Here is a 125,029-nt window from a genome sequence, read left to right as displayed (position 1 = left end):
CAGCTAGGATCATTGAGCACTGTAAAGAGAAATGGCTGCGTAGTTGGACTGTTTAATTCCTGGATTTTCTCTTGTTATGGAATTTTATGTGATTTTGGACGTGTAAAGTTGTGAATATAGGATGCAGTGAAGGGGTGCAAGAACAGCTAGGATTATTGAGCACTGTAAAGAGAAATGGCTGCGTAGTTGGACAGTTTAATTCCTGGATTTTCTCTTTCTTGTTACGAAACTTAACATGATCGTGGACGTGTGAAATTGTCAATATAGGATGCAGTGAAGAGGTGCAGGGACAGCTAGGATTATTGAGCACTGTAAAGAGAAATGGCTGCGTAGTTGGACTGTTTAATTCCTGGATTTTCTCTTTCTTGTTACGGAACTTTACGTGATTGGGAATTTGAGAGTTTACGAGGATACGACGCAGTCACGGCAAAGATGTACACAGTGAAGGGAACAGCTAGAATTATTGAGTACCATAAAAAAAGGTTGTGTAGGTGTCGTTTTCTCATTCTTATAACTGAACTTTACATGATTGGGAATTTGAGAGTTTACGAGGATACGACACAGTTACGGCAAAGATGTACACAGTGAAGGGGTCCAATTAAGAACAGCTAGAATTATTGAGTACCGTAAAGAAAGGTTGTGTTGGTATCGTTTTCTCATTCTTATAACTGAACTATGGGTTGGGAATTTGAGAGTTTACGAGGATACGACGCAGTTACGGCAAAGATGTACACAGTGAAGGGAACAGCTAGAATTATTGAGTACCATAAAAAAAGGTTGTGTTGGTATTGTTTTCTCATTCTTATCACTGAACTTTACACGGTTGGTGATGTGAGAGGTTACGAAGATACGATGAAGTCACGGCAAAATGCATACACGGAAGATAGATAGATAGACAGAGAGACGGTTGATAGGAATGAAGAAGAGTTGATGATACATTGAAGGGGTGCAAGGAAAGCTAGAATTATTGAGTGCCATAAAAAAATAGATAATGTAGTTCAAGGTGTTTTTTTATTTTTTTTTATTTTACAACAAAGGAGACAGCTCAAGGGCACAAAAAAAGCCCGCTACTCGCTGTTCCTAAAAAGAATCCAAAAAGGTGGCCGAAAGAGAGGTCAGTTTCGGGAGGAGAGAGAGAGTTGCGGCGACAGCATACGAGAAATGGCTGTATTAGAAAGTTGTTTGGAAAGTTTCAGTGAAGGAATGCAGAAAACCTAAAATTATTCGCTTAACGTAAAATCGAAAAGGCGATTTGGTGAGTTGGAATTACTGAGTACCATAAAAGATAGGTAATGTAGTGAAAGTGTGCAAGAAATAGCTGTATAAGAAAGTTTGGACAGTTTCAGTGAAGGAATGCAGAAAACCTAAAATTATTTGTTTAACGTAAAATCGAAAAAGTGATTTGGTGAGTTGGAATTATTAAGTACCGTAAAAGATAGGTAATGTAGTGAAAGTGTGCAAGAAATGGCTGAATAAGGAAGTTGTTTGAACAGTTGCAGTGAAGGAATGCAGAAAACCTAAAATTATTCGTTTAACGTAAAATCGGAAAAGTGATTTGGTGAGTTGGAATTATTGAGTGCCATAAAAGATAGGTAATGTAGTGAAAGTGTGCAAGAAATGGCTATATAAGAAAGTTGTTTGAACAGTTTCAGTGAAGGAATGCAGAAAACCTAAAATTATTTCTTTAACGTAAAATCGAGTTGGAATTGCTGAATACCATAAAAGATAGGTAATGTAGTGAAAGTGTGCAAGAAATGGCTGAATAACTTACCTGTAATAAAAAAAGGGTTATAACTCGACAGCTTTATACTGAGGACAGGCAAGACACAGCTAAAATAACTTATCGGACATCATAAGAAGGTAGTGGACACATCCTCAGATATAGTCAAAACATCTCTCGTAAGCAAAGAAATACTGATACTTAAGTTTAATCATCTTATGACCGGACTATCAATTACCGTAGAGAGCTATCAGACATTTATACATCATTGGAAACATCAGACATTTATACATCATTGGAAACATCAGACATTTATACATCATTGGAAACATCAGACATTTATACATCATTGGAAACATCAGACATTTATACATCATTGGAAACATCAGACATTTATACATCATTGGAAACATCAGACATTTATGCATCATTGGAAACATCAGGCATTTATACATCATTGGAAACATCAGACATTTATGCGTCATTGGAAACATCAGACATTTATATATCATTGGAAACATCAGACATTTATACATCATTGGAAACATCAGACATTTATACATCATTGGAAACATCAGACATTTATACATCATTGGAAACATCAGACATTTATACATCATTGGAAACATCAGACATTTATACATCATTGGAAACATCAGACATTTATACATCATTGGAAACATCAGACATTTATACATCATTGGAAACATCAGACATTTATACATCATTGGAAACATCAGACATTTATACATCATTGGAAACATCAGACATTTATACATCATTGGAAACATCAGACATTTATACATCATTGGAAACATCAAACAGCTATACTTCATTGGAAACATCAGACATTTATGCATCATTGGAAACATCAGACATTTATACATCATTGGAAACATCAGACATTTATGCATCATTGGAAACATCAGACATTTATACATCATTGGAAACATCAGACATTTATACATCATTGGAAACAGCTAAAACATTTATACATCATTGGAAACATCAGACATTTATACATCATTGGAAACAGCTAAAACATTTATACATCATTGGAAACACCAAACATTTATACATCATTGGAAACATCAGACATTTATGCATCATTGGAAACATCAGACATTTATACATCATTGGAAACAGCTAAAACATTTCACATTAACAAACTGATACTCTTGCTTAAGTATGTTTTATACATCGTCGGAAATGGCTAAAACATTTCACATTAACAAACTGATATTGATGCTCTCGGTTAATTATCTTATGACAGGACTATCAACCACCAGAGAAAGCCATCGGACATTCATACATCTTAAGAAACTCCGCCAAGACACTTCACACAATCCGAGAAATACTGACACTCTCGGTTAACTCTTTCACGACCGGACTAAAAAGTTACATGTTCAGAAGGGTGTACATCAGCCAACAGCGAGACAAAACATTCCACACCAGCCAGGAGACACTGACGGCTCTGAGGCCATTATAGTCATCGTTTTGCACTGTTTGTATTCTCTCTGTTCGTCGAAGGGGCGTTCCTAGAGGGTAGTTTTAGGCTGAAGCAAATACTCAATGCAACCCATAAAAGACAGGAAACAATAAGTATACAGAGAAAGCATTTAGCACACAGTAATCTAGTTCTCCGTGCAGGGATCGCTGGGCCGGACAAACTACTAGACCATAGACACGTATGTAACCCTCGCAGTACTTGGGGAAGCTAACAACTCGACACAGCCAATCTTGCATTTTTTTAATATTTTTTTATTTATTTTTCTTACGTCTACGCCTATAGCGCCGGTAGGCTTGCTTGAGGGGCCTGGATGGTGTTTGGCCCCAGCCCGTCATGGTGCAGGCAAGTGTTTACAGTGACGCCATCTTCTCTTTAGGAGGCCAAGGAAGCACATAGTAATATATCCTCTATGCAGGGATTGCTGGGGCTGACAAACTACTAGACCATAGGCGTGTATACTTATAACCCGCTTGGTACTTGGGGAGACTAACAACTCAACACAGCCAATCTTGCATTTAGGTGGCCAAGGAAGCAATTAGCACACACTGTAATATGTCCTCCATACAGGGATTGCTGGGCCTGACAAACTACTAGACCATAGCTGCGTATGTAACCCTATCAGTACTCGGGGAAGCTAACAACTCAACACAGCCAGTCTTGCATTTAGGTGGCCAAGGAAGCAATTAGCACACACAGTAATATGTCCTCCATACTGGGATACTGGGATTGCTGGGCTGACAAACTACTAGACTATAGGCGCGTATGTCACCCTCGCGGTACTTGGGGAGACTAACAACTCAACACAGCCAATCTTGCATTTAGGTGGCCAAGGAAGCAATTAGCACACACTGTAATATGTCCATCATACTGGGATTGCTGGGCTGACAAACTACTAGACCATAGCTGCGTATGTAACCCTATCAGTACTCGGGGAAGCTAACAACTCAACACAGTCAATCTTGCATTTAGGTGGCCAAGGAAGCATTTAGCACACACAGTAAAGGGATTGCTGGGCCTGACAAACCACTAGACCATAGGCGCGTTCATAACCCCCTCGGTACTTGGGGAAAACTAGCAATTAAAAGCAAAGCCAATCTTGCATCTATGCGGCCAAGGCAGCTGGCAAACACAATAGAAATCTTAGGCGAGTCTGCTTATTAACGTCACATGTACTTGGGGAAACTATCACTAAAAGCAGAGCTAATTTTGCATCCAGGTGACAGGCATCGTGTTGCATCTACGTGGAGGCAGCATGGCAAAGAAATAGAGACCTTAGGCAAGTGTGCTTAACCTCATGTACTCGGGGAACTAGCAACAGATATCAGAGCCAATTTTGCATTCAGGCAACAGAGGGCATCTTGTAGTTCTCCCATAGAAGCGACGGGCAAGGCTTCCACACCACGCACCAGCAATAGAGAGAGACAGCCAGGCAGCCGGAGACATGAAATCATAGGAGTAGAATTAAACTTATATCTAGACTTATGCAGACGAAAAGACATTGTATAGTGTAGGTGTAGTTCGTCGCAAGGCGGGTAAGTAAGTGCGTAGCGTGCGTAGCAAATACTGGCTCAAGCACTGCATCTGTAGCGTCCGCGGCAACGCTGAACACCGCCGCGCAGACATGGCGTAGCAAGCACACACCGGCGCCCGTAGTGGTGTAGGTCACTCGTAGAGAAAAGCCTGTAAAGAGTGGGTGTAGGGCATTTAAATCACTTGTTAAAGGGACTGGGTAGGACATTTTGTTTGGTCACTAATAGAGGAATTTGCCTAAAGGGAGTGGGTAGGACATTTTGTTTGGTCACTAATAGAGGAATTTGCCTAAAGGGACTGGGTAGGACATTTTGTTTGGTCACTAGTAGAGGAATTTGCCTAAAGGGAGTGGGTAGGACATTTTGTTTGGTCACTAATAGAGGAATTTGCCTAAAGGGAGTGGGTAGGACACCTCGTTAGCATCTGCCTAAACACGAGGTGGGTAGGACATTCTTAGTCACTAGTAGAGAAATTTGCCTAAGAAACAGTAGGGCACTTGCCTCAACACTCATAGAGAACTTTGCCTAACAAGGAGTGGGTAGTGCATTCGTTAAACTTCTGCCTAACATGGAATGGGGAGGGAACTTGCCTGAACACTCGTAGAGAAATTTGCCTAAGGAGTGAGAAGGGCGTTATCTTAAGCCCCGTTCACACAGTGCCGACTCTGGGCCACGGCAACCCAGCGACTCGAGATATACGAGGTCTTGGGTGTGAAATATTGGTGTGAAAGGGTCGCACATGGTTGGAAAATATGTCAATTAACGATCGCCTGATGCTGATTTGGTACAGTGTGAAGGGGGCTTAAAAGTCGCTGTGTTGTCGTGGCCCAGAGTCAGCACAGTGTGAACAGGGCTTTAGACTTCAGCCTAACTAGGAATGGGTATATATAGGGCATTCAACCACTGCCTAACATGGATTGGGTAGGGCGTTTTGTTAGGGCAAGAGAAATTTATATATAGGGCATTAAAACTCTGCCTAACATGGATTGGGTAGGGTGTTTTGTTAGGGCAAGAGACTTATATATAGGGCATTAAAACTCTGCCTAACAGGGATTGGGTAGGGCGTTTTGTTAGGGCAAGAGACTTATATATAGGGCATTAAAACTCTGCCTAACAGGGATTGGGTAGGGCGTTTTGTTAGGGCAAGAGGAATTTATATATAGGGCATTAAAACTCTGCCTAACATGGATTGGGTAGGGCGTTTTGTTAGGGCAAGAGAAATTTATATATAGGGCATTAAAACTCTGCCTAACATGGATTGGGTAGGGCGTTTTGTTAGGGCAAGAGGAATTTATATATAGGGCATTAAAACTCTGCCTAATATGGATTGGGTAGGGCATTTTGTTAGGGGAAGAGAAACTTATATATAGGGCGTTAAAACTCTGCCTAACATGGATTGGGTAGGGCGTTTTGTTAGGGCAAGAGAAATTTATATATAGGGCATTAAAACTCTGCCTAACATGGATTGGGTAGGGCGTTTTGTTAGGGCAAGAGAAATTTATATATAGGGCGTTAAAACTCTGCCTAACATGGATTGGGTAGGGCGTTTTGTTAGGGCAAGAGACTTATATATAGGGCGTTAAAACTCTGCCTAACATGGATTGGGTAGGGCGTTTTGTTAGGGCAAGAGAAATTTATCCCAACAGGAGAGGGCACGGCGTTTTAGGCAAGGACCAGAAGTAACACTAAAGTTTTCTGTCTGCTCATATCATCCTGCAAGTCTTCGCGCACACTCGGACGCCTCCAGAGACGAGACAACAATAGAAAAATCACTCATGTTTCCATACTTGTTATCTAGGTGGTTAGGAGATGAGAATAACTATATATATAAATAGATATTATATAAATACGTATAGAGATATATATATATATAGCGTGTAAACCTCTGCGATATTTTGGGTTACTACTGCAATGGTATGTACTCTCGTTTCATGTTCATGCTGAGAAGGCTGCCCCTGTTTACCTAAGTGTTTGTTTGTTGGTTTGTTGGTTTGTGGACGGTCTTGGTGGAGGGGTGAGTGGACTTGACAATGATTTAGAAGCCACATCACATGACATCACACTTGGTTACTCCATTTCTCCACCATAACACACTTTTAATACACGATACACATCATTCCACCACGTTACGGCTGGTATTACGAGACTGTCGCTTCTCACATCAGCTATTTCTAAAGGTCAAATAGTGGGTCAGTCGGGTTCTAATGAGTGTTTTTTTAGGTTTGTGGTACAGAGGAAGGCTCAAACTACCACCAGGGTCATAAGACTACTACTGGAAATGCCCACAACTCCTACAAAAGCCTTGTCAAATATGTGTTCTTGGGCGGCGAAATGTCTTATGATACGAACCTATGACACTACGCCACATGACATCACACTTAGTTGCTCTGTTTCTACACCATATCTCACACTTTTACTACAGGATATATGATTCCAGCACATTATGACACCACAGTACATCATATCACACCACAGAACACCTCAGCATTCTTCTATTCCTCTACCACATCAAACGACATCACACTTTTAATACATACTGCTACGCCACATGACATCACAGTTACTCCGTTTCCACACCATATCTCACACTTTTACTACAGGATATATGATTCCAGCACATTATGACACCACAGTACATCATATCACACCACAGAACACCTCACCATTCTTCTATTCCTGTACCACATCAAACGACATCACACTTTTAATACATACTGCTACGCCACATGACATCACACCACATACTTTCTATTTCACCACCACATGACAACCACATAACCCACATACTCACCCCATCCCTTTCCAGCTTACACGAACACCGAAACACACACACACACACACACACACACACACAAAGTTGGTAATAGGGAGCGGATATCCATATAACCTGTAAGATCGGACATTTCACCCCTCCACCATCTCCCCCATTCACCCCTCCCCCCCCCCCAATCACCACCCAATCCCTTCCCAATCCCCTGTGAGTGTTCCATCATAGCCAGACTTTCCGTCGTAGCTAGAGCATTGAGGTTCTCGTATCCTGCGTTTCCGGACTCCGCGCGACCCTCAATATTGTTTTTTCCTCCTTAGGTGTGCTAGTGTCCAGTGCATCAGCGGCAAGGCGAGGTTATCGGTGTTCCATAATATTACGGTATTTTAGTGGTGTCGTTTAGTCGCTCGAATCGCGTAATAAATAAGAAAACTAATCACGCTTTGCAGTTCTCGGAGGTGGGATTTTATGCGCCTCCTCTCTCTCACACACACATCTGCCCCTCTCATACGCACCTACACCTCCCACACATGCACACAACAGCTCCCCTTCTAATCACAGCTCGCCCTCCACACACCTTCCCTCTCACACACACACCTGCCCCTCCCACCACACAACAGCTCCCCTTCTAATCACAGCTCGCCCTCCACACACCTTCTCCTTCCCTCTCACACAGACACACCCCTGCGCCTATCACCCCCCCGACACATATATAGCTGCCCTTCCTAACACACCGCTCTTTCCCAAACACACACACATCTCTTTCCTTTTCCCCCCCTCACACACACACACACACACATATACCCCTCCATCTCTCCTCATCTCCTACCTTTTGCCTACTTATTTTCACATCAATCCACAGTTTTTTTTATTCCTATTCTTCCTGTGTTGTGATTTTGGATATGTGGAAGATGCAGTTTTTCTTTTCTTTTTTTTCTCTCCTTCTCTTGTCTCTCTCTCTCCTATCTTGTCATTTTTTTCTTCCCTATCTTTTCCTTCTTTTTTGTGTGTGTTATTTCATCTTTTTTTTGTTAGTTACGGCGCCAAGATGCAATTTTTTTCCCTCCAATCCCTCCTCCCTCTCTCCTGTCCTGCCTGTGTTGTATATTAAGTTAAGTTCCTCATCTTCCCTTCCTTCCTCCCTCTTCCGCCCTTCCTGCTCCTCACCCTGCCTGCCGTGTGTTTTAAATCCACCTTTTTATATATCCAGTTTTGTTTTTGGTATTTGGGAATGTGTTGATGTGTTCTCCGATGTTTGTGATAATCTTGGGTGTTGATTCTGTTTCTTCCTCCTCCTCCTCCTCCTCCTCCTATTTCTCCTTTCTTTTATTAGCTGTCCATAAATTCATTGACATCTTCGCTATTTCCATCACTGCTAACACATGCCATTGTCACACTCATTGCTCATTTGTAAGCACACTCTCTCTCTCTCTCTCTCTCTCTCTCGCTCTCGCTCTCGCTCTCTCCCTCCGTCATTTTAAAGTGTACATCATAGGATTATTTCGTCCTCATCTTTCTTTTTGTAACTGTTCGGCTGTCTCGTCCATCGTCCATTTGTCTGATGAATCTGTACAGCATACGTATATATATATTTTCTCTCGCTAGGCTTGGGTGCCATATTCCTGTCAACATTCCAGACTTTTTCAATTACGTAGACTTTCAGGATTATTTTTATCTCTGCTTCTATCTGTGTTCTCCGTCTTTCTTGTTTCTTGAATCTGTCCAGCACACGTATTTATATATTTTCTCTTGATAGGCTAAGGTACCATATTCCTGTCAACATAACATCACTTTTCAAGTATACGTACATCTTGAGGATTATTTTCATCTCTGCTTCTATCTGTATTGTCCTCCTCTCTCATTTCAATAATCTGTACAGCATTCATGTATATATTTTCTCTCGCTATGCTGGGGTACCATATTCCTGTCAACATCCCATTATTTTTCAAGTACGTACATCTTAAGGATTATTTTCATCTCTCTGCTTCTATCTGTGTTCTCCGTCCTTCTCATTTCTTGAATCTGTACAGCAGACGTGTATATATATTTTCTCTCGCTATGCTGGGGTACCATATTCCTGTCAACATCCCATTATTTTTCAAGTACGTACATCTTAAGGATTATTTTCATCTCTCTGCTTCTATCTGTGTTGTCCGTCTGTCTCATTTCATGGCCCTGTACAGCATACGTACATATATATTTTCTCTCGCTGGGCTTAGGCACTGTATTCCTGTCAACATCCCATTATTTTTCAAGTATGTACACCTTCAGGATTATTTTTATCTCTCTGCTTCTATCTGTGTTGTCCGTCTGTCTGGTTTCATGGCCCTGTACAGCATACGTATATATATATTTTCTCTCTGTACTTTCCTGTACTCCTGCTTACACCCCGTCATTTCTCAAGCACACATTTCAAACATTATTTCACCTTTGTCTTTAATTCTTGTGTCCGTATTTGGATGTCTCGTCCGTCTCCGTCTGTCTTGTTTAATGGATCTGTACAGCATACGTATATATATATTTTCTCTCGCTATGCTTGGGTACTGTACTCCTGTGTGTTTTGGCTCGGTCGGGCTCCTCGAAGCATACTCCGTTCCGTCGTGAAGTTTCCGTTTCCATGTTCAACGTAAGCGTATAATCTCGATACAGACTGTGTGCTTTTTCAAGACTGTAAATAATATCTAAGAACACGACCCGCTCTTCCCTGAACACGATAATTGTTTGTTTGTATGTTGAATTTGATATTACGTACATTCCTTTATCATTACTTATCATTGTTATTATCGTTACTATTATTTCATACGTAGATCGATATTTACTTTTGCGCGTTTCACCACCGACAATGATTCTCCAGATGTGACCAGCATGTCCTCAATATACCATAGGAAGGGACATTCAGCGACGCAGGTTTTAACGTAGATACAGCGGACAACGAGTGATGCAGTGTACAAGAGCAGCCTTAGGGTCAAACTCGAGACACACCGCTTCCCTTCACATCCGAGCGTGAGTTTAAAACATCTCACATCGTAGGCCAAGCGTTACCTTTTGTCTCAGGAACTTATTATTATTATTATTTTTTTTTTACAACAAAGGAGACAGCTCAAGGGCACAAAAAAGGAAACAATAATAAAAAAAGCCCGCTACTCGCTGCTCCTAAAAAAAATCCAAAGAGGTGGCCGAAAGAGGGGTCAATAGATGTTACTTGGCATATGGCAGCTAGATATTTACTAAGAAGGGATGTTGTGGAAATTAAAGGAATGAGATGGATGTTATAGAAAATGGGGAAAAGGAAAAATGGAAGATGGATGTTACTGTGGCATACGGCAGCCAAATATTTACTCGGAATTGATGTTGTGGGAAAGGATAGAATGAGATATAAGTCTTTGTGATATTTAAAGTTCTTGTTCCTCAGCTTGTTAATGGGTGTTACTGTGGCATATGGCAGCGAAATATTTACTCAGAATTGATGATGGAAAAGAAAGAATGAGATGTAACAAGTTGTAGTAATATTTCAGAGATCTCATTCAATCCTCAGCTTGTTAATGGTTACTGTGGCATAAAACAGTGAAATATTTACTCAGAATTGATGATGGAAAAGAGAGAATGAGATGTAACAAGTTGTAGTAATATTTCAGAGATCTCATTCAATCCTCAGCTTGTTAATGGATGTTACTGTGGCATATGGCAGCGAAATACTTACTCGGAATTGATGATGGAAAAGAAAGAATGAGATGTAACAAGTTGTAGTAATATTTCAGAGATCTCATTCAATCCTCAGCTTGTTAATGGTTACTGTGGATATCTTATACAACAGCGAAATATTTACTCGGAACTGATGTCATTGGAATAGAAAGGAGATGTAACAAGTTGTAATATTTTAAAGAGACGTCATTGCTTACTGTGGGAACTTATAGAACATACGGCAGGCAAATGTTTACATGGAATGGATGTTTCGGGAATAGAGAGAATGTGATGAGTGTTATAGAAAATGGAGAAATGTAAAATGTATAAAATAGATTGCAGTAATATTTCATCATTCCTCAGTGTGGGAACTTATAGAACATACGGCAGCTAGTTGTTTAAATAGAATGGACTTTTTTTTCTTTACAACAAAGGAGACAGCTCAATGGCAGAAAAAAAAGGAAACAATAATGAAAAAAAAGCCCGCTACTCGCTGCTCCTAAAAAGAATCCGAAGAGGTGGTCGAAAGAGAGGTCAATTTCGGGAGGAGAGGTGAGGAGAATGAGTGCTATAGAGAACGGAGAAACGGAAAATGAAAAAAATAGATGTTACTCTGGGATACATCAGCAAAATATTGACGTGGAATGGATGGCGTGGGAACAGAAAGAATGAGGCGAATGTTACGGAAAATGAGAAATGGATGTTACTATACTCCCGGCAGCTAAACAGTTACGACTTTTACGTATTTCATTTTTTTTCTTTCTTTTTTTTTTACAGTGAAGGTATCATAAAAACTGCTCCCACAAAACTTAATATAAGCTTAACATCGCATCCCACATAAGCTTACTAAGTTAGGGGTTCGGTTCGCTCAGAAATAAGCAAACCTGTGAAGTAAGAAATGTGTTGGATCGCTTACAACATCACGTATGTTCTCCGCTTAACGCATAATATAAACTTGGTTCAAAGGAAAAGTAACGTCTATAGTTTATTCTTGCATGGAACATAAGGGAAATGAGATCAAACTATAGTATACCATTGAGATGTTCAGAAAGTTCACTAAAATGAGTCGTAAGAAAATATGCAAAATCGTCACCTTCGTAAATAAACCACCTAAGTCACTATTTTCTACTTTACAGGAAATCAGAAAAGAACTGTCATTATCTCATTTGGCTTAAGATTTAGATAGCAATGAAAAGGCCAATTCTAAAACACTCAAACTCTCAATGACGAAGGCAACTTTACAGAAACAGGCATCACATGTTGAAAAATTGATGTAGACAAAAACAACCTAACCTAACCTAACCTAACCCTGAATGACGAAGACAACTATACTAATATGGGCGTCATGTTGAAAAATTGATGTAGACAAAAACAACCTAACCTAACCTAACCTAACCCTGAACGACAAAGACAACTATACTAATATGGGCGTCATGTTGAAAAATTGATGTAGACAAAAACAACCAAACCTAACCTAACCCTGAATGACGAAAGGAACTATACTAATATGGGCGTCATGTTGAAAAATTGATGTAGACAAAAACAACCTAACCTAACCTAACCCTGAATGACAAAGGGAACTACACAAAAATGGGCATCACATGTTGAAAAATTGATGTAGACAAAAACAACCTAACCTAACCTAACCCAACCCTCAATGACGAAGGGAACTATACAGAAACGGGCGTCACATGTTGAAAAATTGATGTAGACAAAAACAACCTAACCTAACCTAACCTAACCCTGAATGACGAAGACAACTATACTAATATGGGCGTCATGTTGAAAAATTGATGTAGACAAAAACCTGGAAATCGCTGAAAATTGACTAAGGTGATTATTCTATGAGGGTGACGAAATACATATATGATGCGAAGAAAATGTGCATAATAATAAGGTGCAATGTTGTAAGCATAATATAAAGAGTCATACATAATCAACTGCTATAGTGTGTGAAGGGAGGTGAAGGTCCGAGGTGAAGGTCCATAGAACTGTATTTTGTAGTGCAGAAGTTTATGATCTTTTGTAGGACATCTATGTAGAAAGGTTGTGAGCTAATATGATCTTTTGTAGGACATCTATGTAGAAAGGTTGTGAGCTAATGTCTGCAAAATCTGCCGTCATAATAACTGTATTTTGTAGTGCAGAAGTTTATGATCTTTTGTAGGACATCTATGTAGAAAGGTTGTGAGCTAATGTTTGCAAAATCTGCCGTCATAATAACTGTATTTTGTAGTGCAGAAGTTTATGATCTTTTGTAGGACATCTATGTAGAAAGGTTGTGAGCTAATGTCTGCAAAATCTGCCGTCATAATAACTGTATTTTGTAGTGCAGAAGTTTATGATCTTTTGTAGGACATCTATGTAGAAAGGTTGTGAGCTAATGTCTGCAAAATCTGCCGTCATAATAACTGTATTTTGTAGTGCAGAAGTTTATGATCTTTTGTAGGACATCTATGAAGAAAGGTTGTGAGCTAATGTCTGCAAAATCTGCCGTCATAATATCCATGTAAGTTAAGCAGAGAGAGAGAGAGAGAGAGAGAGAGATGAAGGCAAGAATATGAACCATCTAATGCATAATAAAGTACTGTATGTGTATTGAGCCCAAGGAGGTTGTAAACAGTATTATGGCTGTGATAGATTATGAAACGGTGAGCTGCTACAGAAAATGGATGTTTAAGAATAGCCTATTATTTACAGGAAGTTTTGAGTATATTCAGTAGGTTGTGTTGTCAGTAAGAGAAGGTTCTACTGAAATGGTGAAAACAATGAATTTTCTTGTCTCAAGTTATTTAATTGCACAATGGAAGTGTGGTTTGATTTTATGTGTTGTAACGAGACTTGTAAATATGCAAAGTAGCTACCGTACACTTGAAATGTGAAGTTTATATACAGGGAAATCATGCACAATAGCAACTGAGGAAAAAAATGAATAGGCTCAAAGTTAAGGAAATGTATAAGAGGGAATGTGCAGTGAAGAAAAAGGAAAAGGCAAAATGGATTAAGGAAATACACCTAACAGTTTGGATGAAGCTAGAAGCATATACTTAGTTCATTCTTGTATTGCAATCAGTAAGAAATAATACAAGATACAGCTGAATCATGTAATGTAGTGAGAGGGAAGCGTAGAAGAGAACTGATGGTAATTAAATAGGATATAAAACAATAATTTGGGTGAATCAGAAGGATTTATTTTCATCCAGCAATGGCCATAAGTAGTAGCCGACTCCTGCTTTGATTTATTTTTGATAATTGATTTGTTTCTTTTTGTGTGCACCACATCTTGTGACATGAAACTATTCTTTAAATACATCTTGCACAAAGAGATGGTGTTTGATTCACCCGATGCATGCAGAGAGAGAGAGAGAGAGAGAGAGAGAGAGACTAAACAGTGCCTCTGGTAATACACAGAATCATGGGATATCGCTGTGATGACTGTATCAAGTCAATGGTTACACTATGAGACTGCATCAAAGTCTATTATGTGCATAGTCCGTAAATGCCAACCCCGGCTAATGAAAATGTGGCAAACTACCCAGAGTGGAGGATGCATGGGGCACCCACGAAGCTCATGACGAGGGATCGCGTTGCTGGATCCCGCCATAAGGTCCTTAGGATGGGAAGGGGGCCTGCACGGAGAACAAGAAGTCTAGAGGGTTACTCTGTAGTAGGATCCCGAAGCATTTGACAAGGCTTTTCGTGTGAGTGTTGGGCATATCCAGGGGCATGCACGCAGTTTCATGACCCTGGTGGTAGTTTGACCTTCTGTACCATGAACCTAAAAATGAAACCCTTAGAAATCGATTAACCCCCTTTTTTGTCCTTTGGAAATAGTTGGCGTGAGTGCATGGTGGAAGCAATTGATGGAGGTCTGCTGGAAGGGGCCACTGCATGGTTTGACGTCGTAGGAATTGGGTAACGCCATTTATGACATTCATGATAGAGAAGCCAATAGAGGGTGTGAGGAAGTTATGGTAAAGGTAAAGTTTGGGGCATATGCTATAGCTGCGGTTAGCCTCATATGTTCACCTCCGTTACACTCATCACCCAATTTGAGCCTGTGGAGGAAATTTGGACTCATCACCCAGGACCAGTGTGTCATCGGATTACCACATTTTACTCTCCCCAGGTACCCATTTATCGACCATGCAGTTCGAAAGGAAAAATGAACCCCTGGATGGACAGTGTGCCGACTCCCCGGGGCAAGGATTCGAACCAGGCCCGTGGATTCGTAGGTGGGCTTGCTGACAACTTCACCACAGAGGCATATGAGGATTGGTGATAAGGGTGTGAGGGTAAGTAAGACAGCATATATGTTGTGGTAGAGGTTTGTATGAGTCAATTTAACCATTCGATTTCTCTTCCCTGTCCTTGTTCAGCGTGACGTCAGTGATGATGTATGAGGATAAAGGAAAGGAACATTAACAGCATTGGAAAGGAAACAAAGACATGGTCGAATAAACAAACAACAGGCTTAGAAATTACTACACAGAAATGAAGGATGTAAAGAGGAAAATATATTGTATAGGCAAGGCGACTGTTCTCCAGAGTTTATCTATTATTTATATCTATTTACTTACTGATTGAGGTTTAGATGAGTCCACCCTTCAATTTCTCTTCATTGTTCATTTATCGTGACGTCAATAATGATGAGGATGAAGGAAAGGAACATTAGCAGCATAGGAAAGGAAACAAAGACATGGTCGAATAAACAAACTATAGGCTTAGACATTACTACACAGAAATGAAGGATGTAAAGAGGAAAATATATTGTATAGGCAAGGTGACATGTTCTCCAGAGTTTATCTATTATTTATATCTATTTGCTTAATGATTGAGGTTTAGATGAGTCCACCCTTCAATTTCTCGTCCTTGTTCATTTATCGTGACGTCAGTGATGATGAAGGAAAGGAACATTAGCAGCATAAGAAAGGAAACAAAGACATGGTTGAATAAACAAACAACAGGCTTAGAAATTACTACACAGAAAGGAAGGATGTAAAGAGGAAAACATGTACATAGGTGGCAAATGCACATCTCATGCATATACATTTTTAAGGCAAGGCGACATGTTCTCCAGTGTTTATCCATTATTTATTATTTATTTGCGATTGAGGTGTGATGAAAGACATTGTGATAGAGGTTTAGATGAGTCCACCCTTCAATTTCTCTTCCTTGTTCATTTATCGTGACGTCAGTAATGATGATGATGAAGGTAAAGAACATTAGCAGCATAAGAAAAGAAACAAAGGCAAGAGTAAGAAGTCAAAAGGCTTAGAAAAGAGGAAAATAGTGTCGGTGGAATCAATCAATCAAATACGCTTCGATTTATATACATTTTTAGGGCAAGGCGACATGTTCTCCAGTGTTTATCTATTATTTATTATTTATTTTCTTATTGACTGACTGATTAATGTAGGTCAGACCGAAAATCAAAACAACTGGAACCGAGTGAAAGTAAAGTGAAATCCTGTTGTTATTGTTGTTGTATAATGACGAAAGCCAAACACAACCTACTCCCCTTCCACTATAGGGTGAATATACGGACCCTTAGATAATGTTTACGTAGCCTAGATGGTTAAGCAAGACATGGGGAGATAAATATAGCGGTGACCGTGGAGTGCGTGACCGTCCCGCGCGTGAGACTGTCCCGGCAGAGGCACAAGATGGCAATGGGCGGGTGGGGCGTGTCGCTGAGGGCAGGTAATATTCACACTGTAACTCTGTATTTACGCATCTCATGATAATTTCTATACTGTTAATTAACTTATGAAGCATTGGTCTTTGGCTGAGTGTTAAATGTTCGGCGTGGAGTGTCGTGAGAAGCTGGGAATAGTAACATTGCTTGCACCGTGTCAGAATCGGGGTTATGAAACGATGGAGAGATGAATTTTAATCCTACATTGATCAGTCAGTAAGCAAATGAATAATAGAGAAACACTGGAAAACATGTCGCCTTGCCTTAAAAATGCATATATATGCATGAGAAGTGTTTGCCACCTACATTATTTTCCTCATTTGTGTAGTAATTTCTAAGCCTATTATTTACCTATTATGACCTGTTATTTACGCACCTTATAATAATTTATATATTATTAATTAACTTATGAAGCATTGGTCTTTGGCTGAGTGTTAAATGTTCGGCGTGGAGTGGCGTGAGAAGCTGGGAATAGTAACATTGCTTGCACCGTGTCTAAAAGTAGGTTATGAAACTTGATGGAAAGATGAATTTTAATCCGAGTCTCCGCGCCGGGTGTACGTGCGGCCCGGCGTGTGCGGGGCCATGGCCATCCACCACATGACTAGGCCTGGAGGGGAGGGCATGGTGGTAGGCGGCCGACGTTATGTACATCTTAAAACTTACACGTACACCGATGACTGCCTGGGTCGTCATCGGCTTCTGAGGCTCGGACGTATTGATGTATTTAGTCATGGGGATATATATTTCAAGGTAAAGATTATGTAGGCTTCCAAGGGCCGTCATGAGTTGGGTGACAAGGTGACGCTGGCCGGTGGTGGGCCGTAGATTAGGCCTATCACTGCATACCTGTTAATCATCATTTTCTGCTGTATTATTGGTGTAAATACAATACATTCTACATCACTGGAAAGCTACATTATGAAGTCAGGAAATTTACTCTAGCTTGAGCAGTTTTTTTATAGATTTTTTTAAGGTGAACTACAGTTTTTGCACTCCACTCATATCTTTGTATACTATTTTCCATATATTGTGTTTTACAAAGTATGATGAAATACAATTACTAAGGCTCACAATGACATCACCTCTTTAGAATGGTTAATAACCACCGGTACAAAAAGTGACAGAACTAAAGCATCTCTATGTGATTGGTCGCACACATCCCCAGTTGAAGGCACGCGCAGCTCCTGTCTTTTTTAAACACCTCAGACATGAAAGGGTTGAATGGTCACACATTTATGTAGTGAGTGAGTGTTGTGTTGATGCGGTCAGCTGTGTGGTTATTATGGTATGGTGTAGAGGCTGAGACTTATCAGAGGAATCAGTCTTAAACGTTTTCATCTAAACAATCATGTTCATATTTTCCAACTCTCCCATTTTGCATGTCATGTGTTTTTTGCTCTAGTCAGTCTAGTGTATGCAAACTGTCATATTACCCCAATGAGCAAGAGAAGTCTTTTTACCCAAATAAACATAAAACACCTAATGATCCCTGATTGCAAACTCTCCCCATTGTTCATTGGCCATAAAGAGATTTCTTGTTACATCAATGATACCTCAGCGTATACCAATATAAACATCTTTTAACCCTTATGAGACCCCACTGTACTTGTTATATTAATAAGACCCCACTGTACCCCAATTTAAAAGTCTTTTTACCCCATTTGTAGACACCTTTTACCCCAATGAATATTTGAGTTCAGTTTGCAATTAGGGATCATTGGGGTGCAAATGATATGTCTTGTTCTATGGGGTAGCATTGGTTTAAAAAAAAAAAAAAAAAAAAAACTAATTGGGGTAAAAAGACATTGGAGTACATTTGAAGTGAAAAGATGTGCCTCCAAGTGAGTGTTGTGTTGACATGGTGACCACACAGCTGTTTAGTTATGGTGGCTTAGTGCAGAGTAAAAATTACCTCAAGAATCAGTTTTGAGTGTATTCCTCTAAACATTCATGTCCATATTTTCCTAGATCTACCATACTGCATGAGACTTGGATCATACTGAAGTTTTTTTGTATTGGTATGATTGGTATTTCCTTTACTGGAGTGCCAAAGAGAACCCTATGATGTAGGGCCTCTTGAAGTCAGTATCCACATCTCCGGACCATTAATTACATAAAAGCATTTATTTTAGGGGAAGTTTTGTTAAGGATAATTTGACTGACCCGAGTAGTCTTTCTGGGACACTGACTATTAATTTATTTTTATAGTATACTTTCCCACATTGATGTATTGCAGTGAGTGACCCCTCAGTCAACAAAAATAGGTATGACCTTCACACACAACAGATAAGAATGGAGGTAGGCAATAGAATCAGGTTTTATCTGGTTATATGTGGGAGTCTTTAATTGGAAAACTGCCACCAATACTCTAGATCAAATTTATCACATAATCCTTTTCATTGTATTGTATTCCCTACAAAGTTTACTAATTTATCACATAATCCTTTTCATTGTATTGTATTCCCTACAAAGTTTACTACCTAAAACAGCAATACCCTTCAAATCTATTTACTTCTTCAACATAGATTATGCAGAGTCAAAGATTAAAGCTATCCAGGAAAAGTGTGGAGGCAGGAAATGAATCATGCTGTGGACTTTTGTGTTACTTGGTTGAATGCACGTAAGCCAAGTGGGAGGCGTGTGTTGGGGGGACTAGTCGTGGGGGAGACAGGTGTGGCCAGCCAAGTACTGAGTGTGCAGTGCTGGGTCCAGGGGTCCAGGGGGAGAGATTAGAGTGTGTAAAGAAGAGATAAGAAAGTGTTTGTATCAATGAATCATGATAACAATGTTTGACAACTGATAAACTATAGCTTATTGTCAAGAGGCAGACACATTATATACTCAGATAAGTGTTACTGATTGATCCCCAGCATGGTGCATTATCTCATTTCCTGTGTATCCCAACTTGGTAAAACACACACACACACACACACACAGTACACACACACACACACACACACACAGTACCCATAAATTGACGATAAAAAGCACTTGCTCATGTCGGGAGGGTACCTGCTGGCAATTACTAGTCCAACACATGATCATTCCATGGTGAATTACACACACTGAGGAAGGGAAGATGCTTGAGAGACATAAAGAAATATAGAGGTTTGGAACAGACTAAGTGAAGATGTAGTATCGGCGAGGAGTGTGCAAAGCTTTAAGGAAAAGTTGGATAAATGTAGATATGGAGACGAGACCACACGAGTGTAAAGCCCAGGCCCTGTAAAACTACAACTAGGTAAATACACACACACACACACACACACACACACACACACAGACTAAACCGAAAGAAACAATAGAAAGACTGAGAGACGGGAATGTGGAAGTCAATGACCCTAAAGGTATGGCAGAGTTATTAAATAGAAAATTCCAGCAAGTCTTTACCAAAGAAACAATCTTTATTGCGCCACAAGAGAATAAAATAGAAGTTCATATGGAAGAGATTATGGTAAACAAAGAAGAGATCCATAAATTACTGGGAGAACTAGAAGAGGGAAAAGCAGTAGGACCGGATGGAGTTTCTGGGTATATTTTAAAAAAATGTAGAGATGAATTAATTGTTCCAATATACGACATCATTAGATGTTCAGTAGCAACAGGTACGGTGCCCAATGAGTGGAGAAGGGCTGAAGTGGTCCCCATATATAAAAGTGGAAGGAAAGATGAACCTTCAAACTACAGACCCATATCCCTGACAAGTGTTTTGTGCAAAATATGTGAGAAAATAATAAAGAAGCAGTGGACTAAATTTCTAGAAGAGCATAAGTTAATTACCAGCAAACAATATGGATTTCAAAATGGCCGATCATGTGTTACAAACTTACTCAGTTTTACTCAAGAGTGACAGACAGAACTCAGGAAAGGGATGGATGGGTTGATTGTATTTATCTAGATTTGAAAAAGGCCTTTGACAAAGTTCCACATACAAGACTATTATGGAAACTGGAAAATAAAGGAGGATTGAAAGGAAATATGAAAAAATGGATGGCAAGCTACCTAATGGGAAGGGAGATGAGAACTGTGGTCAAGGACATAAAATCAGAATGGAGAAATGGAGAAAGCGGAGTACCACAGGGTTCAGTATTAGCACCGATAATCTTCCTGGTATATGTAAATGACATGGCTGAAGGAGTTAATAGCTACATAAACCTGTTTGCTGATGACGCTAAATTACAAAAACATATAAGAAACAAAGAAGATTGTGAAATATTGCAAGAAGACCTATACAAAATTTGGAAATGGAGTATGGATTGGGAGATGGAATTTAATGTGAAAAAATGTCATGTTATGGAAATGGGTAAAAGTGAAACAAGACCAATCTGGATATACAAAATGGGAAATGGTGAAACATTAAAAAAAGTGCATGAAGAGAGAGACCTGGGAGTAGTGATGAGGGATGATAATCAACCAGAGAGTCATATAAATCGGATCTTTAGAGACACATATAACTTGGTGAGAAATATTGGAGTAGCATTTAGCTACATGGACAAGGACATGATGAGAAGGCTAATCACTACCATGATTAGACCAAAATTAGAATATGCAGAGGTAGTGTGGTCCCCATAAGAAGAAGCATATAAAGAAACTAGAAAGAATACAGAGGATGGCATCAAAATGGTCCCAGAGTTGGAGGATTAATATACGAGGAAAGATTAAAGGAAATGAACTTAACAACACTGGAACAAAGAAGAAAGGGAGAAATAATCCAAATTTATAAATTATTAAACAAAATAGATGAAGTAGATAATGAAGAACTGCTACTAACAGAAGGAAACATAAGCAGAAATACAAGAGGACACAGTAAAAAATTGAGAAAGGGGAGATGCTTGAGAGACACTAAGAAGTATAGCTTCCCGCAAAGAAATGTAGAGGTTTGGAACAGTCTGAGCGAGGATACAGTATCAGCGAGGAGTGTGCAAAGCTTTAAAGATAAGTTGGATAAATGCAGACACGGAGACGGGACCACACGAGCATAATGCCCAGGCCCTGTAAAACTACAACTAGGTAAAACTAGGTAAATACACACACACACAGATGTAATTAAGTTTAGGTTCCCCAATGTAAACATCATCAGCTGGAATAATTGGGAGGAAGAAAGAGCAAGAGTGAAGAAAGCAATGTTAGATAGAAACAGATATGGGGATAGGATAGTGAGGCTTATCTCAAATCCTGTATTATTCATCTAGATAACCGTAGCTCTATAAACACACACATACATAAACAAACAGATAGGCAGACAAAGTGTTTTCCAGAGGTGGGATTGTGCCTGTCACTGGATCAACACAACTCCGGGCCAGTCATTGTTTACTCTCTCAAGCCGAACAAGGCTGAGTCTTTTTCTTTTCATTTAATCTCCATATTTTCCCTTATGCAGTTTGACAGAAGGCTGAGAGTGTGGCTCATACTTGCTCAGGTGTATGAGAACATGAAAAAAATGCAATGTCATGAAAATATATGAATGGTGAATAATGCCAGCCAAGAGAAGGTTCACCAAACAGTTGACTTTGTGTACTCTCAACTTAGCACACTAGTAAGGGGAGGACCAGTCTATTACCCATTGAGTCTGGCCTTTTTTCAAACTATCCATTTCTATGTCTTTCCTGTCTTCAAACTATCCATTTCTATGTGTCTTTCCTGTCAAAACTCAACTTTCCATCCTCCATTGTGACAACTGGGTGACTGACTCAGGAGATTGTAAGAAGATTGTGAGAAGGAGTTGAGAGGTGATGGCCTGAGCTACAACCTGACACTGTAGGAAGTAGGTTTGGACTGTGTTAGGAAGGGGACAGTAGGGGGTGTCTCAGCTTGTGGGTTAATGCTGTATGTCTAAAAGGTACCCAAGTAGTCTTTAGGGCAAGAATGACTCATCACTCTCTTATTAACTTTTACTGTTAGCACTCATGACCAGAGATGTGCTGGCAGTAGGGTAATACCTTTCTTTTAAGCTTGAGGGATTACCTACAAAGTCATCTGCACTAGGATTCTTTTACCAATATTTTTTTATAAAAGTATCCAATGGTAAAAAATAAAATATACAAATAGGTTAATAAGTAAATAAATAAAAGCTCATCTAAGTACTGCTCCATAAAGACAAACAGTTCAATGTTTCTTTACTCAAGTCTCGCTGCTTGCAATTGGATTTTGTCTCTTGGTTCTGATGTCCATTAATGCCGAGTCCTTCCTACAACTTGAACTCTTTCTGGGAGGGAGTATCAAGGCACCTCTCCATCCAAAGCTTACCTCTCTCTTGGCCACTTGGTTAGCACACTCAGCTCACAACCGAGAGAGCTCGGGTTCGATTCCCTTGCGGAGTGGAAAAATTTGGACGGCTTTTCCGATACCCTACGCCCCTGTCCACCCAACAGTGAATGGGTACCAGGTATTAATCGGGGGTTGTGTCCCATCTCCTGGGTTCTGTTCCCTTCTTCTATAATTCCTTCCCCTTCTGTCTCTCTCCAGCATATGACCACAGATGTTGTGCCCACTAAACCAAACTTTCCAACTTCCTGGCCACTCCTTCTGTTTGTTTGTGTAGGAACAGCGATTAGCAGGCTTTTAATTTTTTCTGTGCTTATAGTCTTTGAGCTGTTTCTTTTACTATGAAAAATTAAGTCATTAGTAAACTGTAGTGATAAATTATTCAGCAGTGTATGCCAGTAACTTTCCATTAATCTTGAGGCATTACCTGTAAGATATCCTGTGTTCTGGCGTGTTTCTTTAGCCCAATCCCAGTGCTTGTGAGTTTGTCTGTTGGTTTTGAGATATTTGTTGATACTGAATCCACTAATCAAGCAATCAGTAGCAAATGATTGTGATAAATTCATGAAAATACCTTGGTTCCTGAGCTTGGGACGTCGAGATTATTTTATTTATTATTATTTTAGGTGCTGCCTATAGCGCTGGTAGGTTCTCTTGAGGGGCCGCTCGGATGACCCCAGTCCGTTAGTGGCGCAGGCGAATTTTATTTATAGTTGCTGCTGTGATGTATGACTTGCACCAGACACCTTAGAAAAATAGACATCAAGACAAGTAGAACAGATCAAAGAAGCTTATTTCAACACACACCTGACCTCCTTAGAAAAATAGACATCAAGGGAAGTAGAGTGTATCAGAGAAGCTTATTCCAACACACACCTGACCTCTTCCTCCTCTTCCTTTCCAGCACGACGGGTGTGTGGCGCCGGGCGGGTGTGGCGGGGATGTGGGGGCAGCGTGGTGATGCGGAGGTGGTGCTCCTCAGCCACACCGCGCATCACCACACACTACTCGGTGGTGCCCAGGGAGACCGACCCTCGCTGGGCTGGTGAGTGTGTCTGTGTGAGGGTATGTGGGGCTGTGACTGTGTGCTGAAAATGGTGGAGGATTTAAAGGAAAGAAAAGCAATAGGACCAAATGGAGTATCAGGAGGTACTGTAAAGGAATGTAGGCAAACACTGATCAAAGCAATGTACGATTTATTTGAGTGTTCACTAATAAAAGCAGGAGAGAATAATAGAAGCAGTTTTTACTGAGGTGTCTCTTATTGCATGAAAACACCCACTAACACCCACACTCACACACAGTAAGAGGACACAGCATGAAGTTGATGAAAGGAAGGTGCTTAAATAATGTCAAATAATTAAGTTTTCCGTACAGAGCGGTGGATGCCTGGAATATATTAAGGGAAGATGTTGTGACGGTAAAGTGTCAAAAAGCTAAAGGAAAGACTGGACAATTATAGATATGGGGACAGAACCACACAAGTCTAGCTCAGGGCCATTATACTACAACTAGGTAAATACACACACACACATATTCACTAACATACTCACATCCGCACGCACACAGAGGTGGATATGGAGAGGTATGCGGATGAGGCTGATGTGGTGGTGGTGGGCGGTGGACCGGCGGGTCTGAGCGCATCCATCCGCCTCATGCAGCTGGCCAGGGACGCCGGCAAGGAGTTGAGGGTCATGTTGGTCGAGAAGTCAGCTGATATAGGTGAGTGGGCCCAGTGTGTTGCTGTTTATATCTTGTTGTTTTCTTCTATTTCTTCTTCTTCCTCTTCTTGTTCTTATGCCTCTTGCTCTATTCTTGTTCTTTTTCTTCCTCTTCTTTGTCGCGTCCTCAACCTCCTGTAGTTTTCATTGGCTTTTTATAGTTGTATTTTATCATAGTTTATCATAGTTTTATTAGTGTTGGTTTTATCACACTTAATTTTAAGCTCATATCGTTTTATAAGATAATTAATTTGTATTAAATTCAGCGCCAAATGACCCTGAAGTTGTGGCACCAAGACAGACCGCCCTAATAATCCTCCTCCTCTTCTTTGTCTTCTTATTATTATTTCCTTCTTCTGGTTCTTGTTCTTCCCCATTTTGTTGTTTTTCTGCTTCTTGTTTTTTCTTCTGCTTTCTTCTTCTTCTTTGTCATCTTACTCTTTATGTTCACGTTTTTGTTTTTCTGTTTGTCCTTGTTCTTCTTCTTCATTTTCTTCATTTCCTTTTTTATTGTGCACCTTTGAGCTTCCTTCTTTCCTGTAAAAAATAAAAAAATAAATCCATTCTTCCCTTTTCATGTATCACCCTATCCCTTACACACTCCCACAACACCTTTCCTCTTAACACATCCCTACCTCATCTCCTGCAGGCGGGCACATCCTCTCCGGGGCATGTCTGGAGCCGCGTGCCCTCGAGGAGCTGTTCCCGGACTGGCAGGAACGCGGGGCGCCCCTCCAAACCCCTGTCAAGAAGGATGTGTTCAGCTACCTCACGGAGAAGGGCCGCATCAACATACCCATCCTGCCTGGTGAGTGTGTGGAGGAGGAGGAGGAGGAGGTGATGGTGAAGTAGGAAGTGAAGAAGGAAGAGTAGAAGTTTAAGAAGAAGGAGGAGGAATAGGAGTAAGAACTGAAGAAAGAGGAAGAGAAGAAATAGAAGAGGAAGGAGGAAGACGAGAAAGAGAGGAAAAGAGTAGGATTTTAGGGAGGAGGAGGAGGAGCAGGAGTAAGAAGTGAAGGACTAGAAAGAGAAGTAGGAAGGAAAAATGGAAGAGGAGGAGAAAGAGAGAGGAAGAGGAAGACTTTAAGGAGGAGGAGGAAGATCAGAAGAAGCGAAGGACTAGAAAGAAAAGAAGTAGGAAGCAAAGAAGGCAGAGGAGGAGAAAGAGAGAGGAAGAGGAAGACTTTAAGGAGGAGGAGGAAGATCAGAAGAAGCGAAGGACTAGAAAGAAAAGAAGTAGGAAGCAAAGAAGGAAGAGAGAGGAAGAGGAGGAGGAGGAGGAGGAGGTGAAGATGAAAAATGAAACTCACCCCACACCCTTCACCCCAATCTCCTCTCCCCTTACCCCTCACCCCTACCCCCTTTACTCCTCACCATCATCCTTTACCCTTCACCCCACACCCTTCATCCCTACTCCACCTTTACTCTTTCCCTGCTGGCCTTTCCCCTTTCCCCCTCACTCTTCACCTCTTAACCTCACCTCTCATCCATACTCCCTAACCCTTCACTCCTATCTCCTTATCCATCACCCTTCACTCTCTAACCTTTCACCCCTATCCCTACACCCCTTACCCCTCACCCTCACCCCATAGGTATGCCAATGCACAACCACGGTAACTACATCGTACGCATGGGCCATGTGGTGCGGTGGCTGGGGGAGCAGGCGGAGGAGCTGGGCGTGGAGGTGTACCCCGGGACGCCCGCCGCGGAGGTGCTCTACCGGGAGGACGGCTCAGTGGCGGGTGTGGCTACGGGTGACGTGGGTGTGGCCAAGGATGGCTCCCCGAAGGTATGTGTGAGGGGGAGGAGGAGGGAGTGGATGTGAGTGGATGAGTGCTCTGGCTAAGGTTTATTTTTATTTATTTTTATTTTTATGCTTTCTTCATTTTTTTTCTTGGTTTTGTTCTTCCTCTTGTTCTTGTTTTTGTTCTTGTTTTTGTTCATGTTCTTCTTTCCTTTCCTTCTCTTCCCTTTGTTTTCCTTTCCATTCCCTGTTATTCCAAGGGGCTTCGTGGTGCAGTGGTTAGCACACTCGACTCATAACCGAGAGAGCCTGGGTTCGATTCCCGGGCGGAGTGGAAAAATTTGGGCAGCTTTTCCGATACCCTACGCCCCTGTCCACCCAGCAGTGAATGGGTACCAGGTATTAATCGGGGGTTGTGTCCCGTCTCCTGGGGTCTGTTCCCTTCTCCTATAATTCCTTCCCCTCCTGTCTCTCTCCAGCATATAACCACAGATGTTGCGCCGACTAAACCAAACTTCTGCTTGTTTTACTTGTCCTTGTTCTTATTTTTTATTCTTCTTGTTCGTCATCTTCATTACTTTCTATAGTGTGTGCCTTTGAGATTCTTCCTTTCCTGTAAAAAAAGTCCATTCTTACTTTGCTTTTCATGTATCACCCTATCCATGGTCTGTCTTCCTCAGCATTGAAAACAACCATACCCTTATCACCCCCTTATTTGTAGGGGTTAGGGGACACAGACCCTTGTGAATAGAGAATTTCTGAGAATGTTCGGGGTGTCCTGCCAAAACAAACTTCTGGACCTGCAAAAGAAACAGCAATTTTACATATAAACTGTACCTGATAAAGCATTTGTGTTACCTGAAAGCAGTCTGAAATATCTTAAATAGCATCATTCATCAGCTATAGTACTTAATATTAACTGTAGTGCTGTAAGTTACATAAACTCCTTAACCCGGTAGCAGCGACGGGCCAAATTTGTGGTTTTACCGTGTAGCAGCGACGGGCCAAATTTGTGCCATGATATAACCCCCCAAAAATGATACATAATCTGATGACAAATGTTTTGATATATATTATGAAATGGTTTGTGTGAGGGGTGATTTTTGCACGGGGCACAGAGCTGCGGGCCAAGTGTACCATCTTTGATTATGAACCCCTCCCCAGCTACCCTAACCTTCCCTAACTCCCCCTCTCTCCCCCCACAGGATGCCTTTGCACGGGGCATGGAGCTGCGGGCCAAGTGTACCATCTTCGCCGAGGGATGTCACGGCCACCTCGCCAAGCAGCTGTACACCAAGTTCAACCTCCGCCAGAACTGTGAACCCCAGACCTACGGGATTGGCCTCAAGGAGCTGTGGGAGGTGCTGCCGGAGAACCACAAGCCAGGGACCATTGAGCACACCGTCGGCTGGCCGCTGGACAAGTATGGACGTGTTACGCTTTGTTTACTCTTTCTTTACTGGCTGTCTCTTCTTCAGTCATCTTCCTTTTTTTTTGCTTTTATTTAATGTTTCATCTTGTTTTCCTCCTTCCTTTCTTCCTCCTTTCTTCTGTCCTGTGTTTGCTCTTATTTACTCTTCCTTTATCCTCTGTTCCTCTTCCTCCTTTCTTCCTTTTATCTTCATTTTCTTTGACTTTATTTTATGTTTTGTCTTGTTTTCCTCCTTCCTTTCTTCCTCCTTTCTTCTATCCTGTGTTTTCTTTCCTCTTATTTACTTTTTCTTTGTCCTCTGTTCCTCTTCCTCCTTTCTTCTATTCTTTATTTCCTTTTCTCTTTTATATTCTTCCTTTATCCTCTGTTTCCTTTTCTTTCTTCCTTTCTTTCTTCTATTCTTTATTTTCTTTGCTCTTTTATATTCTTCCTTTATCCTCTGTTTCCTTTTCTTTCTTCCTTTCTTCCTCCTTTCTTTCTTCTATTCTTTATTTTCTTTGCCCTTTTATATTCTTCCTTTATCCTCTGTTTCCTTTTCTTTCTTCCTTTCTTCCTCCTTTCTTCTATTCTTTATTTTCTTTGCCCTTTTATATTCTTCCTTTATCATCTTGTTTCCTTTTCTTTCTCCCTTTCTTTCTTCTATTCTTTATTTTCTTTGCCCTTTTATATTCTTCCTTTATCATCTTGTTTCCTTTTCTTTCTTCCTTTCTTTCTTCTATTCTTTATTTTCTTTGCCCTTTTATATTCTTCCTTTATCATCTGTTTCATCTTCTTTTTTCCATTCTTCCTTTTATCCTCCATTTTCTTTGCCTCGATTCCTTTATTCCTTCTATCTTGTTTCCTCGTACATTATTCCCCTTCTTCTTTGCCTTTATTTACTCTCCCTTTATCATCTATTTCCTCTACCTCCTTCCTTCCTTTTTTTCCTTCCTTTTATCCTCCGTTTTATAACACAGACTCTCTTTACTCTTTCCTCCATTCTACTCTATTCTTTACTCTCGTCGCTTTCACCGTCATTTTCTCTTTCTTTGCATCTCAGGTGTTTGGGGACTGCTGAACAGGTGGCTTATTGGTCTGCATTCATCCCTTTCTACCTGCTTCATCTCATATACTACTACTACTACTACTACTTATACCCCATCCCTTTCCCTCCCACAGAAACACATACGGGGGCTCCTTCCTCTACCACCTGGATTCGGATGGGCAGCCAATGGTGTCACTGGGTTTCGTCATAGGGCTGGACTACACCAACCCCTACCTCAGCCCCTTCCAGGAGTTCCAGCGCTTCAAACTCCACCCCTCCGTTGCTTCCACACTGCGCGGGGGAACAAGGTGGGTGGAACAGGGCTTAGGAGAGGTGGGTGAGGGGATGGAGTAGTGGCTAGCTCATCCCTATACTGTCCAAGTCCCTTCTGCAAGAGTCAACCAGCATCTTCATTCTTTCATCCCTTTTGCTGGTAAACTTTGGAACTGTCTTTTTTCATCTGTATTTCCTCCTGCCTTTGAGGGGATGGAGTGGTGGCTAGCTCATCCCTATACTGTCCAAGTCCCTTTTGCAAGACTCGACCAGCATCTTCATTCTTTCATCCCTTTTGCTGGTAAATTTTGGAATAGCTTTCTTTCATCTGTATTTCCTCCTGCCTATGACTTGTACTCTTTCTGAAGGGGAGTATCAAGACACCTGAAATTGATCTTCTCTCCTGGCCACTTGTTTTGTTGTGGTTTTGCTGAATCAGTGCTCAATGGGCTTTTGTTTTCCTATTTGTTATGCCCTCGAGCTGCTTCCATTGCTGTAAAAAAACTCAATTATTAGTTTTCATTTGTTCAGCATCATATGACCGACCACAGGTATTGCTACACTGCCATGTCTACACTTAATCAACTGACAATTATTAGTTTTCATTTGTTCAGCGTCATATGACCGACCACAGGTATTGCTACACTGCCATGTCTACACTTAATCAACTGACCCCCAGGATTTCATACGGAGCTCGGGCCTTGAACGAGGGAGGGCTCCAGTGCATCCCCAAGCTCACCTTCCCCGGGGGCTGCCTGGTGGGGTGCTCGCCGGGCTTCATGAACGTCCCCAAGATCAAGGGCACTCACAACGCCATGAAGAGTGCCATGTTAGCCGCCGAGAGCATATTTGAGGCACTGGCTGACGAGAAGAATGAGGAGGCAGAGTGTGAGTAAATAAAGGGAAAAAAGAATGGGCAAAAGAAATTAAAAGAGAGTATGGACACAATATAAACTTGCTCAACACCAGTCTCCTCCTCCTCCTCTCCTTTGGTTGCATTTCATATTCAGTTTGGTCAAGGTCACACAAGGACACACAGCAGGAATGACCCTTAACCCGGCAGCAGCGACGGACCAAATTTGTGGCTTTACGTGTAGCAGCGATGGGCCAGATTTGTGCCATGATATAAACCCCCCAAAATAGATGATGCATAAACTGATCACTAATGCTTTGATATATATTAAGAAATGGTTTGTGTGAGTGATGATTTTTTCTCATTTTTCTCGCTTAGAGGGACCATTAAGAAACATGATCCCCGCTGCTACTGGGTTAACATACCATCCTCCTCTTCCTCTACTCCTGTACAATTATGCTTAGGTCTCACAAGGATACACAGCAGGAATAACCCTTAACACACCATCCTCCTCTTCCTCTATTCCTGTACAATTATGCTAAGGTCACACAAGGATACACAGCACAAATGACCCCAAGCACTCATATGTCCAACCCCACAAGGGAAAAGAAGGACATTAACCCCTCCACTACAATTGGCACAGATTTCGCCTTCACTGGGAGCCTGGTAACATATACTCCCAGGTCTTTCTCTGCCTCTGTGATGGATAGTGGAGTGTTTCCCATGTGGTATTGGTGTGCTGGATATCCCTTCACTGGTAGCCTGGTAACATACACTCCCAGGTCTTTCTCTGTCTCTGTGGTGGATAGTGGAGTGTTTCCCATGTGGTATTGGTGTGCTGGATATCCCCTCCCAAGGTGCATCACTACATATATCTTCATTGAATTGTAGCAGCCACTTTTTGTTCCTCTCCTGTAGCTTGGTGATGTCTTCTTGTAGGAAATCTGCATCCAAGGGGTTTAATGAGAAGGAAAAGATAGGATAAGAATGACCCTAAATACACTGCCTTCTCTCATTAGGGGTGGTCAGCTTGGTGATGTCTTCTTGTAGGAAATCTGCATCCAAGGGGTTTAATGAGAAGGAAAAGATAGGATAAGAATGACCCTAAACACACTGCCTCCTCCTCTCATCAGGGGTGGATCCGGTGAGCTACGAGAACACGCTGCGGGAGTCCTGGGTCTGGAAGGAGCTACACGCTGTCCGCAACGTCCGCCCTTCCTTCCACAACCCTCTCGGCCTGTATGGTGGACTCATGTATACTGGACTCTTCTATGTCATCGGCCGCGGCAAAGAACCTTGGACTCTGAAACATGGAGGTGAGTGGCAGAGAGGAGGTGCAGAACATGCTGTCTCTGTCCCTCTAGATGTTGATAGAGTATTAGTTGTTTGTTCCTGTCATAGAGATTAAAAACAGAAGTCATGTCTTTATAGGAAATGGATGAGGAAAGGAGGTAAAGATGAGGAGGAGGAGGAGAGAAATGAGGAAGAGGTGAAAAGGGAGAGGAGGAGGAAGAGGAAAGGAGAGAGAGGAAGAGGGAAGGAAAGTGGAATGGAGGAGGAGGAAAGAGGAAGAGGAAGAAGTGAAGAGAGAAGAGGAAGATGAAAGGAGAGAGAGGTGTGAAGGAGGAAGAAAGAGAGGAAGAGGAAGAGGTAAAGAGAGAGAGGAGGAAGAGGAAAGGAGAGAGAGGAATAGAGAAGGAGGAAAGAGAGGAAGAGGAAGAGGTGAAGAGAGAGAGGAGGAAGATGAAAGGAGAGAGAGAAGAGAAAAGGGAGAGGAAGAGGAGGAGGAGGAGGGAAAGAGGGAGAAAGGAAAGGTTGGATTATTTATTTTATTTTATTTATTTATTTTTTGTCATTGAACCCACACAAAGGAAAGGTTGGCCTATTTATTTTATTTTATTTATATATTTATTTATTATTATTATATTTATTTATTTTATTTATTTATTTATTTTTTATTTTATTTATTTATTTATTTATTTTATTTATTTTATTTATTTATTTATTTATTTATTTATTTTTTTTTTATTATTATTTTTTTTTTTTGAACCCACACTCTCCTCACCCCACAGTCAAGGACGCAGAAAGGCTCCAACCAGCGAAAGAGGCCAAGCCAATCTCATACCCTAGACCAGACGGCGAGATTAGCTTTGACCTCCTCAGCTCGGTGGCTTTAACCGGGACCAACCACGACCACGATCAGCCTGCACACCTCACCCTGAAGAACGACGCAGTGCCGGTGGAGCGTAACTATGGGGTGTACGACGGCCCCGAGGGAAGGTTCTGCCCTGCCGGTGAGTATTAGGGCGGTGGTGGTGGTGGTGAAAAGGGGTGGTTAGGAAAGATGGTGGTGGTGATGGTGTTTGAAAGAGGTTGTGTATGGAGGTGATAGTGGTGATGGTAATAAAAAGGAGTGGTGTTGGTGGTGATGATGTATGAAAGGTGGAGATGGTGTGAAGGGGGATTTATGGAGGTGGTGTTGGTGGTACAGGTAACTCTTGATTTACGTGAGTATTGTGTCCTTGAAGAGGTCGCATAAATCAAAAACAATGTAAATCAAACAAGAGGTAGGTTTGTACCTTTATTGCCTACTGTATCACTCTGACTCCCCTCCCTCTCGTGGTTCCTCCTCTGGTTGCCCTTCCCCTCGTGGTAGCACAGCAGCGAGGGTGTTGTTGTTGTTGAGTAGCGTGGCAGCGTGGGTACTGTATTGTTGTTCAAGTGGCACGCGGGAAGAACTGAGCTCAGCTGTGTGGCCGCGGCGCCGTGTGAGTCCAGTTGTATGAGACATCTGGTGGCCACTCCATAAAATATCACGTATAAGTGAAAAAACGTGTAAATTAAACATTTATTTGGATTTTGGACCCTGCATTATTTAAAAAACACGTAAACCAAACTCGCGTAAATCAAGTTACCTGTACCTGATGATGATGATGTTCCTCGTCTCCGCCACAGGTGTGTATGAGTACGTGCCACTGGAGACCGGTGATGGCGTGCGGCTGCAAATCAACGCACAGAACTGTATCCATTGTAAGACCTGCGACATCAAGTGCCCATCGCAGAACATCAACTGGGTGGTGCCTGAAGCCGGGGGGGGACCTGCGTACGACGGCATGTGAGCTGTGGTTTGCTGGGGTGTCCTGGCTGCCTGGTGCTGCTGGTAGGTGGGTAGCCGTGTTCACTGTGTTGTAGTGTACTGGGTCTGTCATCCTCATAGCGTCCTGTCTGTTTCTATATTTGTCCATCCTTCCTTTTAATTTGTCTACATTCCTCCTTGAATCGCATCTTCCTTTAGTCCATTCCAAGTGCGTGTGGATCTGAGCAGAGCGTTGTATGTCTTCTTGTTTTTCTTCTTTCCGTCTAAGAGCATGTTAAGCACATCTAAGAGATTAACTAAAACAAGTCATTTGAAGACTTGCATTATGTATCAGCAGCGATCACAAAGTGTTCACTATTTCCATGTCAACTTCAGGTGCATAAGCATGTCACATACTGTGAATTATTTACAAATGAATGCTTCTTTCTACAAAAATCAGATAATAAAAATATGAAATAGGTAATAAAAGCTGGATCATACAGCTGCTCAGCTGATGCTCATAAATGAAGACACTATGCCAACTGCATCAAGGCAGTGTTTGCTGTTTTCTTCTTCAGCTCTAAAGTTGGCGAAAAAGATTATACTACTGTGAATTATTTATGTATTTGAACCCATTACATACTGTATTTACATGCAAATGTAAGGCCACAGTGTGGCTGCTTAACAGCATGAGGCAAGAAACAAATATGTCCAGCACACGTGCGGCCACCCAGCGGGTGTTGCAGACATTGGCTGTGGGACGGAAACTATTCTATTTTAGTTCCCGGATTTGAGCAGGCATGTCTAACAATTGCTGGACCTTGAATTTTGTCCAGGAAATCCAGTATCATGGAAATTGAGGGTGGAGTGTATACATTTTTAACCATGATGTTGTTATGGTTGAGAATGATTGAAGACTGCAGCATGTGCCCACCTCATCCTGTCTAAAGAAAGAGTTTAAAGGTAATGGAACAAGATGAGTATAGCTTTTGGAAGGCTTGCTAGGATGGATGATAGTATGAATGCTTCCTACTCTTTCTGGTATGACCCATTAAGCTCCTAGTGTAAGGGACAGAGGTCATTTTCACCACCCACCTTAACTAAAGTCTAAAGATAATGGGTAAGCATATTGATGATGGTGTATAGCTGATGATAATGGTGGTGGTGGTGGTGGTATCAGTGATGATGATGATGGTGCTGACAGCAGTATCTAATTCTGTCCTCCTTCACCCTATCCATTCACAGAGTCTACCAGCGAAGGTTTGCAAGGGCGCAGGGAGCAGTCTCTTGTGTGTCGTTGTCTCATAAGTTACTGCAATCCACCCCCTTCACTTCTCAGCCCCACAGTCTGCCACAGCGTGTACATAGTATAATTTATGAAAGTGTATATTTATATTTTATATGAAGAGATTGTACAGCAGTGTCATGTTTGATGCAGTATTCGTCGAGTATGTGTACCCTAAAGAAGATAGTTTTATATGCAGTACCCCTCACCTGCTTGCTTCAGATTTAAACTGTTGGCAATGATTTTGTTCTTTTATTGATGCCCTGCAGTGGTGGTTACAAAAAGTTTGGGGGGGACAATGGGGTGGGTGGCGAGCAAAGCGAGCCTGTTCAGCTGGGAGGTCTGGGGTGAACCCCCCCAGAAAATTTTGAAATTTGAGCTTTTTTTAGGAGCACTGTGATGCCTAATATGGGCAGTAAACTAAATAATATGGGTGGTTTAACATTAAGCATCTGTATATATCATATATATATATATATATATATATATATATATATATATATATATATATATATATATATATATATATATATATATATATATATATATATATATATATATATATATATATATATATATATATATATATATATATATATATATATATATATATATATATATATATATATATATATATATATATATATATATATATATATATATATATATATATATATATATATATATATATATATATATATATATATATATATATATATATATATATATATATATATATATATATATATATATATATATATATATATATATATATATATATATATATATATATATATATATATATATATATATATATATATATATATATATATATATATATATAATTAAATCCCTTGCCCTTCCCAGATATACGGTAATAATAATAATAATAATAATAATAATAATAATAATAATAATAATAATAATAATAAGTAATAATTTTTCATTGTTAAAATAGAGTAAATATATATGCTACAGGATATATAAAGGTGCTATGTATGTTTACCTTATATTGAGATGCATAGCTTCTGCATACATAGTTTGGTGATTACTCATCAGAGCACTAGACATTCATAGAAATTAAAAGTATGAAACTGTGGGGCTCCCCATGGTCCCCTGGTAGAGTCTGCGCCTTGCTCTCCGTCGGGGTGCTAGAGCGTATAGGTTCAAGACCTGCCCGGTGCCATGGGAGTGGAGAGGTGGGCTCTTTCCGACACCCTCAGCCCCGTTGTTGGGCCTCCTCCTTGAAAGAATTGGGCATCTCTCTACCAGCCGTCTGGGGGGTTGCGCGGCATGCACCGCCTTCGGATCCTCCCTTGGGCCGGGTATATCCCCAACGAAATACCCCCCCCCCAAAAAAAAAAAAAATGTATGACACCGTTCAGCAAAGGGAGGCAATAGCTATCTATATTCAGGCAGGCAATCCTTTTGTCTCCCTTTTTAACAAAAAAAAAGACCAAAATATTTATTATTTTTAGGGGGGCAGATCGAGTATAGGGGAGAGCGGTGATGATTCCGCCACTTTTTAGAAAAATATTTTTAGAAAAAAAAGTTCAAGAAGTAGCGTAATTTTGTTGACCTCAAAATGTTCCGCCATCATTTGGCTCTTTAAGCTGCTAATATGACACTCGTAGCTATTTCCAGTTTTCAGATGTAGGTGATGAAAGACAAACTTCTAAATCGTCCGTACCATCCCCACCCGTGGTGATGGTTCGGCCAGGGAGGTGTACGGTACGGACACTCGTACGTAATACTCGCCATAATATTAATATAACTTAAGTTTGGTTGGCTAATAAACAAGATTATATCTACTACAAAACATTTGTATAAGGACAAAAGTATCCTCTCAATATTTATAAGGGAAAAAAATAAAAGGAGAACTACAAGAAATATCTCAAAAATTTTGGTATTATGGCTTCCTTCTCTTCTCACAAGCATATAATACCTGAATATAAATCAACCAAATTAACCTTTTTATAACCGTTGCAACACCTATAATGTTTATTTTGATATAAATTTAATAATAATCTTGAAAAAATCAACCGTCCGAATCATCACGACTCTATGAAAAGCAAATGTGTGGTCACACTCCTTTTCCGTCACCGAAATAATTTACATCTCGCTAATTGGCACGTTTTTGAAGCGAGAGCTTACGATACACCTGCATGAAAATATTACATACGAGATGCAAAAAAACATAAAATCGGACTTGCATCGAAAAGAACAGCTCTGAGGGCGTGGTTGTCCCCTTGTGGGCCAAGGCAACAAAGTTTTGCATATTCACACAAAATCTCGAGGCACTCGCATATGCCACTCAGTCCCATACACTTTACAATAAGTGCTATGGCCGGACCATCCCACTGTCCGAATCATCACCGCTCTCCCCTACTGTGTCCCCCCCCCCCCCCCCCCGTGAGTTACGTACGCCCCTGACCAAACGCATGTATATTCATTATTAACGATTGGTTATAATTAAAAGAATTAATAATGGTAATATTACAACCATGGCCACCAATAAACTTTAAAAAATCCGATCTAGCATATACAGAGTACAATGGGAGTACATTCTTGTGCACATATACTTATTTCTTCCACATACTTCCGATAAACCAATAAATGGCTACAACAAAATATTAAATTTTAACGCCACTCTGCCGGCAACACTCGAGTGCAATGTTGCCCGCCATGCAGTTGTCAAGTATATGTTTACGTTTTCTTTTCACAAATAACGCCATCAGTGTCAGATTCAGGACATTCATAAGGGCTCATGTACTAGAAAATGCCAAACCTGAGTGTGGAAAACGCGTAGCAAGAGGAAATAAACGGGGTAGTAAAGTCGTGGTGGGTACCTGCTGTAACATCCTCTTCCCCCCTCCACCCACACACACACACAAACGTTTCTCGTATCTCAGTCAGTTCTCATCTTCCTGTTCATCGTCCCTACTAGCTGCACAACGCTCTAAGTAAGAAATATATTATAAAGACATCAGATATTTCCTGGGTATATACATATGCTAACTCTCCACGCAGGATGATTGCTATCATAGTCAGTTAGCTTACATTTCGTCATTTATATTTTTACATTTTCTTTTCACATTCAAGACCGTCACCATGCATTGCTATCAGCCTGCGGTAAGCATGTATTGATCGATCTGCTGGCTTCCACACGTAGTACAGTTGACTATGCCCATATATATCCATCGTAAATCACATATATCTATATATAGTGATTTACTAAGCTTATTTATTAGGTACTATACTTGTGTGTACGTGTACGTGTGTGTGTGTGTGTGTGTGTGTGTGTGTAAAATGTAAATCGAGTCATGAACATATATAAACGCATATATAATATGACATGTTTGGTGATTCGTATAACAATAAAAAAATTATCATAACTCCAACATTTTACTCATTGGAATTAGTTTATTGAGAGAGAGAGAGAGAGAGAGAGAGAGAGAGAGAGAGAGAGAGAGAGAGAGAGAGAGAGAGAGAGAGAGACACAGACACAAAAAAACACACACACACACACACACACACACACACACACACACACACACATTACACCAATATGATTTTATTTATTGAAAAAAAATATAGTCTCTAAAAAATATACATACTATATATATATATATATATATATATATATATATATATATATATATATATATATATATATATATATATATATATATATATATATATATATATATATATATATATATATATATATATATATATATATATATATATATATATATATATATATATATATATATATATATATATATATATATATATATATATATATATATATATATATATATATATATATATATATATATATATATATATATATATATATATATATATATATATATATATCTATATATATATATATATATATATATATATATATGCCGGACGTATTACTTGGGTTCCGTGTCGCCGTCACAAGACTCCGTGGGAGGGAAATATGTAAACACTTTGCACAACTTCTGTAGTTTAATATTCTTCCTTAGTAGTACACTTCACTCTGACTCTTCATTGACCACTAGCTTACTATGACTGGGACTGTCCCCTCTCGCCCTCTTCTCCTATATATATCCAGAACAGTACAGTCTAGAATGTTACAGTATATTTTAGATCATACAAGAACATGTAGCAAAAGTATGTGCGAGTTGGCAACACTTCCCGCCTGGCGCCTGGCCGCGCCCCGCGGGGCGCGGACGAGGCTTTGCTCCCCGCCCCCCTGCTCGCTTCTCCTGGAGCCTTCTAGAGGCCTATGGACGCCAGGGGAAGCTTCCAGCACAACAATATATATATATATATATATATATATATATATATATATATATACACACACACACTGTTATATATATATATATATATATATATATATATATATATATATATATATATATATATATATATATATATATATATATATATTTTTTTTTTTTTTTACAGTAGAGGAGTCAGTTCAAGGGCACAGAAAAGGTAACAAATGTTAACAAAAAAAGCCCGCTACTCACTGCTCCTAAAAAGAGTTAAGTGGAGTGGCCGAAAGATTGGTCAATTTCGGGAGGAGAGGTGTCCTGATACCCTCCTCTTGAAGGAGTTCAAGTCGTAGGCAGGAGGAAATACTTTGGCTTGTTATCTACAAGGGAAAGTATCTACACTATAAGAATTTTTTTTTTTGTATATCTACATGGTAAAAAAAACCATCATAACACTTTGGTTTTGGTTTGGTTATGTTACGTCTGCTTAGGTTAGTTACTTATAATGTACACCTTCATATCATGGTTAAATAGCATTTATTTTGAGTACATGATATTTATGAACAGCTGGCACGTCAAAAATGCCCAGGAGAAGATTAAAGAATATTGTTCCAGAGTTTAGCAGGTTCAGCGAGGGGTGATAGAGTGAAGATCAGCTTGGTTAACTCTTGCGTTCAGGGATTTGGACCAAGTAAGGGGATGAGATTGAGTAGAAAGTCGTGTGGCGAGGCCGGGAGGGGGAGGTGCAGCTTAGCAAGTTCCTGGAAGAGGTAATCTTGAAAATATCGATAGAAGACTTAGAAAGAGAGAGCTGCAGTTCATGAGACGCCGAGAAATCACGTGACTCACGCTCGCCAACCTCGCCCGATCAGTTATACCACCGCCGACGATTTAGGTTCGGTGACGGGCGCCTGGCTCTCGTACGCCAGCAAGACCGGCCCTTAGACTTCACTCTGTCCAAGAGAGCTGTCTGAGTGGAGCCCCCCCACACGTGAGATGCATACTCCATACGAGGGCGGACAAGGCCCCTGTAAATGGATAGCAACTGTGCGGGGGAGAAGAACTGGCAGAGACGGTACAGAACGCCCAGCCTCGAGGAAGCTGATTGAGTAAGAGAAGAGATATGAAGTTTCCAGTTGAGATTTTGAGTTATTGATAGACCGAGGATGTTTAGTGTTGAAGAAGGTGATAGCTGAGTGTTGTCAATGAATAGGGGATAGTTGTTTGGAAGATTGTGTCGAGTGGATAGGTGGAGAAACTGTGTTTTTGAGGCATTGAAGGACACCATAGTTCTTGCCCCAATCGGAAATAATAGTAAGGTCTGAGGCTAAGCGTTCTGCAGCCTCCAGCCTGGTATCATTTAGTTCCTGTTGGGTGGGTCTTCTATTAAAAGAAGTTGAATAATGCAGAGTAGAGTCATCAGCGTAAAAATGGATAGGACAGTTTGTTTTGGAAAGAAGATCATCAATGAACAACAGAAAGAGAGTGGGAGATAGGACAGAACCCTGAGGAACACCACTATTAATTGGTTTGGGGGAAGGACAGTGACCGCCTACCACAGCAGAAATAGAACGGTCAGAAAGGAAACTGGAGATAAAGGTACAGAGAGAAGAATAGAAACCGTAGGAGGGTAGTTTGGAAAGCAGAGATTTGTGCTAGACCCTATCAAAGGCTTTTGATATGTCCAACGCAGTAGCAAAGGTTTCACCGAAACGGCTAAGAGAGGATGACCAAGAATCAGTTAGGAAGGCAAGGAGATTACCAGTAGAACGCCTCTTGCGGAACCCATACTGGCGATCAGATAGAAGGTCAGAAGTGGAAAGGTGCTTTTGAATCTTCCGGTTATGGATAGATTCAAAAGCTTTAGATAGACAAGAAAGCAAAGCTATAGGACGGTAGTTTGAGGGATTGGAACGGTCACCCTTCATAGGCACAGGCTGTATGAAGGCATACTTCCAGCAGGAAGGAAAGGTAGATGTTGACAGGCAGAGGCGAAAGAGTTTGACCAAGCAGGGTGTCAGCACGAAAGCACAGTTTTTAAGGACAATAGGAGGCACTCCATCAGGTCCATAAGCCTTCTGAGGATTGAGGCCAGAGAGGGCATAGAAAACATCACTCTTAAGAATCTTAATAACAGGCATAAAGGAGTCAGAGGGGGGATGAGTAGGAGGAATATGCCCAGAATCGTCCAGAGTGGAGTTTTTAGAGAAAGTCTGAGAGAAGAGTTCAGCCTTGGAGATAGATGAGACGGCGGTGTTGCCGTCAGGACTAAGGAGAGGAGAGAAAGATGAAGAAGTGAAGTTGGAGATGTTTTTGGCTAGATGCCAGAAGTCACGGGAAGAATTTGAAAAAGCAAGGTTTTGGCATTTTCTATCAATGAAGGAGTTTTTGGTAAGTCGGAGAATAGATTTGGCACGATTCCGGGCAGAAATGTAAAGGTCATGGTTAGGTATATATATATATATATATATATATATATATATATATATATATATATATATATATATATATATATATATATATATATATATATATATATATATATATATATATATATAAAATGCTGACTTGCCTGATGGGTGAGCCTCCCATAACGCAGTTAGCCAGTGGGGTACCTCTTTGGCCGACTGGTAAAGGAGTGGCTCTCCCGTCTCGCTGGTCGCGGGTTCGATCCCCGGCGCCGGCAAAACCTTTCCTTGTCTGGATTAATTTTTCGTGTGCTTCGTTACGCGCAGAGATCGTGTTGGAGTATAGAAAGAGGAAAATTGGCATTTATATATATATATATATATATATATATATATATATATATATATATATATATATATATATATATATATATATATATATATATATATATATATATATATATATATATATATATATATATATATATATATATATATATATATATATATATATATATATATATATATATATATATATATACACACACACACACACTCAGATCCCTTCGCAGCACTCGCAGTCTGTTTATATTGCGTTTTCTTTATTATTATATCTTTTTCCACGCTTTGCACAAAGAACAATTTACTATGCGTTGTTTTTCGCAAATATCTTCTAAAGAATCAGCTTGAGCAGTGTGGTATTTTGGCTCAGCATTTTTGACACCCTGCCCTAATTGTTGGCGATGTAGTGCATTGCAAAATGTGAATGATTACGGCGCTTACTCCTGACCTTATTGACGAAGACTGGCATGGCCATCAAGACATTCGAGCAGGGGAAGCGGGACGTTGCTGTGACTTGTATACCCACCATGGAGGTAAGTCCAATTCCACTTCTGATCGCCTTCCTATTGTTTGTATAACTGAAGAAGGATTTCGGAATACTTTTACAGTTGGCTGCAATGTTTTCTTCATATCTTCGCTTTGCCTGACTTAATTACTAATCGTTATACTCGCCGCCTGGCTTCATGATAGAGTCTGTAGTGTTTTCGGGCGTGCTTTGTTCTTTCTTTAGTCTGTAAAACATTTTTCTCTCCTTAACCGATATTGTTTAATTTCGCTATTAAACTGAGGTGGGCTTTTATTAGTGTTACGCACAATGGGACAAATGTGTAAATGATTTTTAAAGTTTAGCCAGGTTTTCTCTACGTTGCCATTATCTGATAGTAGTATTTCTGTTAGTTTTTGTCGGATTTCTACGAAATTAGCTCTTGAAATTGGGCACCTTTACTTTATTTTCAGTCACTGTTGTTTGAGCTTTAATGTCGACGCGCACTAATTTATGATCGCAAGAACCGAGGTGTTCTACCGTGACATTACTGACAAGGTTGTCTTGAGTCGCTATAACAAGGTCTAGTATGTTATTTTGTCGAGTTGGTTCAGTAACCATTTGGCTTAGGTAATTTTCTTCTAAAAATTCGATCATTCTGTGGGACTCGCCTTCTGTACCTAGCTGTCGCACAGTCGACATGGGGGAGATTGAAGTCTCCTAATATAAGTGAGTTAAATAAGTGACTGCCTTAAAATGCTGTACATTTCAACGTCTTTTTCAAGTGATTGCCCCGGAGGCCTGTAGGTGACAGATATATTTAGATTGACTTTTGCAATGTTTACTCGCACGCACAAATGTTCAACGTTACTGTCTCTTGGCGTTCTGTCAGTGGGTTCCAAATAGGCGAGAGAGACTGAGCTGCGTCCTGTGTGCTGTGTGCCTGTCTGCCTGCCTGTTACCTGTGTCGTGCCCTTTATGCCTGTATTTCCTGTACTTGTGCCCAGAGGACCAGTAGGCTACGTGTACGGTGTCTGGAGCCTGTCATTAAATCGGCACCAGTGTTTGCCGTGCCTTTCCTTCTGCTCCTCCAATCTGACCTCCCTCGATCTCCTCGTGTTCCGGCCCGCGCGTGTGTGGCATTCCTGAAGAAGCGGGTCTCGAGCTGTTCTGGCCTTCACTACCCTGTGTTTAACTACGCCGTCTGCCTCCCCGGGTTCGTGGTTTGGGGGTGGGGTGGGGGGGGGCATAACAATAAACTCTGCGGGACCCTTTGGCAACTGCCAACAATATCGTCTCTCAACATCGTCCACCGCACTGCGCGAAGAGCCTCTTTTGTGTTTATACAGTACCAAAAATAGACGTTCGACAGCCGAAGGTGTTGATTTACAGTGCAAACCAAAGCTACTTTGGGTTGCACATTGCTTCAGGCAGTATAGTCAAGCAGAAATTAGGTTCTTGGTTGAGTATAACCCAAACCCTCGTCCAGCAGCCCGAGTGAGCCAGTACGTGGTCTGCAGGGATGGCGGCCATCACGGCAAGCCAGTGCTTCCGCCTCAAGCTGCTGCACATACTGGAGACTGCCGGCCAGCAGGTGATGACCTACACTCTTCTATGCGGGACGGCAGGCAAGGCGCCCTCCGACACACTGGAGCAATACCTTCAGAATCTTCCACAGGGATCCACAGCCAACTATGCCAAGGTGGCGAAAAAATCCAAATGCTTCAACTCTACTGACCAGACACAGATAATAAATGACACGACATGCACAACATTTGACATAACACTGCTGCATAAGGCCATCAAAATTTCCTGTGAAAACGTGGCGAGTCTGCACCCGGTTAAAAATAATCCCGATATGTGGAACTCAAAAACCCTCGTGCAGCCTTGGGATCTGGAGTACTATGTCACAAAGATAAAGGACACCAGAAATGAAGTGGTGCACGAGCACCAACCCTTTACAGAGGCAGACTTCCTAAAAGAAGTGGCCGATCTGATTCTGCTCTTCGTTAGTTCCTTGAAGGCCACGAAGGACCGTTACGCCAGGGACGATGCCGAGTACCAGGCCAAGGAGGACGCTATGCTGGACACTGTGAAGGACATCCGGGCGGAAAACCTTGGGGAGGACGAGATTTTACAAAGATCAACGACGATGTTGCTGCCGCTCCTCAAACAGGAAACAGACAAAGAATTAAGGACCAGGCTGGATAGTGCACGGTACATTGACCCCCTCCACTTCCTGAGTGGCGTCCAAGGCCAGAGAGTGGAGGTAAGCAATATTTTTTGTGACATCATTCTCGCCGAGGAGAAGAGGACGGCACGCCAAGGGGAGGTCAATGAGATTCCTTACCTGGAGATGCTGCATCTGTGTGACGATGCGGGCGCGTCCGCGTCGGGGGGTTCGGCGCGGCCACACATTCTGGTGGTGGAAGGTGAGGCGGGGAGCGGCAAAACCACACTGGCCACGTTCCTACTGAACCAGTGGCTCGAGCGTCCGTGTGACCGCCGCGTGCAGGGACTGCAGCTATACGACCAATTGCTATGGGTGGTGTGCCGGGACCAGAACAGCTCCTCACTTAGGGACTTCCTGAAGGTGCTGCTGCACGAGTCGTATTTCCGGTACGGCCACCTCTTGCTGCCTCTACTCAAAAAGTGTCGCGTCCTGATTCTCATTGACGGTTTGGACGAGAGGAACGACGTCTCCCGTCAGCTGGTGACGGACATCCTCGGCGAGACGGCGGCCACCACTTTCACCATCGTGTGTACCTCGCGGCCAGAGAGTGTGCCGGACATGAAGACGCGGGCGCGAGCCAACTTCCATGTGTCCCACGTTAAGATGCTGGGCATCGACCACACAGAGAGAACAGAGCTAGTGGTGCGGCACTACGCCTGGGTCACCGGGGGCGCCAATACCGCCGCCAACACCGCCGCCCTCAGACGAGTAATGCAACACATTGGCTCCAGGGAACTGTTTCGGCTGCCCATCAACCTGCTGTTCCTTGCCACCTTGTTCTTTTACGATCCCGACAAAGTGTCCGTCACCATCACTCAGTCTGAGCTGTACCAGTTTATCCACATGTGGTGTGAGCAGAAGCTGCAGGACAGGCTTGGTGCGGCCTCCCAGGCAGGGCGCGCTAGAGTGTTCCGTCAGGGCGGGGTAGCGGGAGTGTTGAGTGTGATGTACAAAGTAGCGCTGAAGGGGCTGCTGCAGGGCCGCGTCTACCTCAGCGACGAGGACCTGCGGGGCCTGCGCGACGAGTGCATCAAGCAGGATTTGGACCCCGAGGAGGTGTTGCCAGCTTTCTACAATCTGCGGCGGGAGGTGAGCTTCGGAGTGGTGACGGAGAGCTACTGCCACCCGCACAAGGGCCTGCAGGACTTTTTTGGTGCCAAACACATCGCAGAACAGCTCGATCAATATAGGGAGGGTGCCATAAAGCGTGTTCTGCAGGTCAGCTCAGCGGGACAGGACCCTCGCTTGGACCAGCTGAGGAACATGCTGATTCATCTTCTTGGGTTGCTGACGCGGCAGAGGGGCACCGTGGCCACGGCCATGCAGGAGGCCGTGGACCTGTTGCGCCAATCTGGGGTGAAGAAGAATGACGAGTGGCTGTTCCTGCTGGCCGACACCGGGGCCCACGACGTCGCTGTGCAGCGCGTGGTGCAAAACCTCAACGTCTTCCACGAGGACGAGATCATCTATGTCCTGGACGGCACGGTGAACGCCGCCTCCGTGCTGCTACCGCGCCTGCCGCCGCGGAAGGTGCGCGTCCACCTAACGCGGGAGCCAGCCAACGTGGACGACCTGGAGCGGGGTCTCGCCGGCCACATCGTACGTCATCTCAACCTGGTTTACCACTTCAGACACCCCCACCAGCACGCCGCTTCGGCCTCAGCTCACCTCCTGCGCCACATCCCAAGGTGAGTTGTCCCCACCTATGTACTTAATTGGCTCTGTGCAGTCACTGCATGCTGTCGTGTGTGTGTGTGTGTTGGCGGAGGGGAGCCTGCCGGAGCGGCCACATAAGGATCCATGCATTGTTTCAGGAGTGACTTGTGGATGTTCATCGGCCACCTGGACGATGGACACCTAAAGCTTCTCCCTCGAGGTCTGCAGCAGTTGTACCTGGTAGTGGCGGGCAGTGACCATGCACGCAGTCTCCTGCCAGCCCTCGCAAAGGCCCTGTCCGACCTCCCGAGCCTCCAGACTATCGGTGAGTGTTCGCTGAAGGGTAGGGGAGTGGTCGGTGGGCTGGTGGTGCTGGCGAGGCTTTTCCTTGTCAGTTGTAGTATAGCTGTATAGTAGGCGCTACTGTAGTAAAAGAAGCAGCAGCAGCAGCAGCAGCAGTAACAGCAGTAGTAGTAGTAGGAGGAGGAGGAGAGCATGCGTGATGATTGTTAATTATGAATGGTGAAGTGCAGTAGGTCAGCCTCGTGACATCACCGTCCTTCCAGAGCTGCATGTCCCCGTGGCCGCCGTGACTCCCAGCGCCGTGAGCCGCCTGCCCGCCACCGCCCCCAGCGTCAGCCTCGTCCTCTCCGGGGTGACGGACCAGCTCGCGGGGGCAGCCGGGAAGATTGTGGCGGCCCTCAAGCCACCGAAGAAAGGGTAACACATTATATATTAGTTGTAACAGATGAATGGGGAAACGGGTCGGTAAGCTGTTACAGAGAGGGCACCCGGCACAGACAGGTCAACAAATATCCTTTTTTTTTAGTATACCTCAGAAAATGCTGATACCTATCGGTGCGAAGGATGACGGGAAGAAATGTACCCAATCACATAAGTGGAGTCTTGTATTCGTAACAGATTCTCGGCCTTGAACTTCCCCGGGGCCACGCTGGAGTTGAGAGGATGGGAAGCCTTCATCCAGGAGCTGCATCAGGCCGACGTGACGGTGAGGAGCAGCGTGTTGGTGCCCGACACGCACATCACCGACGACGAGGCGGACACACTCAGCGCCATCACCACCACACGCCTGGGCTGCCGGCTCTTCAGGTGTGTGTGTGTGTGTGTGTGTGTGTGTATTTACCTAGTTGTGACATACGGGAAAAGAACTACGCCAAGTCTATATACACTTAGGGCCGCTTTCACAGTCGTTTTGTTTGTTTTGATCGTTACCAATGGCGGCGTTCGCTGCTATAGAATTTCCACTTAAAACTGGCCGATGGGGTAGTGACAGCTGCGAGGTTAGCCTAGCCCTGCACCGTTCCACACACTCAACACCTCTCGCTTCATCTGCAGCCGCCACTACCCCATGGGCCAGTTTCACATGGAAAACTATAGCATCGATCGGCGCCATTGGTAACGATCATAACAAACAAAACGACTGTGAAAGCGGCCCCTTGGAACTACGGTCGCGCTGTCCCGTCTCCATATCCACTCTTATCCAACTTTTCCTTAAAATCATGAATGTTTCTTGCACAAACCACCTCCTCCTCCAGTCTATTACATAACTCAATGCTTCTGTTTGGGAAGCTAAACTTTTTCACATCTCGCCTGCACGTGGTCGCCCTCAACTTCTTTCCATGCCCTCTCGTTTCTCTCTCGTTCCACACACACGTACAGGTCCTCTCTGTCCAAATGCTCCACCCCGCTCGCCACCCTGTACACCGCTATCAGGTCTCCTCTTTCTCTTCTTCTTTCCAGGGTTGTGAGCCCCATGCTATTGAGTCTCTCCTCATAAGTTCGATCTCGAAGTTCCGTGGTACCATTTTAGTTGCCACTCTCTACACTCTTTCCAGCTTCCTTATGTTCTTCTTCTCATGAGGGGACCAGACCACTGCTGCATGTGTGTGTGTGGGTGAGAGAGAGAGAGAGAGAGAGAGAGAGAGAGAGAGAGAGAGAGAGAGAGAGAGAGAGAGAGAGAGAGAGAGAGAGAGATTCACCACCACGGTCTGATCACGAGTTCTACTCGCAATCGCCAGCAAGTACCCTCCCGACAAGACCAAGCCTCATTATAGTCAATCGATCTCGGGGTAGGCTACTGCCGGGACCTCCACACCACACACCCCATCTCCATCCCTTGCACCAGGGGGGGGGGGGCGCACAGTAACCACGCCTTGTCAGCGAAAAAATCCCTGCCTGAGCGAGATCGAACCTCCGCCTGACATGCTGGCTCGATCCCCGGCGCTGATAGCATTTGTTCCCCCCATTCCCGGGTTGATTTCTTGTGTTTCGTGACGCGCAGAGGTCGTGTGGATATGTGCAATTGTGTTATTATAATCATATTTTTTAATGATCTGAAAATGATAATTTTATGAAGATTTTTAGTATTAACTTAAGAATTCATCTATTTTTTCAACAAGATTTAACAGATGACTGGACTGTGCATTCTGCTCCTTCCCTGATCCCACCTCACCTTATCTTGCCGTGTACTCCTTCACCTTGCCTTCTGCTCTTCCCTTGCAGGCGAGGCGAGAGAGCGATGTGGCCGTAAGCAAATGCCTGTGCCGATGACACAGGTAACGACATGCATCTCCGGTGAACGCTGGCACGTACCTGCACAGCCGAAAGCCGCGGATAAGGAGATTTAGGCGGGCCACTCACCATATCTTGCTTCTGTGCCGCTCATGGTCCCTGCCTGCCTGCTGCCTCCTACGCAGCGGCGCTCCTTTCATAACAGGAACTGGTGAAATAACAAATATCACTACTTTTATATCTCAATGTTAAACCGTGTTCTGGCAAAAGCCAGCTGAGCAGCATGGAGGTAAGGTGGCGTCTGGGGGCCCATGACCAAACTCTCCCTGTCTATTTCAGACAGGGAGAGTTTGGTAAAAAAAAATAAAAACACCTGTACGTCGTAACTTGTTGAGTTGTAGTGCAGCTGACTTGCCTGATGGATGAGCCTCCCATAACTCATATTACGAGGGGGGTACCTCTTTGGCCGACTGGTTAAGGAGTGGCTTTCTTATCTCGATCGCTGGTCGCGGGTTCGATTTCCGGCGCCGGCAACATCTTTCCTTGTCTGGATTAATTTCTTGTGTGTTTCGTTATACACGGTGGTCGTGTGGGAGTTGAGTAAAGAGAAAATTCTTGCGTTTCAGAGTGTCGCCAATGTTTTGCTTCTATATCACGGTAGGCCCACGTATGTAGCATTCAGCCATCTGTAGCAGAGGTTTCCAATCTTTCTTGACCCCGTTACTAGTAGTCACTGGCCTTGTAAAGCATTTATAAGTAACGTTAATAAGGCCGCTGGCACACGAGCGACGTGTGGTCGCCACGCCGTAACGGGGATGTGGCTTCTCATGTTTCATTGCTCGAACCCTTTCACGTACACGATCGAGCGACTGTAGCGAGGAGACGCGGATCCCCGCCACAAGTGGCGTCGCTTTGTGGCTTGGACCTGCACACATAGACCACTTGTGGTTGCTCAGTGGCGGGCAAAGCTGCGACTCGCCAATCGTTCACCAGACTGGATAAGCTGGAGAGGCGTGTGTATTTCTCTGCCGCAGAAAACCTTACACACGAGCGACGCTGCAGCGTCGCTCAGCCGAGCCACAAATTGCGTGTAACAGCGTCATAAAAGCTACTCGTGTCGTCACGGTGTGGCGACCACAGTTCGCTCGTGTGCCTGCGGCCTAACTCTGATATAAGTCACATAATCCTGCTGAACAATTATTATGTTCTGACCCTTATAAGTAATATATAATTTTTCATATGTATCTATCATTAAACATGAGTTGCGTATAAATGTTGGAGTAGAGTCGATGGTGCAAGGCAGCGAGGGAGAAATATATTCATAAAGATTGTAATATATGTACAAAAATAACGGAAAATATCAGTTTTTTTCTCTTTAGAGAGAGCGGAGGGAGCGAAGGCTGTTAAATGATGCAAGAAAATGTAAATATAAGTAACAGACATTTGAAGGATATTATAGTTAGCACAATGAATGTTATAGCTGGGTGCATGGCCAGTAGCAAGGAGTTTGATTTTAGTGTACGTAGTACTGTGCAGTACTAGGTACGCTTACCTATATGTGCCAGGCCAGGGGGTCACACGCTCAAACACTATGTCCTGCAGTGTTCTGCTATTAGTGCCTACCGCCCACAGGGCCACTGGGACCTGCCTGGGCTGGTGGGCTGGTTCATTAACAATAATGTTCTCTCAGCTGTGCTTAGTGAGTATCCTGCATTTGCCTCTAGATTGTAGTCCATATGTACAGTCCCTTATGTCTGCTCCCTTGACTAAATCAAGGCCTTTATTTTTTAGCACTTGTCCCCCACCATTGCATCTTTTTAGCTTCCTGGTGCTGCTTCCACATGTATCCTTAGTTGTATAATCACACTCTGTACTGCCTGGGGGTTGGGATGGCATGCGCCTCCCTTCTCCTTTGCTGTTTTACTTGCAACAATAAACTATCAATCAATCAATCAATCGTACTGTCGGTGTGTATGGTGAATAAATTAAACTTTATGAAGACGGCAATGTTAAGGAAATCTTTATTTATAATTGTATATAAATAAAATTGAGGCTGTAGTATGTATTTATCTATCGGATCATGAGAAAAATATGTGGAGAGATCACCGTAACAAAAATAACAATGATAATGATAATAATAAAAATAATGATAATAGTAATAATAGTAATTATGATGATAATAGTAATAATAACAATAATAATAATAATGATGATAACAGCTTAAGCATAAAAAAAATATGTTGGTCACGGTCTTGGCCTCGTCCCCATAGTAATAATAATAATTATAGTTATAATAATTATAATAACTAATAATAATAATAATAATAATAATAAATATATATACATGTTAGTCTCGGTCTTGGCCTCGTCCCCTGTCTTGTCTTGCCCCGGGGACGGTCACCAAAAAGTAAACAAACATGGCGACGCTGATGACCGAGTTCGAGCAGCAGTTTGCCACGGTGACGGCGGACATAACCTCCAAGATATGCATCATAGCGTCCAGAGAGGAGGGTGAGCGGGGCTGAAGGTGTGGGCGGGGCGGGGCGGGCGTGGGCGGCCTGGGCGTGCTCACATATGGTAGGCTGAGGCGGGGCTTGGATTCAGGGCGGGGTGTTTTATGTGTGTGTGTGTGTGTGTGTGTGTGTGTACATCTTGATATGGAACAGCTGACTGGACCATGCCGGGATTCCAACCTGGGGCCACTGGGTTCAGAGGTGGACATCCCAACCACCACCACCACCAGCATTTCAGCAAGGAAAAGAAGAGGAGGAGGATAAAGATTGAGAAATGCGAGAGAAAATGAGTGAGTGCATTTACTAGAGATGTGCCCATACCGATACTAAAAATAAAGGTCGATACCGATACTGATGCTATAGTCGGTTCACCCGAGTCTGAAGTGTGCATTATTGCGCAACGGCAACCTGCAGCCACACGGCGTGTTCGATTTCGTGGATAGGTACTGTATGCAAGGCTACGCATAGTAAACAGTCGTCAGTGTCAATAATATGCAGGCAGCAATAACAAATACTGTCAATTATAGTCGATTATGAGTTGAAAATATTAGTAATGTCACAAACAGCTGTTTTGTTAATTTACAAGATCGCTGATTATGATTATTAAACAGCCTTGAAGTTGGCCAACACCGAGAAAATTAGCAGGCTTTTTATTAATAAAACAGCTATTTGCGACATTACTAATATTTTTTTAATTCAAAATTGGCCAAGCGATAATGCACACTTCAGACTTGGGTGAACCGACTATAGTTGCACATCTCTAGCATTTACCTGGTCCATGTATGTAAAGGATGAAGTGTCCAGGTAGTTGTTTACAACCTGGCTGCCACAGAGTAGGAAGTGGCCAATTTGTGCTTAGTTAGTTGTTATTTCCTGATATGTGCTTGTACTTGTTTTGCAGCGGAACAAAGAGTTCTTGTGCAGGAGGTGGAGAAGCTTGTGGAGGAGGCAAAGGAACTGGTAAGAAGGGTGTGTGTGTGTGTGTTGTGTGTGTTGTGTGTGTTTGGAGGAGGTGGAGGAATTAGTAGGAGGTATGCATGTGTATATGTGTGTCAGATACTTAAGTCCATGGAGGTAGGAATGGGGGAGAGGCCATGAGTTCCTCAGTTTGGAGCCAGTGAACTGTTCATCAGCCATATTATGGTAGGAAGAAATCTGGAGGGAATGTGGAAATAAGAGTAGCCTTCTCCGCTGTCAGCGGCAACATCGCCGCAGCACAAAGCATATCACACATAATTTTTTACCTCTGACTGTACCCGCTATACTATTTAAGCAAACTACATGAATTATTGTTTGAAAATAAAGTAATGGATATAGTTTCATGTGGTACAATCATTTTTCTAATAAGATTTAACTGTACAGAAAAATGGTGTATAAATTAGGTACTCACCCTTGTCCAGTAGGTACTCATTAATTTATAACTAAAAACTACAACAGCTAGAAGAGTCTCCGATATTTTATTCATTCAACCTCCCTTTATATGTTAGTTTATTTGTTTTTAGAACAACGATATGCATATCACTGGAAAGAGCTTGATTTGCGCTACAATGTTTAGGGATTAGATTTTCTATTTTCCATTTCATTCATCTACAATTAGTCTGTGAAAAAATAATTTAAATTAGTAGTTGCAAATTTTGCACTAACTTTTAATTAGAACTCATTCAAAATTTGCCTCCTAAATCTTTTAGAGAAAATCAAGCCCTTTCACTGATATATATATTTTTGTCATAGGATAAAATGTGTAGTCTGTTTTTAGGTTTAAGGAAAGTTTGTTTAGTTTCGCACTAATTTGGCTCTAATTCGATAACTAATTGCCCAATTCTAATGAAATTTTATGGGTACATACAGTGTAACATTTCAGTTTAATCAAGTGAAATGTATATTGTAAAGGAAAAACTTTAGTTTTAGTGAATAAGAATATAGGACTTCCTTCAAACAAAATAGCAGTTATCACTTTACAATTTGAAGTGGGAGATAAGTATTTCCTTTATAGAAGTAGTAAATGCAAATCCATGAACCCCTGCACTCTGGATTTGGGGTTCTAGTACCTACTGGACAACATGCACTGCGTACCTACTGGACAGCCAGTGGGGTAAGTTTGATGAGGTGGCACACAGACAGTTTTCACAGGACAGTGCTTCTTGTTCTCATATGCCATAGAGCTTGAGTTGTATTGCTGTGGATTGTGTCTCTCTAGCAGTCATTTGAAACCTACTGGTCAAGTCTTGATTTCCTTGTCCAGTAGTTTATAGATATGTACTGGAATAAAACCAACACCTATTTCTTGAAGTTTACCCTCCCAAATCAACCTGCAAAAGGAAAAGAAAAAAAATACACGGAAACAAGGCAGACAACAAAAATCCTTAGCATTATTTCCTAATTGCATTCTTTTAGGGTACATAGTTTTTATGATATACATGTTATTTGTGGGATACTTCTGTATATGATGGAGGGATGGTTGAAGTATAATATGATATGAAGTTTGTTGATTTTGCTTTGGTCTTTTTGTGGGGACATTTTGGACCACTACTGGTTACCTTACCCTATTTACCGTAAACAATAAGACCTAACAAATCTATCAAAACTAATCAAATACAACCTAACTATATCTAATCTAATATAACCTGATCTGGTTCCCATGCTGTCAAAATACAGTGAACGATATCTAGACTGCACTCATAGACTATATACATCAGTGTCTCAAGTTTCTTTAGTTTTCTGGAAGCTAGTAGAGCCTAGTTACTGCACAGCATTCAGAGAAATAATTTATAACACATAATACAGCATTAACCTTATAGAAGAAGGCTACCTTTATTTCCATAGCTGAATCTGTTGGGGAGGCGGTGGCTATGTGGTTAGCATGCTGGCGCCGCATCCAGGAGATCCAGGAGGGACGCAGGTTTGAATCCTGGCCGTCACATAGCTGGGATTTTTCAGTCACCGCCGAGTGGCCTAAGACTACCCACATGCTGCCCTGAAGACCACCCATCATCCCGGACTCTAGATTACCTCGCCAAAGAGAGGCTCAAAGATGAGCTCCAGGGGGCAGTATGAGCCAAAACAGGATGGCGCCACTATAAACACTCGCCTGCACCACAACTGGCTGGGCCGACCATCGGGCCCCACTAGTGAAAAAGCCTAACAACGCAATAGGCCGCGACATAAGAAAAAAAAATAGCTCAAATGACCCCAGTTTGAGATTTCAAAAAGGTGTGGACCTATCCACGGAAGTAGGATGGCATAGGAAGATAGGAGGAGGTACTGCTAAGAGCATGCGTGCTCTGCCTTGCCTTCTATCAAAATCTGGTGGTGAGATTGACAAAACTCAGATAATACTGAGGAAGAGGCAACTGGCATGATTCATGGCCTCTCCACCCTTCCTACCTCAATGGTTAAGGCTGAGATTAAGTGACAGAGAGAGAGAGAGAGAGAGAGAGAGAGAGAGAGAGAGAGAGAGAGAGAAACTAGACAGACAGAAAATATATAAAACAAAGGAACATGCATACATACACACAAAAAAAAATTAAAGCAAACAAAAAAAATACAAACCTCTTGAAAAAAAAAAGTCATCATCTTCGCTTTTATCCACACCAGCTGGAGCGGATGGAGTTGGAGGTGAGGGACGCTGATCCGCCAGTTCGTGAACGGCTGCGTGGACACATCCGGGGGTACCAGGTGGAGCTGAGCCGCCTGGAGGGGGAGTGTGGGCGGGTGAGAGCTTCATCCATGGCATCAGGTAAGTGTGGAGTGAGGTGGAATGAGTGGGAGCGGATATGCGTGGAGTTAGGTAGTTTGGGTGAGAGCTGACAGGAAGTGGAAAGGGTGAGGATGATGTGCATGGATGTGGAGAGTGAGTCAGGAGTAGTGGTGTAAAGTTAGAGGTAGTGGAAGAGGGAGTGGTGTAGAGTTAGAGGTAGTGGAAAAGTGTATGTTGGAAGAGGAAGTGAAGGGGTGTGTGTAAGGAGAGGTAGTGGAACAGTGTGTGAAGAGAGGGTGTGGTGTAGAGTTAGAGGTAGTGGAAGAGTGTATGTGGGAAGAGGGAATGTTGTAGAAATAGTGGAGTGTGTGTAAGGAGAGGGTGTGGCGTAGAGTTAGAGGTAGTGGAAGAGTGTATGTGGGAAGAGGGAATAGTGTAGAAGTTGTGGAGTGTGTTTAAGGAGAGGGTGTGGCGTAGAGTTAGAGGTAGTGAAAGAGGGAATAGTGTAGAAATAGTGGAGTGTGTGTAAGGAGAGGGTGTGGCATAGAGTTAGAGGTAGTGAAAGAGGGAATAGTGTAGAAATAGTGGAGTGTGTGTAAGGAGAGGGGAGTGTTTTAGAGTTAGAGTGAAAGTGATTTGTCTCATCAGTAAAAAAGAAGGCACACTTACACATGGATCAGCTAAAGCACATGTGATGAAAACTGACTAAGTGAAATACAGTCATCCCTCAAATAGTACAGTTTCCAATAGTTCAGTTTCGGTTTTATGCGGATTGTCATGGAAGATCTTTTTAGGATTTTTAAATTTCCTGCCCATCGGGAAATTCAAAAATCCTAAAAAAATCTTCTATGAAAATCCACATAAAACTGAAACCGTACTATTTGAGGGATGACTGTATTATTATTACTATTGTTATCATTATCATACACCTACACCCACACACAGGAGGTAGTGCAAGAGAGTTGAGCAAGAAAAGTATTGTTGTTATTACTACTATTATTACTGCTATTACCATTATTATTATTACTACCGTCATACACCTGCACCCACATAGGAACCAGTGCAAGAGATGAGCTGCTGGGTGGTGGCACTGGGGCGGGGCTGAGTGTCGGGGAGGAGCAGACACAGGCACTGCTGGACAACACGGAGACGCTGGAGCGCACATCGTCCCGTCTCACCCAGGGGCACAAAATTGCACTGGAGACGGAGCACATCGGGGCCCAGATCCTGAACGACCTCCACAGCCAGCGCCAGACCATCTCCCACTCGCGGCAGAGGGTGAGTGTGGATGCAAGGAGTCCGTGTTAGCTTAGTATTTATAGATGACTCATGATATTGGCAGGGTTATATGCTGACACCCCACACACAAGTAAGGTGACTCTGCAAATAGACCAAACTTACCCCAAATTTTTTAGATGAGAGTGGACAGAAAAGTTAGTTAATGGGTACCTGGGGAGACTGTGGTAACTTGGATTATTCACCTGTTTTACACACCTGGTTTGGGCCATCCATTCCCTAAAACATGACAAGGATATATTAGTAGTAAATGATCTCACACTGACCCAAGACTCAAGGCCCAATGGTATGGAGATGAGCACCGAGGCCACAAGCAGCTATAGCGTATACCCCCAACAGTGGCTTTACCTTTTTCACTACGCACCTCATATGGCATTCTCATGAAGCAGGGGTGCCGGTGGTGGGGAGGACTAGGAGGAATTTTTCCGTATCCATCTTCTGAGGAGGCACGAGATTTTGCACGAGAAGATAGTTTCCTGATTATGTGCACTTCCCTTCACCATTTCAAATAGTTCGTTTGGGCGTTCGATTCCGCGGGTCCTTTCCTGCCCTCTGCTCAACCACACAGTCCCAATGCCTATTTTTCCCTCTCATACGTTACCTATAGCTAACATATGAGAGGAAGGGATAGGTGTTGGGGACCGTGTAGCATAGCAGAGGGGAGGAAAGGACCCACGGAACTGAACACCCAAACGGACTATCGGAAATGGTTTGCCTATAACACCTTCGCCCGTGACCTCTCCCTCCAACCCTCTCTCTCTCTCTCTCCCCAACACAGCTACGGGAGGCAGACAGCGACCTGGACCAGAGCTCTCGAGTCCTGGGGTCCATGCTCCGAAGAACACTGCAGAATAGGTTTGTGTTGTATGTGGTGGTGGGAGCTGTGGTGGTGGTCATCCTCATCGCGATATATGTCGAGGTCACCCGCCACTAGAGAGCGAGAGAGAGAAAGTGAGAGAGTTTTGTATATATATATTTTTGATAACTTTTTCCTTTTTTTCTTTATCATGTGTCATTTTCCTTCCCCGGGTTATGTATATTTTCTTCTATTTTGATATATAATTTTGCTTTATCTTCTATTTTGTGTCAGTTTCCGCTTCCATCCTTCTCCTTGCTTTCCTTTTTTGTATTCCATTTCTTTTTTTTCTTTCTTGCCTTTTCTTTATTATTATTATTATTATTTTTATTATTACTGTTATTGTTACTCTAATTAATCCCCAAATCTTCCATCATCACCATCATCATCATCATTGCCATCATCAGAGAGAGAGAGAGAGAGAGAGAGAGAATGTGTGTGGGTGTTCAGAAGTTATCCATGAGTCATCAAAGTCGTATTAACCTTGTGTGTGTGTGTGTGTGTGTGTGTGTGTGTGTGTGTGTGTGTGTGTGTGTGTGTGTGTTTATCTATCCTTCAGTTTGTCTGTATGTCGATCTCCTCCTCTTCATTAGTTACTTGTTGTTGTTGTTGTTTGTGTTTTCTTGTTCATCCTGTTTTGTGCTTCTTTCTCCTCGGTCTTGTTTTCTTCACTGTTTGTTTGTTTGTTTGTTTCTAGTTGTCGTACGTGTCAAGAATTCTTCATGATTGGTTTTGTTTTGTTTTTGTTGATTTTTTCTGTTCAAGTTTTCTTTTTCATCTTTACACTTTTTTTTTTTTTTTTTTTTTTTTTCATATTCTTCCTCTTGTTTCTCTTTATTTCTTGTTTTTTTATGGGTTTTTTTAGATTATTTTTTGATGTTTAGTTTTCAAGTTTTCTTTTTTAATCTTTACACACACTAATTTTTTTTTATTCAATCTCTTTATTTCTCATTATTATTTTTTTTGGTCTATTTGTGTACTGATTATTTTTTTTTATGTTTAGTTTTCAAGTTTTCTTTTTCTTTTATCCCACTTCTTGTTTTCTTGTCTTTCATTCAGCATTTTTTTATTTATGTTTCTTTTGTTCTCAGTTTTCTTTCCCGTCTTTGGTTAATTTTTTTTTCCCAGTTTCAACTTATTTTCCCCTGTCATGTTTCTAGGTTCAGATTCCGTTTATTTCTCATTCACTTTTCATAGCTTCATAACTCACTTACCCTTTGTGCCATCATATATAAACCCATACAAGTCATATTATATTTCATCATACAAATGCATTATATATTGGGTTTTACATATGTCTGAATTTCATGATATGGTTGAGTGTTGTCATTTTCATTGTAGCATATCATTCACCCAGTCTTGTTATGGTGTATTATCCCAGCGACTGACGGAACACTGCCCACCATATGTCATCAACTTCATCACATCATTTCCTTTGGTTATGTTTTTGCCTCTTCAGTCATTCATTAATACAGTTAACCCTCGATACAATGGACCCGCTTATAACGGATTTCGGATATAACGGACAGTAAAAAAACTATATACAGTCATCCCTCAAATAGTACGGTTTCCAATAGTTCGGTTTCAGTTTTATACGGATTGTCACGGAAGATCTTTTAGGATTTTTAAATTTCCTGCTCGTCGTGAAATTTTAAAATCCTAAAAAATCTTCTTAGAAAATCCACATAAAACCAAAACCGAACTATTGGAAACCGTTCTATGTGAGGGATGACTGTACTGTACTTATGTTTATTAGGTTCGTTGGTATTATTATATGTATTTTTAAATTTCCGCTGCTTATAATGGACTTTCGGCATTAACGGACTAAGTTTTCCCCCCCAATTAGTCCATTATATCAAGGGTTTACTGTATTTAGCTTTGAGTCATGTCATAGTCGAGCATTTCCATCACGTTATTTAACCTAATCTTTAGTCGTACTTGCTTTATATATATTTAACCTACTTTTGATTATGTGACTGACCATGCCTGTTCAGTCCGATCTAACCTCACCATAGTTATAGTATATTCCGAACCTAATCTCATAATGTTCGTAGTGTTATTTCGTTGGTTATGTTGTCTAATCAAGTCATCTCAGTAACCTCTAAGTCAATTTCCCAATCCTGTCCCTTTAAATAACATATCAACCCCCCCCACACACACACACACACACCTCCCTCCCTTTCCTAATCCCTAACCTAATCTTTAGTCGTACTTGCTTTATTTATGTCTAACCATCTTTTTATTATGTGACTGACCATGCCTGTTCACTCTTTAACCTCACCATATTAATAGTATATTCCGAACCTAATCTCATAATGTTTGTAGTTTTATTTAGTTGGTTATGTTTTCTAATAAAGTCATCTCAGTAACCTCAAGTCAGTGTCTCAATCCTGTCCCTTTAAATAACATATCAAACCCCCCCCACACACACTCGCACACACACACCTCCCTCCCTTTCCTAATCCCTTTCCGTATGTTTATGAGTCACTTATATGTTCAATCTATTTATGGCTATTTGTGTTATGGTACCACATTAGCTTACAACTGTTACTGTGTTTGGGTTTATCATGTCGAATTAAAGGCTGATGGAGAGATATTAGAGTACTTTCCATTCTACCTTCAGTGTTAAGGATAAGAAGGGAGGAAGGGAGGAGGTGAACGGAAGAAGAGAGAAACAGGAGAAAGAAGGGAAGAAGATAAGGAAGAAAGGGAGGAAGAAGAGGAAAACAGAAGGGAGGAAGGGAGAAACAGAAGAAAGAAGGGAGGAGGTGAAGGGAAGAAGAGAGGAACGGGAGAAAGAAGGGAAGAAGAGGAAAACAGAAGGGAAGAAGGGATGAACAGAAGAAAGAAGGGAGGAGGAAGAGAAGGAAGAAAGGGAGGAAAAGAAAACAGAATGGAAGAAGGAACAGAAGAAAGAAGGGAGGAACAGAAGAAAGAAGGGAGGAAGAGAAGGAGAGAAGGGAGGAGGAAGAAAAGGAAGAAAGGGAGGAAAAGAAAACAGAATGGAAGAAGGGAGGAACAGAAGAAAGAAGGGAGGAAGAGAAGGAGAGAAGGGAAGACGGAAGAGCCAGAAGAAAGAAGGGAGGAACAGAAGTGAGGAAGAGAGAGGAAAAAGAAAAAGGGAGGAACAAGAAAGAAGAGAGGAGCAAAAGAAGGAAGAAAAGGGAAGAAGAAACGAAGGAAAGGAGGAAGAGAATGAAGGAATGAAGAAACAAGGAAATAATGAAGAAACAAGAGAAGAATGAAAGAATGAAGAAACAAGGAAATAAGAAAGAGAAGGGAAGGAAGAAGAGAATGAAAGAATGAAGAAAGAAAAGGAAATAATGAAGAAACAAGGAAAGAAAGAAGAAAGAATGAAATGATAAAGAAACAAGGAAGGAAAGAAGAAAGAAAAGGGAAGGAGAGAGAGAATGAAAGAATGAAGAAACAACGAAGGAAAGAAGGGAAGAAGGAAGAGAATGAAAGAATGAAGAAACAACGAAGGAAAGAAGGGAAGAAGGAAGAGAATGAAAGAATGAAGAAACAACGAAGGAAAGAAGGGAAGAAGGAAGAGAATGAAAGAATGAAGAAACAACGAAGGAAAGAAGGAAGAGAAGGGAAGGAGGAAGAGAATGAAAGAATGAAGAAACAGAAAAGAATAAGGAAAGAAGGAAGGAGGAAAAGAAAATGAGAAAAATTGTACCTCTGCCTCGAGACTTGGCAACACTGCAGTAATGGCGGGCGGGAGGAAAGTGACCAACCCGCACTGAATCTTCATTTCGTGTTTTCCCGCCGTTGAGGAAGACCAGCAAGTACCCGCGCCTCCTGAAGGAAGAAATAGGACTCCTGCTACGGCTAGGGATGATATAGAGGTGAGTTAAGGCCGGAAAATAGGCGTAATGGGCGGTAAAAAAAAAAGGGGGCGGGGCTCGGCAGGCTGTCATGTTTACGTTTGTGGAATGAAAGAAAAAAATATATATAAAGAATGAATGAAGGGAAAGACGGAAGGAAGGGGTGAAATGAATGAAAGGGAAAAGGAAGGGAGGGAAAATAAGGTGGAAAAAAATGTGTGTGGGAAACTAATCAAACAGCAGGGAAGTGTAACCGTCAGGGGCTATTATGCATTTTATGACTGGGTTGGCTATTATGTATTTTATGATTGGGTTCAACTCTACCTCTACTGTTCTTGAGGTCAAAACAAGCGTGGAAATAGCAAGGAAATGTGGTGCAAATTATTTTTTTTATTTGTCATACTACAGGAGGGGTGTTGAGGGGCAGTGAAGCCCCTGTTAGTGATGTTAGGTTGGTTTAATTAGATTTTATAAACAATCATGATTAGTTTTGCTGTGTAGTAGCTTTAAGGGGGCGAGTGTGAGAGGGAAAACTAGCCACAGTCACAAAATGCATATGTGATATTCAGTAAAGGGAAGAAGTTTGATGCAGAATTCAACACTGGACAGTGTCAGGTCCGTAATCAGGGAGTGGGCGGTGGACAGGGGCAGGGGCTGGAGGTTCAGGGGTTGATCTCTTTAAAAACCCACACCTGAACACCCAGAGTTGCACTCTGGTGTTCGATACATTTTGGATTATTTGTTTAGCAGAACTAGGCAGTTTATTTCAGAGGTGCAGACCATTCATTTCAGGGCAAAATGTGATGACATATCCAGAATTGTCATGGTCGCAGCAGGGCGTGTAGATGCCTCTTACACTATATTTTCCTTTTTTTCCTCAGCTTCAGTGGGCAGAGGGGTGACTTACCTATTTTTCAATCCCACTTTGTAAAGTGAATATGACATTGCAGGCCCATAATTTTGGCAATTTTTTTTTTTTTGGGGGGGGGGAGGGGTAGAGGGGAAGAGGGCATCATCATGTTAAGGCTGTAACCTTCATTACTAAAGTTGTTATTTTCCAGTAAGTATGAACAGTATAGTAAAGGACTTGTGATATAATTTTTCAAAACTTAAAAAATGATAATATTGCAGGTTTAGATTGGAGCCCTCCTGAACATGAACATGTCTTCTAGATTTTGGTAATGGGGTGGTTTGGGCTGCCGCTGGATGCTTTGGGCTGCTCTGCTCTCCACAGCTGTGTGTTTCATCACCACTTTCACACTTGTTTTGATCTCTATGCTCATCCTTGCCTGAGAACACCTGAATAGTTGGTTGATGTGAGGCAGGTGATATCTCAATATTGACTCCCATATGTTGCTTACTTCACTTCAGCAGGGACTGCCACAAATAGCTACTGACTGGACACAAACACAGTATTTTTCTGTCCCCTGAGGGACACCACTGTTGATAGGTGTAAGGGAAGAACAGTGACAGTCTACTACAGCAGTGATAGATCGGTCAGAGAGGAAACTGGAGATAAAGGTACAGATAGAAGGATAAACTGTAGGAGAGTAGTTTGGAAAGCAAAGATTTGTGCCAGATCCTATCAAAGGCTTTTGATATGTCTAACGCGATAGCAAGAGTTTCACCGAAACAGCCAAGAGAGGATGACCAAGAGCCACTTAGGAAAGCAAGAAGATCGTCAATAGAACGCCCCTTGTGGAACCCATACTAGCGATTAGAAAGGTCAGAAGTGGATGGATGCTTAAGAAACTTCCAGTTAAGGATTTATTCAAAAGCTTTAGATAGACAGGAAAGTAAAGCTATAGGGCGGTAGTTTGAAGGATTGGAATGGTCACCCTTCTTAGGCACAGGCTGTATGAAGGCATACTTCCAGCAGGAAGGAAAGGTAGATGTTGACAGGCAGAGGCGAAAGAGTTTGACCAGGCAGGGTGTCAGCACGGAAGCACAGGTTGAGGCACTCCATCAGGTCCATAGCCTTCCGAGCTGAAGCAAAATGCCAGAAGCATCGCCTTTTTGGTGGGTCCAGAGGCTGTACAGGAGCAATAGGACAGGATACAGAAATGAGGTTGTGATCGGAGGAGCCCAACGGAGAGAACAGTTTGACAGTAAGCAGAAGGGTTAGAGGTAAGGAAGATGTCTAGTATTTTGGGCCTGTCTCCAAGATAGTCGGGAATATGTGTATGGTGCTGAACCAACTGCTCTAGATCGTTGAGGAGAGCAAAGTTTAAGACTTGTTCACCAGGTTGGTCAGTGAAAGAGGATGAAAGCCAAAGCTGTTGGTGAACATTGAAATCTCCTAAGATGGAGATTTCAGCGAAGAGAGAGTGGGTCAAGATGTGCTCCACTTTAGAGTTCAAGTAGTCAAAGAATTTTTACATAGTTAGTAGAGTTAGATGAGAGATAAACAGCACAGATATATTTAGTGATAGAATGACAATGAAGTCTTAGCCAGATAGTGGAAAATTCAGAAATGAAGGTCGTGGGCACGAGAATAAGTGATGTCGTTGCACCAGAACAGGCTGGGCCGACCTTCAGGACCCACCGTGAAGAAGCCTTGAACCGACCATCAGGATCCACCGTGAAGAAGCCTACCGGCGCAATAGGCTGCGACATAAAAAAAATATATATATATATCCAGCTTTGGATTGAAATTTAAGATAGAGATAGTAGGAGGGAACAGAGTAGAGATTGCTGTCAGTTGCCTCAGAAACCTGTGTTTCGGTGAGGTTTAGAGGAGAGATGGTGTTCCACAGAATGAAAATTGAACGAAGACTGCGAGTGTTGCAGAAATTGATAAGAAAGAGGTTTGAGGAGTTATCCAGACACCTCTCAAGTCGGCAGCCAGAAGGGGATTGTCACCAGTCTTATCGCGGGTGTGTCTGCAGACTGAGGAGCTTCAGCAGTGCCTGTGTTTAGTGGGTCACTGCAGCTGTTCTTTGTTCAGGAAGGACAAATAAAAGTAAAGGTTCAAGGAACATTGTATATTTGTATATTATCTAAAAAATTCAAAAGTAAAACTTTTGCTCAGACAACAAACCTAATCATATAAATCAAAAGACAAGAAAAAGAACAAAACACACACTTGAAGCAACACTCAAGACATGTCAAGAATGGTGAGGAAAAGTACGTACAAACACGTTACTAACGGAGTTGTGAACAAAGCGTGTGAACGAGAGGAAGGCGGCAGCGGTGCGTCACCCCGGGCTGGGCACACCCACCCCTGCCGCCACCACCGCTGCTGCTGCCCCCACGCACCGACTAGTGGTGGTGGTGGTGGTGGCTGTGGCAACTCAGGGAAAACCTCATCCCAGCAGAGCAACTGTGGCTTGTGAGGGAACAATGACAGGAAGCTCTTCATGTCCATTACAGCGTGTGGATGTAATGCTGCTCTCTTTGGGTCTCTCTCTCTCTCTCTCTCTCTCTCTCTCACACACACACACACACACACCAGCCTCTGGTCATTCTTACTCTTGCTTTAAGAGCCTTAAAGCCACCCTTAAGCTGCTTGTCTGCCACTCCTTGCCAGTACAGTTGACCCAAGAGATGCAGTTTACTTCCTATACATTTTGCTTTTACCTTATCAGATTATGCAGCACCGTGTAACCTTGCTTTGGCAAATACTAAATGCTCCAGGCTGTTTGAAGTTATATTACAGACTGTTCATGCCATGGTCCTTTGCCCCTTGCTGGGAGTGAGGTTTTGCTGTAGTAATGGTAGTCAAGTGATAGTCAAGAAGCGGCTGGTGCAGACACACCGCCAGACTCATACACACTCATTAAGTACACTTCTGTCTCTCTGCCTGTCACCTTGCCATCCGCCAGTGCGTACAGCAACTTACACGAGGCTGGGTTGATTAGTCAGTCATATGAACAACTTGAGTGACTGACTGGCCGGTGCAGGACATCACACGTAATAAATTGACTTGGAGAATCCGAAAGTCTCCATCGCCCTGTTTGTCTGTCTTGGGGTGGTGGAGGTTGGCTAAGTCTCTGAGCATTTGATGACTGGATGAGAGAAGCACTGTGGTGGTGGTGGTGGTGGAGGCAGTGGGGAAGGCTTTCCACAGCCAGTATTTTTTTGTTCCTTTGCTAGATTGTTTTGGTGTCCTCCCACTGCTGCGAAAATACCACCACCTGCTGCTGCCACGACTACTACTACAACTACCACTACAACTATATTGTTTTCTTGAGGCATCACAGAATTGATTTGTGTCCATCTGTCTGTGCTTGAGTGTGTGTGTGTGTATCACTGTCATCTATCACATGCGCACAAACACACACACACACACTCAAACACTTCTACATAGCTGGAGGAATGCAACAGTCAGTCACGGCGTACTGAACGTATAACTATCTCTCCTTGGCTCACAGCATCACCCATGGAATGCAGTCACGGGATGTGTGGCAAAAATATGTTCATACAAGAAATGCACAGGCAACACACATTGTAGATTGATGCATATGCTGAAGCACGCACACACACACAGTCGTTTGGGAGAAAACCCAAGACACTGTTGTAGCTGTAGTAATCATGACATTTCTCCGTTTTTTTTTTCTTTATGTGCAAACTTTTTCTTTTAATGGACACAAACACGCTTCCTCCATTACATTAATTTTCTTTTCTCAACACAGGCAGGAAGGAACGAAGGAAACTAAACACAGCTGGCGATGCTCCGGCCACTTAAAAGGTTCCATCCTGGGCACTTGATTCTCACACAGCAGATCCTTATGTCTCTCCGCACTGACAGACGACACGGCCGCCCACCCAGCAGCACACAGCAGTAAGTGACCTTCACCCCCACCCACCCCCAGCACTGACAGAATGTTGCTGGCCTGTCATGACCTGGGTAGTGTTGGTGCATCCACACTCCACTAATGAGATGCCCTCTGCACCTATTCATACCTTTAACCCCTTGAATGCGGATTTCCTACAGTTAGACCTCACCAAGCTACTGGAATGGAGCAAAAAGTGGCTGCTACAATTCAATGAAGAAAAATGTAAAGTCCTGCACCATGGGAGGGGATATCCAGCACACCAATACCACATGGGAAACAGTCCACTATCCACCACAGAGGCAGAGAAAGACCTGGGAGTATAATGTTACCAGGCTACCAGGGAAGGCCAAATCTGTGCCAATCGCAGCGGACAGGTTAACACTATTATGAAGTATGTATTGTATTTGATAAGTTGAGTGCTGAAGTATCGTGATGGGCAGTTCTTAAAGATAATAACATCCCTCTAAGACCCACTACTGTTTACCCCTAATGATGGTTTGTTTGTTTTATGGTTCCCTTAGATTTTGAGAAATGAACTTTGTTGTAGTTTAATTAAGACTGAATGCCCTTCTTGACATCACATCACAGAAAACTCTTAGGCAATGAAGGCTGGCACACTGTCATGGGAAGTGGTCCAAAAGAAGAAAGCTCATATAACCTTGGGGTTAAACACTGCCTCTCTGGCCAAGGAGTTATATATACAAACTCAAATTTCAGCAGAGTTATTACAAATTTACATCCCAAAGCACGACACTTTCACTAAGTCACTCGTGCACCTCAAACTATCATGATTACTGCCTCGGAACAATGACTCAATAGAACACAAGATACCAGTGTGGCACAGACTGTCCAATAGCCCCTCAATCCCCACTTGTCGGAGGTGAAGGTCACTTTGAACCAAGGGTGTTGCTGTCAGGGTGTGTGTGTCAGCTGCTGTGGGATACCAGTAACTCAAGCTATGTACACACACACACACACACAGTCTATCACATATCCAGTATCCTAAAAAAAGAAGTACTGTATATCATCTTGGTTTGTGGGCAACATACAAATGGCTATGCACCTAAAACATATCTTTGGGAATTGTCAGACTGTTACAATATGCGGCTTGCCCTTTGTCCTGTACATCATCATCATCATCATCCTCTATATATACACACTAATTAAAGCACCTCCCACTCTCTTTAAATGGATGTACAAGTTACACTTCAAAGAGCAAAACACTTAAAAGGATTACACAGCGAGTCCTTTACATTACCTTAAGTCCTTTAGGGAACTCCACTACAGCGCTGACCCAGAATTCTGCCGTGACATAAGTACATCTTCACGTCCCTCTCTACCCTGGACCGAAGAGCGTGTTTGTTTGATTCCGTGACTGAGGAGGGCGGCAGAATCCTGGGTCAGGTTGCATAATAACAATAATAAAACACACAAGACTCGTGAAAGAAGAACACTATCGTACTTGTATCAAACATGGACTCTTTTTCCGTATTGGCGACAACTCATTGTCATCCTTTTTGTATCACACGACAGAGCGAAGAGAGGCCTGTGCGGGAGTCACCAACTGAACTGCCGTATTGTCTCTCCACGCACAGGATGCCACACGGGAGAAAGGGGACTGTGCATGCATGAGGAAAAGGAGCAAGGACTGAGGGCTTGGTGCAGGGAGTGGAAACATTATACCAAGAAGAAAGGAATAAGTCTTGTAAATGAAAGAGTGAGGGGTGAAGATTAGGACAAGTAGAGGATGTCACATGGACCAAAGGGGACTGTGCATGCAAGAGGAAGTAGGCGCAAGGACTGAGGGTTTGGTAGAGAGAGTGGAAACATTATACCAAGAAAGGAAGGAAGGAATTAGTCTTGGGAAACATGAGTGAGGAATTAGGCAACAAAACAGGTGTGAAGTAAACTGTGTAATGAGAAGAATATAGCCGAGAGTATAGGTGAAGAGAGTAATGAAAAGAATCTGGCAACAGTGAAGGAAAGTGTGAGGGGTATTAGCCAACAGTACAGGTGAAGAGAGTACAGTAAAGAATCTGGCAACAGTACAGGTGTGGGGGAATTAAAGTACATCAGCCACTACTCACAAGACAACCACTTCAGTCACTAACCCACTCACTGCTCCCCAAGACTCTAACAACGCTATGCTCCGCTCTGACCTGACGAATAACCCCCACCAAAGCCAGCCCTCCAATCTCTACTGACTCCACCACACCGCTAGGCTCACTCTAACCAAACAAAGAACCCCCACCAAATCCAGCCCTGCAACCTCTTTCTACTGACTCTGCAACACCGCTAGGCTCTGTTCTAATATGAAAGTCCTACCGTTGCCACTCCTGAGATTTGAGATTTCACAGCATCTAGCAATCACATGTGGCTGGAGTTAACGAGGAGACGTGCCCGTGGACTGGTGAAGGCTATATGGATGGGAAGGGTCATGGATACCACCCCTAAGATCTGAGATTTCACGGCATCTAGCAATCCTGTTTAGCTGGAGTTAGCGAGATGTGTTTGTGGGTTGGCGGAGGGTATGAGATGAACGGAAAAGGTCACAGATACCACTCTAGAGATTTCACGGTATCTTCCGATCATATGTGGCCAGTTAGTGAGATGTGCTTGTGGGTTGGCGAAGGGTATAAGATGAATGCTGAAGCCAGATCTACTATACTGTGACTGACTGTGGTGTGGGTGACTGTGTGTAGTGGTGTTAGTATGTTGTGTAGTGGTAATGGTGATGTTGTGAAGTTTAGATGCAGTGTACATGAGACTGAGAGGTGGTGTGGTGATGCATGACTGGAAGAAAAAAATAAAGAGTAGGAGGAAGAAACTGAAAAAAGGAAAGAAGGAAGGAAGGTCACAGATACCATTCAGAAGATTAAAGATTTCACAGTATCTTCCAATCCTGTGTGGCCAGTTAGTGAGATGTGCGTGTGGGTTGGCGAAGGGTACGAGATGAACGGGAAGGGTTACAGATACCACTCGGAAGATTAAAGATCATGCGTGGCCAGTTAGTGAGATGTGCTTGTGGATTAGTGATTGGTATGTGCTGAATGGGAAGGGATTATTTGTAGCGTTAAAGTGAACACAGCTTCTTTTTGTTAACGTCCTCATTTTCCCTTGTGGGTTTGGATGTTAATATGAACAGAGCATACATAACTAACTGCCTGGTGCTTCCTCCCCTCACTGCTGAATGGTATGTACAATAACCTTATTTACATACTGACCACTTGTTATAAAGCTGGTGGGATTGTGGGATTGCCTTTCCTCTCACTATTCAATGTTATAAAGCTAATGGGCTTGTGACGGCTTCTGTTTTGCCTTGGTTCAGTTTTTTAATGCTACTGAGTGTGACTTTTTTTCCTGGTTTTGTTCAATGCTACTGTGAAAACTTTCTTTGCCTTTATTCTGTAACTTTTTCTGGTTTTGTTCAATGTTAAAATGCTACTGTGAAAACTTTCTTTGCCTTTATTCTGTAACTTTTTCTGGTTTTGTTCAATGTTAAAATGCTACTGTGAAAACTTTCTTTGCCTCTATTCTGTAACTTTTTTATGGTTTTGTTCAATGTTAAAATGCTACTGTGAAAACTTTCTTTGCCTCTATTCTGTAACTTTTTTATGGTTTTGTTCAATGTTAAAATGCTACTGTGAAAACTTTCTTTGCCTCTATTCTGTAACTTTTTTTCCTGGTTTTGTTCAATGTTAAAATGCTACTGTGTGTGATTGACTTTCTTTGCCTCTATCTATTCAATAACTTTTTTCTGGTTTTGTTCAATAACGTTACTCAGCCTTAACAGTTTTCAGCTTTTCCTCTGCTTCTGCACAATGTTACATCACCCTGGGCTTGTAACAGCTTTCAGTAACCCTTCATAACTTGTACTAATGCTTTGTTAAGTAACCCCAAGCACAGGATTTACTCTTTGCTCCTATTCAACAGCTGGCATTGCTCAAGTGGCTTTCTAATCCCTGCAGGTAATTCAAACATTTACCATTCACCGGGAGCAACATTTCCCTCACTACGCTGCCGGGCTAAAACAACAGCAACTCCCCATCTGTCCTATGAGCCTTGAGTGCAACACCTTTCCCTTCACCTCTCCTTGCTCCAGACACACTTCCCTTTCTTCCGCACCTCCACATAATTCAAGTTTTCCTCCACCTCTTAAAGCACACATTTCCTTGCCTGTCACACCTCCTAGACACTCCATCCCACACATTTCCTTGCCCATCACACCTCCTAGACACTCCATCCTTACCTACCTCCACATCATCTAGTGTCACATCCCTTTCTTATCAGACTAACATATTTTCCTTACAGCGTCTCCTCATGTCCTATACGCCTTTAGTGAAACACCTTTCCCTTCACTACTACTTGGCTTATGACCTTTCCTGCACTACCAATCAGCTTATTACCTCTTCCTTCACTACCAATCAGCTTGTAACCTTTCCTTTCAATACCAATCAGCTTGTAACCTTTCCTTTCAATACCAATGCATTTATAATCTTCTCCTTCACAACCAATCAGCTTAGAACCTTCTCCTTCACTACCAATCACTTATAATCTTCACCAGACTTTTCCTTCAGTACAAAACGCTGTGCTAGGTCGCCCCGCCTCGCTGATCAACGCAGAAATACAAGACGACCGGACTGTGATGGCCTTACAAATGGGTGCGTGTGCGCGAGTGGTTGCAAGGTGAGAGCGTGGCTGCGGCAAGTGTGTGTGTGCGTACTTCTAAGTGGTCTATTGGTGCACACATACACACATGCGTTCACAAGCCCATGCCTCTATCACATGGGAGCTTAAGGCTACTTGTTACTTGCAGACTGAGGAAGTGAAGAAGGCATTGAACTGTCCGTCATATCATACATGTCATGGCTCAGAGGAGGAGGAGGAGGATTCTCTCTCTCTCTCTCTCTCTCTCTCCACACACAGTCATTACCTCCAGGCTTTAAAATTTTCCTCCATCTCTCCTTGCTCCACACTTCCCTTTCCTCCACACCTCCACATAATCCAAGTTTTCCTCCACCTCTCCACTTACACACATTTCCTTGCCTACTGCACCTCCACGCACTCTTTCCTTTCCTCCACACCTCCACGTAATCCAAGTTTTCCTCCACCTCTTAAAGCACACATCCTTCCCTGCCTGTCACACCCCCAGACACACCATCCTCACCTCCACATCCCTTTTCTTCCACATCAACCCAGAGACAATTCACCTTCTTGGCTTCCTCCTGTCCATCGCTCCACCATCTATGTGCGTGTGTGTGGTGGTGGTGGAGATTGCTGAAGTCAGATCTACTATACTCTATGACTGACTGTGGTGTGGTGTGGTGTTAGTATGTTGTGTGGTGGTGGTGGTGTGGTTTAGATGCAGTGTATGTGAGACTGAGCGAGGTGGTGCGTGACTAGACGAAAAAAATAAAAGGAAGGAAGAGACAAGGAAGTAGAAAATAAAGACGAGGAGGAAGAAACTGAGAAAAGGAAAGAAGGAAGAGAGAAAAGAATGGCAAAAAAAAGTAGAGAAAAAAGAAAATGAGAAGGGGAGAAGAAGAGGAAGAGGAGGAGGGAGCGTACTGATGTAAAAAATAAAGAGGAGGAGGAAGAAACTAAAAAAGGAAAAGAAGGAAAAGTAGGAAGAGAGAAAAGAATGGTAAAATAAGTAGAGAAAAAAGAAAATGAGAAGAGAAGAAGAGGAAGAAGAGGAGGGAGTGTACTGGTGTTAAAAGTAGAGAGAGAAAAGAATAGTAAAAAAAGAGTAGAGAAAATGAGAAGAGAGGAAGAAAAGGGAGAAGAAGAGGAAGAAGAGGAGGGAGTGTACCAGTGTTAAAAGTAGAGAGAGAAAAGAATAGTAAAAGAGTAGAGAAAATGAGAAGAGAGGAAGAAAAGGGAGAAGAAGAGGAAGAAACGGAGGAGGAGGGAGTGCACTGGTGTATAATGGTGGTGTTATTCTCTCTCTCTCTCTCTCTCTCTCTCTCTCTCTCTCTCTCTCTCTCTCTCTCAAAAGTGTGGTGTTGGTGTGATATAAGGGTGTAAGTCAGGTCAAGCTGGTATGGTATGAGAACTATAAGTGTAAGGGGTGGTGGTGAGTGATTAGGGTGTTGGAAGTGGTAATGAAGTGGTGTTGTGCCCTTGTATTTGGTCTACACAATGTGGTGGTGGTGGTGGTGGTGCAAGTGATCCAGGGAGGTGGTGGTGGTGGTGGTTGTCGCTCACACTGGGTTGGTGTGGTTAGGCTGCACCACCACCTCTTCCAGGCCTGTTGGGGGAAGGGAATGGTGAACAGATGGTACGTTATTCAATTATCACTCCCTTACACTATCCATTCATCTCTCTCTCTCTCACACACATACACACACCGGAACTTAGGGATCGGACGTATGAGGGGAGACTCAATAGCATGGGGCTCACAACCCTGGAGAGAAGAAGAGAGGAGACCTGATAGCGGTGTACAGGGTGGCGAGCGGGGTGGAGAATCTGGACAGAGAGGACCTGTGTGTGTGGAGCGAGAGAGAAACGAGAGGACATGGAAAGAAGTTGAGGGCGACCACGTGTAGGCGAGATGTGGAAAAAGTTTAGCTTCACAAACAGAAGCATTGAGCTGTGGAATAAACTGGAGGAGGAGGTGGTTTGTGCAAGAAACATTCATGATTTTAAGGAAAAGTTGGATAAGAGTGGATATGGAGACGGGACAGCGCGAGTGTAGCTCTTTTCCCGTACGTCACAACCAGGTAAACACACACACACACACACACACACACACACACACACACCTCTCTCTCTTTCAAACACACACGCACCCTCTCTCCAACAAACACCCACGCACACTACCTATTTCTCTTTCCAACACACGCACACATACACACTCTCTCCAACGCACACACACACACACACACACACACCCTCTCTCTAACAAACATACACCCACACACACACGTCCACACACTCACTCTGGCCGTTGTGGTTGTTGGTGTAGGCGGTGAAGGCCATCTCGCTCTCATCCTCGTCGGCCCAGCGCTCCGTCGGCCCCAGCAGCCCATCCATGTCCTCGTCAATGCAGCGCTGCGGGTACGTCACACCGTCCCCGAGGCTGAGAGAAGGGGAGCAGGTGGCGGTCAGCAGTGGACGTAGTGGTGGTAAGGAAGGGGGCTTGAGTATTAGGGTATTTATTTATTTCTCTTGTTTGAATTTCTAAGCTGTTTGTTTTGACAGTAGTAATTCTCTGGGTTTTGATTCTGATGTTATGTAAGACAAGGACAAACAGTAAGTGTGGATTAGGATCATATCAAAGTGTGTTCTTTTTCCATCAATGTGAATCTTTGGATTATTCAAATAGTACAGAGTGTTACTGTTGTGTTACGACTACAACTTTCACAAAGGTGAGATACATAAAAATAAGTTACTAAATTTTACTGTTATTTCTCCTTAAACAACTACTTGGATGAAAAACAGGAGTAAGGAAAAATTTAAGGGAGGAAAGGGTCAACATTAGTAAGAGGAGGCGGTGCAGCGATCCCTCATCACGGCCCACACTTGAGGAGCGACAAAGTCTGGCTGTGGTTTATTCCTTTGGGGAACGTTCACCCGCTGGTGCACCATTCCAACAACAGTCCTTCCCAGCAACTGACAAAACAATGCTCACACTATGCCTACAACTCCTGTCATGCCTCTGAGTTAGACTTGATATATTTTCCCCACATTGCCATCATTATAACTGACTCATATATCCAAAAATAAATGATGCCAATGTCCACACCAGGTAAAGGAATGGACCTGTCAGCATGGAGAGCATTGTTTCTGAGAGATGCTGCGCTGGGGTGAGGTGAGCATGTAGATGGATGGAGGGATTATTTACCAAACAGTGCACAGTCTTGGTCTTGCCGGCACTACTCCGTGATCTGTTACGATTCGTCAGCGTTATGTTATTTTACATCAGTTCTTAACTAATTCAGCAGCAATAGGTTACTTTTTTTTACAGGTTTGCTCAGTAAATAAATGACTGACTTACTTGACAAACTGCTTGCCAATTAACATCACAATGTCAACTATATTCACCAAACTGACAAACATACCCAATGGTCCCATGGGTGTCTGTGCTGTGTGGGGACACTGAGGGCGGCTTTCACAGTCGTTTTGTTTGTTTTGATCGTTACCAATGGCTGTTATCGCCGCTGTAGTATTTCCACATAAAAATGGACGATGGGGTGGTGGCGGCTGCGGGGTTAGCCTAGCCCCGCACCTTGCCACACACTCTCAACACCTCTCGCTTCCTCTGCAGCTGCCACTACCCCATAGGCCAGTTTCACGTGGAAAACTATAGCGTCGATCGCCGCCATTGGTAACGATCAAAACAAACAAAGTGACTGTGAAAGCGCCCCTTAGAGCTGAAGAGAATTGCTCCCTTATTCTCAGACTCTTTTGGCTCTCAACAAGTATTTCCCAAGCCCACAAAAAACATTAGTTGGGTTTTCGTGAGTTTTTCACATTCACGATGCAGGAGCCTTGTCAAACTGTCACTAGGCTCATAAAACTACCCATAGAAATACTAACACAACCAAAGTCTTAACAATGTGGGTGTGTGGGCCCTGAGGTGCCTAAAAATACTGGCCTTCATCTCAGAACGGATCACTGCACGGCTTCCTCACTGTCTACACAAACTACCACATTGCAGGAAGCAGCGGAAGGAAGGAAGGAAGGCAGGGACAAGAAGGGAAGGGAAAGGGAAACAAAGGAAGGAAGGGAAAGGGAAAGACAGGAAGGAAGATTAAAGGAAACAAAGGAAGGCATACAGACAACAGACATGGAGGAATGGGAGTGAGAATGAGTTAGGGTACACACACACACACACACACACACACACACACACACGTATCACAAGACTAAGATGTGATGAAAGCAATCCACACACAATAAAAAAACAAGGCAGTAGTTAAAAGATAATAAATAAATGGTTATCCTTAAACTTCCACTGATTAAAGGGAAGGGAAAGGAAGAGGAGAGAATGTGTGCAAGTTGAACCATCGCCCAGCATGCATGTAGCGACTCCAAACACAGCCGGGTGAGAGGAAGCAAGACAAACGGAAATAGAGCGAGGTGCGTAAATGTGGAAACAAATGCTCGACTCTGAAACGGACGAACAAAACTGAATGAAGAGAAGTGTCGTGTAAAAGGAAGATAAGGAAAGAAATGCCCAAATCTACAGCCAGGCGAGAGGAAGCAAGGTAAATGTAAATGAAGCGAGGGAAGTAAATATGGAGACAAATGCTTGAATCTGAAACGGACGAACAAAACTGAATGAAGAGAAGTGTCGTGTAAAAGGAAGATAAGGAAAGAAATGCCCAAATCTACAGCCAGGCGAGAGGAAGCAAGGTAAATGTAAATGAAGCGAGGGAAGTAAATACGGAGACAAATGCTTGAATCTGAAACGGACGAATAAAACTGGATGAAGAGAAGTTACGACAAAAGTAAAATAAGGAAAGAATGCCTGTCTTAACCCGGTAGCAGCAGGGATCATGTTTCTTAATGGACCCTCTAAGCGAGAAAAATGACAAAAAATCATCACTCACACAAACCATTTCATAATATATATCAACGCATTTGTGATCAGATTATGCATCATCTATTTTTGGGGGTCTATCATGCCACAAATTTGGCCCGTCACTGCTACCGGGTAAATGGAATAACAAAAAGGAAGAGAGGTATTATATTTAAGTCATATATAGAAATAAATGCTCAAATCTCAATGGGACAAACAAAATTGAAAGAAGAAATCTCGCAAGGACAAAGTTGAATGAAGAGAAGTATCATAGAAAAGTCAAATATGGAAACAAGTACAGTCATCCCTCAAATAGTACGGTTTCCAATAGTTCGGTTTCGGTTTTATGTGGATTTTCATAGATGATTTTTTTAGGATTTTTAAATTTCCCAACGAGCAAGAAATTCAAAAATCCTTAAAAGATCTTCCATGACAATCCGTATAAAACCAAAACTGAACTATTGGAAACTGTACTATTTGAGGGGCAGCTGTACTCCAGTCTCAAAAGAAATAACAAAATCAAAGGGAAAGTGTCACTGTATTAGGGGGCATTACACAGGGCAAATTTTCCGTGGATCTTCAGTCAAACCACGATTTCCGCTGGCGTGATTCTCATATTTCCGTGGTTTTCTGACGTGTCCACGATCTTCCAAAGCTACGGTAGATTTCACCGAAGGACGACGGTATTACTCACCATCATCATCAGCAGCAATAACAAGAAACAAATGAGAACCACGCCAGCGGAAATTGTGGTTTGACTGAACATCCACGGAAAATTTGCCCAGTGTAATGGCCCCTCAAGTCATGTATGGCAAAAGATACTGAGCTCAGGGGACGAACAAAATTGAATGAAGATAAGTATTGCATGAGTACGGAATCATCGTAAAATCTCAACGGATCAAACAAAAGTACAGGGAGAGGTACTGTAGAAAAGTTGTATTTTTAACCAATTTTTCGTGGCTAGGGTGAGTGACACATGGATAGCAATTCCCCGGACGTTAAACTTTTTCATGACGGAAAGTTTTGTTTAATCGGCGCAACATCTGTGGTCATATGCCGGGGAGAGACAGAAGGGGAAGGAATTATAGGAGAAGCGAACAGATCCCAGGAGACGGGACACAACCCCCAATTAATGCCTGGTACCCATTCACTGCTGGGTGGACAGGGGCGTAGGGTATCGGAAAAGCCGCCCAAATTTTTCCACTCCGCCCGGGAATCGAACCTGGGCTCTCTCAGTTGGTTTTTCATGACAATACGTATGAGTAAGTATAAGCGAGCAAATATACAAACTATTGCTTTAATCCTGGCAGAAATAGGGGAGTAAACTTTTGTATGAGTCTATGGTAAGCACACAGGCCACATGCAGCTATGGCGTATGCAGAGCCATAGTATAGGAGAGTGTGGCCACCTGCACCACAGGGGTCATGTTGTTGCCAAAAGAGCTGCGGGAAACTCAAACTAATGCTGCTACAATAGTGTTTTTTATGCTGTAGCCGTGGTCAGGATCTCGAAGAAGTGCCCAGTTGGAAAGTTGGAAAGTTTCGTTTGGTCGGCGCAACTTCTGTGGTCCCGAAAATGAACCTCTCTTTCGGCCACCTCTTTTGATTCTTTTTTAGGAGCAGCGAGTAGCGGGCTTTTATTTATTATTGTTTCCCTTTTTTTGTGCCCTTTAGCGGTCTCCTTTGTTGAAAAAAATAAATAAATAAATAAATAAAAAAATGACGGAGACAGAAGGGGAAGGAATTAAAGAAGGGAACGGATTCCAGGAGACGGGACACAACCCCCGTTTAATACCTGGTACCCATTCACTGCTGGGTGGACAGGGGCATATGGTATTGGAAAAGCCGCCCAAATTTTTCCACTCTGCCCAGGAGTCAAACCCGGGCTCTCTCGGTGAGAAGAGGAAGGAGGAAACACAAGCAAAAAGAGAGAGAAAAAAAAAAAAGGAAAAAAATGAAGGAAGGAAGAGAGGAAGAGTGTGTGAGTATGATCCGTCAAGCAAGGCACTGGTGTTGTGATAGACGGTATGTGTGTTAACCACTGCACCACGAAGCCCCCAGAGGTACCCAGCGCGCACACACAAAAAAATCCCTCTATCAGCATCTTATTGAATTTTGCACAGCTCTTTCAGTAACAACATTCTGCCGGTGATGAAGGTGGCCACTCTCCTGTTGTATGGATCATCGTATGTCCCTAACTTTACCTTTAACCCGGTAGCAACGGCGATCATGTTTCTTAATGGTCCCTCCAATTGAGAAAAATGAGAAAAAATCACCCCCCACACAAACCATTTCATAATATATATCAAAGCATTTGCGATCAGATTATGTATCATCTATTTTTTGGGGTTTATATCATGGCACAAATTTGGCCCGTCGCTGCTACATGGTAAAGCCACAAATTTGCCCCGTCGCTGCTACATGGTAAAGTCACAAATTTGGCCCGTTGCTGCTACATGGTAAAGTCACAAATTTGGCCCGTCGCTGCTACACGGTAAAGTCACAAATTTGGCCCGTCGCTGCTACATGGTAAAGTCACAAATTTGGCCCGTCGCTGCTACACGGTAAAGTCACAAATTTGCCCCGTCGCTGCTACACGGTAAAGTCACAAATTTGGCCCGTTGCTGCTACATGGTAAAGTCACAAATTTGGCCCGTCGCTGCTACACGGTAAAGTCACAAATTTGGCCCGTCACTGCTACACGGTAAAGCCACAAATTTGCCCCGTCGCTGTTACACGGTAAAGCCACAAATTTGGCCCGTCGCTGCTACATGGTAAAGTCACAAATTTGGCCCATCGCTGCTACACGGTAAAGCCACAAATTTGCCCCGTCGCTGCTACCGGGTTAAATACACCAAAACAAAGCTTTAACTCGGCAATACTGGACCATGTGCTCTCTGGCTAAACACTGCACTTATTACAGGGTGCCGAGACAACAGCTGAGAGTGAAGTGTGTGAATGCTATCGACAACACAAGCCATACAGAGGAAGAAATGGAAGAGAAAATTGTTGAAGTTTTTAATAATAATAATGGGAGAGAAAGTGCTGTAGGAGTTAGTAATAATAATAATGGAAGAAAAATTGCTGTAGAAGTTTGTAATAATAATAATAATAATAATAATAATAATAATAATAATAATAACAATGTCCCTCGAATGTCAGGAAGATGAAGATATGGTATTAATTCTCTCTCTCTCTCTCTCTCTCTCTCTCTCTCTCTCTCTCTCTCTCTCTCTCTATCTTCATATTCCTTTCTTTTTCTCTTTCTTCCTTTCTCATTTTTTTTTGTCTCCTTATCTGGTATTTCTTTCTTCCTTTTTCTTTTTTCTTCATTTTCTCTCTCTCTCTCTCTCTCTCTCTCTCTCTCTCTCTCTCTCTCTCTCTCTCTCTCTCTCGACCTCAATCATTCATGAGATATAAGTAAGCAAACAAAAACAAAAGAAGCACGAAATCAAACTCTAGACTAATCACAGTGACAACCAACTCAAAATCTACATCAATACAACACTACATAAACTCTTAAGTGTCTGAAATAAACTACTCAACTCTACATCTCTAAACGCTGTGTGTGTGTGCGTGTGTGAGGGGACAGGGAACAGATGAGGGGGAGACGAAATGAACGAGAGAGGAAGGAAGGAAGAGAGGAAACAGAATACCACACAAACCTAGATAAAGAGGAAGACAAAAATAAAGAAGAGAATGAAGTAAATGAGAATAAGGAAGAAGGAAGGAGAGGGAACAGATGAACGAGAGGAGAAGGAAGGATGAGAGGAAACAGAATACCACACAAACCTAGATAAAGAGGGAGACAAGAATAAAGAAGAGAATAAAGAAAATGAGAATGGGAAGGAAGGAAGGAGAGGAGGCATGGAGGGGGAACAGATGAAGGGGAGACAAGGCAAACGAGAGAAGAAGGAAGGAAGAGAGGAAACAGAACACCACACAAACCTAGATAAAGAGGAAGAAAAGAATAAAGAAAAGAAGGAAATGAGAATGGGGAGGAAGGGAGAAAAGGAAACACACACTAACTAGAAAGGGGGAAGACAGACTAAACAAAGGGAGATAAACACACACACATACTAACAAAGGGAGGAGATAAATAGGTGAACAAAGGGAGGGGACAAAGGGAGACAAAAATAGACCAACAGGCAAAGAAAGGGAGATAAAACAGACCAAATGAAGGGAGAAATACAAACAGATGAGCAAAGGGAGAGAAATACACACAAAGGGAGGGAGATAAACAGATGAACAGACAAACAAAGGGAGATAAAAAGACCAAATAAAGGGAGGGAACTACAAACAGATAAACAAACAAAGGGAGAGAGATACAGACAGACAAAGGGAGGGAGATACAAACACACAAACAAACAAAGGGAGAAATACAAACAGATAAACAAACAAAGGGAGAGAGATACAGAGACAAAGGGAGAGAGATACAGACAGACAAAGGGAGGGAGATACAAACACACAAACAAACAAACAAAGGGAGATAAAAAAGACCAAATGAAGGGAGAACAACAAACATGAATAGACAAAGGGAGAGAGATACAAAGGGAGGGAGATTACAGACAAAGGGAGGGAGATACAAACACACGAACACACAAACAAAGGGAGATAAAACAGACCAAATGAAGGGAGAAAACAAAGAAAGGGAGATTACAGACAAAGGGAGGGAGATACAAACACATGAACACACAAACAAAGGGAGATAAAACAGACCAAATGAAGGGAGGAATACAAACAGATAAACAAAGGGAGAGAGATACAGACAGACAAAGGGAGGGAGATACAAACACATGAACACACAAACAAAGGGAGATAAAACAGACCAAACAAAGGGAGAGAAACAAAAACATATGAAAAAAGGGAGAGAAATACAGACAAAGGGAGGGAGATTACAGACAAACACACCAACAGACCAAGGGGGTAAACACAAACACAAACACACACACACACATACGGACGAGGGAAAGGGAGGGAAGGGAAGGGGTGTGGAGGGGAGGGATCTGACTACATGGCTACGGGGGTTTCTGGGGTGCAAGAACGGGACTCTCTCTGTGGGGTGTGGGGTGGGTTGGTGTGTACGGGGTGACGGTTCAACCAATACCTCTCTCTTAACTTTACAAGCACTGTCCGTCTGCAAAGAGAAGCACAACAGCTGTTAAGACCACCTGCGGCATATGTGTTTGTTTGTGTGTTTGTGTGTTTGTTCGTTCGTCTGTGTGGTTGTCTGTCTTGTGTTTTCCTGTATTTTGTATTATTATTTTTTTTTACAGCTAAGGAGACAGTTCAAGGGCGTAAAGGAAAATATATATATAAAAAAAAGCCCGCTACTTACTGCTCCTGAATAGAGGTCAAAGGAGTGTCCAAAGAGAGGTCAATTTCGGGAGGAATGTATGTATGTTTGTTTCTTTGTTTCTCTCTTATCTTCTGCTTGTTTGTGTGTTTGTGTGTTTGTTTATCTGTCTGTGTTTGTCTGTCGTGTGGTTTTCCTGTTTTCCTTGTATGTTTGTTTGTTTGTTTGTTTGTTTCTCTCTTATCTTCTATTCTGTCTGTCTGTCTGTTATTTTGTCTCTCGTCTCGTTTTGTCTTGTTTCGTCTCGTTTCCTCTTGTCTCGTCTTATCTCTATTTACTTATCTTTATCTTTTATTTGTTTTGTTTAAGTTTTCTGTATGTATTTTTTTGTCTCTGGTTCTCAAGTCCGTCTGTCTATCTATGTTTGTCTATCTATCTATGTATAGGTATTTTCAGTAGTGTCACCGACAACTCAAATGAGAGCAAACAGACGCAAACGGGATCAAACGTCCTCCGTGACGTGTTTGCCCAAAAGGCAATCGCGAGCAAACGCCAGCAAACGCTTTTCATCGTCCAATCAGCGAGTAGTAACCACGGCACACAGCAGCCAAGTTCCCGCAGGAATGTATTTTGAAGAATAAAATATAGAACATAATGCTCTTTGAGACCCAGAAAGTTGTTGTTGTTTAAATAAATATTTATTTTCTTGTCATTTCACATTAAAAAGAACCTTTAGTGAAAATGCCACAAGGCAAGGGAAAGAAGGGAAGATGATGCGTTTTCTGATGACGTTTGGCATCTGTCTGACCGCCCGGCAGCGTTGTCCGACTGTTTCGTGGCCGTGGCTTTAAACCCGGACCAGAGCTGTTTGTTCGTATGTTGGTGCGTTTCTTGCATCATCTCTTAACATAATCATCATGTGCGGGCGAGGAAATATATATTTTTGCAGTATTATAGTTGACACCAAACTAAAACAAGGACAAAATTAGAGTTGGCTCAGAACTCATACATGCAAACTGTAAACACAACTCCTGCCACCCAGGAGTCATCTGTGCCGCTGGCTGAGGGGCATAGACAAAGAATTAAGCACAGGTGGTCTGTGGTCATCCTCTAGGAACAAATCGTCAAATTCCTCCATCTTCCTACTTCCAACAGTGTGTGCACCATGAGTATTTGGGTCTGAAGGGTGATGTACACCAGGTATTCCTGGGCGGTGGTGCCTGTCGTCTGGCAGCGGGGCTGTAATTCGTTTTCAGTAAAAATACTGTTTTGTTTACGATCGTTTGACTTGTCGGTGACACTACTGAAAATGCCTCATCTGTCTGCCTGCCTGCCTGCCTGCCTGTCTGTCTCTTTACTGATTTCCACAAACAATGACTTTTCTGACCCTTCACATCAACAAGTTTCCTGAGGCGTCGGCATTTCCCAAGGACGATGGCTTGCTAAGGGAGTCCAATTCTATGCGGTGAGAAGCTAAATGCCTTCAGCCGGTGCAAAGGATCACGCTGACAAAGCTAACAAAACCCTTCCGCTGGGCTGCCGCTATGAAGGATCCGGACCAACACAAACACGGCTACTAATATTTGGGGTCTAGTTATGCACCACTTTGTTATATGGGCTGTATTTAAAGTTTGGGTTATATAGATTAAAAGTGTATAGATTGTTTTGTAGCGAATGACTAACACCAAGTCTTCTATCTGTATTAATGTTTGGGGTCTATAGAAGTACGGTTATGTTGTATGAATGACCTGGTTCTCTGTCTGGTGTTAGTGTACTCCATCCTGCCCCAGTAAAGGTTCTAACTCCACCTCTCCACCTGGTCCTCTGTCTGGTGTTAGTGTACTCCATCCTGCCCCAGTAAAGGTTCTAACTCCACCTCTCCACCTGGTCCTCTGTCTGGTGTTAGTGTACTCCATCCTGCCCCAGTAAAGGTTCTAACTCCACCTCTCCACCTGGTTCTCTGTATGGTGTTAGTGTGCTCCATCCTGCCCCAGTAAAGGTTCTAACTCCACCTCTCCACCTGGTTCTCTGTCTGGTGTTAGTGTACTCCATCCTGCCCCAGTAAAGGTTCTAACTCCACCTCTCCACCTGGTCCTCTGTATGGTGTTAGTGTACTCCATCCTGCCCCAGTAAAGGTTCTAACTCCACCTCTCCACCTGGTTCTCTGTCTGGTGTTAGTGTACTCCATCCTGCCCCAGTAAAGGTTCTAACTCCACCTCTCCACCTGGTTCTCTGTCTGGTGTTAGTGTACTCCATCCTGCCCCAGTAAAGGTTCTGACTCCACCTCTCCACCTGGTCCTCTGTCTGGTGTTAGTGTACTCCATCCTGCCCTGGCAAAGGCTCTAATACTACCTCTCCACCTGGTCCTCTGTCTGGTGTTAGTGTACTCCATCCTGCCCCAGTAAAGGTTTTAACTCCACCTCTCTGCCTGGTCCTCTGTCTGGTGTTAGTGTACTCCATCCTGCCCCGGTAAAGGTTTTAACTCCACCTCTCCACCTGGTCCTCTGTCTGGTGTTAGTGTACTCCATCCTGCCCCGGTAAAGGTTTTAACTCCACCTCTCTGCCTGGTCCTCTGTCTGGTGTTAGTGTACTCCATCCTGCCCCAGTAAAGGTTCTAATTCCACCTCTCCACCTGGTCCTCTGTCTGGTGTTAGTGTACTCCATCCTGCCCCGGTAAAGGTTCTAACTCCACCTCTCCACCTGGTCCTCTGTCTGGTGTTAGTGTACTCCATCCTGCTCTGACAAAGGTTCTAATTTCATCTCTCCACCTGGTCCTCTGTCTGGTGTTAGTGTACTCCATCCTACTCTGACAAAGGTTCTAATTTCATCTCTCCACCTGGTCCTCTGTCTGGTGTTAGTGTACTCCATCCTGCCCCGGTAAAGGTTTTAATTCCACCTCTCCACCTGGTCCTCTGTCTGGTGTTAGTGTACTCCATCCTGCCCCGGTAAAGGTTTTAATTCCACCTCTCCACCTGGTCCTCTGTCTGGTGTTAGTGTACTCCATCCTGCCCTGGTAAAGGTTCTAATTCCACCTCTCCACCTGGTCCTCTGTCTGGTGTTAGTGTACTCCATCCTGCCCCGGTAAAGGTTCTAACTCCACCTCTCCACCTGGTCCTCTGTCTGGTGTTAGTGTACTCCATCCTGCCCCAGTAAAGGTTCTAACTCCACCTCTCCACCTGGTTCTCTGTCTGGTGTTAGTGTACTCCATCCTGCCCTGGTAAAGGTTCTAATACTACCTCTCTGCCTGGTCCTGTCTTCCCTAACATCTATTTTTAGGTTGGTTAGTTTGGTTGTCTGTCTGTTATCATTTCTGTGTGACCTGTGATGAGCGTTTCCCTCGAGTACTGTGACTCCTCAAGGCCTGACAAAAGGTTAATCATATGAGGGTTTGTGTTTACATACATTGCCGCTGAACTGTCACTCAAAACATAGCTGCTTAGTTGTTGTTTAGCTTTACCATTATTATTATTGTTATTATTATTATCATTATCATTACTTCCTGCCATGCTGCAAGAATAAGTGTGTCAATCAGCAAAGCCATGAACCAAACCATGCATATTTAACCCGGTAGCAGCAGGGATCATGTTTCTTAATGGTCCCTCTAAGCGAGAAAAATGAGAAAAAATCACCCCTCACACAAACCATTTCATAATACATATCAAAGCATCATCTAATTTGGGGCAGTTATATCATGGCACAAATTTGGCCCATCGCTTCTACACGGTAAAGCCACAAATTTGGCCCGTCACTGCTACACGGTAAAGCCATAAATTTGGCCCATCATTGCTACATGATAAAGCCACAAATCTGGCCCATCACTGCTACACGGTAAAGCCACAAATTTGGCCCATCACTGCTACATGGTGAAGCCACAAATTTGGCCTGTCACTGCTACACGGTAAAGCCACAAATTTGGCCCATCACTGCTACATGGTGAAGCCACAAATTTGGCCTGTCACTGCTACACGATAAAGCCACAAATTTGGCCCGTCGCTGCTACATGGTAAAGCCACAAATTTGGCCCGTCACTGCTACATGGTAAAGCCACAAATTTGGCCCGTCACTGCTACATGGTAAAGCCACAAATTTGGCCCGTCACTGCTACATGGTAAAGCCACAAATTTGGCCCGTCGCTGCTACATGGTAAAGCCACAAATTTGGCCCATCGCTGCTACATGGTAAAGCCACAAATTTGGCCCGTCACTGCTACACGGTAAAGCCACAAATTTGGCCTGTCACTGCTACACGGTAAAGCCACAAATTTGGCCAGTCACTGCTACATGGTAAAGCCACAAATTTGGCCTGTCACTGCTACACGGTAAAGCCACAAATTTGGCCTGTCACTGCTACACGGTAAAGCCACAAATTTGGCCTGTCACTGCTACACGGTAAAGCCACAAATTTGGCCCGTCACTGCTACACGGTAAAGCCACAAATTTGGCCTGTCACTGCTACATGGTAAAGCCACAAATTTGGCCCGTCACTGCTACACGGTAAAGCCACAGATTTGGCCCGTCACTGCTACACGGTAAAGCCACAAATTTGGCCCGTCGCTGCTACCGGGTTAAAATGTTTCACTAATGAGTAGAGGGATTAGAAATGACCGTCTTAGCATTTTCCACATAAGTATTGGGGTTCGGGGTGGATAAGACTGACGATAAGAATGATAATAACAATAATAATAACAACCATGCAGGATCGGCCAATCAGAGGGCAGGGAAAACAACCAGCGCTTAATCCTCATTTGGGGGGAAACTAAGCCAAAAATATTTTCTGCGAGACAAAGAGACACAGACTGAAAGATTGGCAGACAAAGAAAAAACAGAAAAAAACGAATAGAAAGAGATTGACAAAGAGAACAAGGACAAAAGGAAGAGATAGACAGGAAGAAAAAAGACGAAGAGGATGAAAAAAAAGTTAGACAGAGAAAAAGAAAAAGACATACAGTGAGAGAGAGAAGGGCAAAAAAAAAGATAAAAAGAAAGACAGTGAGAGAGAAGGGCAAAAAAAAAGAGAAAAAGAAAGTTAGAGAGAGAGAGAGAGAGAGAGAGAGAGAGAGAGAGAGAGAGAGAGAAGGGCAAAAAAAGGAGAAAAAGAAAGTTAGATAAAGAGAAAGAAAGAGACAGACAGTGAGAGAGAAGGGCAAAAAAAGGAGAAAAAAAAAGTTAGAGAGAGAGAGAGAGAGAAGGGCAAAAAGAAAGACAGACAGACCAAAAAAAATACAATAAATAAATAGAAAAATACAAAAAGAAAAAAGAAAGACAAAGAAAAAAAACAAAAAGATAAAGAAAAAGACAGACAGAGCAGAATAGACAAAGGGAAACAAAAATAAAGAAAAAGACATAGAAAGGCAGAGAAGAGAAGAGAAAAAAACCTTCCCCTACCATCCCTGGACACAAGCACACCACTAGGGGAGCCACAGGAGCAGCGAGTAGCGGGCTTTTTTTTATATTATTGTTTCCTTTTTTGTGTGCCCTTGAGCTGTCTCCTTTGTTGCAAAAAAAAAAAAAATAAATAAATAAAACAGCTCAACGCCTCCGCTATAATCCACAAAAATTATACTGACAGACAGGCAGAGACGCGGCAGACATGGACGAGTGAGCCTAAGTAACAGTACCAATCCCTCGGCAATAGCATACACATTAGGGGGAGGCTCTACCAGCTCCCCGGCCTGTGACATCACCCGTTGCTCTGCTGTGTGGGGTAAGAATGTGTCCTTAGGTGCTTCTGGTCCCCACGACAACTACTCCCCAAGGCCACAAAGACATCAGGTTTTCATGAGTGTTTTAACCCAGTAGCAGCGGGGATCATGTTTCTTAATGGTCCCTCCAAGCGAGAAAAATGAAAAAAAATCATCCCTCACACAAACCATTTCATAATATATATCAAAGCATTTGTGATCAGTTTATGCATCATCTATTTTGGGGGGTTTACATCAAGGCACAAATTTGGCCCGTCGCTGCAACACGGTAAAGCCATAAATTTGGCCCGTCGCTGCAACACGGTAAAGCCATAAATTTGGCCCGTCGCTGCTACCGGGTTAACATTGGTGGTCCAGCCTCGTCAGACTATCACTGCGCCCACAGCCTCTGTTTCTTCTGAAGAGCAATATATCCAAAGACCAAAGTTGTGGCTCCCAAATATGAGGTGTGCATTATCGTGCTCTAGCAACTTGCTGCCACACTAAAGTATTAACAAATTTAAACTGAAATTCGACGGCCTGCACACCATGAACCCCTTCACTCCGGCGACACCGACGGCGGCGTCCAACGGGCGTCTGAGGGCGTCACCATTTAGTCCTCTTCTAAACCTCTTAATCCTCTTCCATTTCCTCTTAATCCTCTTCCATTTCCTCTTAATCCTCTTCCATTTCCTCTTAATCCTCTTCCATTTCCTCTTAATCCTCTTCCATTTCCTCTTAATCCTCTTCCATTTCCTCTTAATCCTCTTCCATTTCCTCTTAATCCTCTTCCATTTCCTCTTAATCCTCTTCCATTTCCTCTTAATCCTCTTCCATTTCCTCTTAATCCTCTTCCATTTCCTCTTAATCCTCTTCCATTTCCTCTTAATCCTCTTCCATTTCCTCTTAATCCTCTTAACCAATTCCTCTTAATCCTCTTCCATTTCCTCTTAATCCTCTTCCATTTTCTCATAATCCTCTTCCATTTCCTCTTAATCCTCTTCCATTTCCTCTTAATCCTCTTCCATTTCCTCTTAATCCTCTTCCATTTCCTCTTAATCCTCTTCCATTTCCTCTTAATCCTCTTCCATTTCCTCTTAATCCTCTTCCATTTCCTCTTAATCCTCTTCCATTTCCTCTTAATCCTCTTAATCCTCTTCCATTTCCTCTTAATCCTCTTCCATTTCCTCTTAATCCTCTTCCATTTCCTCTTAATCCTCTTCCATTTCCTCTTAATCCTCTTCCATTTCCTCTTAATCCTCTTCCATTTCCTCTTAATCCTCTTCCATTTCCTCTTAATCCTCTTAATCCTCTTCCATTTCCTCTTAATCCTCTTCCATTTCCTCTTAATCCTCTTCCATTTCCTCTTAATCCTCTTCCATTTCCTCTTAATCCTCTTCCATTTCCTCTTAATCCTCTTCCATTTCCTCTTAATCCTCTTAATCCTCTTCCATTTCCTCTTAATCCTCTTCCATTTCCTCTTAATCCTCTTCCATTTCCTCTTAATCCTCTTAATCCTCTTCCATTTCCTCTTAATCCTCTTCCATTTCCTCTTAATCCTCTTCCATTTCCTCTTAATCCTCTTCCATTTTCTCTTAATCCTCTTCCATTTCCTCTTAATCCTCTTCCATTTCCTCTTAATCCTCTTCCATTTCCTCTTAATCCTCTTCCATTTCTTCTTAATCCTCTTCCATTTCCTCTTAATCCTCTTAATCCTCTTCCATTTCCTCTTAATCCTCTTCCATTTCCTCTTAATCCTCTTCCATTTCCTCTTAATCCTCTTCCATTTCCTCTTAATCCTCTTCTAAACCTCTTAACAGGAAATGGAAGAGGATTAAGAGGAATTTAGAGGAGGATTGAGAGGTTTAGAAGGATTCATCCTCTTCCATTTCCTCTTAATCCTCTTCCATTTCCTCTTAATCCTCTTCCATTTCTTCTTAATCCTCTCCTAAACCTCTTAACAGGAAATGGAAGAGGATTAAGAGGAATTTAGAGGAGGATTGAGAGGTTTAGGAGAGGATTCATCCTCTTCCATTTCCTCTTAATCCTCTTCCATTTCCTCTTAATCCTCTTCCATTTCTTCTTAATCCTCTCCTAAACCTCTTAACAGGAAATGGAAGAGGATTAAGAGGAATTTACAGGAGGATTGAGAGGTTTAGGAGAGGATTAATCCTCTTCCATTTCCTCTTGACCCTTTCCATACTGTGATGCCAACGTTTCCGTCACGGATGGACAGGGTTAAAGTGATAACTATTTCCTATGTGTGGGCCTCCACATGTCATCCACAAAATCAGATAGGCCGTGACAGCAGGTTGGCAGAGCGTGGTAATGCACACCTCAGGTACCGGCGCCTCAGCTATGGTAACTTGGTAGGGCATGTGTATGCTACTGTCTTGGTCTGCTCTATCCTTGAAAAAAGTGCCAAGTACAGAAGAGCTTGTAAAGGTAGCCCCAAAATTCTGTTGTTACAAAGCAATGAAGATTTTTTTCAGTAAGATTTTTACATTTTCTTATATAGTAATACCGTAAAACTAGTGAGACATATATACACTGTTGTTGTGTGCTCAGAAAGTGACAAAGTAGGAAGGGCGTGTAAGGGAGGCCTCAATATCGTGTCATGTCAAAGCGGTGTGTGGAGAATCTGAGTCAGATTTTGAGAACATTATAATCTCATGCAAGGGCAAGTTCATTATTAATAACCATGATCACCAGAATAATGATAAATTTTGTACAATATCAACAATTGGGGAAAAAGAAAGAAGGCTGGTGAAGACAGAAGCTTTGGTGGAGGAAAGGAAAAAAAAAAGACATTAATTACACACAACAAAGACAAAGATGGCTCACTTAAAAACAGAAAAAAGAAAGACAAAAAGAAAGATAAAGAAAAAGACAAAGAGAAAAAGGGAAAACAAAACATGGAATAAAGAAAATAAACAAAAAACAAAAAAAGAAACTGCAAAGGCAAAAAAGAAAAAAAAATTACGGTAACTGAAACTCAAATTAAAAAAAGGAAAATAACGAGGAACAAAATACCCATGAAATAAAATAAATAATAATAATAATAATAATAATAATAATAATAATAATAATAATAATAATAGCCATGCAAGCAAACATAAACAAGCCACATGAAAAAAAAACAAAAAAAAAAAACATGCGAGAGAGAGTAAGCGAGCAAGCGAGAGAGACAGAGCGAGCGAGCGAGAGAGAAAGAGAGACAGAGTAAACAAACAAACAAGCAAACAAGCAAGCAAGCAAACACAAACAACAAACCCAACAAAGTAGAAGAAGAGGAGGAGGAAGAAGAAGGAAGAGGAGGAAGAGGAAGAGGAGGAGGAAGAAGAGGAGGAGGAAACAAGTCTACCTTATCTGTGTGCTGCCATAAGATTGCACGGGGGTGGTGGTGGTGGTGGTGGTAGTGGTGGTGGAGGAGGAGGTGGTGGTGGTGGTGGTGGTGAAGGGGTGGTGGTGGTGGTTGTGATGGTGGTGGTGGTGGTGGCTCGGTGGCTGACCTCTCACTGGGTATGTGACACCATCCCCTAGACTGAAGAGAGAGAGAGAGAGAGAGAGAGAGAGAGAGAGAGAGAGAGAGAGAGAGAGAGAGAGAGAGAGAGAGAGAGAGAGAGAGAGAGAGAGAGAGAGAGAGAGAGAGAGAGAGAGAGACAGAAAAGAGAGAGAGAGAGAGAGAGAGAGAGAGAGAGAGAGAGAGAGAGAGAGAGAGAGAGAGAGAGAGAGAGAGAGAGAGAGAGAGAGAGAGAGAGAGAGAGAGAGAGAGAGAGAGAGAGAGAGAGAAGAGAAGAGAGAGGAGAAAGAAGAAGAGAAAGAAAGACAGAAAGAGAGAGAGAGAGAGAGAGAGAGAGAGAGAGAGAGAGAGAGAGAGAGAGAGAGAGAGAGAGAGAGAGAGAGAGAGAGAGAGAGAGAGAGAGAGAGAGAGAGAGAGAGAGAGAGAGAGAGAGAGAGAGAGAGAGAGAGAGAGAGAGAGATATACAGAAAGACAGAAAGAGAGAGAGAGAGAGAGAGAGAGAGAGAGAGAGAGAGAGAGAGAGAGAGAGAGAGAGAGAGAGAGAGAGAGAGAGAGAGAGAGAGAGAGAGAGAGAGAGAGAGAGAGAGAGAGAGAGAGAGAGAGAGAGAGAGAGAGAGAGAGAGAGAGAAAAAACATGGGATAGAGAGAGAGATAGTGTGAATGAAAAAAGGAAGGAGGGAGAAACAGAAAGAGAGAGAGAGAGAGAGAGAGAGAGAGAGAGAGAGAGAGAGAGAGAGAGAGAGAGAGAGAGAGAGAGAGAGAGAGAGAGAGAGAGAGAGAGAGAGAGAGAGAGAGAGAGAGAGAGAGAGAGAGAGAGAGAGAGAGAGAGAGAGAGAGAGAGAGAGAGAGAGAGAAAATGAAGAAAAAAAGAAAGAAAGAAGGAAGAAAGAAATACCAAATAAGGAGACAGAAAAAGAGAAAGAAAGGAATATTGAAGATAGATAGATAAAGATAGATAGATAGATAGAGATAGAGATAGAGAGAGAGAGAGAGAGAGAGAGAGAGAGAGAGAGAGAGAGAGAGAGAGAGAGAGAACGGTGTTTAAAATCCAGCCTCTACAGGGGGGTAGGGGACACACACTACACAACCATCCCAGAACACCATCGTCTAGCAGCCATCAACACAACAGACACACCACCGACACCCAGACCCAGGATAACAATAATAATAATAATAATAATAATAATAATAATAATAATAGTAGTAGTAGTAGTAGTAGTAGTAGTAGTAACAGAAAAAATAATAGAAATAACAGTAATAATAATAATAATAATAACTAAGATCAATAATGACAGTAAAATAATAACAATAATAATAATAACAATAATAATATAAATAGATCAGAAACATCATTATAATTTTGATCTCCTTACTATTTAGGGACAATTTTGGCTGATACATATACATAAATAAAAATGTATATACATATCTACACATGGATACATATATAGAAATAATTTTGCGTTGAGTAATTTGACAATCTAAGGAAAGGCTTCATGAATATATGTTTCTGTTTTTTGGTTCAATGTTTCCCTCTGCAGACAATACTCAAAGAGAAGGAAAAAAGAGAGAGACAAAGAGAAGCCTGATTACATTCATGGTAGCTACTCTTCTTGATGCTATTTAAATAACATGGATATAATTTGTTTGTCTGTTTGTTTATAAGAGAGAAACAAAAGGAAAAACAACCAGCATAGCAAGAAAACTGTTGTCCTCTTTGTTAACCCTTAAAGCGCGGGTGTCAACAATAGCCAATAAGGCATTTTTTGACTTAGCGCGCCGTCAAATTTACTTTGTTTATGCTGAAGTAGGGTAAGCATGTCCTTTTCCTTCAAACAATACCCAACCATGCTCTCTTGACTAATTATTGGTCAACACCCATCAAGGGCATCAAGAAGGCCCGGAAGTTAAGTTTTTGGGGGTGTGGTTAACATAAACTGTATAAAAGTTAAGCTTTCTATTACTGAATCATAGAAGGGAAGTCCACTCAGGGTGGAAAACTGTCTATAAAAATGTGTTTTCAGTGACCCTAATTCAATATTCTGTACTCGCTCTACCAAAGGTCATACAGTCTTCAACTTAACATAAAAAAACAAACCCAGTAGCAGCGGGGATCATGTTTTTTAATGGTCCTCCAAGCGAGAAAAATGAGAAAAAATCATCACTCACACAAACCATTTCATAATATATATCAAAGCATTTGTGATCACATTATGTATCATCTATTTTTGGGGGGTTTATATCATGGCACAAATTCGGCCCGTCGCTGCTACCGGGTTAAGAGTATGTACTTTACAATAATAAATCATTCAGTCACGTGAGTTAAGTAGGAGTGAGGGTATGCAAGGCTGAAGTGAGGTATGTTTTTGCCTGAATATGCCCCGCGTTGGAGGACAGGCACAGCAAAATAAGCCCGCGCTTTAAGGGTTAATGTGTTGTGCCTCAGCTAATTTGTCCAAAATAGTTTTTTTTAAAATATGAATACTGTTTGAAAGGGCATGGATGAATAGGCAGAAAACATAGAGAAAAACACCCTAAGGAACACCCTATGCAGCAATCAAAATGTGTGTGTGTGTGTGTGTGTGTGTGTGTGTGTGTGTGTAATTCACCTCTTGGTCTGCTGCGGGTCTCTCTCGAGACAGCCAGCTGTTCCCCTACGGAAGAGCACAGAGCGTATGGTCTTCCTACTCACTGCTAGGTGGACAGGGCTACACATGAAAGAAGATAAACCCAACTTATCTGTCCTTCTGGTTGTGAGCCAGACACTCTACCCCTGAGCTACCGTGTGTGTGTGTGTGTGTGTGTGTGCCTCATTTTGCAGACCACAGTATTACCTTAGTGTTTGGAATGGTGTGTATGACTAGCCAAAAAACACAAAGAAAACACCCTATGGAACACTTTACTTAACAATAATAATGTGTGTGTGTGTGGGTCTCGTTTTGCAGACCACAGAATTACTTTACTGTTTGGAATGGTGTGTATGACTAGCCAAAAAACACACAAAGAAAACACCCTATGGAACACTTTACTTAACAATAATAATGTGTGTGTGTGTGAGCCTTGTTTTGCAGACCACAGAATTATCTTAGTGCCCCCTCTCAGCCTCACAGCACTGGCACGTGAGCCTGGCGAGAGTGGACACTTGGGGAGGGGACGAACAGGTGGGGAGGGCATGGGGAGGTGAGGGGAAGGGACAGGTAGAGAACGAGAGAGAGCGAGAGTGAGAGAGACTATGGGAATGTTAAAGGGAGAGGTGTGAGGGAGGGGAAGTGAGGGAGGAGGGATTGGAGGAGGGGAGGGAGAGAGAGAGAGAGAGAGGGAGGGAGGGATTGGAGAAAGGAATGGAAGGAGGGAGAGGGAGGGAGGGAGGAGGAAGGGGTGACCACACAATATAAAAAGGGAAGGTGGCATTGGAGGAAGGCGGGGAGAGAGAGACAGAGAGCGAGAGGGAGGGAGGGATTGGACAAAGGAATGTAAGGTGGTAGAGGGAGGGGGGGAGGAGTAAGGGGTGACCACACAATATACAGAGAGGGAAAAAGGGATTGGAGGAAGGGAGGGAGAGAGAGACAGAGAGAGGGAGGGATTGGAGAAAGGAAGGGAGGGATGGGAGGGAGACAGAGAGAGGGAGGGAGGGAGGGATTGGAGAAAGGAATGGAGGGAGAGAGGGAGGGAGGGAGGGATTGGAGAAAGGAATGGAGGGAGAGAGGGAGGGAGGGAGGGATTGGAGAAAGGAATGGGGAGAGAGAGAGGGAGGGATGGGAGGGGGACTCAGTAACACACACACACACACACACACACACACACACACACACACACACATGAAACAAAGACTAAAAAAATTAAAACAACATCAGAAAAAACACTTAAGCACATTCACATGACATAAAATACAAACAGCAACTACTACTACTACTACTACTACTACTACTATCCTGGTCTTTACTACACATCTACTCTACTTGTTTTCTCTACTCACACATGGAACAGACATTAGCAGAAGCAAGATAAAATAACAGATACGTAGAGAAAGTATAACAAAACATCTAGTTACACACACACACACACACACACACACACACAAAAGCGACATGTTCACGATAAAGCCGACTGGTTGCAAGGCTCCAAGGTTGTCAGTACAGTCTGTGAGTTAGGTTGTTATAAGATGGAAAGTGCATTCTGTGTAGCTGTTGGCTGGGTTAGAGTTGGTGGGCCATGTGTGAGTGCAGCGGTCGTCTTGGCTGCTGTTGTTAGTGGTCTCGTCTGTTTATGCTCCACAAACAGCTGGCCTAGGAAAGCAAGCATGGTTGGGCCCAGCACTGAGCATGGGTGGGTTCCTGTGCCGGGTAAGCCTTGGTCCTCGTGTGTGGAGGCTTTGGGGCGGGGCCTGGTGTGCAGTGTGCAGTGGTGGTGGGTGTGCAGGGCCTGGCACCACTGTTTCACCACCCATGTGCCTCCTGACTTACCACACTCAGCAAAGTGCTCAGCTTTTGTTACATGCCTAAAACAGCTTCTTCTGCCACACAGAAGTAAATGAGATGCACGGTGACCACAGCTAATCCTGAATGCTTCCAAGCCACATCTGAGGGTCAGGCAGGTTATTGCCCGCCAGGTAAGCCTCTCATACACCCACAGCATTGCTTACTAACATCAGGTAAAAAGTTATGTCAAGTTTGCAGCACTCAAGGACAGTCATCCCTCAAATAGTATGGTTCTCAATAGTTCAGTTTCAGTTTTATGTGGATTTTCACAGAAGATTTATTTAGGATTTTTAAATTTCCCGACGAGCAGGAAATTTAAAAATCCTAAAAAGATCTTCTGTGACAATCCGTATAAACTGAAACTGAACTATTGGAAGCCGTACTATTTGAGGGACAACTGTACTTTGAAATGCATGTTATCATTGTCTTTCCAGTAGTTCACACACAAGGAAAATCACAAAATACAAATCTGCAGTGTGTGACGACGGACTGTCCTGACAACCTGCTCCCTTTGCAGGTGACGGCTGACAAAGAAACGTGACCTGTGTGTTGCCTGTGTGCTGCTGGTGTAGGAGGTTTGTTCAAGAAGTATCCCACCTTTGGCTGAGTAAAAAGACTTATTCATCCGGTGGTCTGGAACCTTAACTTAGGAATGGCACATGCTGCTCATAGTGGCCTGGACACTGTTGGAAGCATCACTGGAACACATTTTGGGGAACAGGGCACAGCTGGGCCGTCGCGTTTCATGTGTCTTTTTGTGACAAAGTGGGTTCCTGTATGGCAAAAGTTTAGACTTGGTCAATGACCTCGCCATTTTGGGTTGTTGAGAGCCTACCAGAACGTGAGTCACTCTTCACTGACGTGCGGCCATCTTTGAGCCAGTTCTACCCCTCCTTGCATTGTGTGGTGCCCAAGGCATCGTCGCCAAACGTACAGCAAACTTTCTGAATCTTTTAACCTGGGTATTGCCAAGCCTCTGGCAAAATTTGATGCAATCCTGCTGCTCAAATCACTCTTTTATTCTGCAGAAAATGAAAATCTAATGAGTACTGAGTACAACCCTCTCACAGGCAGGCTGCCAGCGACTCACGCTCTAGGTGTCCAGGAAAAAATTTATGCATTCACATGAAGGTACTTTTTTTAATTATTATTATTATTATTTTTTTTTTTACGTCTATGCCTATAGCACCGGTAGGCTTGCTTGAGGGGCCTGGATGGTAGTCTGCCCCAGCCCGTCATGGCACAGGCAAGTGTTTATAGTGGCGCCATCTTCTCTTCCTACACCAGTACACCTCCCCACCGGAGGACACTTCCCATACTTCAATTGTTTCCGCAGGATAAACAAAGGCCGGATACTTTTTGAACAGACCTCGTACTGCCATCAACCCAGACACTTACAAACACACCTCACGGAAACACCCAACACATGACAGGTTAAGCCAAGTGGTGTAAGGCACACTCAGACAAACACATCATTAACTTGAGAGGACATTTTAAAGATATGAATAACAAAAAATTCATATTGGATTTACACAAACACACACACACACACACACACATACAGGGGGAGGGAGGGGATTATTTACATAAAATACGAACATACACGTAAGGGCAGGAATTATGCACATAAACCAATGCAGCAGCGAGGCGCGGAACACTTGGTTATACGTAAGCTGAACACACGAGAGAGAGAGAGAGAGAGAGAGAGAGAGAGAGAGAGAGAGAGAGAGAGAGAGAGAGAGAGAGAGAGAGAGAGAGAGAGAGAGAGAGAATGAATTTAACCCTTTGAACTTACACCACCACCACCATCAATGCTTAAATATAGACCTACTACTACCACTACTACTACTACTACTACCACTGGTGCTACTACTACTACAAGTGCGGTCATTCATAACAACCACATGCAGCAATAATCAGGAATAAAGAAAATGAGATATGACACACACACACACACACACACACACACACACACACACACACACAGAAAAAAAGAATGAAAGGATATACAGTAAAAAACATAACATACATACATACACACACACACACACACACACACCAGCACACCAACCCAACCCAACCTAACCACACACACACACCAATTACCCCCCCCCCCCTCCCCTCTCCCCGCACCGTCCCCTTCCCCCCCACACATACCTGGTAGCAACGGGCAGGAACCATTTGGCGCGGTCCTCCCCGAACACCTCCACGAAGTTGTTGTACGCGCCCAGACTGAACCCGTCCTTGTCCTGCACCCAAGAGTGGTTCAGCCGGAAGATCGGACCCCGAAATGACTCTGTGGATGGGTGGAGTGGAGGAGGCGGGAATGGACGGACGGAGGAAGGGAGAGAGGGAGGGAGAGAGGGAGCAGGGAGAGAGGGAGCAAGGGAGAGAGTGAGGGAGGGAGGGAGGGAGGGAGGGAGAGTGGGCATACATGGTTATATTGGTTAGGTCAGGTCAGTCTAGGGCAGTGGTTCTCAACTGGTGGTGACTTTTTGGGTGGTCCACAGGATGTCAATAGTATTCGGTAATAAACTGGAAAATGAATGTACTTAATTGACCATTCATTTTATTATATTATTAATGTTTAAGAAATGTATTGGCAACCTTTAAGTTGTAGCTGCTAAGTAGCACTTCAAGTCACTTTCAGTTTCTAAATTTAATCTATTATAAAACGAATATCCGTGATTTCCTGTACGAGGAGTAGCGAGCCATCGCGCTGATTCCTTCCAGCTGCCGCGCGGCCACATAATGTTATCACACTGCCGTGAAGTGCTGGAGCTGGCAGCCAGCGAGATGCTGAGCTGACTGGTTGCATTACTCGTCCTGTGTCCTAACACTGAAAAGCTTGGCCGTGAGAAGAGAGTCCAAGTCTGCTTGCAAGGAAAATAATTCATCAAGTCAGGAGGGACAGCGTTGATTACTTGTATACGCCTCCATAACTTAAAAATCATTTTTGTTATAAATAAATTTTGTGTCAAATTGATAGATACGTACACATAAATTTCCAGGAAATTATGTTTGTAAGAAATATATTTCAGATTAAAATGTTAGCTGGCCATTATTTTGTATCATTTCTTGAAATTGTTTTGAAGAAATGTTTCAAACTGAGAACACGGTCCACGACACATCTTTTATTGGGCTGGTGGCCCGTGGCCTGAGACGAGTAGAGAACCACTGCTCCAGGGCAGGGCCAGGCACACGTCACCCCATTACCTTTATCATTATTTCTTACAGCAAAGGAAGGGGCAGAGAAAATAACAATGAGGGCAATAAATAAAAAGAATAAGAATAAAAGGGCAAAAATAATAATAATGAGAAATACAAAAGCCCACTAATTACTGACGCTGTAAAGAAGAGTTTAGAAGAGTGGCCAAAAGGGAGGTCAATTTCAGGAGGAGGCGCCTGGATACTCCCCCTGCTTGATGTTAACATGTTGACTGCGGATTTCCTACCAGAAGAAGACATCACCAAGCTACAGGAGTGGAACAAAAAGTGGCTGCTACAACTCAACCAAGAAAAATATTAAGTCCAGGGGAGGAAACAAGCATACTCACTAACCACGAACTAACATAACTACGCACTATTGATTTAGCGACCGATGTCAGCGTCAGATTCACGAAGCAGACCTTAGATGGTAGTTAGAGGCGCGCTAAGTCAACGAGGCCGCTGATTGGTTGATGACGTCATTGGCCTTGCAGCGAATCACAAGCACGTTTACAGAACCGTCAGAACTGTACTAAATCGTTATCTAGGAATTTGTTTTGTTGTTTGCTGCACATTTACGTCAAGGTAACTTTCTCCCTTCTATTCTTCTTTCATTCTTTATCCTTTTTCCTCCACTGGTCTCGTCTCCTTCCTCCCTTCTCTCCTTGCTTTCTATCCATTGTTTTCCCTTTTACTTTCTCATTTTCTTCCCTTCCTTTCCTTTCCTCCCTTCCATGTTTATTTTCCTCTAACTTTTCTTCCTTTCCTTTCCTCCCTTCCATGTTTCTTCTCCTTTCCTCTTTTCTTTCCTTCCTTTCCTTTCCTCACTTCTATCTTTTCCTTCTCCTGTCTTTCCTTCCTTTCCTTTCCTTTCCTCCCTTACATCCTCCAGCTTTTCTTCCTTTCCTTTCTTTTCTTTCTTTCCTTTCTCTTTCTTCTTCCTTTCCACTGTTCCCTTTCCTTCCTTCTATCCTTCCCTTTCCTTCCTTCTATCTTTTCATTCTCCTTTCTTTTTCCTTTCCTCTTTTCTTTTCATTCCTGCCCTTCCATCTTTCTTTTCCTCCATGTTTTCTTCCTTTCCCCTCTTCATTCCTTCCTTCCTTTCCTTTCTTTCCTTCTATCTTTTCATTCCCCTTTCCTCTGTTCTTTCCTTCCCTTCTTTCTTTTCATTCTCCTTCCCTTCCTTCCCTTCCTTTCCTTCTATCTTTTCATTCCCCTTTCCTCTTTTCTTTCCTTCCCTTCTTTCTTTTCATTCTCCTTCCCTTCCTTCCTTTCCTTTCCTTCCTTCTATCTTTTCATTCCCCTTTCCTCTTTTCTTTCCTTCCCTTCTTTCTTTTCATTCTCCTTCCCTTCCTTCCTTCCCTTCCTTTCCTTTCCTTCCTTCTATCTTTTCATTCCCCTTTCCTCTTTTCTTTCCTTCCTTTCCTTTCCTTTCCTTCTCCTTTCCTTCCCTTCTTTCTTTTCATTCTCCTTCCCTTCCTTCCTTCCTTTCCTTTCCTTCCTTCTATCTTTTCATTCCCCTTTCCTCTTTTCTTTCCTTCCCTTCTTTCTTTTCATTCTCCTTCCCTTCCTTCCTTCCTTCTATCTTTTCATTCCCCTTTCCTCTGTTCTTTCCTTCCCTTCTTTCTTTTCATTCTCCTTCCCTTCCTTTCCTTTCCTTCCTCCTTTCCTTCCTTCCTTCTTTTCATTCCCTTTCCTTCCCTTTTCTTTTCTTTCCTTCCTTCTTTCCTTCCTTCCGTCCTTCCTTTCCTTCCTTCCTTCCCTTTCCTTTCCTTTCCTTCCCTTCTTTCTTTTCATTCTCCTTCCCTTCCTTCCTTTCCTTTCCTTTCCTTTCCTTTCCTTCCTTCTATCTTTTCATTCCCCTTTCCTCCCTACAATCCTTCCCTTCCCTACCTTCTATATTCTCAATCTCCTTCCCTCCCTCCCTCCCTCCGAGCTACTCACCCAGTGTGGACCTGTTCTTGAGGACGAGGAAGACGTGGTAGCCGAACAGGGAGACCAGGCTGATGGCGAACATGATGGACACAAAGAACACGAAGAGAATGTGGAACTTCCCCTCGGTACCAAGCTGGTTCTGCGGAGGGGAAGGGACGGGGTAATGAGATGGAGGCTGTGGAGAGGTGGAGAGATGGAAGAGGGAGAGAAGAGGAGTGGTTTAAGGAGGGAAGGAGGGATAGGGGCGGGTGATAACAGGAAGGATGAATATTGGAGTAAGGAAGATAGGGATGATTGGATGAAAGGGGACAAAGAAAATGATTAAAAGAAGAATGGAAGGGAAGGAAGAGAGGAAGAATAAAAAGGAAGGGAGAGCAGAAAGGAAGGAAGAAAGGGAAGGAAAGAAAAGAATGAAAGTAAAGGGAAGGAAAGGAAGGAAGGAAGGACAGAAGGAAAGGAAAAGGAAGGAAAAGAAAGGAAAGGAAGCATAGAAAGAAGAGGGGAAGGAGGGAGGAAGAGAGGGAGGGAAGGAGGGATAGGAGGAGAGATAACAGGAAGGAATAGGAGACAAGGGAAAGGATAAAGATGGGAGAAAGGGATGAAGGGATGAAAGGGGAAAAAGAAAATGGATTAAAAGAAGAAGGGAAGGGATGGAAGAGAGGAAGAATAAAAAGGAAGGGAGAGGGAAGGAAAGGAAGGAAGGAAGGACAGAAGGAAAGAAAAAGGAAGGAAAAGAAAGGAAAGGAAGCATAGAGAGAAGAGGGGAAGGAAGGAGGAAAGTCAGGAAGGAAGGAAGGAAAGAAAGGAAGACGAAGGAAAGGAAGCATAGAGAGAAGAGGGGAATGAAGGAGGAAATGAAGGAAGGACAGAAGGAAAGGAAAATGAAGGAAAAGAAAGGAAAGGAGGCATAGAAAGAAGAGGGGAAGGAAGGAGAAGAAGAAGGAAGGAAGGACAGAAGGAAAGGAAAAGGAAGGAAAAGAAAGGAAAGGAAGCACAGAAAGAAGAGGGGAAGGAAGGAGAAAAGTCAGGAAGGAAGGACAGAAGGAAAGGAAAAGGAAGGAAAAGAAAGGAGGCATAGAAAGAAGAGGGGAATGAAGGAGAAGAAGAAGGAAGGAAGGAGAGGAAGAAAGAAAAAGGAAGGAGAAGAAAGTAAAGGAAGAAGGGAGGAAAGAAAAAAAGAAAAAAAAGAAAAAAAACATCCATTACCACACCCAGGAAGGACCCAAAGGAAGGAAGGAAGGAAGGAAGGAAGGAAGGAAGAAAGAAAGAAAGGAAGGAAGGAAGGAAGGAAGGAAGGAAGGAAGGAAGGAAGGACAGAAAGAAGAAAGAGGAAGGAAAAGAGTAAAAAAGGAAAGGAAGGTGAAGGAAGAGTGGAGAAAAGGAAGGAAAGGGACATCAGAGGAAGGGCATTGTATAACACACACACACACACACACACACACACACACACACACACTTTCTTCTTCCCTTCCTCCCTTCTTCTTTTACCCTTTCTCTCCTTCCTTCTGTTCCTTCCTTTCTGGCAAGGGTCCGTTTGTACTTTGTGGAATGTTCCCTTCATTCTAAAGTAGTTTCATTCAGTATCTTTAATGTCTTATCAACATCAATTTTGCCAGAGCAGAGGGAGGGGTCAACTTTTGGGCATGTCTGGTGGGCATAATGCAGAGGGTAATTTGTCTGGTATTAACTATTCTGTACTCTCTGACATGTGTTTCAAGTGGTACCAATAATGTTTGATCCGGCCAAAAAATTTACGCCCTTTTTGAGTGTCTGGTAGGCCTAATGCAGCAGATACTATGTCTGGCACGAATCATTTTTTACCCAGTGTGATGTGTAAACTGCCCTGAAATACATTGTGTGTGTGTGTGTGGTACTTATCTATATTTGATCGAGCTGATTTTTTTGCCTCTTTTTTGGGGTCCCCAGGGGCCTAACGCAGCAGACGTCCAGTTCTTCGTATGCCCTACCATTCTCTACGTGACCCTGTACTCCACAATTGGTACCAAGTTCGTTTGACCAAATTGCTCCTTGCTGCCGGTCTATATCTTTTCCTTCTCCTGTCTTTCCTTCCCTCCCTTCCTTTCCTTTCCTTCCTTCCACTTCCATCCTTCTTTTTCTCCAACTTTTCTTCCTTTCCTTTCCTTTCTCTTTCTTTTTCCTGTCCTTTCCATCCTTCCCTTCTTTAACTTCTCTCTCACTCCCTCACCTTTCATTCCTTCCGCTCTTCCTCTCCATCCAGTTCCTCCGATCCTTCATTCCCCACACACACACACACACACACACTTACACACTTACACCTCCCCCCACACCCCCCACACACCCCACACAGACACACTCACCCTCCAGAACATGATGAAATATTGCAGGGTGGTGGCAGCGATGAAGAGGCAGTAGATGAGTGCGTAGCCGAGGAAGAGGATGAAGAACTTGTAGTTAGTGAATGAGACGCAGTTGTTGACCCAGGGGCAGTGGTGGTCCAGCTTGAGAACGCACACGCCGCACACCGAGCAGTGGTGGCAACGGTCCGGCTTGATCTGAACGCAGCGCTCGCAGTACCGGATCTCTGGGGTGCGGGAGAAGGGGTTTGAGACGGAAAGGAGGGATAGAATGGAGGATAGAAAGAAAAGAAAGGACTCTCTCTCTCTCTCTCTCTCTCTCTCTCTCTCTCTCTCTCTCTCTCTCTCTCTCTCTCTCTCTTTCATCCACTCCCTCCCTCGCTCTCTTTCATCCATTCCCTCCCTCCCTCTCTCTCTTTCTCACCCACTATTCTTTCCTCCCTCTCCTCTTCTTTACCTTCCTCCTCCACTCCCTCCATTCCTCCACGTCCCTTCCCCTATCATTCCCCCCTCCACCCCAACCACCCAATTCCACTTGCTGTCCTCCCTCACTCCCTCTTAATCTCTCTCCTTCCTTCCCTCCCTCCCTCTCTCTTATCCCCTCTCACTCCTTCCCTTCCGCCCTCCCTACCCCCTTCCTTCCTTCCCTACCCCCCCCCCACACTCACCCCCCATGATGGTTCTGTTGTAGATGGGCAGGTTCTGTTTCTGGGTGAAGCGCTCCAGCACATCTCTCCTCGCCTCCTCTGTCTCACTACCCTCGTAACGGTCAAGCTCCGAGGGCGGCAAGCGGAACTGTGGGTGATATAATAATAATAATAATAATAATAATAATAGTAGTAATGATAATAATAATAGTAATAAGATGGTTTGTTGTGGTGAAAAATTGTAGCATGAAGAGTTGAAAATACAGATGAAGTGTGTGTGTGTGTGTGTGTGTGTGTGTATGTGTGTGTGTGTGTTGTATGGAGTTAAATATATTCTCTCTCTCTCTCTCTCTCTCTCTCTCTCTCTCTCTCTCTCTCTCTCTCAATTTCACATCTCTATCCTTACCCTTCATCCCCCTCAACCCCCCCCACCCCTTCACCCCTACAAACACCCTCACCCCTCCTCACCTGCTTGGGAACGGTGCCTATGTCCGTGAAGATGGTCTGCCAGTAGGCCCAGAGGAACATGGTCAGCAGAATATGGTACACGATGAGGTAGAAACCTGAACCGCAAGGCAACGCAGCAGTAGAAGAAGGGAGGAAAATGACGTCGATTAGTGAGTGGAGGACGAAAGTGAGTGACGATGGCTTGATGGTGAATAGAAGATGAGTAATGGTTGTAGAAGATGGAAAATGATAAAGAGGGAGAGAAAAATGATGTGATAAAGAGGATGGTGAATAGAAGATGGAAAATGATAATGAGGGAGAGGAAAATGATGGTTGGTTAGTGAGTGAAGATGGCTTGATGGTGAATAGAAGATGAGTAATGGTTGTAGAAGATGGAAAATGATAATGAGGGAGAGGAAAATGATGGTTGGTTAGTGAGTGAAGATGGCTTGATGGTGAATAGAAGATGAGTAATGGTTGTAGAAGATGGAAAATGATAAAGAGGGAGAGGAAAATGAGGGGTCTGTTTGTGAGTGGTGGAGGATAGTGACGATGGTTTGATGAATAGAAGATGAGTAATGATTGTAGAAGATAGACAGAATAATGAATAGTAGAATAGATAGAATAATGATAGAAAGATAATGATAGTAAAATGAAGATAAAATAATAAAAAAAATGATGGCAGTTTAATGAATGGATGAGAACAGTAGGTAATTGATAGTAAGGTCAGTGAATGGAGGATAATAGTATTTAATGGAGATACTAGTGAAAGACGATAGTGTTGTGAATAGGAGATAATGAATGAAGATAAGATATAAGATGATAATGGGAGAGAAAGGAAGGAAGGAAAAGGACATACAAACAGATACACACAAATAAACATACATGAGAAAATAAAAAAGGAAGGAAAGGTGAAGGAGAAATGTTAGGGGAGGATGGAAGGAAGAATAGAAGGAAGAAAAGAAGGGAGGAAGAATAAGGAAAGACACAGAAAGGGAGAAAGGAAGAAAAGGATAAAGAGATTAAGGAAGAAAGAATAGGAAGAAGAACACAGATAAATCAACAAATACACAAATATATTAATAAACACATGAAATAGAGTAAACAAATATATTTTCTTATCTATGTAGGTGATCTCTGTATTCCTGAGTGATAGAGTTGATACGCTGCATGACTATAACAATGATAATAATAATAATAATAATAATAATAATAATAATAATAATAATAATAATAATAATAATAAGTAGTGAAATTAAGAATAAAAAGATGATGATGATGATGAAGGAGAAGAAGATGAATAAGTAAAAGAAAAGAAAGAAAGAAAGAACGAAGAAGAAAGAAAGAAAAAGAAAGAAAGGAAGAAGTAGATGAAGAAAAAGAAGAAAGAAGAAAAGAGGAAAAAGATGAAGAAGAAGAAAGTAAGAAGTAGAAGAAAGAAAAAGAAAGAAAGAAAGACAGAAAGGAAGGAAGAAGATGAAGAAGAAGAAAGGGAAAAAAAAAGAAGAAGAAAGAAAGAAAGAATGGTAGTAGTAGTAGTAGTAGTAGTAGTAGTAGTAGTAGTAGTAGTAGTAGTAGTAGTAGTAGTAGTAGTAGTAGTAGTAGTAGTAGTAGTAGTAGTAGTAGTAGTAGTAGTAGTAGTAGTAGTAGTAGTAGTAGTAGTAGAAGTAGTAGTAGTAGTAGTAGTAGAAGTAGTAGTAGTAGTAGTAGTAGTAGTAGTAGTATACTCACATTTTTCTACGATGTTTGTGATGGTAACTGTGGAGAGGGAGACAAGGGATGTTGTAATTCATCTGAGTGTTGGTATTTATCAGAAAGTTTGTATGTTAGTGATGTCAATATGGTACCAATCTCTCTCTCTCTCTCTCTCTCTCTCTCTCCACCCACACACACACACTGATTCTCCTTTCTCTAGTTTCACACACACACACACACACACACACACACACACAGTAAATTACAGAATATGGACAAAACATTACAATACCACCTCACACAAATAAATAAATAATAAAAAAAGTTACAAGTTACACACACACACACACACACACACACACACAGCAAATTACATAATATGGACAAAACATTACAATACCACCTCACACACAAAAAAAATTACAACACAAAAAATAAAAATAAAAATAAATAAATAAATAAACACACACACACACACACACACACACACACACACACACACACACGTACACAGGTTGAGCTGTAGGACATAGGCATAGTAGGACCACACCACCACCGTCACGATGAACAGCACCGGCAGCCACTTCGCCGCACGGAAACAGAATCGGCACGGGGCAGACAGACCACAGAACCGGGGCGCCATGGCTGCTGCGACGGCTGGCGGGGCTGCAGGCTCTGGGGCGCCGGAACACAGCTCTGGGGGCAGGGTGGGATGGGGTGAGGTGAGGGGGGGGGGGGGGTCAACAAGGCAGGGGTAAAGGGGGGAAACTGGATGGTAATTTTTAAACTTCTCTCAACCTTTTCTTGTATATTTATCTCCCTTCTTCTATCTCATAATAATAATAAGTAGTAGAATAAGAATAAAAAGATGATGACAAAGAAGAAGCTGAAAAAAGAAAGAAGAAAAAGAAAGAAAGAAGAAGGGGGGGGGGAGATTCACAGCACGGAAAATGGACTATCAAGATACAAGGTAAGAGATTGGAGGCAGTGTGTTGAAGAGGATATGGCAGCACTGGGCACTGGAGAGGCTGAGGCAAGGGACAGCAACAGTCTTAAAAAAAAGGTAAAAAAAAAAAATATATATACAGATTACCTTTCATTTAAAAAAGTGCGCTACGTCACCTCAACAAAAAACACAACAAAAAGGTTATATTGAGCGCCTGTAATTATAGCAATGATTACCGGTATTTCATGAAAGGTCAAGTCTGGTTCGCTATTTGTGGAGCTTATTGACTTTCTGAACTCAGCACCTTGTGTAGGGTGACTGTTTTGGGGGCGTGGCTCAGGGATAAAGACTGAGTGGATGCCCTTCCTGATGATACACAACTGCTTGATTTCATATTAGTCTTCATCAAGTGTGGCTGATGTGTCTTTTCTGACCCACTTTTCATGACATGGTTAATTGGTTTTGTTGATTTTTTTATATCCTGAGCCTGAGTTTGTAACATGTCGACTTAATTCTGTGAAAATCCAACAATTCTAACTATAGTCCAACCAAACTGTCGAGTCCATTTGGGCGTAGGCTCCCGCGGGTCCATTCCTCCCCTCTGCTCTGCCACACAGTCCCAACACCTATCCCTTCCTCTCATATATAAGGTAAAGGTAACACATGAGAGGAAAAAATAGGTGTTGGGACTGTGTGGCAGAGCAGAGGGGAGAAATGGACCCAAGGGAGTGTACGCCAAAACGGACTCGACAATTTGGTTGGACTATAACTCCATCCTAAAAATGGAAGTGAAAGTCAAACTAGCCACAAAACTGTTAACAAATACTCAAACTAACCACATAACTGCTAATAAATACTAATACCACGTTTAAAAAATCTGATAGCCTATATAACAATAACACTAAACCGTAGCACTGCAACAAAGACACACACATCAAACACTCGAGGCACTCACAGGAAGGCGTGTCCTTGGGGGCGGCTGCTGTGGCTGTGGTGAGGGCTGCGGCGGCGGCAGGAGTAGCGGTGAAGGTGGTGGTGGTGGGGGGAGGGCGGAGGGGATTAGCCTGTCTCATAGTCCCTCTGCGGTGGACAGGCGCTGGGGGGCCTGCGGGGGGGAAGGAAGGGATTGATGGATTGTGACTTGGATTTACTAGGTTGATTTAATTTTACCCATAGTTGTGAAGGTGGTACTGATTATCATTACCACTGGCATTTTCGTTAATCATCATCATCATCATTTCATTTAGCATCCGTTTTCAGTCTTCCTGAGCGGCTGGACGCTTTATGGCTCTCCTCCATTCTACTCTGTCTTCTGCCTGATGCTCATCCAATCCCATCAATGCCAAGATCAATGCCTTAATTCTGAACTACACAAAATTATATACAAGCAATAAAAATCATATAGGAAAAGAATAGGAGACCAAAGAAAACATGGAGGCAGTGTGTTGAAGAGGATCTGGTAGCACTGGGCACTGGAGAGGCTGAGGCAATGAACAGAAATAGTTGGAAGCGTATCATTGACCGTCTAACCTCAAAAGAAATTACGAACAGGAAAACCTGATGTTAAACAGAAGATGATGATGATGATGAGTCATGGCACCACAACTACAATGGTCATATAGCACTGAATACCATTAAATTTAGATGTGTGTGTTGATAAAAAGTTAAATGTCCACACTAAAAATTCCGTAAATAATAAAATGGTAAAGAAATGGGAAGAGAGACAGAAGAATCAAAGACAAGAATAGAAGATAAAAGAATATAAGAAGCAGGATAAAATAGAAGATTGGATGGAATATAGAAAAGGAAAAATAAAGATAGAAAATATACCACCGATGTGCATTCATATAGACCCAGCGCATAGATTAGACGTCTCCTTTCATCTCTGCGGCTCGATATATATCCTTGTATCATGGTTCAATATTTATAGTGTGTCTCTGGCAAGATATTATCCAGCTGCAGGGCGTTGCGGCATAATTTCAGAGCCAGGGGGCAGGTAAATAGACTGATATACAAAGCAGGGAGTCAGGGAGAAAGGGAGCTGGCATTCACATCACCCCATTTCCCCTGCTCCTCCCTGTCACTGCTCACCACACACCCTTCCTCCCCTGCCTCCCTTTCCCTTGCCACCCCTGAAGACGATGGAAGATATAAATAAAGACAGATATAGAGAAAGAGTTAAGGAGAGTTAAGGAGAAAGGGAGGCGGCCATCAAATCACCCCTTTCCCCTGTTTCTCCCTGTCACAGCTCACCGCACACCCTTCCTCCCTTACCTCATCCTTCCCCTGCCACCCCTGAAGATGATGGAAGATATAAATAAAGACAGATACTAAGAAAGAATTAAGGAGAGTTAAGGAGAAAGGGAGCTGGCATTCACATCACCCCATTTCCCCTGCTCCTCCCTGTCACAGCTCACCGCACACCCTTCCTCCCTTGCCTCCCCCTTCCCCTGCCACACCTAAAGACAATAAAAGATATAAATAAAGATAGATACAGGGAAAGGGAGCTGGCCTTCACATCCATCTATTTCCCCTGTAGAAGAGAAGAGAGGAAGAAGAATTGGAGATGACAAAAAGGAATAAAAGAGAGAAGCATAAAGGCGATGAAAATATAGGAGAAAAGATCAAGATGAAAAGGAATAGGAGAATAGAAAGAATAGATGAAAAGAATATAAGGGAAGAAGAGGAAGAACAGAAGACAAAAACGAATAGAAGTGGAAAACACTGTGGAGAACACTGGTATTACCAAGAGTGGAATACTGCTGTCAGTTGTGGTCCCCACACAAGATACAAGACATAGCTACACTAGAAGGCCCACAAAAAACACTTACGAACAAAATTCAGGGGTTACAACACCTAAGCTATTGGGGAAGGCTGAAATACCTCCACACATACTCCCTACAAAGAAGGGAAAGATACATAGTGATTTGTCTGGAAGATCCTGGAGGGAATAGTGCCCAATGTAGGTGTGGAGGTGAATGTTCATCTAAGAAGAGGAAGGTTGTGTTATGTGAAGGGCACTCAGGGAAACACCCAAAGAATCAAGACAATAACACACAACTCCTTCACACACAACGGTACCAGATTCTTTAACTGCTTGCCAAGAAGTTTGAGGGACCTAACAGGGTTACCAGTAGAGTCCTTCAAATATAAACTGGACAAGTGGCTCAGCAAGCTACCAGACATACTAGTGTTTCGACCATTAACTCTGAAAGAAATTGAAAATAGAAAAAACTATATTAGTACAACGATATGGAACAAAAGAAAAAAGAAAACTGAACAAAACTAAAAGACAACAATGCCAATCAACAACCCCAATCAACAAAAATCAAGAATCAAGAATAAGAAAAAAGTGGGAGCCATTACAAAGGCAATCCCACGCCCACTACTGGACTGGACTGGACCAGATGAACCACCCACACCAGGCTACCCAAGCTGCCTCCACAACACCCTGCCTCAAGTCATCCAGAGAGCAGGGGAAGGGGAAGCGCCTGGAATCAATGGAGGCCCACCTAAGCTGTACCAATAACAGGCAAAATCGACCAAAGTAAGAAAGAAGAAAAATAATATAAGGGAAAAGATGAAAAGAATAGAAGGGAATAAGAATAGATGAAACAGATAGAAGGGAAGAATGGAAAAGAAGAAAAATAGAAAACAAAACGAAATATTAGAGAAGAACAGAATGAAGAAAAGAGACGAAATAGCATAGAAGAGAGAAGAAATGAAGACGAAAAGGAATAGATAGATGATATAAAAACTGATATACAAGACACGGGGTAAAGGAAAGAGGGAAACGGACATAAATTCACCCCTTTCCCCCTTCGCCTCGTCACCCCTACAGACGATAAAAAGATAAAAATAAAGATAGATAATAGAGAAAGGGAAACGTCCTCCACACCACCCTATTTCCCCGTTTCTCCCTGTCACAGCCAACCGCACATCCTTCCTCCCTTACCTCCCCTTCCCCCTGCCACAAATCACCCTTCCCCGCCTTATAATTACCGGTAAATGCTGCAGTCTCCGCCCCCGACACGAAAATAAGTCCCTCGCTCTCCCTTTCTCAATGATGGAAGGAAAACAAATCCCTATAGACGATAGAAGGATGCTCGGCCTAAGAGGATCGGATTCTGTTACCTCCTGAGCGTTTATTGGCTTGGGAAGGCTGTATAACGACTCCCACTATTGATGATTCTTGCTTTATTTCTTCATTTCCATCCTGTATTTGTATTTTGTTTGCTCTTTAGGTCTGTTTTTGGTTTTATTATTCCTGTGTTCCATTTTGAAGTGCTCGGAAAAGAGGATCGGATTCTCTTGCTTCCTGAGGTCTATTGACGTGAGAAGCCTTTATAATGATCCCCATAATTGATTCTTGCTGTTTTATTGCGTTATTTCCTCCTTTTTTTGTTTTTTGTTTGCTCTTAAGGTCTGTTTTTGGTTTTATTATTCTTGTGTTCCATTTGGAAGTGCTCGACAAAGAGGATCGGATGCTAGTAGTTCTTGGAAGGCTCTGAAGGCGTTTTATGTCCTTTGTAGCCCCTTCCATATGTATTTCTTGTTCCATTTAGCCTTCTTTTTAAGTTTTCTTGCTTTTCTGGGCTTTTTCCTGATATTTTTCTTGATTTTCCTTACTTTTCTCCTGTTTTCCGTTCCCCCCGATGCTCACTTGTCTCCCCACCGCCATTGTTTACGTGGGGTCGTGATCTTTATGAGCCCAAGGTGGATTTCCTCAGACTATTATTGCCAATGCTCCTCTTATCAGCCCTTATCTATATCCGTTTCCGGCCCTTGAGAAATATCCCGATAAATTTGCCTACGTTTTATTGCCGATGCTTTTCCTCGCCTGCCTGTTATCAATAGGCTGAGCTTCCCATAGGCCTAAATAGTTACTAGGTTATTTTTTTTTTTTACCTTCTTAATCCCACTATTTCTATCTTAATTCAGAGCTACACAAAATTATATACAAGTAACGAACATCCTCTTCATCTATTTAAAAAGCTATATAGGCTGAGTTTTGCATAGGCCTAATTTTTTTTTTTTTACCTTCTTAATCCCACTATTGCTATCTTAATTCAGAGCTACACAAAATTATATACAAGTAACGAACATTCTCTTCACCTATTTAAAAAGCTATATAGGCTGAGTTTTGCATAGGCCTAATTTTTTTTTTTACCTTCTTAATCCCACTAGTGCTATCTTAATTCAGAGCTACACAAAATTATATACAAGTAACGAACATTCTCTTCACCTATTTAAAAAGCTATATAGGCTGAGTTTTGCATAGGCCTAAAGTTACGTTTTTCTTTTTCTTACCTTCTTAATCCCACTATTTCTATCTTAATTCAGAGCTACACAAAATTATATACAAGTAACGAACATCCTCTTCACCTACTTAAAAAGCTATATAGGCTGAGTTTTGCATAGGCCTAAAGTTACGTTTTTTTTTTCTTACCTTCTTAATCCCACTATTTCTATCTTAATTCAGAGCTACACAAAATTATATACAAGTAACGAACATTCTCTTCACCTATTTAAAAAGCTATATAGGCTGAGTTTTGCATAGGCCTATAGTTACGTTTTTTTTTTTTTTACCTTCTTAATCCCACTATTTCTATCTTAATTCAGAGCTACACAAAATTATATACAAGTAACGAACATATCTGCTCGATCTTCACCTATTCAAAAAGCTATATAGGCTGAGCTTTGCATAGGCCTAAATAGTGCTACTTCATCTTCATCTTCTTAATCCCACTATTGCTATCTTAATTCAGAGCTACACAAAATTATATACAAGTAACAAAGATCATATATGTTCTCCACCTATTTCAAAAGCTATATATGGAGCTTTGCATAGGCCTAAATAGTTACTAGGTTATTTTTTTCTCTTCTTAATCCCACTATTGCAATCTTAATTCAGAGCCACACAATATTATATACAAGTCACAAAGATCATATATGTTCTCCACCTATTTCAAAAGCTATATATGGAGCTTTGCATAGGCCTAAATATTGTTACTAGGTTATTTTTTTAATCTTCTTAATCCCACTATTGCCATCTTAATTCAGAGCTACACAAAATTATATACAAGTAATAAAGATCATATATGTTCACCTATTTCAAAAGCTATATATGGAGCTTTGCATAGGCCTAAATAGTTACTAGGTTATTTTTTTATCTTCTTAATCCCACTATTGCGCTCTTCACCTGTTTAAAAAAAGCTTTGCATAGGCCTAAATATTGTTACTAGGTTATTTTTTGTATCTTCTTAACTCTACTTCTATCATTTTCCTTAATTCAGAGCTACACAAAATTATATACAAGTAACAAACATCACATACGCTCTTCACCTATTTAAAAAAACTATATAGGCTTTGCTTTTAATAGGCCTAAATATTTTTGTTTCATCTTAACCCAACTATTGCTATCATTTTTCTTAATTCCGAGCTACACAAAATTATATACAAGTAACCATAAGATCATATATGCTCTTCACTTATTTCAAAAGCTATATAGGCTATAAAGTAACTATCGTATATGCTTTCCACATATCTCATTTGAAAGCTACATAACCATAGCCTACAGGACCTATAGTTATCATGTGTATGCAAACAAAACAGCCATGTTAGTACAAAAAATATTTACTTGCAGTGTCGGCATTCCATAAGCGTGAACATGGGCGGTGAGGGAGACACCAACACAGGACACCAAGGGTCATATTCTTAACCCAGTAGCAGCAACGGGACAAATTTGTGACTTTACCGTGTAGCAGCGATGGGCCAAATTTGTGGCTTTACCGTGTAGCAGCGCCGGGCCAAATTTGTGCCATGATATAAACCCCCCAAAATAGATGATGCATAAACTGATCACAAATGCATTGATATATATTAGGAAATGGTTTGTGTGAGTGATGATTTTTTCTCATCTTTCTCGCATAGAGGGACCATTAAGAAACATGATCCCCGCTGCTACTGGGTTAAACATTTCGGCATCCAAGCACACACATTTCACAAGGCTTTCATGGGAGTTGTGGGCATTTCCAGGGGTAGTTTAATGACCCCGGTGGTAGTTTGGCTCCTCTTATGTACCAAGAACATGAAAAAACACTCATTAGAAACCGATAAATCACCTTTTTGACCCTTGGAAATAGTTGATGTGGGAGGAGGCAGCATCTGAAAATGCCGACCCAAAAATCTTACATTGGTTCACTTTCTCATTTGGGAACACCGGAACATGCAAAGGAAAGTGTGCAGACGCGTCAATACTCAGGTCAATGGCACAGGCAGACACTTAAATGTTGCCCCTTAATACATACATGAACAACAAAATTAACAGAAGGATTAGTATGGAAAATAATGGATTAGTTTACAAAGGAAAGCAAAATAGTGTCATAAGTAAAACGGTTTTAACTGAATATTGAAGTTTACTTCTTTCAAAGGATTTTGTCTACCTTGCTGATGACACAGAAACACGCAAAAAAGACCTCATGTGATTTGTAAATTTCCGTGCCTAACAAAAGGTTCTCAACTTGCTCCAGGCCACAGTCCATCACACGAATATAAAGCTTGTGGACTCTCCCTTTGAGTGGAAATAAAATGTCCAACACTCAAATTGGTTAAAGATTAATTTCTTATTTACAGAATCAAATGGAAAATAATTAAAAGAGCACGCCACTTACAGTTGGCTTGATTCTTGTAAACAGAATTTTGAGATCACGTATATGTTGTAGAATTAATATTCTTCATTAAAATATGACCCATTCATTTATTGCTGAAAGTCCTGCGCACCGGCAAGGAATCAATCAGTCTTGGACCACCGGTTGAGAGCCACAGTTTGGGGTCCTTACAAAACACAGGTGTGTCTGCAGGTAGTTTTTCAAGGGGGTGCAGAGCCAATGTGTCTTAAGCCTGTACATATATACAACAAATTTCACATTTTCATTGGTTAACCACAAGGAAGGACACATACAGGTACCAATAACTGCAGCAACTTGTAAATGAGTGAACAGAAATATAACAGATTTTCAAGGAAGGCAGCTGCCCCCCCTCCACATGCCCCTGCAAACACAACTTGAATTTCCCAAGACAAATGGGTTACAGCAAGAGAACCACAAATAAAAATCTGACTAACACAAGTCAAGGTTTTCTTCAAAGGTTTAGTTCTTAACAAAGGCAAATACCATACAAGTTTACAAAGACAAATGGATGTTCTTTCTCTTGACAACCTTTACCCATGTTCATATAGTAAAAAAGTGTCTCTCTTGCTCTAATGTTTCTTAGGCCCATACTCTCAAACATTTTGGGGCTCACACACACATTTAACAAGACTTTCAAAGAGGTTGTTGCAAGTGTTTGTCCATGGGTAGTGTTATAAGCCTGGTGATAGTTTGACAAGGCTCCTGCACCACAAACATGAAAAAACACTCATGGGAACCCAACTAATCTTTGTGCCAACTGGAAATAAATGTTGTGAAGCCCAAAGGTGTCTGAGAATATCGTCCTTTTACTGTACAATCTCTGGCTCTGAACAATCAAGGTTTTGGACCCCAGACTTACAAAGGGCCACTTAAGGCGGCTTTACACCTGGCAATTCGTGACTGGCAATACAGGCGCGACGTGCTGCTGGCAGCATTTTTGGTCTGGGTTTGGGTCTGGGAGCTATTCTCGCGGCAAGTTCTGTGCAGCTGAGCGTGTCCGTCTTGTATTGCCGACTGGCGGCTGGGTAAACAACATGTCGGCAACAATAAAACAAGAAATGACAGATGCAGATAACAAGATTTGGAGCCGGGAGGCCGAGGTGGCATTGCTAGAGGAAGTAGGCAGCATCGACACTTGTGGGACCCACAAGATAAGCTCTACAAGAGGCAGAGTCTGCACAAAACAACTTTTGAGAGAGTGGCAGCAACATTGCGGGAAATGTTTATCTCTTTGTGAGATATCGAAGGAGGTAAGGAACGATTATTTTTGTGTATTATATAATCACACGATGTAATGCCTGGGGGTTGGGATGGCACGTTCCTCCCTTCTCCTTTGCCGTTAAATGCAACAATAAACAATCAATCAATCAATCAATACTACTTATGATAAAACTCATTTGTTTAAAAGTATTTCTACAATATTAGGCTAATGGACCAAACTCATTGTGGTTTTAAGATATGGTAGTAGCCTTTTGGGGTGTCTGGGATGAATTCATGCCCTTGCATTTACTAGCAGTTTACGTCTTGATGCTCCCGGCGGCTCCTCCCACGTGTGAACGTACTTGCTCCCGAGAGCACCCAGGCGGTCTAGCCGCTAGATCGTCGCGGGTGTATTGCCGGCCAGGAATTGCCAGGTGTAAAGCCGCCTTATAAGGGTCTTACATTTACAAAAGTCCCCCACACTTCCAAGGGCTCCCTACACTTGACACTGTTACAAAGGATACTGGAAAATGTCACAGCAATGTACGGACTCTGGCCCACAGGAGAGGCCGTAAGAGATGGAAGAGAAGGAAAAGGAGGAGGAGGAGGGATATGGAGATGAAAAAGTTGAGGAAGAAGATAGGGTGGAGAGGGAATGAAGATGGAGGAGGAGGAGAGTGAGGATAAAGAAGAGTAAGAAGAGAAAGAGAGGATAGAAAAGGAGAGAATGACAGAAGTGAAAAGAAGGAAAAAGTAATGGAAGATGATAATGAGAAGGGTGGGGATAAAGAGGAGTAAGAAGAGAGAGGAAGAGAGGATAGAAAAGGAGAGAATGACAGAGGTGAAAAGAAGGATATAGTAATGGAGGATAAGAATGAGGAGGAGGAGGAGGAGGGGGATAAACAAGTGTAAGAGGAGAAAGGAGAAGAGGACAAAAAGAAGATAGAAGAAGTGAAAATGAAGGAAAAAATAATGTAAAGAAGGAGGAGGAGGAGGAGGAGGTTGAAAGAGATGATAAAAAGGGAGAGAATGGAAGAAGTAACAAAATGAAAAAAAAAACTTGGAAGATGAAAGAAGATGGAAGAAGTGAAAAGAAATAACAAAATGAAAAAAAAAAACTTGGAAGATGAAAGAAGATGGAAGAAGTGAAAATGAATGAAAAAGTAACATAAAGGAGGAGGAGGAGGAGGAGGTTGAAAGAGATGATAAAAAAGGAGAAAATGGAAGAAGTAACAAAATGAAAAAAAAACTTGGAAGATGAAAGAAGATGGAAGAAGTGAAAATGAAGGAAAAAGTAACACAAAGGAGGAGGAGGAGAAGGAGAAAGATGATAAAAAATGAGAGCAAGGAAGTTAACAAAATGAAAAAAAAAAACTTAACCAGGAATATTAGAAGGATAACAATTTCATACATGGATTAGATTTATTTCTCACTCAACTCTAGCAAAGGTTTGGATTTTTAACCTGGTACCAGCCAAGGATTAAATACTATAAGGATAGCTCACTGAAACATCAATGACGTAATGACTGCAGTACGTCATCTGGTTCACTCTCACCCTGCCCTCACGGTATAAAATGTACTAGAAAACCCTTATTTATTCTTATTCATGGTCAGATTTTGCGCTTTTTTGATTGCTAAGGATAAGTAAATAAATTGGGCAGCTGTTGTGTTGGCTAATCGTATACAATAATATGAATAATGTGAGAAAAATGGTAAACAAGCTGCAGAAATATTGCTCTGTTTACCATCAATGCTTACGTTTTCTTTTATTGACATTAGTTTTCTACACCTTAATTTGCAGGGGTAACTAATCCTGTCATATATAAAGATTTTTTTTATTTATTTATTTTTTTTTTTTATACATACATATATATTGTATAATATTTACGCAAGTTTTTAAATGTTTGGACCTCACCTGCGCAGACTTCACCTTCACTTTATCTTTTCGTTTGCAGGCCAAAATCCACTTCTTCAAGGTGTGTTTGTCTCTAGGAAACCTAATGAGCTTAACACCTTGACGACTTTCTGCAGCTGAGCCACTGAAACACCCATATACACCACGACTCACCATTTTCACTGAGCACGCTCCAGTGAGAACACAGTGAAGTGAACCAGTTTGCCGCCCAGCACCATTTGTTTACATGTGTGCCGTCATCCGCGGTGCATTGTGGGTAAAACAAAAGCTAAGTGAGCTATCCTTATAGTATGTAATCCTTGGTAGCAGCGACGGGCCAAATTTGTGGCTTTACCGTGTAGCAGCGACGGGCCAAATTTGTGGCTTTACCGTGTAGCAGCGACGGGCCAAATTTGTGGCTTTACCGTGTAGCAGCGACGGGCCAAATTTGTGCCATGATATAAAGCCCCCCAATATAGATGATGCATTAACTGATCACAAATGTTTTGATATATATTTTGAAATGGTTTGTGTGAGTGATGATTTTTTCTCATTTTGACCATTAAGAAACATGATCCTCGCTGCTACCGGGTTAAAAGATGTGATCGCCTTTTACACAAGACAACATAAAAATCTCATAAAAACTTTCTCCTTTTGAACTAATGATAAAATTGAGACACACTTCAGCCACTCTGCACCAAAATAACTTAGCAATTTATTTTATTTTTCAATTTTTATTTTGTTTTCTCTCTTTCTTTGACTAATTTTATGTGCTATGAAAATGTTAAGCAAAATTATGAATGAGAATAAGGTGGATACTCTTGCACTAATATGATGGATAAGAATAAAGCTGCTACAAATGCTGATGATAATAATAATAATAATAATAATAATAATAATAATAATAATAATAATAATAATGCCAATAGTTGTAATGCAGAATCTTAGTTGTATGGGAAAATTATTTATACAAGAGAGAGAGAGAGAGAGAGAGAGAGAGAGAGAGAGAGAGAGAATAACAGAAAAGACAGATTATTGACATTCTCTCTCTCTCTCTCAACAATAAAGGGTTTTGTGTGAGTTTTGTGCAATAAGGATTTAGATGACAGTTCAAATATCTGAGAGAGAGAGAGAGAGAGAGAGAGAGAGAGAGAGAGAGAGAGAGAGAGAGAGAGAGAGAGAGAGAGAGAGAGAGAGACACATAAGCTATATATATAAAATGGGAAAACCTCAAACCAACTCTCTCACACACACACACACACACACCTCACCAGACTTTCTTCACTACACAAGACCAATAGACAGAGAAAGCTAACTAAATGAATGATGAAAGGAAAACATATAGAGGTTTTGCAGTTACGTCACGAAATAGCGTCGTCTACAAACCCACTGGTGGTCACCTCCCCAGCAGAGTGAGCAGACGCACCACGTGTGCCCCATCCCCAAGTCACTACCCGCGGGCAAATGGCAGGACCTTCAGCATCATTTGTGTTAAGTGATTACGCGAGATCGCTTGAGAATGCTGCGAAGCTAAGATACATCGTAAAAAATCAGTGCTTTTGGAGGAGGAGACTGATAGACTGGCTGTCTAGCTGGCTGGCTGGCTGGTTGACTGGTGGGTTGACTAGTTGCCTGGTGGGTTGATTGGCTGGCTGATTGGTAAAGTGACTGTCTGTCTAACTGACCGACTGGCTGGCTGGCTGGTTGACTGGATGACTGACTGGGTGGTTGACTGACTGGCTGATTGGTTGGCTGGCTGGCTGGTTGACTGGCTGATTGCCATGGTTGGTTGGCTGTCTGGCTGGTCGGTTGACTGGCTGTCCCTCTGCCTGGCCGATCTGTTGCTGACCAGTGATGCCCAGGTAGGCAAACAGGTGAGGGCAAGTGACGACAGGTGAGGGCAGGTGACGGCAAGTCACCTTACACTACGCACTCTTGGTCACTTCCCTGCGTACACATATACTCCACCCAGCACTGAGCTCTGTCCCTCTGTGCACTTTGCCTCCACTGAATTTCCTTTCCTATTTTCTTCCCCTGCTTGAGCGCCGCCATGTGTGTTTACCTCCGCCAGCTCATGTAAATCCCGTTCCAGAGTAAACCCCCGCCACACAGTAAGCTAGGGGACCTGGGGCAACACCTAAATGAGTGTTACGTCTGGTAATAATCTGATCAGTCTTGCCTGTAATATTTACCTCAGACAAAATGAGCACTGCAGAGTCGAGATGAAGCAGACGGCCGCCAGTTTTCCCTCCTCACAGCTGCTATCCACTTCCCCCGCTCTTCTGGATTTCCAGGAAATTATAAAATGACACAGCATCTCTCCCGTGTCGGTTAGAACATTCAACCGCACAACATACGTATCCCATGACGGACACACAGAGCACTTGTGCAGCCGCCACCAAGGTTTGCTTTTATAAGTGACCACCACCACTGACCACCAAGATGGCCGTGCAGGCCCGCGCTACCCCCGCACCCCCACTGATGACGTCAGCTGCAAAACCTCTACATGAACAAAGCAAATCTCCTTTTTACACACACACACACACACACACACCTCACCAGTCTTTCTACAACACACAAGACAAATAGACAGAGAAAGCTAACTAAATGAATGATGAAAGGAAAACATATATGAACAAAGCAACTCTCCTTTTTACACACACACACACACACACACACACACACCTCACACCAGTTTCTTGGCTTCGAAGAAACTCTTGAGGTGCCGCATCTGCCAGAAACCCATCGCCAGCAGTATTGCCACCTGGCCCACCGACCACCACAACACTCGCTGATTGGTGCTCTCGGAGGTCACCCGGAAGCGCTCCTCTCGGTACTGTGGGGGTGAAGGAAGAGGATAAGAAGATGGGAGAGGTAGACATCAGAAGAGGTGGAGGAAGGGAGAGAGAGTTAGTGGAGGATGAGAAGACTAGTAAAGAACTGTGGGGGTGGAAGAGGTAGACATTAGAGGGAAAGGTGGAGGAAGGGAGAGAGTTAGTGGAGGATGATGAGGAGACAAGGAACTGTGGAGGTGGAAGAGGTATAGAATATGGGAAAGGTGGACATTGGAGGAAGAGGTGGCGGAAGGGAGAGTTAGTGGAAGGCAAGGAGGAGGAGGAGGAGGAGGAGACAAAGAACTGTGGGGGTGGAAGAGGTGGAGGAAGGGAGAGAGAGTTAGTGGAAGGCAAGGAGGAGGAGATAAAGAACTGTGGAGGTGGAAGAGGTATAGAATATGGGAAAGGTGGACATTGGAGGAAGAGGTGGAGGAAGGGAGAGAGAGTTAGTGGAGGAGGATGAGGAGGAGGAGACAAGGAACTGTGGAGGTGGAAGAGGTATAGAATATGGGAAAGGTGGACATTGGAGGAAGAGGTGGCGGAAGGGAGGGAGTTAGTGGAAGATGAGGAGGAGGAGGAGGAGGGAATGAAAGAGAAAAGACAAAAAAAACAGAAAAGAAAAGGAAAAAGGAGAGAAAGAAAAAAATTAAGAGAAGTACGAGGAGGAGGAGGAGGAGGAATGAAAGAGGAATGAAAGAGAAAAGACAAAAAAACAGAAGGAAAGAAAAGGAAAAAGGAGAGAAAGAAAAAAATTAAGAGAAGGAGGAGGAGGAATGAAAGAGGAATGAAAGAGAAAAGACAAAAAAACAGAAGGAAAGAAAAGGAAAAAGGAGAGAAGGAAAAAATGAAGAGAAGCAGAAGGAGGAGGAGGAGGAGGAAGCAAAGGAAAATAATCTAATCTACATTCGGTCAAACCTCAACATTCACTGATTTAACATCCATGAAGTAGCCTGTGGATGTTGTCAAGTTAAACATTTGGGTATCTACAGGTTTTCTTGCGTACTTTTGTGACCAGCCAAAACACTTGCAGCTAACCATACCACTCTGTCGCCACCCCATGCTACAAGATCACATGCACTCTCTCATACATACACCCACACATTTTCCCTCCCTTTTCCTTTCCTTCTTAACACCCTTCTCTCTCATCTTATAATCACATATTCCCTCCCTTTTCCTTTCCTTCCCCTCCCTCCCTTTTCCTTTCCTTCTTTACACCCTTTTCTGTCATCTGATAATCACACCTTCCCTCCATCCTTTCCTTCCCTCCTCCGTCCCTCTTCCCTTCCCTCCCTCCTCCACACTCACCCTCTGGTAGTTCTGTTCCTTGGTGATCTGCTCCACCTGGTCCAGCAGCTGCCGCACCCTCAGCTGGAGTTCCGTCAGCTTCTCCTTCTGGGCCATGGAAGCGTAGTCCACCGCGTGTTCACCCACTTGGATGTCAAAGTGGACGCGCTGTGGAGAGAGAGGTGGGGTTTTTTTTTTTTTTTTTTTTTTTTTTACAGCAGAGGAGACAGTGCAAGGGCGTAAAAAAAAAAAGAAAACAATAATGAAAAAAAGGCCCGCTACTTACTGCTCCTGATTACCCTCGATCAGAGACAGAGAGAGAGAGAGAGAGAGAGAGAGAGAGAGATTTGCACAGGTTTTCCCTTAAATTTCTCCACACTCTTTGCCTGTACCAATCAATTCTTCTGATTCATTCCACATAGATATTTATATTTATATGTGGAAAATGTGTACTTTTATGTGTTATAAGGACATGTTCCCTTCCTGTCATTCCTCCTCCTCCTCCTCCTACTTCTCTTAATTTTTTTCTTTCTCTCCTTTTTCCTTTTCTTTCCTGGTTTTTTTTTGTTTTTTTGTCTTTTCTCTTTCATTCCCTCCTCCTCCTCCTCTTCCACTATCTCTCTCTTCCTCCACTTTTCCCATATTCTATACCTCTTCCACCTCCACATTACTTATAAAATAACAATAAAAACAACGTGATGATTCCAGCACCCTTCTCATCACTCCCATTCCCCTCCCCTTGCCCCCCCACCTCGGCACCTCCCCCCACAAACTTCTCATTACACCCCTCACATCATGGAGGAAGAATTGGTGGAGGCGACATCAGCCCAATTAAGTGAATCCACCCAAGCTGTCATTTTTACGGCCAGGTGTTGTCAGGTCAGGCTCCCTCTTAATGGGCTCGGCCAGGCTCGCCCACCTCCATCTTTTGGCCGTAAGTTTGACAGTTCATTGGCTTCACCTCAATGAATGGGATTAGCGGGCCGTGTCGACTCCACCAATTGTACCTCCATGCCTCACATCCTCCCGGCACCCCTACCTGCTACTCATCCTTCTCATCCCCACCTCCTATCCTTACCCTTCTACACCCCCCTCCATTCCCACACCCTACTCATCATTCCCTTATTACACCCCCCTTCCCATACCCCTCCCTCCCCCCCACACCTCATCACCCCCCCTGCCCTTACACCTTTTTCTATCCCCCTTCCCCACAACAGACACCCTTCTCTCCCCCTCCCCCTTCCCCTGCACCCACCAGCTGTGATCCGGAGAACCACTTGGTCGAGTTAGAGTAGAGGCAGATGACGTGCTCGCCGGGAGTGTGGGAGGTGAAGGTGAACCGCCCCTCGCTGCTGTACACGCGGGACAGCAACACCTTGTCATCTGGGTCCCTGATCTCCACGTGCATGCCCAGCCCCGGCGAGGAGGGCATGAACCCGCCCGTGCGAGGGTCATACAGCTGCAGCTTGTAGTTACCTGAGAGGCGGAGGAGGAACACAAACTAAGGCACAGAAGGAATACAAACTCACTAAGACCCAGGAAGAACAGAAACTATGGCACAGAAGTAACACAAACTCACTAAGACCCAGGAAGAACACAAACTCACTAAGACCCAGGAAGAACACAAACTCACTAAGACCCAGGAGGAACACAAACTAAGGCACAGAAGTAACACAAACTCACTAAGACCCAGGAAGAACACAAACTCACTAAGACCCAGGAGGAACACAAACTCACTAAGACCCAGGAAGAACACAAACTCACTAAGACCCAGGAAGAACACAAACTCACTAAGATCGGTATTCTCAGATACTTCCGTCTCTAACATCAACTATTTCCAAAGTCTGAAAAGAAGATTAATTGGCTTCTCGTGTTTTTTTATATTCATGCTACAAATGAATTGTCAGACTATCACCCAGGGTTATAAAACTACCCACATGGAACTGTCCACAACCCCTACGAAAGCCTTGTAAAATGTGTGTGCTTGGATGTCTAAATGTTTAAGAATATGGCTCTAAGACTGTGACATGAATTTGCAGCTGTCATTGTCATAATTCCTTTCTACCATATAATCCTTCATATATACCATTTTTAATTATTTATTTTTAGAAGCAGCTCAGGGCACCCGCACCCCACGCCTCGCAGGTCATTACCCTCAATCGTGGCACCCACTACTATAAATAAAATTAGCCTGTGCCATTAACAGGCTGGGGCCATCAATAAGGTCCCTCAAGAAAGCCTACTGGCACTACAAGCAGCACAAAAAAATAAAAGTATTGCGTTTGTGAACCCATAAACGTGTCCGGCTGTCATTCATCATCTCGTTGCATTTTTGATCAGACATGCCACCATAATGACATGACAATGGCTGGCGGCACACCACTGAGAGCCAAGGCGCACCAAATTTAAAACATCAGACCTAGCAGGGGACCTTCAAATGATGTTGGGGCATTCTGGCAAGTTTTACATTAACAGTAAAGGCTTTTATAACAATTTTCATATTTTTAGGGCAATTCTGACCATTTGAAAAAAAAAATGATAAAAATGCCTGGGATTGGGGTGTAGCAATGTGCATTAATAGCCTGGGATTCAGTGGGTAAAGTCTTCATATTGGTGTTGTGAATATTCAGAAAGCACTTACTTACTGTGCTGCATTCAGACTGAACCCAATGTATTAACCTAGTGCATAATGGCTATGGTAAAATTTAAATTATCCACTAAAACTTCACCTGTCACCATTACTTCCACTACCATACCCATGTCAAGACACCATGGTCTCCCAAGGTAATATGATACTCCTACTACTACCACTATTACTCCTACTACGGTTGAGATTCGTTTTAGTACTGTTCCAGTATCTCATTACCTACCTTATGAAACATCAGTAGCTCTTCATATATCTTTTCTACAAATCTTCAAGTCATGGAAACGCTTTCAAAATCCAATTCAAGGACCTTTTTTTTTACTCTTGAAATTACGATATAATGTTTACGAAAGCGCGTCCCCTCGCGGCAACAGTACCGCCGCCGCAGCCACAAAATAGCTCGCAGAGGGTTTTGTTAGGTTATCTGAGGTTAGTGATGTTTCATAAGGTAGGTAATGAGATACTGGCATGGTACTAAAACGAATCTTTACCACAACTACTCCTAATCCTACCACCACCACCACCACCGCCCCGCCCCGCCCCGCCCTGCTATGCACCCGTCACCATGGTCTACCTGGGTACCTCCTATAAGATACTCCTACACCTACTACTACTACTACTACTACCACCACTACAACCACCCCCGCCCCGCCACGCACCCGTCACCATGGTCTACCTGGGTACCTCCTATAAGATACCCCTACACCTACTACTACTACTACCACTACTACTACTACTACTACTACTACTACTACCACTACTACTACTACTACTACCACTACTACTACTACTACCATCACTACTACTACTACTACCACTACCACCACCCCCGCCCCGCCACGCACCCGTCACCATGGTCTACCTGGGTACCTCCTATAAGATACCCCTACACCTACTGCTACTACTACCACTACTACTACTACCACCACTACCACCACTACTACTACCACCACTACCACCACCCCCGCCCCGCCACGCACCCGTCACCATGGTCTCGTCGGGTATCTCCTCGATGAAGCACTTCCTCTCCGTCTCGCCGATGTGGAAGTACAGCCCCTCCGCCAGGCCGCCCAGCACCGCCATGGCCGCCACCACCGCCAGGAGCCGCCGCGCCGCCATGGCCACGCCCAGACACACGGGAACAAAAGGACTAACACAATAATAAAGGGTGAAGTGAAGGGCCGCCGGTCGCTCCCTCCCTTCCGTCCTCTTCCCTTGGGCGCACTGTTGCCAGAGCGGCGCTGATCAAAACAATCGCCGGGGAAACCTTTTAATTGGTGCTTTTGATGTTTACTTTGGATATCTGAGTCTTATTTAAGTTATTATTGCATTAGAAAGTGATGTTTGTCTCACTAGATAGGTTGTTGAGTTAGTGTTGTGGTGTTGCGGTGATGGTGTTGCGGGCGGTGGTCACTCTCGTGTGTCTGGCATCACTGCGGCCACCTCAACACAGCTTCACTTATCTCTTCATAATGATAAAATGTCACTAAAAAAACTTTTATTTATTTATTATGAGTTGATAATATCTCTGGATACTGTAGATGCGGCACACCTGCATATTCCTTCGCTCTTATGCTTTCCAGTCCCTATTTTACAGAGCACCAGTGTGGTATTCAAATCGATAATGTAAAAGAGGCTGAAGCATAAATTCTTCTCTAATCGTACTGTACTAGTATATGGGGATAAAATCTAACTTACTTCTTTAAGAGGTAGATATATAAATGTTCTGTAAAGGCTCGTAGACATACAGGTGGGGCGGGCTGCTTGAAAGAGTACATTAGTTTAGCCGTCTCATGGTCCGCGAATTCGCTGAACTTTGCGCGGCCTGCTGCCAGTCTGCTCAATGTTGCATGAGATTTATCATTCATAGACTCTAGATGAAGCTGTGTTGGGGTGGCTGCAATGATACTAGACAAATAAAAATGATATCAGTGCGACATATTACATTAAGACAACGAAACAATGTATTTATTTAGACGTATACCGTTCTCTTAGGCCGCAGTGATTTGTGTTAGAGGCAGTTATATAGTTAGACAAAACAATTACTTAAATGACCCTACGAGCTGGGGAAAAGGCACAAGCTGGCACCCACAAACCCCTGCTACTAGGTTCTCTAAGGTGGAAGAGAAGGTGTACAGAGGATGAGTAATAAAAAAAAATATACATTATCTCTTTCATGTCCTTTATTTTTCAAGTGTGGCACATGTTTAAGGCTACTATTTACAAAGCTTCTGTGCCTCTTATGATAACTGTGTGGAATGAGTCGGGGAATGCACAGTGCATTG

General features: G+C 42.6%; 7 protein-coding genes and 2 long non-coding RNA genes across 24 annotated transcripts; 4 read left to right on the top strand and 5 right to left on the bottom strand.

Annotated features, from left to right (window-relative positions):
- Nucleotides 1-16,778: 16,778 nt before the first annotated feature.
- Nucleotides 16,779-34,822, top strand: LOC126984700 (electron transfer flavoprotein-ubiquinone oxidoreductase, mitochondrial-like). Of its 2 annotated transcripts, none has more exons than XM_050838595.1 (12): nt 16,779-16,910; nt 24,077-24,217; nt 24,742-24,894; nt 25,543-25,701; nt 26,486-26,682; nt 27,843-28,060; nt 29,228-29,401; nt 30,046-30,254; nt 31,353-31,535; nt 32,292-32,513; nt 33,175-33,379; nt 34,541-34,822. In XM_050838595.1, the coding sequence occupies exons 1-11, from the start codon at nt 16,874-16,876 to the stop codon at nt 33,336-33,338; spliced, it is 1,857 nt and encodes a 618-aa protein (XP_050694552.1). In that variant the 5' UTR covers nt 16,779-16,873; the 3' UTR covers nt 33,339-33,379; nt 34,541-34,822. The 2 variants fall into 2 exon arrangements, with proteins under 2 accessions (XP_050694552.1, XP_050694551.1); XM_050838594.1 differs by having other exon boundaries at nt 33,175-33,383.
- A 2,618-nt stretch (nt 34,823-37,440) lies between these two features.
- On the top strand, nt 37,441-50,570 carry LOC126984698 (uncharacterized). 2 transcript variants are annotated; one of them, XM_050838593.1, is made up of 6 exons: nt 37,441-37,543; nt 43,584-46,012; nt 46,139-46,305; nt 46,547-46,700; nt 46,902-47,090; nt 48,504-50,570. In XM_050838593.1, the coding sequence occupies exons 2-6, from the start codon at nt 43,614-43,616 to the stop codon at nt 48,529-48,531; spliced, it is 2,937 nt and encodes a 978-aa protein (XP_050694550.1). In that variant the 5' UTR covers nt 37,441-37,543; nt 43,584-43,613; the 3' UTR covers nt 48,532-50,570. The 2 variants fall into 2 exon arrangements, with proteins under 2 accessions (XP_050694550.1, XP_050694549.1); XM_050838592.1 differs by having other exon boundaries at nt 37,443-37,543; nt 43,581-46,012.
- Nucleotides 50,571-50,893: 323 nt separating this feature from the next.
- LOC126984696 (vesicle transport through interaction with t-SNAREs homolog 1A-like) lies at nt 50,894-68,660 on the top strand. 3 transcript variants are annotated; one of them, XR_007737464.1, is made up of 7 exons: nt 50,894-51,023; nt 51,927-51,985; nt 54,620-54,761; nt 55,777-56,000; nt 56,797-56,873; nt 65,339-65,487; nt 67,016-68,660. XR_007737464.1 is itself a non-coding variant. In XM_050838591.1 (6 exons), exons 1-6 carry the CDS (start codon nt 50,930-50,932, stop codon nt 65,412-65,414), a joined length of 672 nt encoding a protein of 223 aa, XP_050694548.1. In that variant the 5' UTR covers nt 50,894-50,929; the 3' UTR covers nt 65,415-68,660. The 3 variants fall into 3 exon arrangements, 2 of the variants coding, with proteins under 2 accessions (XP_050694548.1, XP_050694547.1); XM_050838591.1 differs by having other exon boundaries at nt 65,339-68,660; XM_050838590.1 differs by lacking the exons at nt 65,339-65,487; nt 67,016-68,660 and having other exon boundaries at nt 56,797-59,470.
- LOC126984695 (uncharacterized) lies at nt 57,686-60,722 on the bottom strand. The gene is made up of 2 exons (XM_050838589.1): nt 59,179-60,722; nt 57,686-58,907 (listed from the first exon to the last, which is right to left on the bottom strand). The coding sequence occupies exon 1, from the start codon at nt 60,629-60,631 to the stop codon at nt 59,471-59,473; it is 1,161 nt and encodes a 386-aa protein (XP_050694546.1). The 5' UTR covers nt 60,632-60,722; the 3' UTR covers nt 57,686-58,907; nt 59,179-59,470.
- A 299-nt stretch (nt 68,661-68,959) lies between the features above and the next one.
- LOC126984693 (palmitoyltransferase ZDHHC20-B-like) lies at nt 68,960-109,301 on the bottom strand. Of its 9 annotated transcripts, none has more exons than XR_007737461.1 (13): nt 109,200-109,301; nt 106,153-106,302; nt 104,762-104,947; nt 104,288-104,314; nt 102,578-102,672; nt 102,131-102,257; nt 101,466-101,689; nt 99,136-99,301; nt 96,142-96,280; nt 89,348-89,527; nt 72,424-72,563; nt 69,091-71,732; nt 68,960-69,023 (listed from the first exon to the last, which is right to left on the bottom strand). XR_007737461.1 is itself a non-coding variant. In XM_050838586.1 (12 exons), the coding sequence occupies exons 3-12, from the start codon at nt 104,892-104,894 to the stop codon at nt 71,686-71,688; spliced, it is 1,278 nt and encodes a 425-aa protein (XP_050694543.1). In that variant the 5' UTR covers nt 104,895-104,947; nt 106,153-106,302; nt 109,200-109,301; the 3' UTR covers nt 68,960-71,685. The 9 variants fall into 9 exon arrangements, 3 of the variants coding, with proteins under 3 accessions (XP_050694543.1, XP_050694544.1, XP_050694545.1); XR_007737460.1 differs by having other exon boundaries at nt 68,960-69,089; nt 69,157-71,732; XR_007737462.1 differs by having other exon boundaries at nt 69,157-71,732.
- Nucleotides 78,436-83,551, bottom strand: LOC126984697 (uncharacterized). 2 transcript variants are annotated; one of them, XR_007737465.1, is made up of 3 exons: nt 83,344-83,551; nt 82,936-83,003; nt 78,436-82,255 (listed from the first exon to the last, which is right to left on the bottom strand). It is a non-coding gene; the product is annotated as an uncharacterized LOC126984697 (long non-coding RNA). The 2 variants fall into 2 exon arrangements; XR_007737466.1 differs by having other exon boundaries at nt 83,208-83,344.
- A 2,516-nt stretch (nt 109,302-111,817) lies between the features above and the next one.
- On the bottom strand, nt 111,818-115,501 carry LOC126984689 (ATP synthase subunit a-like). The gene is made up of 2 exons (XM_050838583.1): nt 115,208-115,501; nt 111,818-115,147 (listed from the first exon to the last, which is right to left on the bottom strand). Exons 1-2 carry the CDS (start codon nt 115,499-115,501, stop codon nt 114,536-114,538), a joined length of 906 nt encoding a protein of 301 aa, XP_050694540.1. The 3' UTR covers nt 111,818-114,535.
- Nucleotides 114,951-117,187, top strand: LOC126984691 (uncharacterized). Of its 2 annotated transcripts, none has more exons than XR_007737454.1 (2): nt 114,951-115,089; nt 115,278-117,187. It is a non-coding gene; the product is annotated as an uncharacterized LOC126984691 (long non-coding RNA). The 2 variants fall into 2 exon arrangements; XR_007737455.1 differs by having other exon boundaries at nt 115,275-117,187.
- Nucleotides 117,188-118,516: 1,329 nt separating this feature from the next.
- LOC126984690 (transmembrane emp24 domain-containing protein eca-like) lies at nt 118,517-123,984 on the bottom strand. 2 transcript variants are annotated; one of them, XM_050838584.1, is made up of 4 exons: nt 123,725-123,984; nt 121,356-121,576; nt 120,122-120,268; nt 118,517-118,818 (listed from the first exon to the last, which is right to left on the bottom strand). In XM_050838584.1, the coding sequence occupies exons 1-4, from the start codon at nt 123,861-123,863 to the stop codon at nt 118,669-118,671; spliced, it is 657 nt and encodes a 218-aa protein (XP_050694541.1). In that variant the 5' UTR covers nt 123,864-123,984; the 3' UTR covers nt 118,517-118,668. The 2 variants fall into 2 exon arrangements, with proteins under 2 accessions (XP_050694541.1, XP_050694542.1); XM_050838585.1 differs by lacking the exon at nt 123,725-123,984 and adding an exon at nt 123,404-123,461.
- Nucleotides 123,985-125,029: the final 1,045 nt, after the last annotated feature.

The sequence above is a fragment of the Eriocheir sinensis genome, chromosome 57, assembly GCF_024679095.1.
Source record: "Eriocheir sinensis breed Jianghai 21 chromosome 57, ASM2467909v1, whole genome shotgun sequence".
NCBI lineage: Eukaryota > Metazoa > Arthropoda > Malacostraca > Decapoda > Varunidae > Eriocheir > Eriocheir sinensis.
Note: the sequence above shows the minus strand (reverse complement) of the source record. Positions and strands in the feature narration are given on the sequence as shown.

What these genes read in the sequence shown, in the direction of transcription:
- LOC126984700 (XM_050838595.1), top strand. Translation starts at nt 16,874, where the DNA reads ATGGCAATGGGCGGGTGGGGCGTGTCGCTGAGGGCAG. An exon ending in GAAGAATGAGGAGGCAGAGT is followed by an intron (nt 30,255 to 31,352) that starts GTGAGTAAATAA and finishes TCCTCTCATCAG; the next exon opens with GGGTGGATCCGGTGAGCTAC. An exon ending in TTGGACTCTGAAACATGGAG is followed by an intron (nt 31,536 to 32,291) that starts GTGAGTGGCAGA and finishes CTCACCCCACAG; the next exon opens with TCAAGGACGCAGAAAGGCTC.
- LOC126984698 (XM_050838593.1), top strand. Translation starts at nt 43,614, where the DNA reads ATGGCGGCCATCACGGCAAGCCAGTGCTTCCGCCTCAAGCTGCTGCAC. An exon ending in CTCCTGCGCCACATCCCAAG is followed by an intron (nt 46,013 to 46,138) that starts GTGAGTTGTCCC and finishes GCATTGTTTCAG; the next exon opens with GAGTGACTTGTGGATGTTCA. An exon ending in CTGGGCTGCCGGCTCTTCAG is followed by an intron (nt 47,091 to 48,503) that starts GTGTGTGTGTGT and finishes CTTCCCTTGCAG; the next exon opens with GCGAGGCGAGAGAGCGATGT.
- LOC126984696 (XM_050838590.1), top strand. Translation starts at nt 50,930, where the DNA reads ATGGCGACGCTGATGACCGAGTTCGAGCAGCAGTTTGCCACGGTGACG. An exon ending in TGGAGGAGGCAAAGGAACTG is followed by an intron (nt 51,986 to 54,619) that starts GTAAGAAGGGTG and finishes TATCCACACCAG; the next exon opens with CTGGAGCGGATGGAGTTGGA. An exon ending in AGCTTCATCCATGGCATCAG is followed by an intron (nt 54,762 to 55,776) that starts GTAAGTGTGGAG and finishes GCACCCACATAG; the next exon opens with GAACCAGTGCAAGAGATGAG.
- LOC126984695 (XM_050838589.1), bottom strand. Translation starts at nt 60,631, where the DNA reads ATGAAGATTCAGTGCGGGTTGGTCACTTTCCTCCCGCCCGCCATTACT.
- LOC126984693 (XM_050838586.1), bottom strand. Translation starts at nt 104,894, where the DNA reads ATGGCGCCCCGGTTCTGTGGTCTGTCTGCCCCGTGCCGATTCTGTTTC. An exon ending in TGTCCTACAGCTCAACCTGT is followed by an intron (nt 104,315 to 104,761) that starts GTACGTGTGTGT and finishes CCCTCTCCACAG; the next exon opens with TTACCATCACAAACATCGTA. An exon ending in TAGGCACCGTTCCCAAGCAG is followed by an intron (nt 102,258 to 102,577) that starts GTGAGGAGGGGT and finishes TATCACCCACAG; the next exon opens with TTCCGCTTGCCGCCCTCGGA.
- LOC126984689 (XM_050838583.1), bottom strand. Translation starts at nt 115,501, where the DNA reads ATGTATGAAATTGTTATCCTTCTAATATTCCTGGTTAAGTTTTTTTTT. An exon ending in CATCTTCTTTCATCTTCCAA is followed by an intron (nt 115,148 to 115,207) that starts GTTTTTTTTTTT and finishes TCATCTTCCAAG; the next exon opens with TTTTTTTTTTCATTTTGTTA.
- LOC126984690 (XM_050838584.1), bottom strand. Translation starts at nt 123,863, where the DNA reads ATGGCGGCGCGGCGGCTCCTGGCGGTGGTGGCGGCCATGGCGGTGCTG. An exon ending in GGTTCTCCGGATCACAGCTG is followed by an intron (nt 120,269 to 121,355) that starts GTGGGTGCAGGG and finishes CTCTCTCCACAG; the next exon opens with CGCGTCCACTTTGACATCCA. An exon ending in AGGAACAGAACTACCAGAGG is followed by an intron (nt 118,819 to 120,121) that starts GTGAGTGTGGAG and finishes TCACCCCCACAG; the next exon opens with TACCGAGAGGAGCGCTTCCG.